This window comes from Anopheles ziemanni, chromosome 2 (genome assembly GCF_943734765.1).
Source record: "Anopheles ziemanni chromosome 2, idAnoZiCoDA_A2_x.2, whole genome shotgun sequence".
Classification (NCBI taxonomy): Eukaryota; Metazoa; Arthropoda; class Insecta; order Diptera; family Culicidae; genus Anopheles; species Anopheles ziemanni.
This window is the reverse complement of record NC_080705.1, coordinates 69,614,087-69,735,982: the sequence shown is the minus strand read 5'-3', so window position 1 is coordinate 69,735,982 and position 121,896 is coordinate 69,614,087. Positions and strand designations below refer to the sequence as shown.

Sequence of the window (121,896 nt, the reverse complement as noted above, 5' to 3'; positions counted from 1 at the left end):
TAAAACGTCAAAATAGTGAAAAAATGTGTCAAAAATAGTATTAACCAAAGACTGGATAAATTTTTAAAGTGTATTTTAAAACAAACGAAAGTAAAACAAACCATTAAAACGTAGCTGTGTGGTAGAGGCCGAATGTTAGGGGAAATATTGACGCGGGCACGAACAACAGACATTCACCCATTTGCAAGTATTTGAGTTTTGTTAGCAATTTTACTGGTAAGACAATATATTTTTTGTATTTTACTTTATTTCGTTTTATTACTTTACTGTTATCTATTTCTATATATTCTACCTTAAAATGTAGCATTCAATTCTGAGCACACTCAATTGTATCTGAACTAACACGACATCACACGGACGATAATATTTGTATCGATACCGAAAGGTGGTCGGATCAATGTTTTAAAAATAATTCAAAACACAACCACGAAAATTAACCACGAACAGTAGAACAAAAAGGCAACATAAATTTCCGTATAAACAAAATACAAAGGCAAACCCATGGCAGAAGTGTAGTTGAGATAAGATTAAATATATACATACATGGATAAAATATATATATATATATTTTTTAAAAGCATTTTTTTCTCCGACAACAGAGGTAAACAGAAACAAAAAAGAGCACAAACAAGGTCAACTCTTACCCACACAAACAAATACTTGGCACGGCACACAAAAAGTTACATAAAGCTTACGGTATTGACTTTTGTATAACAAAATCAATGCAATAGAGAGAAAAATACCAGGGATGTTAGGGATTGATTTTGATTATTTTTCTAGCCTAGCACTAGCGCTCATATGATGCTCTTTTGCACAAAACGATCGATTTGTTAAATATTTTGTTTGAAAAGCTTAGCTTTATTCCGTTTTTGGGACATGAACATCGAAATTGATTCCAGGCTTAAAAGCCTCCGTTCAGTTTCGGGCTTCTTTTCGTAAACCAAACGTACATCGAATGATCAGTAAACAAAATGACCGTGACGGAAATTACCTAATGAAGCACTAGGTGAGGCTCAAAGCTCCAAAACCACCAAATCAATCCAAAAGCGCACACAGCGTAAGGCAAAAATTTCAAACATATTTTTTGTACAACCAGAAGTGTATATGTAGAATTCGCGCCAATATGAGTGATGCATGATACGTGCTTTTGTGAAGTAAAAAAAAAAAACAAGTGAGTATCTACAGCAATGCACCGCCAGAGACGAGGGAAAAACTCTGGGCGAAGAAGGAGAGTTTGAAAGTTTTGCAAACAGGAAATGAAATACGATTGTACATTACAGCTCTTAAGTGAATAACACAAACTAGTACAGTAACGCAACGGTGAGAACGATAAGCAAATACAATAACAACTGAAAGGGATAAAAACGAATTTTATACAGAGAAGCATACAAAACAGAACAACTGAAACAAATTTGATGCTGTAGGCACGAGTTGCGATCGTTCGGTGCAACGTTCGACCACCGGAAACACAAACAGGAAGATAAATATTTGTAGTACCACACACCAGCATGTCGACCGTTCCGACGCGACTCTGGATGTGTGTGTGTGTTTGTGTGTGTATGTATGTTTGTGTGCATTGTGTGTTTGTGTACATTTGGAAACATTATACAGTAGGTTAAAGTGACGAATTTGATATGAATAAAGCAAATAAGTTACACATCACAAAACGGTAGATGAAACGTACGTGCACCACGAATCGTACTAAGAATCAGGACAACAAACGAAAACAATTGCTCATTTGTTGACAAAAGAAGTGAAAAAAATTATTATGCACAGTTTCGTAAAGCTTGTTTTTGACACTAAGTAAATATTCCACTCTTTTCCGACTGCTTCTCGCAGCTATTTTTCTATATTTCCTATGGTGGATTTTCAATACTCTTGTTTGTGGTGTTTTCGAACGAATTGAGTTGATGTTGACTCATTACAGCTTACTACCTGAAGAAGTACTTTTTTACAATGTATTTGAATAAGATTTCTTATTTGTTCATCCAAGTTTTTGTGTTTTTCATCGCTCAATGTTTGGCTTCAATAATGTCCACTAACAACATTTGTCATATCGATGCAATCACTAGCGCTATTTCATTTCCTACAGACTAACAAGGTTAAGGCAGTTTTGTTAAAAAATTAGCATAAACTGGCAAACATAATGGAACCCGCGATACATGAATCCTTTGGTTGAATGTACTATTTGAAAGCTGGCTGTTCTTGATTCCCCGAAGCTTGACTATGTATCGATGGGCTAACTTTGCTTAGAGTTTTGATTTTCACTGCAATTATAGTGAATGTTTTGCCTCCCAAAACTTTGCGTTTTCGAATGCAACCAAACCATACAAAACAAATTTCATACGAAGTACGGAATGTTTTGGAAACCTACTGAAGGAGAAAAAAAACGTAAAAGAAAACGCTGCAAAATGTAAATAGTTCAAACATGGTGGCAAATAAAAGTAAACCCGAAAAAGAAAGCAAAACAAACCGGGGTAGGAAGTGAAAGCGAAGAAACATTACGGCGGTGTAGCTAAAGCAAATAAGTAACCGTAAGTAAATAAGTGATATTTTCAAGTAGTTTGCAAAATCTGATAAAAAAAAACCAGTACGAGAGGTTGATAGTGTGAAACGCAAGCGAAAGCGCAAGTCGTAAGTAAGAGTAGCGGAGTAGAAATGTGTAAAGGTAGCAGCAAAAATTTAGAAAAAAAAAACATTCCCTCTGGCATTGAGCAAATGTACAAGCGTGTGTATTTACGTGTGTGTGTGTGTGTGTGAGTGTGTGTGTGTGTAAAAAATGCAAAGGAAAGTAAAGCAAGGACGTAATGCAAAAAATCAAATGGTAGAAATGAGACAAATAGAAAGAAAGAAACAGAGACAGAGCATTTATGCAACGTAGAAAATGCATGAAATATTATCAAACTCATCAGTACTCGAATCCGGTGGGTGGCATTCACAGTATCGCATCGAGGGCAATGGAGAAGGTGAAAGAAGAAAAAAACTGAGAAGACGAGAGCAGGGGAGAGTAGGAAAGAAAATGATGGAAGCTATTTTTTATGAAAGTTTATAATTGTAATTTTGTCTATAGTTGATAGTAGCGTAAAAAGCAAACGGAAGGAAAAACACTGCAAAACAAAGAAAAACTTACCAGTTTACCAAAAACATGCAAAGATGTCTGATGTCACTCGGTTGCGCGGAACGCTTCTTTAAGCTAGTATATTTGCGGCAATGGGAGCAGCAGAGAAAACGAAGTGCTAGCAAAAGTGAAAAACGGGACTGCGTGGAACGGAGAAGCGATTGAGCGGGGAAGCATAATTTACCAATTTTCTAGATCATCTCAGCCAGCTCGGTGGAAGTAAAGTTGCAGATCAGCACTCTTCCCGTAAACCCCAATACGCCTATTCGCAAAAACCGTTCTCAAAAAAAATGTCAGCACACGCAAGCATTTCCGTTAGCTTTCCCAAACCCGTTGGCAACCGACGTTAGCCACGCTTGTTATATAATTGTGTGTAAGATAAGGGGCCCGGGGCTCGCCGGGCGAAGTCGCCGCAAAGAGTGGTTGTAAAGTTGAACGGTATAGGAACGGTACACCATAAGTACTTCAGTTGGTTCGTTACATCAGTTGCCATGTGTTTTTGAATATTTAAATGCTATATTACCATTTGACCAGGAGAAAACACCTTAGAACATTGTATTGTATTTCACCCCGTCGAGGGTAAAAAGATCGTGCCGTGGCGCGAAGGTTTAGTAAATTTAAGACAAACGTGTTAGTAAATGTTTACCCCAAAAACCCGTGTTTCCACACCCTTGACATTCCTTTGCAGTCCACCCTCTCCTCCCTTGCTATGTCTTTGGTCTCCGTTTTTCAACATCGTATATATTCACATGTCTTTGATCGTTTTGCATGATCATGTGTTTGTGTGTGCGTGCATGTATGTGATACTGGTTCATGGCTCACATCAAACGCGGTACTCCGTGCAATGTAAGAACTCACCGACGAAAAGTGTAGAAATTTTAGAAATTTATTTCGACAAAAATCATCTTAATGTTTCTTCACGTTTCTTACACATTTCCAAAAACATTTAAAAATCCACCCCCGCCAGTGGCTAGGATTGTTCAAAATTATTTTCGCACGCACATCACGGAACAAAGAGACGAAGAGAGAGAGAGAGATGGAGCGAGAAGAACACAACCCTCACGCACCTGCGGTCACCAGGAAAAAAAAAGTAAAAAAAGAAACGCGCCATTTTGTCTCTATTGGAATTAATGTATCCGTTAATGCAGATTAAGGTTATCTTTAAAAACGAAAAAGTGTTTAAATTATTCTTATCTTTAAGGCTTTTAATCATTATTATAAAATGTTATCGATTATCGTACGTTCGAATTACCGGGGCGTTTGACCGATTTTCTTCTTGTCTGACGAGGACAAAAACGAAACCGACGACCGGAACGGTTATCAAAATCAAAACAGTAACAAAAACGGCAACATTGGAAGATAACCTACGCTACTTTCGGCAGGACATCGAGGGCGAGTAAAAAACCGTAAGCCTACCGGAGAAGGAAGGTGTAGTGCATCCCATTAAAACCCCCATTGTTTCCCCCAAATGCTTGTCAAGCTTTTTCGATATCCTTTTCTCGTTGTTCAGTGCATGTAGAAAACGTAATAAAAACAAATATCGAGTCTTTCGGGTGGGCAAGAAGGGCCGGATGATGGGTGGCTCGTGGTAAACGAAGCTTGAGTGTATAGAAAAAAAACACGGTTTGCGAGGAAGGATGTCCATGTATGCAAGGATATGTATGGGATGTACTGATAGTGAGCGAGTGAATGATGAAACCGCGGTTCGAAAGACGCTTCAAACGGTGGCACGGTAAAGGCTTCCATGTGCAATGGCCTGGCAATATTTGGAGTGTGTAAAAGTTTTGCAAATAGAAGGAAAAATTTGTGCTACTGCAAGAAACGCTTCGCGAAGCGCAACAAAATGAAGCCTAAGGCATGAGGTTATATAAATATTTAGAAAAGGAAGAAGGAAAGCCAACCTTAGATCAATGTGTTGATAGTGGTTATGTTGCTGAGGAATGTGTTTTTTTTTTGTGTGTGTTTTCGTTGAGATAAACTCCCGCTTCCATGCTCACCTATCCAAGCAGCAAAACGAATAAAACACTGATCATTCATTCCCCCCAGACGTCTGTAGCTTTTCGTTGCTCCAATCGGCTCATGAATCGTTTTTGCTACGCTCAAACCACTACCCCTTATCTGTAATGCAACGAGTTTACTTTGCTAGCGGAGGTTCCTGTCGAAGGTCACTCCTAACACCTCTTCACCACGTATGAAGTTAAAAACGAAAACCCATTATACGAAGTGCAAAGTATTGGTTCCATTCGATTGTTAGGCCAGTTATCAGTTCGTGAAAAGGTGATACCAGGAAGGAAGATGCTCGGGGAGAATACACCGCGATTCTGCATAAAGAGAAAGCAAACAAGAAACAGCAACAGAGGAAGCATAAAATTGCACTTTCCCCTAAAGAACACAGCCTCAATATGCATATGGATCGGGTGCAGAACTTTGGAAACAAATAACAAACGCAAAAACCACACTCTAAGAACAGCAACAAAACACATAACTAAACGGAAGAGAAGAAAAGAGGATTGAAGAGAGCAACAACTAAAACAAACACCTGTAGAGGAAAAGTGAGGATCAGTTGAGGGAAGAATAAAAGAAAAACCTGTGCAATGGAAATGAGAGTGGCACACAATGGCGCAAAACAGTGAGGAGAAATTGTAGCTTATAACTCTGCTATGTGCATATTAAGTTTAAGAATGAAAAAGAAAATAAACGTACGTTCCTGTTACAAAAATACAAAAACAAAAATCGTCCATGTTGTTCCGGTCCTTTGCTGTATCACAGTACCATTATAATTACTAAGGGTAAGTACTTAACTTAAACTGGGATTAACGCGAACCAAAAATAATACTATCAACGGACGTGTCTTGCATATTTTTTACAAACGAAGAAGGACGTTAAAAAGGAGGTAGAAAAAGAGCAAACAATAAATCAACTAACATTTCCCATTCATCAGCCATTTCAAAATTAACCATATCTTACACAGAAAAAAAGTAATAGAGCATAAAAAATCGATGTTTAACACGAATTTTACCCACGAAACATGCGAACTTTTAAAATGTCTTGACATTTCCAATAGAGATACTAAATCAAATAGACGATCCTTTACTATAACAATAGTAGTAAAATCACGAATTGATAGATAATCACTCGAAAAGAGCACAAACAAATTATTAAAGTTTGAGATTAAACGCTGTAATGTTGGAAAGAAATTAATTTGACAAAAAAATTCAGTAACAGTACAACACATCTTTTCGACCCATTTCTACTTGGTTGGCAAAATGGTTGCACCAAGGTACTAAAAAAATTACCGGGTGATGGAAGCTGATTCGACTCATGTGCAAGTATTGTATTATCTCGCGATGGCTTGCAATCCGCTGTGGTGTATAATTATCACCGTTTCATGCCATCACTACCACCAATCATTCGATGGCTAAAAACTGTTCTTCGATCGGGCAAGTAGAACCAGTAGAACTGCTACGGATGCATCGACGGAGCGCCATGGACTGATAAGGATTACCCGCAAGCCTTGAGACGACTGTGTGCGTGTGTGTATGTGTGCGTCGATCCAGTGGAAGGTTGAACGCGCTTCGGATTGTCAAACCACATAATGACAGATCGGACGGCCGCAGCCGCTGCTGCGAAGTAGCCGAGATGAACTCTCTCTGGTGGTATTTTTAGTAAGTATATCAAACGGGAAAGCCCCGAAATTGGCGTGCAACAATCAACGAACCGCGTGTCTAATCGTTACCGATGGCGTTGTCTGTTTGCTTTCCCCCCTAGCCTGATCACGCTCAGCCTGCTGGCATGGCTGGTGGACAGCCGGCGGGAGGCCAAGTTTAACTGCACGCTCACGGCGAATTACTACGACTGCCTGTTCCGGGACGTGGTCGTCCGCAGCGAGTCCGACGCGGACAGCATCTTCTTCGGCGTGCAGAACTTCAACGACACCAGCATTGCGTTCCGCGACTCCTCGATGGTGGTGCTGCCGAAGAAGATCTTCGAGACATTCCCCGCCATCCAGTACCTATCGAGCGATGGGTGCCACATCCAACGGCTGCTCGGGGGCACTTTTGCCAACGCACAACGACTGCAGGAGCTGCACCTGTACGACAACCGTATCAGCCGGCTGAACAACTTCGTGTTCAACGGTGCGCTCCAGCTCGAAATACTCTCGCTGTACAACAACACGATCAAGCAGCTGGAGGAGCACGCGTTCGATGGACTCGGCCATCTGCGGCTGCTGTACATGGACGAGAACCAGATCGAGAAGCTACCGGAGGGTCTGTTCTCCGGGCTCGAAGAACTACAGATTCTCGAGCTGCAGCATAACCGCATCAAGGAAATCCACGAGGATCAGTTTGTGCTGTGTCCGATGCTGCGCGAGCTCAACCTGAGCGCCAACATGATCAGCACGTTCAACATGACCCAGCTTCAGGCGCTCAACAAGCTCGAAACGCTCGACATCGCGCGCAACTACCTGGACGAGGTGTTCGTCACCAAGTACCTGCGCACGCTGAACGCCCAGGAGAACCAGATCAGCCGCATCCTGATGGACCAGGGTGACTTCTTCCAGCTGACGCACCTCAACCTTTCGCGCAACAATGTCGCCAACATCAACAACATCTTCAAGTTTCGCAACCTGATCGAGCTGGACGTGTCCTACAACGAACTGGTAACGCTCGACTTTGTCATCTTCGCGTTCATGAAGAACCTGAAGGACATCAAGCTGAACAACAACCGGCTGTGGATAATCGACAACGGTATCCCGTCGCCGGCCAAATCGCTGCGAAGTGTCAACCTCGCACACAACAAGTTCGTCTTCCTCGACCTAGCCGTGCTGGACACGTTTCCGGCGCTCGAGTACATCTACCTGCACGGCAACGAGCTGATCGATCTGCAGATCGAGGAGATCGAACAGAACTTCCCCTACCTGACGCTCGTCTCGTGCGACAACAACGACTGGGACTGCATCAATCTGATGCACGTGGTGACGCTGCTCGAGCGGGCCTACGTCAAGTGGTCGAACGGGACGCGCAACTGTACACGCCCCGAGCAGCACCGGCTCATCTGCTGCACCTCGGCCGAGCACCATCTGCGCGAGAAGATCGTCCGGTTGACGCGCGAAATCTACCGCTCGCGCAAGATGATGAAGCAGCTGATCATGGAGAACGCCGAGCTGCGCAGCGAGCTCGAGATGCAGTACCTGCCGGGTGATGGGTCATAACGGGCCAACCGATCGGTGGCAGCACGTAGGATAGTTTGGTTACGAATAAACTTACTTTTACACACTTTTGGAATCATACAACATGGCCGTTTTAATAATTTAAGTGCTTTGATGACATAATTGTTGTCGATCCAATCGATTTCCGAATCGAAAACACTTTCCCTCTCATTACTCCGGCCAGCTTTTAAATTTCTTTCCCACCACAAATATACTGCCATCAACAGCGGGGCAAACAAACGCCAACGAAACGCGACCGCCGAACGTAACTGTAATGGTACGGTGATTGACCGATTACCTGATGGCGTGATGATGGATTTTTCGTGCACCGTTTGCTTTCGACAGTGAAAGTGTCAACACGGTGGTGGACTCCAACTGTAGCGAATCACCACCACCGTCCGCAATGGCCCGGCGGGGTTCGATCGTGTGAGATAAAATGCTGCCCAGCTCAGCTCAACCACGCGCTGATGGCTGATGAGCATCGTCGCTCGCAGAGATCGGTGATCGTCGCCAATTCGCAGCATCCAGTGGTGATCTTTGTCTAGCTATTTCCATGTTAACCCTTGGAGGCTGGGCGCTTAATTATTCCGAAAGAACTCATAACGCTTCTCTATGTTTTTTTTTTTTTGGTAAATATGGACCCTTAACATTTTTACTTTCGGTTTTAGTGTATTTTTTAAGTCAATAATTGTTGATAACTTTTTTTCGTAAAACAAATCAAAGACCTGTTTGAAACAAACAGAATAATCTTCCAAAGGGAAAGGATTTTTTTTTCAAAACAAATGCTAAGGATAAATGCAAAAGTATTGAAACATCTCAAGCGTAAAAAGAATCCAGCAGCTCATAGCTATAGCCTGAATGATCATCAGGAAAATTTGAGACGACCTTTTTTTGGCGATAAACGATACAGAGCTGTGAGAGACATGGTAAGTCGAATGCTGAACTTAATTATTGGAAATGCAAATGACTTCAGAGACATAATGGGGCGAAAAGCTTACTACACCTCGTTAGAACACTTGATAATAAAACATAATTCTGATCTTTGGACATCACATCCCGAAGTTTGGATAAATAGACCAGCGTCAATCAAACGTAGGTTCACTAGAATATCAACATCGTTTACCTCACTGGTGAAATGTTGCCCAAATCATGGAACTGAAAAAAACTTAATGTTTTCGCACATTGAAAGCAAATAATGGACTATTAATTTCAATCCAACCATATGCTGAATGTTTCATATGTTAATCATAGCTTTGATGATATAACAACATCATTTAAATTAAATTGTTATCCTGGACGGCTGCAATAGATTAAGAGCGAATGTGTTTGTTTTTTTATTAAGATTGTGCCATCAAGTTAGATTTAAACGTTCCAAAACGATGTAAAATGTAATTTGAAGTAAAATAAAAAATCATTCGAATTACAAGAATAATCTTCAACAACGAGAACGACTCTCAATATTTCTTGTTAAAAATCATGTGCAAACATGTTGAAAAAAATGAGCGAAAAACGTGCCCTTACCCATCAAGGGTTCAAACGGCACTTACTCAATCTCAATCTGTGTGCGATTCATCAAGTGGCAAGCGGGGCTAGTTCCGCCAATTGCGCCAGCGACAATAAAAACGACGGACTAAAATCCCACGGTTGGGACTTTCGACTTCACGTCGGCGTTTGCTTTCGCTTTCGTCCGGTCCGGCCTTGAATCCCCCACCCGGGGAACGAGAGGACCTGGGAATTGGGAAGTGTTTGGGCACCACACGCCAGGGCCAACCGGAGCAGTACGATGCACGTGGTCGGTACGCGCAGACGCAACGGAACAGCACCTCGTCGCGAGTGTGAAGATGAGTGCGAAAGGCAGGGTGGGCCACGGTCACCGGTGCTGGGAGGTTTGCGGGTTGGTGCTGATCGCGTCGGTGGCCTGGCTAGCGCTGGAGGTGGCGTGTGAGATCGTGATCTGCAACTACGAGCGGTTCAACCTATACGACAGCATGTACCAGCCGCGTACGGCCAACTTCTGTGTGTTCAATGACGTGTACCTTGGCGGAGACATCAGGGTGGCCGACTTCCTGGCGAGCAGCCTCGACTACCAGCGGGTCGCGTTCGCCAACTCCAAGTTCCCCCAGGTGCCACCGTCGCTGTACAAAAACTTCGACGAAATACGGGAGCTGTACGTACGGCGATGCTCGCTGGAGTCGCTTCGGATCACGCGCTTGCTGGAGAAGGTGTACGCCGGAGGGAACCGGATCGCGTCCGTCCAGCTGGATGGTAATGCCTCCAACAGTTTGCGCGAGCTCTACCTCGACGGTAACCGAATGCGTGGGCTAGCAAACCTAACCAATCTACCCGGACTCGAGGTACTCGTGCTGGAGAACAATCCGCTCCTTGGTAACGTGGACTTTGCGCAGTTCGAGCGAATGGAGCGGCTGTGGAAGTTGGATCTGGAGCGCATCGGAATGACGCGTATTGCCAACGGGCTCCAGCGGCCACTCACCGAGCTACGAAGGCTCGATCTCTCCAACAATGCGCTCACCTACGTCCACGTTCGCATGTTTCGCACTTTCCCGAAACTGGAGCACCTTTGGCTACACGGCAACCGGTTGTACTTCCTCGAGGCGGACCAGGTTCAGACGCTACTTCCCGTGCTCCGTAGCATAGTCATCGATGACAACGCTTGGGGTTGTGGACATCTGACAACTCTTGGGCAAACCCTCCGAGATCGAGGCATCGTCATCCGGCACGGGGAATGTCCTGCGTCGGCACGAGCCGTCCATCGGGTGTGCTGCTCGGATGTGACGGACGTCGTCGACTTCCGGTACCTGATCGAGATGGGCATACGCAAGGAGGCACGCTTCGAGCAGGACGTGCGTGAGCTACGCTCCGAGAACGAGCTTCTTCGGCGGAACTTGCAGCAGGTTCAGGACCGGCTGGAACAGCTGGCGGCCAACTTTACCCAACGGGACGCACCAGTGGCAGATGATCGCGAGGATGCGGCATCCAGCGAACTGCCATCATCGAGTACCTCCATCGAAGAGTACGAAGACGAGGAACATACGAGCTAGAAAAGCAACACGTTTATCGGTGTCCGTTCGCCCGGGGTTTTTAGTCTTTATTTATTTAATTTACGCTGGAACAGAGATTAGTGATAGAGTGTTGGTAATGGTAGATTACTGTGTATGACAGCAGTGTGTGGGATTTTTATTTTGAATCCAATGTGATTACGAAGCGTTGATGCTATGAAAAAAATAAACAGTTTAATCTTTGGTGTCTCCAGGGATTCAAAGGCATAAAATGTTGAAATGTTAAGAATGTGTGAAACAAATGAGGGTTTCTAACCACTAGAATATTTAATTCCACACCGGATAGAATAATAAAAGAATGTTATGCATAAAAGTTCTTGGAATTTAAGAGGGTTGTAAAATATTTGCTTTTAATTTATAACGTATCTATGAAAACTGTGGATCTGCAACAACCGAGCGGTGCCGTCGAATAAAAAATCGGTTCACCAACTTGACGGTATGGTGTATCTTGTAAGCTTCAAATGGAGTCAGGCATGATAGAAAACAGAAATTTCAAATAGTTAAATTTTGGCCTCTCTTATTCCATATGTCGCAGACCTATAAAAAAAACCTAGCGAGAATGACGTTCTAATCAATATTTAAATATGTTAGTTACATTTCAGCACTGATCCTATTGTCGATCAAATCATTTGCCTGTTACAGAAAAAAGTGAATTTAAATCAAAAATGTTGATACCAGTATGAATTCAAAACAATATGAAGTTTACACAATTCGTCCCAAGCTTATAGAAACTAAACTCGCTAAATAGAAACTTAATATGAAGTTTTACGAATCAACACATATTCTAATTGTAAAAAGAAAACAGATTAGATGTCTACTTTTTCAGACTCCTAGTTTAAATAAATAAATTAAATGTGTCTTAATCCGCTTCAAACACAATCGCAACTCTCTTGTTACATTATCAGTAACCGTCTTTATTTGGGGGCATAGGATTTGGGAATCCCGGCAGCATGACCTTTCTATCTTTTGCTTCAAGATTTTCTTTTATGATACGTCTAGGCCAAATGCTTCCAACTTTGTAATGTAAAAGTGTGCGAATCACACACGAACACGTTCTGAACAAATGCGATGTGGTTTCTAGTTATTGTACTGAGATTTTTTTTATAGCACTTTAATCGAGCATGCTTCAATAACAAATACTACACTTTCGCAACCAACCTGCTAGGAACATATCCCGAAGATCCTGCTTTGACAATTATTTTAAATTTACCATCATTGGACATTCCAGTTTATGCTGTAAAGCAAACGACTGTCTTGGTGTTAGTATTTGATGAGGGGATTTCCAGCGGTGTATACTTTCTGCTTATCAGCCCAGAAATTCCCTGACCAAGAATAGCACTAGAGCTTCGTCTCAGCTTCTGTGGGTTCAGTTTCATATAGTAACCTGTTGAAGACGGTTCTGCATCGAGCGATGGATTGGCGTGGAATTTGGGTGTTGAGGTAAAAATGAAGCCAGTAGTAGGAGTGTAGTGCAGTGGAAACTAATTTATCGTCGTTTGTGAAGTTTTTTCTTTACAAGTGGATTGATCCAGTACAGTAATGCGGATGATTACAGATACGGTGCATCGGGCACAGGATATTCTGGCTCAACTGATACATTAGCCGACGGCTTTGAAGGAGCTTTGAACATACCCCGACATACGTGTATGGAAAGCAATGACGATTACGATTGCATTTTAAAAAATGTTTTCATTAACGGGAGTGACCACAACCAACCCTTCGGCAGCAGTAATCCTTTGTGGAATAATCAAACAAAACTAAAGTTTGCGAGCTCCAGTATAAGAACATTGCCGAAAATGTTAGTGGACACGTTTTCGCACGTTGAGCTGCTTAATCTGGAGTTTCTTCAAATAGAAAGGATCGAACATAACGCGTTGGCTAATGGACGGAACATAAAGGAGCTTTTCCTCAGCTACAACAACATCGCATCGCTTGACCAGGGAGTGTTCGATAACTTGATAACACTCAAGGCCTTTACCATGGATGGTAACAAACTCGCTAGCATACCAAATGAATTGTTCAAGAACGCAAAGAACTTAAAAACACTTTCACTGGCAAGCAATAATCTTCAACGTATAGGGGATGACAGTTTTCTTCATCATAACCAACTGGAAAGCGTTAATGTGACCAACAACCAGCTCTTTCACTTTGATTTGTCACGCATACGGAACCTGTTTGAGGCGGATGTTAGCCACAATAAGCTTGAGAAGCTCGAGCTTCCTTCGTTCGTTGAATATTTGGACGCATCGCACAATGAAATCAAAGAAGTTATTGGAAAAATAGGCAACAATCTTAAAGATCTTATGCTTTCACACAATAACCTTAGCACAACTGCCTGGTTGAAGTCGTTTACGAAACTTGTGACTCTTGACCTCTCGCACAACGGGATTGAGGACATCACGTCGGGTGATTTCCATCAGCTGAAGCAATTAACTAAACTGAAGCTGAATAACAATCGCCTGTTCACGTTCGACATTAAAGATAAGGAAATCATGACATCGCTACAAATTCTTGATCTATCACACAATGAGTTGATCTTCGTGGAGAGCAATTACAAGCAGTTTAAAATACTGCACGAGCTTTACCTCCATCATAACTCGATAGTGTCTCTGAAGCAGGGTCAATCTGTCGCATGGTCTAAGTTGGAAAAGCTCACATTGTCTGAGAACGATTGGGACTGTGCGAAAATGGAAGAGTTCTTGGCTATGCTTCCGCCTTCAGTTGCCGTTGACTATAGTTCTGAGGCTCACTGCAACCATGCCAGTCTACCACAAGGATTGTGCTGTACACGGGTGGAAATGGCCTACCATGATCGGCTGATTAAAAAAATCGCCGAAATTTCCAGCTACGAAAAGGTGATTCGAGCCAGCGGTCGATGCAATGCAGGCTCACTGACCAATTCAGTCCAAAACGTTTCCAGCATAGTCACTCAACCCGGAGCACTGCCTTCCTCGGATCTTGCGAGGGAAGTACAACAATTACAAACCGAAGTTCAGCGCATTGGAGGAGACGTTACGGAAGCGGAAAGTTATGTGACCAGCAATATAAATAAAATTGATACACTTACACGCATATATCGCGTAGTGAAGACAGGACTGGTACTGCCATCGGATACATTACGCAAGGTTTTGGACCACTTGGAGCAACGCGATGAATTCAAGAGGAAAGAAACCGAAGTCCGATACGCCGAGGCCAGAGCCAAAGAAAATGAGTCGGAAAACATGAAGAAGAATAATGAATTGTCACAAAACAATTTAGAAATGAAGAGAACCCGGACAAGCGAGCTAACTAAGGAAAAAGCGGATGTTGTGAAGGCTATTAAAAAATTGGAAAAAGAGATAAATAGAAATCCAAATGCCAGGCGTACAGTAAAATAGAATGTTGCGAATGAGATTGCCAATATAACGCATAAACAAAACTATGCACTTGCCGGTTCTGATACCTTCCCTGTCCCTGTAATGTGATCGTCTGATTCTGAACGCGAATGAACCAGCATCGAACTAGCTGACCGTGAAATGAAGTGTATGCATTACTTCTTACGAATCGATGAAAAATACACGTTACTCAATAAATGAATGTTTCGCTGAATAAATGCATGGAGAAAAATATTGTTGTTTGCTTATTCTAAACCCGGCAAAACCGTGCACTTTAGTATTTTCAGTCTTATCATCCGAAGTTTTCCGAATTGCATCAACGTTTAAGTGTATCTAATAGCATAGTATACTAAAAAATCCTTACCACTTAAAACCACACTAAACTGGTCTCAAAAATTCTAAATGATTCAATTAAAATTCATTTTAATTCTTTAACACATGGATTTATGTAACTGGTACGATGCCAGTTGGCCAGAGTCTTGCGCCAACAGCGTAAGAGCCGCTCAAGCTAAATTAAGTATGCATTGACCCTCCAATGGAAGCAGATGCAACCTTATGCCAAGAGTTATAGTTTTTTATAGCCTCAGGAGATCTGAGAGGTGTGCTCCCCACCAAAATCTTGAGACTGCCCTCAAGTAGTTGAGATATTAAAACATTTCTGTAGAAGTTGATTGACATGTGACCTCCAGGCAATTGAGGTCATCATGATTGGTAAATCGAAAACGACGGTACCTGTCAATTTTCTCGACGCTGTCCCGTGCAAATGAGTGGCTAGTCGCGTCGTTTCGTTTCCGCGCAGAGTCTCAACGCGTAAATGACGTCGTTTGGGATCGTCGAGAAGACATCGAAACGGCCAGATAATGTTTTGCTTTAAAAAAAAACACACAACAAAGGTTGAAAAATATTTCACCCTACACATCTACAACTCAAACCTGCGTCATCCCAACATTTTACATAGAAGTTTGCATTCTCTGTATTTTTCTATACAGTCGATATCCGACTTACGCGTATAATTGGGACCAAAGAAATCCGCGTATCTCGAATATTGCTTGACACATAGCTTATACTAGGAGTTAAGACATCGAGTCCTTGTGTACATGTATGATAGAATATTCCAAATTTTACTTTGTCCATTAATATGAATGCAATGCAAGCGTATTCAAACAACATATATTGCCATAATCGAAATAAAAAGCGTAAGTCATGCAAGTGTGTAATTTACATATTTATTCGCGTGGTTGTACATCTCAGGAATTTACATCGATGTAATAAACCCTATCTATTGTCAAATTTTGAAAACCGCGTATCTCCGAATCCGCGTATATCGAGTACCGCGTATGTCAGATATCTACTGTACTTGAAATTTGCAGAAATTTATTAAATTTTGTTTTACCAAAATGTTGTACAAATGTTAAATGTTCAAATAGGATTGTTTCATTCGCAAACACGAATTCATCAATTTGAACAATTATGCCTCATGTTAAGGTTTTAAAATTATTGTACAATATTAAATAAAAATATGTTACACAACATTTTGCCAAATGTTCAAATGTGCACAAACCTCCAAATGTGCGCCACCAACAGGTTTATTCATCCGCTTCTATTCGACTATGTGTGTGATTCGAGGTACGATAAAAGCTAATTAAAAGTGAGAGTAATGAAAAACCTCAATCCTAAAAATAGATAAAACCGAACAGGCACATAGAAGCATTACTAGGAACAGCATTTCCGACGAAAAAAAGGTAAAGTAACGGACTCTGTTAACCGTAACGGGCTATGTTAACCGTTGAAGTGCAACAGAACACTACAATAGCATCAAGCGACTGAAAGTTTATTAGTTTTTACAATATTTTGTGTCACTTTCCCAAAAATGTCAAGTAGTTAATTATTTACGATAATTCCTTGGCAAAAGGATAGGAAATGAGTTTCATGCTGATACGACAATCCAATCAGAAGTTATTTGAAAATAATACTCCAAAAACTACCCGGTTGGGCGGTTCAACGGGTGACGGTTAATCACTCGAATAAATCTTATCATAATGCTTAAACAATACCAGGTCAATAGTACTGCCATTACGACGGCCATTGGTTTTGTATATGTGATTACCCAAAAAACAAAGGCCGGGACCTCATTTACTCTTTTACCCACAAATTCGTATAAAGAAAAGTCACACACAAAACAAAAATATTGCTAAGATGCACAAAGCAACCAGTACGCAATCCAGAGCTCGCTCGGTTGGAAAACATGTGAAAACAGAAGAAGATACAGGGTTTTTACAGATGAACTAAAAGCTCCAACAACATTCTTTGTAAATCATACTTTCTTTCACATCACCAGCAAAATAGAAGTAACAGTAATGTCATCTGCGAAATCAGTATGTTTCAATCCATAACAGGGAGAGTACGTAACTGATCATTGCCAAAAAGGTACTTGTCAATGAAACGAGCGTTCTGTACATGTCAGAAAATCCCGACGCTTCCGCCGTTTCAAATGATTCGTACTTTTTCATTGGGCTTCGATAGGGTTTCTAGTTATTGAACTGTATTTTTTTTTTTTTTTTTTTGAAGACTCTTCAATCGAACATGCTTTGACTACAAATACTACACTTTCGCAAACAACCAGCTAGGAACATGATAAAATTTTCAAAGACCTTGCTTTGACAATTATTTTAAACATCCTTGTTTAAGCCGTATGGCGTTTGCATTGTTTATGGCTTGGTGTTAGTATTTGATGAGGGGATTTTGATTTGTATATACTTTCTGCTTATCAGCCCAGAAATTCCCTGACCAAGCATATCACTAGAGCTTCGTCTCAGCTTCTGTGGGTTCAGTTTCAAATAGTAACCTGTTGAAGACGGTTCTGCATCGAGCGATGGATTGGCGTGGGATTTTGGTGTTGAGGTAAAAATGAAGCCAGTAGTAGGAGTGTAGTGCAGTGGAAACTAATTTATCGTCGTTTGTGAAGTTTTTTCTTTACAAGTGGATTGATCCAGTACAGTAATGCGGATGATTACAGATATGGTGCATCGGGCACAGGACATTCTGGCTCAACTGATACATTAGCTGACGGCTTTGAAGGAGATTCAGGAGATCGCGAATCGCGAGGAAGATGGCGCAACATACCCCGACATACGTGTATGGAAAGCAATGACGAATACGATTGCATTTTAAAAAATGTTTTCATTAACGGGAGTGACCACAACCAACAGTTCGGCAGCAATAATCCTCTGTGGAATAATCAAACAAAACTAAAGTTTGCGAGCTCCAGTATCAGAACATTGCCAAAAATGTTAGTGGACACGTTTTCGCACGTTGAGCTACTTAATCTGGAGTTTCTTCAAATAGAAAGGATCGAACATAACGCGTTGGCTAATGGACGGTATATCAGGAGCCTTCACCTCAGCTACAACAACATCGCATCGCTTGACCACGGAGTGTTCGATAACTTGATAACACTCGAAGTCTTTGCCATGGATGGTAACAAACTCTCTAGCATACCAAATGAATTGTTCAAGAACGCAAAGAACTTAATAGCACTTTCACTGGCAAGCAATAATCTTCAACGTATAGACGATAACAGCTTTCTTTATAATATCCAACTGGAAATCGTTAATGTGACCAACAACCAGCTCTATCACTTTGATTTGTCACGCATACGGAACCTGTTTGAGGCAGATGTTAGCCACAATAAGCTTGAGAAGCTCGAGCTTCCTTCGTTCGTTGAATATTTGGACGCATCGCACAATGAAATCAAAGAAGTTATTGAAAAAAAAGGCAATACATTAAAAGATCTTGCGCTTTCACACAATAACCTTAGCACAACTGCCTGGTTGAAGTCGTTTAAGAAACTTGTAACTCTTGATCTCTCGCACAACGAGATTGAGGACATCACGTCGGATGATTTCAAGCAGCTGCAAAAATTAACTAAACTGAAGCTGAATAACAATCGCCTGTTCACGTTCGTAATTAAAGATGCTGATATCATGACATCGCTACAAATTCTTGATCTATCACACAATGAGTTGATCTTCGTGGAAAGCAATTACAAGCAGTTTAAAATACTGCACGAGCTTTACATCCATCATAACTCGATAGTGGCGCTGAAGCATGAAAAAAAGCATGGTCAATTTGTCGCATGGTCTAATTTGGAAAAGCTCACATTGTCCGAGAACGATTGGGACTGTGCGAAAATGGAAGAGTTCTTGGCTATGCTTCCGCCTTCAGTTGCCGTTGACTATAGTTCTGAGGCTCACTGCAGCCATGAGAGGCTACCACAAGGATTGTGCTGTACACGGGTGGAAATAGCCTACCATGATCGGCTGATTAAAAAAATCGCCGAAATTTCCAGCTACGAAAAGGTGATTCGAGCCAGCGGTGGATGCAATGTAGGCTCACTGACCGATTCAGTTCCAAACGTTTCCAGCATAGTCTCTCAAACCGGAGCTCTGCCATCGTCGGATCTTGCGAGGGAAGTACAACAATTAAAAACCGAGGTTCAGCGCCTTGAAAGAGACGTTACGGAAGCGGAAAGTTATGTGCGCAGCAATATAAATAAAATTGATGCACTTACACGCATATATCGCGTTCCGAAGACAGGACTGCCATCGGATACATTACGAAATGTTTTGGACCACTTGGAGCAACGGGACGGAATTAAAACGAAAGAAACGTTATTCCGATACGCCGAGGCCAAAGCCAAGTATAATTGGCTGAAGAATAATAATGAATTCTCGCAACTAAATTTAGAAATGAAGATATCTCAGACAGTACTGCTTACTAAGCAAAAAGCGGTTGTTTCAAGGCTATTAAAAGACTGGAAAGAGATATCAATAGAAATCCAAATGCCAGGCGTACAGTAAAATAGTATGATTCTGATCGCCAATGAGCCAGCATCGAACTAGCTGACCGTGAAATGAAGTGTATTCATTGCTGCCCATACTCGCAAAACCACCATATTGAGAAAATAACGATTGAACATTTTTACATTAGATAATGTTTTGCTGTTATTATTGATACAAAATCCATGATTGGTTGATCACGACTATTGTATTGAAACATAAGCATTTCGCTGAGAAAGACATTTTAAATAAAATATTAAAATGGTGAAAATAAACTATACGGGACACGATATGCGGGTACTTGCGGAGGCGCAAGCAAAAGCACTCGCATATCAGTCCCATCCTATAGCATATTTTGTTTACCTTGCTCGTCAAAACGTCGACGTTCGGCTTTTCATTCCATATGGATATTTGCACTTTAACTGTGTATAATTCGTTAAAAACACTTGAATTACAACCATTTGTTGATTATTTTAATTACTTTACATTACAAAATGGGGTATTTTTTTCATATTACGGGTATTTTGATCCTCCAATGGAAGCAGATAGAACCTTACGCCAAGATGGTTAGTGATACATTGCGTGTAAGATCTTGTTTTATTTTCTGCCTTTTCTCACGCCTTTAATGTAATGGTATGATCGCACCTACTCAGTCCATCCAATTTTCCACCGCTTTCTCTATGCGCGCCCTGGTTATCAACTCCGGCGTGCAAGGACGTACGATTTCCTCGGGTGGATGCAGCACCAGGTGGCAGTAGATCGGAATCTAAGGGATTGAATTTTTTAAAACTTAACTACCGTTCTTACAACTCCTACCGGAAAGGCTTGGCCACTGACTTACATACAACAGCGACATATCGAACACTGGGTGCACGGCGGGCCGCGCCCGCTCCGGAAGCCGAAAGTGACGGCCCACAATCGGCTCCTCCAGCGGACGCCCGATCTGGTGCAGCGTGGCCAGATACTTCAGCTTGACGCTTCTTGCTTTGCGTACGTCGTCCGCCGACATAATCTCCTGTTCGACTGATGGGCGCGATGTTACGAAGCGAAGGTCGCGGAAAGCTTTTGTGGAAAGATTTGTTGATAACCTAGCAACGTGACAAGCAAACGGCAACCAGGGTAACCTGTTACAACGTTGAAAACTCGATGACAAATTCTCCCACAGGTTGCGTGCAACATTCGACAGTTTCGGTAAGAAATTCCGACGTAGGAGACACTGTTGGTTGTTAAGGAAACATGTTTATTTGTGTTCTTTTGTTTCTTCTCCAGCATATGAACAACATTAGCCAAGCATGCAACAAATATTTATGAATTTCAAGGAAGAAAAGAAAAGCAGACACACTGAAGCACATTTCGAAAGCATAGAAAAAATTAAATAATGCTTGAATCATTAAAAACCGTCTACAGTGCAAAGTCCATATTGAAATAACTTATCTGAGTTTTACTTGACCGAATTATGAAAGTAGTCGATATTCAGCCGTCACAAAATTCATAGTCATAAATCGAACATAATTCTGAAATTTGAAAGATTAACCTGAAAAATCTTTGATGAGCGTAAAATAAGACGCTTTTTCAAATTAAGCATGTAAATAAATTCCAAACTACTTTTCTTAAAATAAGGGAGCACAAATTATCAGTCAAAATAGAAGCAGAGACGTTGGGTTTGGATCATGATGATTTCAATATCCAAAATAACTATGAAGATGAACCGTGACTTTAGGATTCTATCACAACGTTAGGTATTTACACCCTTAACTATCTCTTATGTTCAAGTACTTCCTGTTCTAAAAATGCATAATGCTTGATGAACAAATAATACGTTCATAAAAATCACTTCAAACTTGCCAACTCACGCAACACATTCGGGGTTCATTGCGCTTGCCGTTCGGTTTGTCGTTTTGCCGAAAGTTCTAGTGCCGTTATTAGCACTTCAATCACGCTTTTCCACCTCGACGGTACGCAGAGCAGTAACATAAATCACTCAAACGCGGATGCGCGTCCCTACGCCCGGTTCGTTGGCTCTAATCCCCACAGACACTGGAAATTATGGACTAACGTGAACGTCGTGGATAAATTATTTGCTCCATTTCGACCGAAAACGAAGCTTGGGGTCAGGTCACGATCGAGAGGAAAAAACCAAGTCCTCACGATGACCCTTACCAGCTGGCCTTTTTCTTGTGGCCGCTCGAGGAGATTGCTGGAGAGGATAACGTCGTCCCAGCGGACCAGGCAGCAGCCCGGGGTTCCTCCTGTTCTGTGATAAACGAGCCTTAATTATTAATTTTTCACAACTCCAGCGCCCGCCATTAATTATTCGTACCGATGGACGGCGCGCAGGGACACGATGAACTGCTTAGTCTCGATAAAAGAAAATTTTGTCGTGCCGAAGATGCTTTCTTTTCCGCTTTCCACATCATGAGGTGATCTGTATAGGTGTTTTGCGTCCAGCTTCCATCAGCATGATACGCAAAACACTTCCTTAAAATAAAAATGAACGATAGAATGTGACTTCGGTATTCAATCGAACAACATCAAGTCTTTTCGCTTTCATTTAAATGGAAAAGCTCTTCCGCTGGATTCAGGGACGGAAATCAAATCAAAGGAAATTGACAAAAATCTCCTCTAGTGCACACTTTCCCATTGCCTAAATTGTGTCCCTCCCGAAAGTCTCCTTTGCCGAACAGCCATTCGCAAATCGAATCAATCGACGTTGGCCAAGTTTCCTGCAACTCTTCTGAAGCATCTTCGGAAGTTAGCGGTGCATTCGAAATCACCAGCGTAGCATCGGCCGAATCGAAGTGCATACGTTAGCATGCACTTTGCCGTTGAAGAGTACTTAATTTGCTCTGTTTTTAATGCTTTTTCAGAACACTAACCAAGGCCGCTGCTCCTCGGCGCTGTCGCTCATCGATGCAAAGGGATAGGGCTAAGATGGAGCGATGTCGATCTTTGCTTTTCCTATTTTACCGAAGAACTTCTTCTCACAGCCAGTAAAGGATGAGCAGGAAAAATTCTTTAACTTAATTTACGGTCAACAAAAAAGAGAGTTTGAGCGCACACAGTATTTGCCATTAGTCAGAAGCCGGGAATGTTCGATGCCCTTTTGCTAGACGAATGTTGTGCCAATGCACTTTGAAGTTTTTTTTTTTAGAAAATAAAGTCAGTTATAAGAAAAGTTTTTAAATCCAAAGCAGGATGGAAAAAAACAAGTTGTTTCATAGGATGTATATTCTTTATTAGATAATAATACGAACGTTGGAAGAAACAGAATATGAAGGTGTGTGTATAATTTTAGAATATTTGCCAAAAGAGGTGTGAGATTGCTTTAAAGGAAGAATCTGATGTAAAAGTAAGGATACAAACTGTGCAAAATAATTGAGATATGAAGTTTTGTGCAATACATAACCTTTATGAATAGGTATTTTGTAGTATGGCGAGATAACAATGTTGCTAGAACAGACAAAAAGCCAATTAATTTTACTACATTACAACAAATTGGCCCTTCCAATTTTCCCTCCCTTAAAATAATATGAAAGTATGTATGAGGAAGGCCGGACATGTGAAACGCATGAGTGAAACTGATGTGTTAAAAAAATTGCTTAACAGTTTTTTCAATGTTCCATCCGAAGTGCAAACTTTTTACTTAAAGTTGGCAGATAAACAACGATATAATTGGTTCCAAAAGTGAATCATTTAACGACACATGAAAACATCAATGTACGGTCAATCAAATTGATGTAAATTCAATTAAAACTAAAGTTTCATCCGCCTCATCCAAGAACTAAATATTAAACAAAAATACCTCCGTTTACACCGATTCCACTTGTGTCACCGTGTCACTTCGACTTGTCTTCACCGGGATTCATCCCACAAGCAACCCGCATCCCGGAAAACCACCCAATAACTTGCCGTTCGCGATGCAAAACTTACGCTGCGGGCTTTGACAGCCGGAGCCGGCTTCTTCCCCGGTTTTTGGGAAAGTCGCGCGTGGACCGGAATGTCCCGTCGGCCACTGTTCGACGGTGCCATCATCCCAACATACCGACCCGTCAGGCGGAACTTTTCCGAGTGCACGCGGGTTCCCGTTGCAAGGGGAAGAACAACGACCGGAGGCAGCAGGGGAACCAACTGTCTCTGGCAGCTGCCAGTTCGTTCGGTTTCACCACTCTCTTTCCCGTCGGTGGAAACATTTTTCGCGCCACCCAGTCGGATTCTCGATGATGTGAAGGTATTTATTGAACATTTATTGGATTTTCGGTATTTGCCAAGATAGTTAGGCGGATGATAAGATTGCGTTTGCGTTTGATATTGGATGCGCGCGATATTGCAAGTACGGATAGTACGGAGAGAAGAGAGAAAGAGAGAGAGGGGAGAAGGAGCGAGGACGAAGAAAAAAATTCAATCCCCATTCGAAGGAATGGAAAACTCAAAGTCCTGTCACTTAGAGGCAGTGAAATTTAAAACTATCGAAAGCGAACACTTTCCCACTTTCCCAAAGTGCATGCTTCCGGTCGACCGAAGGGGCTGTTGGGGTGAGGGGGCGTGAGTAGGAGGGAGGGTCAGGAATGTGGTTCATTTTACGGAACGAATCTTCGGCAAGCGACTTATAGAAAAGTCTCATGCAATGCGCAGCTTCTCACACGATCACGCGAAATAAATTCCGCCTGGTTCGGGTGATAAACGGATTGAAAGCACGAAACAAGTCTTAAGATGCGAAACGGAACCAACCGTATTCCGGACGTTTTGGCTTTTCAACCGGAGACGAAGGGAACCAATGGCCCTTGAAGACGTTTATTATCGGTAAAGAGTACAGTTTTGGAGATTCGATTCGTTCTATTTTTTTTGCCTCTAAGGATACTCTTGAATGATCAGAAAAGCTGCTCCTTCGTGGCTTCTTAAAAGACGAAACATATCAAAACAATCATGTATCAGAAACACCCGTGGGTTTCGTCCAAATAAATGTGTTTGTGTGTGTTTGGGAGGCAAACGTGATCCCTTGGAAAGTTGTGCCAGTACAATGCACGAAATTGCTCATTCCGACCCGCTGACGCTCGACCGTCTCAACGTCGAAGAGAGGGCTCAACAGCTTGTTTATTAGAAAAGTTTTATTTGCTCATGTGCCGAGCGCGTCAATATGTCGCATTGTGGCCACCCCGTTTGTCTTCCTTTTCCCCCACCCTCACTAAAGCCAAAGTTCCGAATTCGAATTTGAGGACATGGTCTGTCTCTACGTCAAACCACCCGAAGTGTCCGAGTTCGGGGCAAATATGAGTGCGGTCGATTTCCCATTTCCCTCGCGCCCCTTTGATCGATGGTTGCCACCACCCACGGGGGTCGGGGTTTTCCGTCCACCGTTGCCGATGGGCAGTGATCGATTACCACTCAAAAAACCTCCTAATCGCCGTAACCAACTCATTCGGGTTTCTAATATTTGGCCAATAGAACAATCCCAAAACAAGAAAAACTCCATCCCAACGAACGAATCCGAATCTTTCGTCGAAAGCAATATCTTCCGCGTGTATGTTGAAGTGGTTTTTAAAGTTTTATTTTGATAAAAAAAAACCTACAACGTTTCTCTGCCGACATGTGACAAAAGGCACATAGCCTGCGGAGCCACATTATGCCACACGCCAATGATTAAACAGCTCCAGGGGGCATCGAAGGAAGTGGAAAAGTCAAACATGCAACCAAACCGGCCAAGTTGCCCGTTGCCGAAGGGAATGCTGTCGTTTTCGGTGGTCGTCAAGTCAAATAAACCGTCGATACTGCATTCATTGATTTACAGGAAATCGTTCCTCAAAATAGCCACACATGTGGGCGGAAGAGGGTTGCTGGCGGGACAGCAAGCCCTTAAGGGCATGGCGATGGAAGTATACGTGAAAACTTTTAACAAGAAAATCTATTTTGAAAGGAACTTGTGTTTGCTTACTGTCCTTGGTGGAATGTCTCGAATTGATTTACCGAAGGAGTTTAGCTATTACACAACGAATGGTTCGATCGAATCCAAAAGTTATAACTATTTCAGCGGAAAAAATCTGGTACCAATTAATATACAATTTGATTGAGTGTTAAGGAGTAAGATTTTAAATGAACTTATTTTTCCATGTTTAACCTCAACCAGGGAATTTTAAAATGTTTTTCTTAAGCCACGCTTTTTTCTACCGACACAATACATTTCTGTATACAGTACAATTACTTAACCAACTTTCATTTTGATTTGTAAAACAACTATTTATCAACCTTACTCTCGCTAGTAGCACAATTGATGCATTCGTTCCATCACTTTCATTATAATGGTTGTACAGTATAGTTAACAGAGAATTGACCATATATACGACAAACGACAATTTCATTTAAATTTTTGTAACTTTTCAACAGTTCCCTTTAAACCTTGTTACCCAATTTCTAAATCCTTAGTTTTGCACAAAAGCGAAATTTTATATCTTTCTTCAAATAATATCTATTATCAAAACGAAAAGATAAGTTTCAACTGATTGATTGCAGCAATTGATAAAAAAAATCAGTAAAAATTATCACTCCATTTTTTCTAAGCAATAATTTTCGTAGTACAACGGGGTGCTTAAGACGAGATTATGTAATTTCCAAAATCGAAATGACGCTATTTCGAAAATTTGCACAAATAAACAACAATATGATTATATAATTATCATTATATAACACTATGATAATATTAATAATGACACAATAAATTCGGATTAAAGCTCACATAAAGCGTAGAAACTGAGTTCATACTCACCTCTTCGGTATCAACCTTGCAAATAATTCGAAACTAGCGACCTGCATAACGAAAGAAACGTATTATATTTCAACAAAACATAAACATCAAAACACGTCTCCAACAAGAAGTACCTTCTTCTTCTTCTTCTTGGCGTAACGACCTCTTGGTCATGCCTGCCCGTTAAGGGCTTACGAGATTTTTTACCCTATTGTACGTGGATAGTCAGTCCTCTCGTACAGGGGAGGGTCCGGTCTCGGTTGGGATTCGAACCCACGCCGTCGAGGTGGTGAGCCCCAGCGCTCATGGGCCGATTTTCTAACCGGCGCTACCGCTCGGCTGTCGCGGACCCCCAAGAAGAAGAAGAAGTACCCTGAGTATCGAATAGCCACCTTTTTCAGTGGACGATCGAAAGGACAAAGCTCTTACCGCCACGTGTCAGTTTTTTGACGCCGGTGAACCGGAATGGCCGTCATCCAGCCGGGCTGGTGTTTTAAATCCTTTACGTAGGATCGGATTCGAACGTATCACAATCGGTGAAAGTTTGGGCGGGCTGCCGTAAATCGTGGACAGTGTTTCAATCTTACGCTGCGCCAGGCTTCCCCCGCCACCAGCTCCGAGGGGGGTGGAATGTTGCGCTAGAAGCATCCGTGACATCGAGCGCTGGGCGTTTGGCGTTGAAAAGCTCCCGGTCGTCGCCGTCGCCAGTGTACCGATGCCCCCGACGGTGTCCTTCAGCTCACGTACCTTCTCCTGGCAGCGTTGGAAAAACTCATCCGCATCGATCGCATCCAGCTGCAGCTGAAAGCGGTCCCATTCGGCCCGCTGCGGCCCGGAGCGTGGATTTTCTGTGAACGTCGTGTACTCGGTGGCGAACGATTGTGGAATCGCTTGGTTTTGCCGACCGATCGTACGCCACTGCAGGTTCGCCACGCACAGAATGGTCCGCTCGTGTACCACATCGTCGTACGCGTACTCGGCCAGCCCATGCCAAAAGTTCACGCACAGCAACTCCATGGCCGTGTCGGCGAGGTAGATGGATTGGAACTTTTTCGAGTCCACGCTGCCGACGTGTACCACCACACCGATCGTGTCGAACTCGCTAAACGCTGGACGGAACGATGGTGGATCGATGCTGGCGATCGGAGTGATGGCACGGTTGAACCTTACAAGTGCGTTCGAAACCTCCCCGGGGTTTGGCAACGTTCTGTAAGTGCTGCTTTTATGTGCGGTCAGCTGGACATCGTTGTTCTTGCATCCGTTTGCGGTGATGTTGGTTGCTTCGAGGTAGTTTTGCTCCTGCATCGTAAACCGTACGTCGTCCGATGGACGCCAGATGGACAGCACGAAAGCCCGATCCGGTTTCACGCGATCCATCAAGCGAACCTTCAGCAAAGAAGTCACCGAAGAACGACCGGAGCGCTTATCCATCTGTGACTTCACCCGCCGGTTGATCTCCTGCTCTAGCTCTTCCTGACGCTGCTGCTGGAACCGTTGTATTACGGCTTGTTGCGAAAGGGTGAGTTCCATCTGTAGGAAAAAGATAAAGAAACGGTATTTGATTATAATATAATAAAGGAAAGTCCTGAAACGCCTTCATGCAGAACAGGTATAAGAAAATATATCTACAGGATGCGTGATGAATTTTTGCCGTAAATTTGATTTCATTATTTTTCAGCTTCGAGTCACAATATACACAAATACCCGAGAATAACTAAACGCAACGATATGGAACTAAACGAGCAATCGGTTAGCCACCGTCATTTTATGTCGGATCGGAGAAAGTTTATAGAATTTTATTCAGTTAGTAAAACTGTCGAAAAGATCATTTTTCAAGTTGCGTTTATCCTTAAACTTCGAAAAATAATTGTTAGTCCTTATTAAGCCACCGTTAAACCTATCAGAGCATTGTTGAAACTCGGTGTGAAATAGATAAACTCCGATAGGATGTTTTTAAACTCCAGCAGATACGTATAAAAAAATTAAAACAAAACTAAGGCTTTAGCCTAATAATTTTATAGCTCTAGAAGTTATCGATTCAATATCGAGAAAATTTAGAAAACGACTAGTTTTCGGGGTTAAATGGTAAGCGAATTGCATTAAGGGTTGACCTCTTTATAAAACAAACAGCAAAGATGCTTTTTATTTTAATATCCGGTGCAAAATAAAATGATTGATGGCCAACAATTTTCGCTCTCTCTCTCTATTAAAAAAACTTTAACGAACTAATTGTACTTACATCGAGAAAGGAAACGTCGAGTCCACCTTCCAGCAATTTCTGCAGCTGAGAACAAGGTGTACTCTCCGTCACGCGAACATTCCGGCTCGACGTGTTGGCGGTCCGTCGCTCGCTTTCAATTTCCTGCTGTATCTGGTTGTACAGCTTGTGTAGACTGTCCAACTGGCTTGCGTCGTTCCTTCTACTGTGCCGCTGCTGCATTCGCTCCGAGCGTAGAACGGAGCCACGCGATTCGCTGGAGGACTTCTCCACGTAAACCAGCGGGTACACGCGTACCACCATCGCCCGTAGACGACTAATCAAACCACCCCGATCGACGATCGCACTGCACGGCGTAAGGAACGGCATCGGGCACCGGTAGTAACCCAACTTCACCGGCCACCGAACGCGCCGGGTTGCGTTCGTATGGATCTTCAGCCGGACCTCCGGTGGCACTTCCAGTGGCGAACATCCATCCTTGTGGTTCAGCAATTCCCCGCCCTGGACCATCAGCTTGGTGCCGATCGTTATCTTCCCTTGGCGAACGGCGGCAGCCAGTGGGGAGTCAATCACCGTACGGACGGCGTACCAACCGTCGGAAAGTTCCAACTCCCGATCCACCATGGTACCGTCGGTGGGGAAAACGTTCGACACGAACAGCACCATCCGGCGGCTGGGAATATCGTCCTTTTCCAGCACCTTTTTCAGCGGTGGCCGGCGAGCGCAATCGATCTCGATGTGATAACGATATTGTAACTGATTAAACACGTTCTCCGGAGTTAGGACACCGGCGAAGTGATCGTTTAAATTTCGCTCCAGCGCGCTCAGCTTGGTGACGATCCAACGCCAACCGTTCTCTACCCAACCGGAGGGCACGAGCCGTGGGTCGATGCCGAGCGAGGCGAGAAAACACAGTCTCATCTCTTCCACACCGACTGTTGAGTGATGGTCCATCAGCAGGACGGCTTCCCCATCGGAACCGATAGGGATCCCCGTGGTATTACTATTGCACAAAGCTTCGCTGCAATGATAAACAGATTGATAGGAGATATTGAAACACATTTGATGTCCGATGTCGTACTCACCCATAGTAATCGATCATGCTGAATCGAAACGTCATAACGTTGTTCATTGTTACGCTCGTGCCAGCATTCATCACCGCTCCCAGCGTTGGTCGAATTCCGACCCCGACAAACTGTTCCAAACCAACCCGATCGGGTTGTAACTTCTTGCTGCAGAACGTTGATACCCTACGACGACACTTTTCCTCCGGTTTACTATCGACATACTCCACCTGTTTCTGCAACGCTTCCCTTCGCTGACGCTGAACGTCTTCCGGCGGCGAGGAGGATTGCTTCCGCTGCCCGTCCGATGCCAGTTTCGGCAGGAGTTCGGTAAAACTATCGTCCCAGTGCGACGTGGAAGTATTGACCGTCGTTTCTTCGTCGGCACACTGTTCAAACTTTGTTAACAGTTTAGTTTGCCTCTTCACGCCTTCCTCTTGGGCTGGGGGACGGTTTTCTTCATTGCAAAAAAGCTCCACAAACTCTTCGTCATCTAATTCGGCAAAAAAATTATCCACCTCTTGGCCAGCTAGGAATGGGGCCGGTGCATTGATGTTGGAATTGGAGGAACGCGTCGGTTTAGCGAGCACCGATGCCGGTGTACTCGTTTGAAACGTTGCCACCGCCACCGACTGGAGGTGGTGCATGCGGGGACGTTTCGTGGGCGTCGTTGGTTCCTCCTGTGACGATAAAGCTTTCCGTTTTCTTTCGTTGTTGTTCGGTAGCGAAAGATTTTGGTCTCGTTCGAGTTCCTGTTCGACCTGCTCGAACATAAGTCTCGCTTTGGCGAGAGCTAACTCCGACACATGCAGGCTTTTTCCAGCAGCGTTGGAAAATCCACATACCATCGGAGGAGGTGGATCATTTTCTCGTTCCCTTTGTATTGTTACATGCTGATTTTCGATTTGTGCTTCATTTTCGGCAAACAATGTTCTTGCTCTGTCCAATGCTTGTTTCGATACTGATATTGTACTTCCTCCCGCGGTACTAAAACCTGCCACGAATGGAGGATCACTAGAAACAAACGGTGATCCTATATCTTGTGCTTTAGTTTCCTCTTTTTTAACCATATTTTGTGCTCTTTCTTGAATAGTTTTACTTCCAAGAGCTTTATTTAATCCTGCACCCAATGGTAGCGCATTTCCGGAGAAATTTTCTTTACCCATTTTCGATTCTTCTTCGTCGAAAATATTCTGCGCCCTTGCGAGGGCTTTCTTCGAGACTGCGATTGTGCTTCCACCGGCCGTACTAAAACCTCCTGTGAATGGTGGATCGCAGGAAATGGTCGACGATCCTTGATCGTGCAGTTTCGCTTCCTCTTCATCAAATAATGCACGTGCTTTTTCTAAAGCCTTCTTTGAAACGCTGATCTTACTTCCACCGGCTGTGCTGAAGCCTCCGGTAAAGGACGGGACATTGGGAACAGGGTTCTCCTTGGTACCCGTTGCTGTCTTAAGTTTTCTTTTGGCTTCCTCTAAGCTTGTGATGTGATCGAGCTCGCTCACCTCTGCTTCATCAAATAGTGATCGTGCTTTTGCGAGAGCTTCCGCAGATATTGCGATCGATATTCCTCCGGCAGTACTAAACCCGGCCACCGAAGGTATTTGTTGTTGGCAACCATCAATATGAGCCGTTGGTAATTTGTTGAATTGCACTTCTAAAGTTGATTCGGCTCTTTGTCCTCGGTTTGTGGAAGATGTTTCCGACCCGAATCTCTCCTCATTTTCATGTAACATTTTTGCCTCCTCTTCGGCAAACATTGCCCCAGCTTTGATCAACGCCGCATCGGACACTTTTATCGAGCCATCTCTGGCGGTGCTGGAACCTACGTTCAATGGAATTTTAATTTCGTTATTAATAACCCCACGAGGGCTTGTAGTTCTGTCGGTGCGATCTTTCTCCTCGGTTGAATGAGCCAACATAAGAAAATCTTCATCATCGTCAAGCAGTTGCTCGATATGAGGACATTTCTGGGCCGGTGCCGTAACGGCATCATTGTCCACCGACTGTAAATTATCGTCACTAGAATCCTCGAACGGTTTGAATTCAAACCTCAAAACTCTCGGTGAAGATGGTTCGTCCGGAGCGAGTGAAATCGGAGACGACGGTTCGGACGTGAATCCATAAAACGGAGGCTCCCGATCTAATGAGGTATCCTCGCGATTCTCTTCCTTCGGTTGATCTTCACTCTCGGACCGGCTGACGATGGCTTGCGAAAAGAAGGCTGATAATTGCGTTAGGTTTGCCTGGATAAGGACACTTTCGTTCAGCGCCACACCGTCCATTGAGATGTCCTCATCACTGTCGGCGACGGTTTTTTCGGAATGGGTCACAGATTCGTCGTCGGATAATGGTTGTTCGACCCTGGATGAACAATCCGTTTCGTAGCTTAGTCGACGCACTACAGAGTTCTTCATGGAATCGCGCTTCCGGTTCCCGTATGATCGACAGACTGAATTCTTTTTCACTGACTTTGGAGGACTTGCGATGTAGTCCTGCAGTTGTAGAAGCCGCTGGCGTACGCTTTCCGGCTGTATCTTGGAAAAATCGATCTCCCACGAGACCCCAACATCTTCCTCGAAATCGTGTAGTATTGTCTCAACTATGTTACGCTGACAAATAGGGTCTGGAACGGAAAACTCATTAGATGGGAAAAAAATACATTGGGTTTAAAAGAATTACCTGGTTCGATGCTTGAAGCAATGTTTTCCGGGCGAGTTTCCATTACAACATTTGACAGCATTCTCGCATCAGATACCGCTTCATCTGGCACCGCGCTTTCGAGAGGTTTCGATTGATCTTCTACTGCAGAACATGCTAACAGTTCAGCAGCCTCGAAAATATTAATCATTTGAGAGTCCAGATCCAACTGGGTAAAGCTATAATTAGCTGCATTCTTTTTGGCATTAGTCCTTCCAGCATCTTTCAGTTGATCGATGTTCCGTTTGGCAAGCTCAGCGACGGAAAGAAACTCCTCATTCTCGGCAGCAATGAATTCAGCTGATGGCACTCTAATTGGCGAGGCGATGGCATTTGCTTTCTCGAGAAGAATGGCCGAAGCTAATGGGTTTCCTTTCACCGTTTGTATTTCCTCGCTGTTATCGTCAAAATAAATTTCCGACAATTTCGGTACCCGACTGGTCGATTTGATTGTTTGCGTACTGCTTTCTCTATCCTCCGGTTTTTCTTCCGGTTTGGTAGATTCGACCGGCACCTTATCATGCGAATGTTTGATCTCGGTGTTGGACGATGTGTTTTGGAAAGATAGCCGGGCGAAGGAAGATCCATGTTTACGGCGAGTTTTTTTACGTTTCACAACTTCGGGACTAGGTGGTACTTCTTCCATACTGTTTAATTACACTTTTGCCTCGCAATAAATCACATTGTTCAAATAGAAATTATACTTTTCCTTCCGATGAAACAAGCGCCAAATGTTTTGTTTTGGTTCGTCACAAATGACAACTAGCTGAAAATATTTACCTTTTGCCCAAGGTAACTTGAACGACGCTTTTACAGCTACTGTCAAAATTTCAAAATTTTCAGGAAATGAAAAAAATTGTAAAATCGTTAATAACATTCCAAACACTTGTTTGATTCGTCCAACTCTTTACTAAGTGAAAGTCAAATCAAATTACTTTGCGTAAATGTATACATATTTTAAGAAGCAATGAAATGCTGCACATCAATATGAAATTTTGAGCGACCATGAAATGTTGCAAGTTTTGTATGAAATTTTTCTTGAAATAATTCGCTACAGTAGTTATCCCGCAAATTTGCCAATCAACACAATTATTCAAAATTTTACTTTTATGTTTTTACTAAGAACGTTTTTCTTAAATGTGAAGAATATTTTTGCATTGAATTCGTCATCTATTGAAAATGTTTTAGAATCAATTAATTTATGTGCAATTATCAGGGAAAGTCGGGTCCGCAACAGCCAAGCGGTAGCGCCGGTTAGAAAATCGGCCCATGAGCGCCGGGGCTCACCACCTCGACGGCGTGGGTTCGAATCCCAACCGAGACCGGACCCTCCCCTGTACGAGAGGACTGACTATCCACGTACAACAGGGAAACAAGTCTCGTAAGCCCTTAACGGGCCGGCATGACCAAGAGGTCGTTACGCCAAGAAGTTTTTAATTCATTTTTATTGCTGGAAAAAATATCCAGCAAAAAATACTTCAAGGCTGTATAATCTTCAAAATATAGTTCAACTATTAAAAATGTAAAACTGTAGCGTGATATTATTTTATAAAACTATTTGATTCGTTTTATAGGGGGAGTTTGGAAATATCATCCAAGCCTTCTCCAATGTTCCTTCAATTTCGCTCAAATATACTAGAATACAACCATATTTAATCCTTTGCATTTCATGCACCAGCTGGTGCCGCTCGTTGGAAAAACAGATATTGATTATAGATGAGAAGGTTAACCAAACATTTAAAAACACACGCGCGCAAAGAACGAGCAGGTGCATTCGACGTCACCCCGGTGCATCGATTCACGGTCAGAGATAACGTTGCGTCATAAGATACATTTTGATTTTCGACCATCGGAACGGTAGCCGTCCACTTTAAAATGGTTTTCGGCGAGCGTCGCCGAATCCTCCAAAAATCCAACCGAAGGCCTGCATAATTAAGCAAAGACGTACAGTTAGCACCTGGTACATGCATATTAAGTTCATTAGCGAATGCACAGGTCCCGGATACCAGCACCCTAAAGTGAGCGAATGCCATGCCGGTAGCAACAGTCAAAGCAAGGCGAAAAAACTGGGCGCCCAAGCTGCCAGCTGCTCGACGGTGGTCGGTCGGAGATTTGCAAAACCCCTCTTTGGACGAGGCCCCAACAAAAACAGGACCATGGTAAAAAAAAGAGCAAACGAAAGAGATCAAAATAACAACAACCCACCCCGAGCATAAACTAAAGCCGGGGAGTGGAGTGGCATCAAGACATAAAATACGCTTCGATCGTGTATTTTACGACGAAACCTGCAAAACACCTGTCCTGGTCACGACCGTTTGCACGGAATCCTCGAGAATGATGTGATAAGCATCTTTATATGCGCCTCCCGGTTCGTTTGCGTATGTGCCGTCTGGCATGCATATGTTTGAATTTGAGACCAACGAAAAGAGGATGAAAACATTTCACACACTCAACTAACTGCCAGCATAAAGTGCAATTCACACTAAGTAAGCTGTATATTTAATTAATTTAATATTTTAAAACGATACAAAATAAAACTCATTATTGTATTGAGTTATAATAAGCCCCCATTTCCTGTATCAGATTCCAATAAAAAATTCTTCAATTTTCGCTGACCGATATAGGATTAATTATATTTTACAGTATTATAATTCTAACAATGGCACAAAACACTCTCCAACCACGTGCTCCAGAACGGCGACCACCACGTGGCAAGAGCCCGCCTGCCCGCAGCCATTTAAACAAATAAACCTGAGCTGAAACCACGCGGCGGCTTTAATTATCACTCTCGGAATTTGTGGTTTGCGTTCCGGACCGGGCGAGCAATGATTTCAAACCGTCACTCGCCACGCGCTGCACGTGGAAATGTAATGGAAAGTTAAATCTAACACCGGCGACAAAACAAAAACAAAAAAGAAAACAAACAAACATATTGAGGACGGATACCCGCGCCACATAAATTATGCAACCAGCAAACCAGGGGTGGATACAAAATGTATAAACCACGTGGCGATTGGAAACAACATCCGGCAAAAGAAAAAAACGGGAGAACAATCAGAGTGCACAAAACTGCTACAACCGATAGCGTGCGGCCATGCATGAACCCGACCACCCGGTCGATCCGGATGGAGGAAATCTCGTCGGTTCTGGCTTGTACCCGTCGGAGCGTTTGATTTGGAGTGTGTTTCAGTTCCAACGATTTTTTTTTCCTTTTTTGGGTTGTTATTGTTTCCGGATCACGTTGCAAAAATGTCACCGGAGTGCAATGTGGTTATAATTTATCCGAATGCCTGCGACTAATCCGGCCCGGGGGATGTAATGGGAGAGGAAAAGTGGAAAACCCTTACGGTACAACGAGAATAAAAACATCATAACCCGCTTACGTACCAACATGCTCGATAATGTTGCCAACATAAGGCCACGTTTTAATCCCAAAATCGAATAGATCCGACAAAAAGGGGGAAACAATCAACCGACGAGCCGGGAAACGGTCGATGGTGGGCCTTGCAGAAGACACTTTTCCTTTTGGACGATTCTTGGGGAAAGTTAAGAAACGAAAAGGAAAAAAAAGAATAGCCTTAAGTGCTTCCGCTTAAGATAAGCCGGACCTCGCAAGCTTCGACGAACGTTCGGGTGGAAGTGGAAAAGAAAGTCAGAAAATCAGGTTCCTGTTATCGCCGCTTAAAGCAGCCTTTCGGTCGGGAAATCCTTTCGTAATTGAAAAGGATAAAGTGCAATAATGAAAGTTTGAGACACATACAGGCTTTATCACACACATACATATATATATATACAGCGTAGTAATGGTAGCAACCAACGACTTACACGTCCCGTTTCGAACCGGTTACTTACCGGCACCGATGCCGGTGAGTGGAAAATCCGAAGGAAAAACCCCTCGCACAAACGTCGGTGAGCGGGTCGGTTCCGTTTTCCTTTCCCTTTACCAGAGGCTCACTTTTTCCGCAATATATTTTCGCTAGATTTCTCACTCATTTTTTCCACCGGCTCGCCCTTCATCTTCGTTCGTTTGAACCATCCAATTATCAGATTATTGTGCCGTGCTCCACACCGTACACCGAGCCGTAGACCGGGCCCGGTCGGTGTACGGCGCTCGGTCCTTGCAAACCGGAACCGCCTGATGATCCTTCCGCTGCATAACCCTTTGCCGGCTCGACGAGGCCCGATCCTGAGCGAGTTCCGAAGCTGCCGAAAAAATGAACCAAACCAGATGTCACAACATGAAAGGTACTGCGGCAATGGTCCTTTATGGAATTGCTGATTGTATTAGATTTCCTTTTTGTTTTATTTTGTGTCTTGCTGCTTGGTTTATTTATTTTCGTTGCTTTTTTTCGGTTTGTCCATATTTGCTACATTTATCCGCACCTTCGGGCGTAAGGCTTTTGTTTCTGCATTACGAAAGGCTTGTACGTAAATTTACTGTGTTTTTTTTTTGTGTTGTGTTGTTTCCAAGGGACAAACCCGGGGAAGGTACAAAATTGAGTATTCCATGCCATAAAACAAAGCAAAAACGAATCAAATTAAGTTTTTCTTTTGAGGCATTTTTTCCACTTTAACTTTGTCTATTTAAATAAACTTGTCCCTCGGGTTCGTAACCCTGGTAATGGCTAAATTAAATTGAGCAATGAACACAAAAATACAGAAAGGATCTAAAAGAAAACAAAACTAGCTTTTTATAGTACAGCAGCAATTGGAAAAGGAATAAACATACTCTGCATCGATAAAAAGGCCATGCACTTTTGCAAGATTTCCTTAACGAACTGAAAGTTTGAGCAACAGCATTGCATAGCGTCGAAGCGCAAAACAAAAATACGCTGCTTCCCGGCTCCACAAGCTGGGGAAGACAAGCAGCCCACTAACCGTTATTTCATTTCATAAATTGGCTGCGGCCACGGTCAAAATTAAGCTATCGGCGAGCACGAAAACTGCTCGGAATGGCGAGTGCGGATAAAGTACGGATGAACCTGCCTAATAGAGCCATCCTGGAGGAGCCCGGTACGCCGGGGCGGGAAGCTTCAAAGGCATACCAAAGCCCCCGGAAGCCGCACACTTCACTGCGCCAGGCTTCGAACGGGCCAATTACATAAATAAAAGAAATTCCAAAAGAAATGTAATAAGGAGCAGCAGCAGTAACAGGAGCAGAAGCGAGTGAAATGCACAATGAACAAAACATTGTACGGAAACAAAAAAAAAAGCAAACAAGCCCATACCAAACGGCAGATGAAGTTGGGTTTGCGGAAAAATATCACAAATACCCATCTACCGGGATGCTTCTCGGAGGTTATCTTCCACAGTGCTTTGTATTCCCTTATTTTTTTGGTTCCCTTCTCTCAAGAAGGATTCCAAAGGCAGCTGGTTTGCGAAACTTTTCCGAAGAGGAGGAGTAGATGATGGGAAGCCAAGCGGTCCGACGCCCCGGGGGAGAGAGGGAACGGATTTAATTTGTTGCAATAAAGTTTAAATTAAATTAACTCATTTTGCGGATCATTTCTGGCGCACGGAAGGGAAGCACTCTTGGCCGACATCCCCGACCGGTGGCGATACATGGTGTCTGGTGGCGTGTGTCTGGCCTGGCGGCCATAATCGAGAGACGGCGCGATCCTTTTTATCCTGCCCGAGGGGCGCCTGTGCGTGGAAGAAGGCATTAAAATGCTTGACACACCGATTAAAGGATAAGCACTGATTCTACAATTCGCCCCCAAGTCTACCGAGGCCATTAAGGTGGATGGTACATGTGTGTCGGTACCAACGGCTTTGGGGATGGCCCCGTTGGAAAAGGGTATCTTGAAGATTGTCACGTCATTGATAATTAGAAATGCCTTCACGCGGAACTTTACCGTGCTTTAAAGTACTCGAAGTAAAAGATTTGATTTAAAAAACAATATTCAATTCTTTTTGTTTAATGAAAACGTAATGAAAACAAAATATACCACTTTCAAAACATTAAATCAAATTAAAACTTACAACATTAAATCATAAGGCTAGAAGAGGGGAAACAAAGTGAAACACGCAGACGGAAGCTTCCAAAGGGTGACTCATGTCGGCGTGAGTTATGCTAACCGTATTTTAGGGACTATTCCTTTGGGGACCTATCTAAAGGGACACTTTTATTAGCACGACTGCCGTGACTGGATTTCTCTTCCCTGGTAGAATGATGTCCCTCGAACCAAAACATGGTTGCAGGAAAAGTTTTCATGTTTTCCCTTCGAAATTCAAAATGATTTAAGAAGCGACCAAAGGGTGCATTTTAAATGAAATGGTCTCGGAATGCTCCAAAAGTTTGGCCGAGCCGATTTTCTTTGCGGCCGGCGACCGACGCTGAGCGACACATGTCATACAGCTGCGCCGGAAAAGTTTATTACAGAAGTAAGGATTGATTCGGTGATGCTGTAAACTGATTAAATTTCGATGACATCGGTACCGTTATACATCATTGGAGTTTATCTTGCTTAAATCAAAGTTTATTTCATTCAGTTCTCATATTATAACACCATAACACTCATTTTTTCTCACCACTCAGTCTCTCTTTGAAACTATTTTTCTATTTTACTAAATGACGTAAAATAAAGAAATAAATTCATTAAAATTTATTTAAATTAAATAAAAAAGAAAAACGACAACAACTTAACGCAAATAAAATACAAGCTTAACAAATTGAGCTGATGCTACAATAAAAAAAAAATAATTCAAAGTGGCTACCTTATAACGGTTGCATTAAAAGAAACTAGTTTTTCATCGGCGATAAGAATAAAGTTAACCAAGTTAATTGAATGAAGTAAATTTTACTGCAAAGTTACATCTTCTAAATACTTTTAAAAAATATTTCGACGGCAAGTGATGCAGCCTTCCCGTCCTTAGCCAAAATGTAGGGATGGCAAAAAATACTACTCCGTTTGGACTTTAAAATGTTGGAATAGGTCTTACCTTTGTTGTGAGAGGCATAAGGAGGGTTAGCACTGTGGAGTAAATCAATTATATTTGACGCGTTCCACTCGTCCGATGCTCTTTGCGCATGATTTACTGTGGCCAGGTATGTCCAAACCACAGGATCGTACTTTTTATGATGTTTTCTGATAAAGTAGCTTAATTCCGGAAGGCACTGCACACTATACACTTCTCTATACGCTCGAAGTCTTGACAGGAAGAACAGCGACTTTTTGCATAGCCTTCTCGCTGATTTTTAATTTACTGACCCCAAAACATGTTAAATATATTATAATCAGCTTCAAAAGCAACATAAAGTACCAAGGTTTTCACCACTTGTCGCCTTCTGGCTTTAAAGAATCTTTGGTATCGTGGTCCCCGATAAAGTTGAATGTTTTAACATAAAATCAAACGTAGATGGTTTAATGTTTTGGACGCGGCAGATTCTATATAAATGGTACAGTCGTTAAACTTGTTCTGAATTTAAAAGAAAAGCTACTCTTTATTTTGCTTACAACAGAGAGTTGCTAGCGTTTTCCGTTTTTGTATGAAAAGTCGTTGAAGTTTGTCTATTTTTTTAATGCAAACGTTAGAATACGAAAAGCACAATTCAATGCGACTAGCTTATATTTTTGAAAACAGCTGTGCTCTGATTTACGCCTCGAGTGAGCAATGCCAAATGAAGCTATATTTAGTCGAATATAAAAGTGAGCTATTAAGTTGTTGATCGAAGTTTTTAAAATTAAAACACAAATTCGAAAGCAAATAACAATTATTTAAGCTATCCTTAAAAACCCAATAACTATGGATTCTGCTTTCTAACCTCTTTAACGATATGATTTATTTCCCTTCACTCTGTTCTCGACCGGTTCAGTTTTTCACTGATTACCCAAAGTGTCAGATGGTCGAAAAATTCGCAATCCACCTGCGGAAAACATGTGCACGTCGTCGGAAGAAATAATCTCGCCCGCAGCAATCGAATCGCCGTCGGTCCAGCTGCTGGTTTGCTGCAACGTAAAAACTTGTTTTCCCTCCTATCTCATTACCGTTCTCGTATCGATTGTTGGTTCCTCACCAAATTTGCTTTCTTCAGGAGCTGAAAATCTTCATCAAGCCGATCTCAAAAAAAAGGAAGGGGAGGTACATTTCGTTGGCCGAGCTTTCGGTTCGCATGGAACAAACATGGAAACCGATGGTGATCGTGCACACGTACGCGCACCGACCATCGATCCGGAGGCCGGAGTTTATCGTGAATGAAAAAAGATGGCCCATAAATTTGTGTAGCTGACCCACCGTCGAATGCCTAGTCGGTGGCGTTTTGTTTTAGCTTTCTCACCCACCGACCAACGGAAAGCCATGCAAGCACCGAACGCTGCCATTTGTCGTTAAATTTGAGGGCGAAAAATTTGGACGGCAAAATTGAATCACCCGAGTTTGTGCCATAAAAACCTGGCTCGAATCGGGCGGAAAGTCAAAAAGGTGGAAATGAGCTTCGCCTTGGTCGGGGCACGTTCTTCAGTTTCGCACGAGAGAAGAGTCCTCCGGGGCGTCACTTCACCGGTGGACCGGTTTCCAGGCCGCCCCCTTGGTTCACGTGAGCCGGAAGGAAGAGGATATTCGTCGGCGGCGGCTTGATTTGCCGTGCTCGGAGTCATAAATCCCGACGCCCCGAAAGGTGCTCACATATATTCTCGAACGAACCACTGGCCGCCCTCCGTCCGGGCCTTGCAAGGGTTGCAATAAAATTCATCATTACCTGCATTATCGCACACGAACAAACCGTTGGACCCCCACCCCGTTACGAAGCCGTTCGTGCAGATTGAACGATGGGGCTCCGGGACGTTAATCGCATCGGGAAAGCAGGCAGCTGGCGCGAATGCGATACCGTTCAGGGACAAGAGAAATTACCCCTTTTCCGGACGAATGATCTTGGCCGGTGAAGTTCCTTCGGAACTGGTTGCACTTCAAATCATCCCACTGTAAATTGAAAGCCATCGTGGCATCGATTCGGAATGGTGCCGATAGGTGGAAACCATTAGCCTCACCTGTTGTGTAATATTTTTAGAAATGGGAAGTAATTAAGGTTGAAAAAACGGGGAAGTTTACTAAAATTTTGGGGAATGTTCATTCAACGTTTGGATTTTTTTTGTACCTTCATTTTCAGAGTGAATACGCAAAACCTTTTGAGAATATTAAATGCTCCTTCCGTGTCACGTTTTCGCTTCGTTTTCCGGAATTTCACTCTCGCGCACGTAACGAACATTTGTCCGCCATTCGGCTTCCCCTTGACTGAGTGCAAATTATTCGTAAAAGTGCAGCTGTGGATTGCCTAACCTGTTTCACTACGACCTTGATTCATTTTTTTTACTAACATTTTTGCCAAACCATTCTCCTCACATTCCCCGTTTCAGGCTTCGGGTGGGGAAAACTTTTTTTAAATGGTTAAGTAACGATCCGCGCCATTTTGCTGCATCGACAAACACTCGCAACGAAGACATACGGCACACTCGGAAAGTGCAGTACACCCGAAACCACTCACATGGTGAAATGGTTTGGAGCGTAAATTTGATTTTCCACTTCGTGCGAAACACTCGTACACACCCTACCGGAGGGAGGATTTGATTGATTTTCCCGGGAATTGTATGACGGGCGAATCGAACAAAACACTCCACAAGGATTCGACCTACGGATGCACGCTTGTCTTGCTGAGAGAACCGGCATCAAGCGAAGAGCTTTCGAGAGCTTTTTGAATATGTTTTCAACTAGGAACAAATTTAATTGCGAAAGAAGAAAGAGGTTTTCCTAAAAAAGTAAACATAATGCATGTTTATTCCTTTACATCACTTAACTCTGCTAAGGGTTTGGTTTCTGTTATCTGACCAGCGCGTGGATTATTGAAACTTAAAGAATGAGTTACGATATGCATTATTTATAGGTAATAGGGAATATTTTAAAAATTAAATAACATACCGTAAATGATTAATCTGCTTAAAAAATTGATGAAAACATTTATCATAATAAAATAGCTAAGGGATATGAATTACTACTACTCGCTCTAGATAAGTGTTTCTGCCACTGGTGTTCCTTTATTGGTACCAGAAAAATACGCAAAATGTATATTTGATGGTTCTTTAAAACATGGTTTCCCGTAACGTTTCATTGTGATCTTCACAAGTGTTGAAAAAAAATAAACCGATAAACATTACCTTTAAAAAGCAGGGAAAGTTCTCAGAATGGAATGGAGAAAGTCCTTCCGCTTAATTCGCCTGGAAACGGTGCGTCAGTAAGAGAAAATATCCTCAAAAGTAAACCGCGCGCGTTGGACAGCAAATGTTTCGAACAATTATCGCTTATCGGCACCTCGGTCTGGCTCCGACGCGTATCAATCAAACCTGTCGATGTATATTTTCACCAGCGCTGTAACCTTAGGTTGGGCGCAAAAGTCGGCCCAAAAAAAGCTACCGCCGCTACCGGAATATGATTGATCGCTGATTGTGATCCTTTTCGCCGGGAGAAACACAAACACGCCACAAAAAGGTTGGTCAAAAAGTGGATGTGTGTGGGAAGAAAAAAAAAACTAGATTGTCAAAACCTGTTATCGAAAATGTTCGTGACGGGGTTTTCCGGGTGGCTCCTGTTGCGGGACGGTTCCATTTCAAACCACCTTTCATTCGCCAAACGGCGAGTTGACGCTGATTGACGGTTTTATATTTGTTTAATTATTATCGTTAGAATCGTCCGTGGAGCGGGCGAACCATGATTGATAGCGATTTCAGCAATCAAAAATTCAAAAAGGGACTAGATTTGGTGGCAATAATTAGTGGTTTATTAATTTTCGTTTCAAATAAAATGAAATTTTTCCTTCCCCGACCAAAGGGCCTTAAAGGACTTCTGGCTTGTGCTCTCGTTTTCCCACATCTCGACGAAGCCGATACGTTCCAATATGCTTCCACATTAATAACACATCATCATGCCGGGCCATTTGAGTCGATGGTCAGAGGAAAACCGATATTGGTGAAAAACGACTCGAAGGAAAAAAAATCGTTATTAAAACAACGAAAGAAAAGTATACTTTATCATGGCAAGAAAAACAAAAAACCGACTGGAAAGCATCCCCCTTAAAAACAAAAACAAACCCTCATGCTACTGCCCGAAAAATATATATATATTGCCGCAGCGAAGATAGCGGAAGGCAAAACCGGTCAGAAAGCTGCAAAAAAGTGACCTCTGGGGCGCACCGTCTTCGCGCTTCGCAGCAGAAGGAGCTGGACCCGGGGCACGAGCAGAAATGAGGGACCCGCTTTTATGGACCATTGAGCCGAGGAACGAATATTAACGGACAAAAATTGACGGCCCGAAAACGAAGCGAGGGAGAAACGAAAGCGGCGATGACTGACCACCAGCCGCCGCCACCAATCGTCGAAGTATCGGCCGGGTGACAGATGTTCCGACCGAAGACCGGGCCATCCTTGCTCCGGTTGGGTGAAGTTCGTTTTATTTTCAACCAGGTTGTTTTCGGGGCGCTTTTTCTTTTAATTTTAATGGTTATGATGGTTCGATCGAGTTTCGGGCCGCATGGCAACATGTGGCCGCCCGAGGATTGTGTGGACAGAGGAGGATTTTTTTTAATGCCACTGGCGAACCGTGCAGCTTCAGCAAGATGCCGTTCGAGATGGGGCGTAAAATATTGTCAGGCAGCGAAAAATGAACCGTTTAAATGACCGCATGGCTGTTGGTGCTGCCTGTTTATGGGATTTTAAGTCCAACCCAAGGACTCAATGTGCTACACAAACAGTATATTGAAAATACCAATAAAATGCCACCGCTTTTTTTAGGAATGGTATCACCATTTCTCAAGAACTCAACTCCCCGGTACCGAGAAATATCTCATATAGCTCGATGTTTTCTTGCAACCATCGATATGCAACCATAAGTCCCGAATACCTTTTTCATCCACTCGGTTGTACGAAGGTGCAAAAGAAGCGGTAGAAATATTCCACTTCTGGTAGTAAGGCGTACGTCTGCGAAACAGGTTGTCGGCAGCCTCAAAGCATCGGTCGCGTGTCGTGGTTTCGTGTTCCCTTCATCGGAATATGGACCTTTTCGTTGCCCTTCACCATCTGCTGGACATTTATGTTCCGTTCTATTGAATGTGAATTGGTGGGTTTTTTTTGCTGTTTCTCCAACGTTCTACGTGCGGTTTTAATTCTTTCCCTTCGACTAAAGCATCTTCTCTGCTCAGTTCCTGCTTCTGAAAAGGATGATTAAAATTATTCGCTGAATTAGGTTCGGTCGGGTCATGTTTTCGCATCCTTCGAGGGGTGAAATAGCAATACACCCGGGTTGTAGATCCAAGCAGATTGTCTTGCTTGACGGGCTGCGAGCGTTCGGTTCCGATGGAAAGGGGTCAAACCCCCAATGGTTCGCGAACTGCCAAAGTCCCACGCGGCTGACGGAAACCGGAAACCTTTCCTTTTCCTTTCGTCCGAGTTCGAGTTTTTTCTGCGTTTCCTCTGCTAGAATGTTTGCAAAATGCATTCGTTTATTGGGTGGTGGTTCGTAGAAAACCGCGGCTTAGACTGAAGGTAAGGCAGAACAAAACACATGCCAGCCGATGCACAACTGGTACGGAAAAAAACACAAACACACACAAGAACCCTCCGCTCAGGAGCGGGGAACAAAAGCAGAAAAGGAACCGTACCATCCGGTTGACGAGAGCACGAACGGTTACACAGGATGCTCGGGAAAGATGGGATGAAGGAAGTTTCCGATAAGAATGCCCATATTCATTATGGTCCTACAGGATGGCTACAATACGATCCACGTCGATCGTTGGAGAAACTACGACAGTTGTTAAGTAGATACCTCAGCTTCGGCTTCGAATTGCATCAAACAAATGTATCAAAAAAGAATAAATAACGTAGAAGAAAATATAATTTAATTGAAAACTTGAAAAATAAGAAATTTATCACTTTTTCTGTGAAAAAGTTCTGTGTGTAAATCTCGTTAAATACCCTAAGGTTTTAGATGTTCGCAAATCAAAGAGGTCATTAATATGTACGAAATATGTCTCAAATGATTTGAAATTTAATTTATACCGTCATGAAGCAGGTTTGTTCTGTTTGGAGTATGATCAAAGATGTTACGAAAGTGTTTGTTTCCAAATGAGTAACAATAAATGGAACCTTTTAATTGCATCGTATCTTATACTAAGTTCAAATGAATAACAACCTACATAATAATGTATGTAAAAAAAAACCTTCTAGGACAATCCCCGAGCGCCCTGAGGGTGCAGTCGTCTTGCGACGAACGAATTCGTTTCGTTTGCTGCCCTGTCTGGTCTCATTCATTTCCGTTTTATATCTGCTTAGCCAAAGTACACTACCGTCTGCACTGTCTGGCGCTCTATAAAGCATTTTCCTTTTTTCATCCCGTTCCCTCCTCATCTAAGGTTCTTTCGAAAAACGTCAGCGTAAGGACGACGCGGAGCCGCACACTTATAACAACAAGTACCATCTTCGTGTCGCGTGTCCTTCGCCGGATCCTTCAGCGCACACAACGGCGCAGTGCAGCGTATGTTTCCGCCTTTCCTTCCCCTTTCAGCCGCTTTTCCACCTTTGATAAGGGTTTCCGACAGTCTGCCCCAGACAGCTTCGCTGAGGCCTGAAGCCATCGGGTCGATTTACATGCTACACCTGCGTTTAATCCCGGCTCCTTCGCCGCAAACCTTCCTCCCATCGGCGAGTGTATTGCTTCTTCTGAGTGAGTTGCTTTTTTGTTTCCTGCCTGCACTTCACACATCAGCCGAGGGCTTCCCGAAGCACCGAACCCTTAGTCGTCACGACCCTCTATGCCGGAGGGCGAAGGGGAAGCAGAAGGAAGTCTCGCTGCAATGCACCGGAACGCCAGAAGGTTGATCCTGGAGCCGTGTCAACGTGAAGTGGAACTTCTGCGAACGTGCTGTAAATTAATCGAGGGAACGAAAAACTCGACACGGGGCAGGTCTGCACCTCCAACCTCCATATCCTGCCATAAAGTCCACCACTGATCGTTCTTCCTTTTCTAATTGCACGCACGAAAACTCCGCTCTCAATGCCACCCAGTCAAGTCTGCTCGTCCTTTGCTCGGGAACGTCGGGAAGTGGAAGTGCTACTAGCGGAATAAGCAGGTGCTGAGAAAAATACTCCCACCCCAAACTTCCCGCCAACAGCCGATGCATTTTCTTCATTTTTAGTGGAAATCCCAAAACCTTGTCAAGGGATTTATGGCTTCTGCCAGCGAATGGCGTGCTCTCTGTCATTTGGAGCCTCCCGCCACACGCCAAGCGCAGGTTAAATGGAAAATGGTTGGCGTTCTGGAAAATGTTAAAGGAAACCCCGGTGCGAATTACCACGAATTGCATTCGTTTTGACACTCCCGACGAAGCGGGTTACTTCGGGGAAACGTTACTTTCGCTTCGTTGCATTCCGGCCGTATGGAAAATATTCGATGATGCCATGCGGAACAGTTTGTTTTAATAAAAAGACGCTCAGGGAGGTCAAAATGTGCACTGAAATGCTACGGAAAGCGAGCAGTATGTCAATTGGTGAACGACTTTGCGTTTTCCGGCAGCCGTGCATTTTTGTGCACAAGTGAAATATTATGATTTTATACAAATAACTTTAGCTGCGAAACATTTTCTAAAATACATTATTTTATATTCTATAAAAATATCTATTTTAAGCAAATTAAATCATGCTGTTTTGTTTGGGCAAGTCTTCGACTACTTCTGATAAAATTTAATTGCAAATACCTTATTTGTATGCTAAAGGTGCCACATACCACAATTATCGAACATGACGGTGTGAAACGGCGTCCAACGGTCTTTCAACGCCGTCGACTTTATCGCTACACGTGCCACGTGTTTGCGTTCGTGTCCTTCGAAAACATCGAAACATCGAACCAAACAATCGCGCGTTCATTCAATGTTGTTATTCATCCCGCCAGCTCTCTCTCGCGTGTTCTGCACGCCATTCTCGAATCCTCTCAAAAATGGCCTCTTGCAAGATGCACTTCGCTGCCCATTTCCCTGGCGGAGCACATGTTTTTTCTCCCAACTGGCCCGCATGTTCGATTTCATGCGAAACATTTGCCCGAAAGAGAGGGAGAGAGGATGAACCTAACAGAGCGAGAGTCGCAAGGAGCGAATGAACGTTTCCATCTGGTGAACATCGCCGCATAGAAAGCACGCTTGCTTCGATGCTTATAAAAGCTATCTCCCGCACCAGACCGTTCTCAGTATCGGTTTGAAGTTCGTGCCGGCAAGGATATCAGACAGGGAAGGATCGCATCAGCGGAATCGCGTGCCCGTGCGCCTAACCAGTGTATATGTGTGCGTGTGCAAGTGTGTTGGCAGTAAAAGAGGGTTTTTTGCAACAAAAAGGTGTACAAACAGATTTCCACCAGGCTGGTGGAGCGAGCGCGAAAGTATCGCACGATAACACGATGCAGTGATAACGGTAAAATGCAATTTTGTGCCGCCCGTTTTCCTTCACGGTGGAAGATTAATGGGGAGGGCTTTATGCAGCTCGTAGTTTATTCCCTGTGTGGGTGTTTGTGTATGTGTGCCGGTAATATATACGGCGCTCACGGCCGTGGCGCAAATTGGACGGAGTTAAAGCAAATTAATAAAAATGTGTATAGGAAATAGGACACGTTGTACAAATAAACCGACGCGACACACGATAGCCACGGCAAAAAGGACTCGCTGTTTGTGCAGCTTCTACAGCTCTTCCTTCCAAAGCCCGTGGAAGTTCATCGACCGACGGGAGGGAGAAAATAAGCCGCTGTGCTGGCTGGCCGTGGGGTTGGAAATTAAATATTTATCAATCGAGTTTCGGTCGGGAAAACTAAGTGAGGGTTGGTGCTACGCTGCTAATGTGGCGCACGGACGGTGAAGGATAAAGTTGGACCGGCTTCAGGCAGTGCAGAGACAAGCCGCCCGGAACTGGACAACACGTTGAATGAATGGAAAGCTGGATCTATTTCGGGTTGAGCCGATTGTGTTCGTTTTTGGTGCTAGTTCCTTCTGTTTTTAATCCAACTTTCATCGTACGACAAATGGAACCTGAGGTGTTTATGAAAAGAGGATTTAATGAGTGAGGAAAATGGAAAAGACGAGCAAGATTTATTTATTTATGCTTTACTTATTTTCTTCTTCACGACATGAATGACATCAGAAAAACTAATTTAGTTCTTCTTTATTTAAATTTAATTAAAATTTGGATTGAAAGGATCAACTTGAATAAACCTGAACATAACGCTAATTCAAAATCAATGCGAGCTTCACTATTTTCGTTTGCTAAAATATCTCCAAGATATCTAGACATGATTACGAAAAACGTTAGTACCACTCGTTCAATTGCAAACAATCCCGCGTGATCAGGTTCCTCGCTTTGACAACCGTTGAAGTCACTCATTTGTAACGCGTCGATCTTGTCGGCAGAAGGTCAGCAAGTGTTATTTATTCAACCAGAAAAACGCGATGAATATAACATGATTTCACAACAAAAACACCGTAAAGATTGTTTTTGTTTCGCTGCCTTTCCTTTTTCTCTCCAAATAAATCCCGAACAGTTTCATGTTATTTTTCCACCGTTCCACCCTCACCCACAAACCACAACCCAGCAATAGGAAATACGTTTGGCGACACGTTTGCAATGCGCATCGGCATTTGAATTGGAAAATTGTGCACCCAAACCGTAATTAACAAAAAAAAAAGAACCAGGATAGAAAAATAACATCGCGACGGAGAAAATAAACGACCAAAAATTTTCCGAAGCTAATTGAAAATTTATCGCCCAACCAAGTGTAGTGCGCGTATAGTAAGCCGGTCGGCCCGACCACCGCATACGGTTGTGATGGTGCCCCGGCGTATGTTTGTGCCGTGCCGTTGATGACAAACGCTGATTCGTTATGTTCATTTTGCAGCGAGTGTGGTTTTGGTTTTGGGAGTTTTTCACTTTGTTTTTCTGTTTGGTTGTTTTCTGGTTTTCGAAATTTTCGGCACCCGGCTTTTCGAGGGGGTTGAAATAAAATGAATGGTAGGAAATGAATGTCAGGACGTTTGCGATCCTCTTTAAAAAAAAGAGGGGAAACGTTCCGCGAAATGTGTTGATGCAGTCTCCGAAAACCTCCCTACTATCCCGTTGTACGTGTTCGAGCGAGAATCTGTGTGTATTTGTGTATGTGTGTTTGTGAGAAAAAATCCTGTGCCCTGCTTTTCCGACCGGTTGCTGTGTTATTATTTTAATTTCATTTGCGTTTCTTTGCGTCTTTCCACGCACGTTCCCGTTGACAGGATGATGTTGCCGACTTGCAGTGGATGATTCCTTTTTATTTTTCGCTTGTGAGAACCAATGCCCTCCATGTGATGCGTAACGTATCCAATTGCTCAGGGTCGTTTGGTCGGGGCGAAAACAAAAATGTGCGGAAGGTTTTTCGACACGACAGAAAAGCCCATAAAGTTGCGCCGTACGTGCACACGTGCTAATTTTATTGGACTGCTTGTTGTTTTCGCATCATAAATAGACTCCGGGAGGAGCTTATTAACGAGAACGGTGGTGGAATGCAAAGGGGCAACGGGGGGGAAGTAAATGCCATCATCAGATCGTTTGTTTGCGTGAGCAACGAAAAACAGAAGGAAAAAATTGCAATAAAACAGTAGAGAACGAAGTGGAACAAAGCTCCACGAGAAATGCAATGCAGTAATGAGAAAGTGTAGTATGGTGAATCGAAATTAGCTGCGTATAGTTTTTCCTCCCACTCGGTTCAAGGGTTTGTGCTTTTCTTCGCACGTTATTACCCTTTTTCCAACCTGTTCCGACATTCATTCTTCCTTCACTTTCGTTGTTTTTTTCTCTCTCTCCCTCGCTTCCAGTCGATGCAGTAAGAACGTCAGTGAAGCGGCGAAACGTGCAGCGACTGCAAAAAGATTCGACCCAGGCAGCCTTCATCTTTTCGTTTTCCTGTGTGTGTCTGTGTTTGTGTGACTGTGTGCTAGTGCTCAGTAAATAGTCAGGATTACGTGGCCCACTAGCTCACGAAGAGGATAAAAGTGAGAAAGAGAAAAAAAACAACAACGACACAGAAAATTCATCGAGCACAAGCCCTTGTTCATCATAAGCTCCAGTCCGGGTCCCTCCGGGACGAACCGCAGGATGCAAAGGTGTTCGATCGAAGGATAAACCTGCACAAAGGATTGTGTACGTGTGTGTGTGTGTATATACGGGTGTGTGTACTGGCGTGCCAGGATGTGTATGTGCGGTTGTCCGTGTGCATAAGTTAACGTGCATGTTTTCCAGCACCGTACGTGTCTAACCGGATGCCGGTGCGCTAGTTTTCCTCGCGCGGAAATTCTTCGTGTGGCTTTCCGAGGTACGCGGGCGGGTGTGCGCCGAACGGGGCCAAACAGGATAACAGGTTGTTTTGGGGCGGTACCTGGCCAACACTCCGACCAGCCGAACGGGAACGTGCGAACGTGAGGTGTGATAAGATACGGCAAAGTTCAGGCGAGCGCCATCGAGGGAAAAGCGAAGGAAAGTAATATCGCTGCGAAGCACGAGCATCTTTTTCCAGCGGATCAAAGCAAACACGGGCGCTGGTGGTTTACCTGGTTTTGCTCCGTTTCCCCAGCCAAGGTGTACGTTTTATTTGTGCTTTCAGTTTTCCTTCCGCGTTCAGGAAAACGGGTGAAGTTGTGAAAAAAAGGAAAATAAAAAATAAAACCGCCCCGCTCGGAAATGTTCTATAAATCTAAGAAAATGGTGAATTTATTCGTGCGCACGACGATTATCCTTGGATTAGTAGCATTCCCACAGTCAAGTGCTGCGAACGCTGGGGAGAGCCTGGCTGGCATCGCCGCCCGCATTAATAGAGCCAATAATGTGAACTCCGCACGCGGTCCGTCGACGCCACCGACGCCGCCGTCGACGGTGGGTCCGCTGGCCGAGCTGGCGGAAGACAAGCGGGACGCCGACAGCGAGCGCTTCGATGCACTCTCGCTCGAGGATCAGGTGCGGCTGCTGTCGAAGCAGCTCAATGCACTCACGTACCAGCGGCGCGAGGACTACAAGATGCTCGAGAACAGCCTCAAGAAGTACGTGCGGAAAAACGCGGCCGAAATCACCGACGCCCAGATCCGGGAGGAGCTCGACCAGCTGAGGTAAGCGTTGAGGGAGTGGGGGAGCGGAACGAACCAACCGGGGTTTATTGGATTTGTGGCCACCGAACACACACCAACACACACACAAATACACCGTATAGTCAACTATGGCCACCACCACCACCGCCGCCATTTTGCACTCTCGGGACAACGGCCAACTTTAATTAGTAATCGCTTCCGCTGAGCACTAAGTTCTTTTCCACGAACTTCCGACGTTCCGTGCAAACCACTGGGAATTTTCCAGCGGCTTCGAAGCAGGCGAATGTAGTGGGAACTTACCGCTTTTCCAGGATCTGGGCGGTTTGCTGGATCAGCGATAAAATCCTGTCTGAACATTTATCGTCTTAAAAAAATGGCCGACTAAAGTTTCCTGGCGAACGTTGTAACTTTTCTTTCTCCGAAGAGCAAGTTTCCCCTTTTCTTATGTTGTACACTTGATCTTTGAATGTTTTCGTGCAATATGTTTCAACCCGTATGAAAGTCAGAGTATTTATAAAAGAGTTTTGTGTTTTTTCAAGTATTTTAAAAACTTGCATTTGAAAAACAAGGCCCTTTTTATAGTTACACAGTATTTCATCTCTTCCTTGTTTTATTTGTTTGTCTGTTTCACCTGCTTCCAATTATGTATTACTTTATTCTGGTCTGCGTTAGATAATGAACTTTTGCTTAAAAACTCATGAAAATCACGTGTAAATATTATCTGTTTACAATTAATATCTTGCAATGAGAAAAACAAATCATAACAGAAAATAACCTAGCGTGTTTATTATCTTTGTTCTTTCCCAAAATCGTGTTAAAGAGCGGTATAATTTCATTCGAAATACTTTGCAAAACGATTTCGCGAATCATCATGGAGTTGTTTACCTTTGCATCGGGAACAAATTGAAAAATGTTCTGCTTGTAAAAGTACTTTGTGCACAAAATTTGCTTAAATAATGAATCAATCAATTTATGCCTCCTGCTGGTTCGCACGCCTCCGGTGAACTTTTTCGAAAAACCCCCAGAAGGCGAAAGCCGAAAAATTTGGAATTTTCTTCAACCCCTTCACCTTCAATGAATTTCAATTTGATAAATGATGAAGGGTTTCCTCTGGTTGGTAGAGAAAGAAGTTAGGGCAAGAACAAAAAAACAAAAGGTAAAACGATCGCTCAACCGTAACCAGAACCGAACGGTTACATTTTCCCTCCCGCCGGGCATCCCGTCGGTCCCGCCTGCGCCCTAAAGGTTGTAGGGTTCTTATTAAAAGTCGATAATAATTGGCTTCTAGTTTGGATGAAATGCTTTGGTCGCCCAGTACAAACCACATCGTCCTGCCGGGGAAGAGAGTGAGAAAGAGAGGGACACACAAAACGAGCAGAGGTTTGGTTTTTTGGAATGAAAAATTGCAAACGAGTAGGAACTCCCAAGCTAAGCGATCCACATCCCTGTTGCCCTCTAATTAATGGTTTCGCAACTCATTCGAACACTAATCTCCCCCTTTCCCGCACTCCCTCTCCTTCCCTCCACCACCCACCAAAAATAGTAACCGGTCAAAGGTGGAGGAAAGTCAAAGCCAGCACGCTGGAACTGGCACCTCGGTATGCTTTGATGAAGGTTACGATCCCTTCCATTTGATTAATGAGAAACCGGAGCCCGAACAGCCTCCGAAAAACCGGAAAACAAAACCTGGGTCAGCTTAAGCTTGTGCTTCGGGGACGTTGGTTTTCCGTTGCAATGCTTTTCTGTAAGTATAAAAGAAAAACAGTTTCAGCAATAAGCGTGCAGTAATCCCTCGTCCGGAAAACGGCAATGCTATAGTTGGGAAATGCTAGTAGCTTCAATGCCTTTCGCCCAGGCAACCCGAACCGCGACATAAGGGGTCCGACTCTAATCGATGGCACATTTATATCCATTAGAAACAAATTGCTGTATCAAGCGTATCGATTCATTTTATTGGAAGATTTTCGTTGTGCGCCCGGGCGAACAAAGGGCGGATGGAAATCCGGTATCCGGTTCCGGCGGCGGGGGTAGTTATTTGCGGAGCAGGGACGAATTGGAGTTGCAGCCAGGAAATCGTGCATCCGTCCGATGACGATGAGGATAAATGAGATGGCCACAAGACTCGGCAACATGGACCAGGGCAGGCCGTTTCGGCCGAGCAGAAGGGGCACCATCCTGCTTGCTTATCGAGATGCACTCACGAAGGGCCGCACGATGGGCAATTGCGAGCGGCAAATATGTCGGCGACGGTGCTGGGCCGAGATAAGCCACCGGGGCCGGGTCCTTAAACGTTCATCCGGATATCGTCCTTTGTGCCGTGCCAGTGAAGGACCTGGCTGAAGTATGCAGAACGAATGCTCTCGTCGTCGTCTTGGGATGCGTGACGGCGGACGGAAGCGTCCGTCCTCAGCAACGAAATCCGTTTCGATGGCACATGAGTCGGAATTAAAGACGAACGAAATCGAAGGCTTTACACGACTTACCACTTTTATACGAGTTGAAAGTTGGAAGTTGTTGGAGCTCGAAATGTTTAATCGGCATAAATTTAGATCCGTTCTCAAAGCCGTGCTTAGTAAATTGTTACAGTCACGAGTAATTTCAAATTCCCCAAATAAATCCCTTGACTGTGGGATGGATTTAACAAAAACCTATTACGCAATCGAACCACGTTACATGCCAATCGCTGTACATGCAATCACTATCGCCATAAGTCAGTAATCCATTTCAAGTGAGTGTCCATGAGTTACGTGTAACGATGGAAACGAAAAGAACTGTGGTAGGAAAAAATATAAACGATTAAAATGGACGTTTGCTGATACGCTGTCTACAAATAAAACGAGAAAATCACGAAAAAGAAAATAAACATGACACATTCATGCCAGTCGGAATAAATGTATCACGATATGATGATATGAACGACGAGTGGAATCCATGTGCGAATGGAAATATGTAAAAAAAAGGGGAAAAACAGCATCATGTTGTTAGGATGCTGGATTCCCGAAAATAGAATCCAATTTCTAACTTTGTTTGTCCGATTCTGCAGGCAAACGGACATTGCAACGATTTACTCATCCTGAGGCATTTCTAGCCTATGTAAAATAGGCAATGATGCTGGTCTGAGTGATGGAATATCGCCTTCGGTTTTTGGTTTCATGTTTGAATTTACAACTTCACTAAAAAGCAACGTTACTAATACGCTGCAGTGAAGTTCCGAGCAACATTGCAACTAATAGTTGCATTTGGATCCGATGCGTTGACCTGTTTTCCATCGGATCGAATTCCCAGCCTATAAAGCTCTTTCCAATGATGCCCATTTCAGCGCGGAATCCTCGGGCTGCAGCGAGCAACATCGGTGGGGTTAAAGTCCGTACAGCTAGCTTAACTTGCACCCGAATCCTTGCTGACATGCGAATACATTTATCATTCACCTTGCGGACCCCCGGACGTTGAGCTCGCCGTACGCGAGGGCAGAAAACGCAAGCATCACGGTAAAAAAAAAGTAAACTGTCAAACGCAAAGCCCCGCAGGATACGCAAACGCGCTAGGCCGTGCGGGATCTGTTGCTTTTTTGCTGCCCGCTCGTCGTCGACGTCGTCGTCGTACGTCGTCAGGTCTCAAGGCTCGAAGGCAGCAACAGCAGGATCCGTTTGCCAATCAGCTCTAACGACCAATCTTGTAGAATGGTGCGTTTTGAAGAGGCAACATAAAAAACACACACACACTCGTGCATGGCAAACCCCATCTCACGTGCTTCAAAGTGGCAGGGGTCGAAGGGACGGGAAAACGACACCGTCGCGTTTTGTCCTTGCCGAAACGAGCGAACCTGAAGCAGGAACGCGCGTGGTAATGCCACTTTCAGCTTGACTCTTTCGCCAACGGCCGTCCGTAGGCTGTGGGTAACGAGGTTTTAAGCCAGCCAGTGCCGTAACCCTGCTCGTTCGGCCCGAGAAGCTGCGCTTTATTTTCTTCTTTTAGTTCTTTGCTCCCCCAAAAGGAGGGAAACACAAGGAAAGCGCCGTGTGCAGGCCTCGGGCGAATGATCGATCGCTGGCAGCAATTACGACCGTGACTTTGGTGCTCGTGCTGACTCCTCGCCTACTGGGTGGTTTTGGGACGGTTCGAACAAATCACCACCCCCAAACCCCCGGTGGTGGTGAAATGGGCTCCCACCTCTCAAGTACGTGAGCAACCCCTGCCGCAGGATGATGGATGCAGGGATGCAGGAACAAAAAAAACGGAAAACTCCTCCGGAACATGATCGTTACCGAACGAGAGGAGGGAGAAAAGTCGTTCCGATAGGATTTGTGTCAGGCTCCGGCGAACGCAAGAGGCCGGTTCGGTTCGGATCGGATGCTGAAGGTGAAATAGGATTACCTTTGCCAACCACCAGACCGGAGCGCTGTTCACGCCGTGTAGGCTTTTCGCGGAACACGCGGACACACTTTCGGTAGCGAAATTATCGGTCCCCGAAGGGGGTTTGAAGAATTTTGCGTCAGTCTCGAGAACGTGTGTGTATGTGTGTGGAGTGTAGGGTGTTTTCGATTGCCGTCAGGTCAGAAGCTGGTGGTTCTTTCGGTTTGGTGTTAGTTGCAATCTTCTGGTAAACTATTTCGATTTCGTTGTTTATTTTACCTTTCAAATGAGCAAAAATTTGTTATTCAAAACTGTACTAATTTAAAACTTTAATCTGTTTATTAATAAGTTAGTGATTTAATTTGTTTATTTATTTATTTGCTTCTACTTGTCTGCCACCTTGGGTTTCAAAAAACGAAAAAACATACTCATCATATAAAAACAGATCACATTCTGTCAGTTGGGCTTATAAAAAAATTATAAATCAATTATGGCGTAATGCTGATTACAGCTACGAGCCATTGTAGACATCGGCTCATACTCACTATGGCCATCTTCAAAGTTCAATAGCATGCCTGGTCATATTTCTTAGCACCTTCTTGATTCGTTTGATCGAACGGTCTGTTGTCTGAGGGGCACCACACAACCGACCCAAACTCTAGCATGGTTCGGACTAGACTGACAAATAAGGTACTTTGCGTTTTAGAGATTCATGAATCTTTTAATTAGAGATTCATGAAAGCTCCTGATCCTGATCCTGAAGATCCTGATTTGCAAAGCCCTATTTCATGCGAAACCATCAACAACTTTTCAATATACTGACAAGTAATTATTTTCTCTTACTTTCTTGCAATTTCAATCGAGAAATATTTGAAAAAGAAAAAACACGATTAATTTTTTTTTTATGTGGCACGACATCCCCTAGTGGGATAAGGCCTCTCTCCGAAGAGAGTTTGTGTGATCGAAAGACAGTATATTATAGATCGATGTATTATAGAGGTTATAAACACGATTAATGGTTTAGCAAAATTACTAATATTATTACGAAATGTATAGGATATTACTTTTGCTAATCAATATCCATTGTCCTTAAACTATTCTGAGAGTATTCCACTTCGTTAATCAAATCTTTCACTGATCTTTTTAAATTACGTTAGCACAATAATATCAAATTTTGTTGCAAAATAATAAACATATTTCCAATATAAAAATTTACAAACATATGAACCAAAACGACAGGGTCCTCGAAAGCTCGGGACTACAAGCAGCTGCTTAGTTTGCTGACGCTATGATCCAATGAGCCTCTGGTCATTGTGATGTCTAAAAGTTAACTTATCGTCTAAAAGGACTCCTGGATCACAAATCCTATCAGTACGTTGTATTCTAAAGCTATAAATCTGTAAATTTCGTAACGCCCAGTCCCACGAAGGATAAATATTTGAAAACAATCTTCGAGCTAGCGTCCAACTTTGAGCTAAGTTCCTTTAATTTAATCGGCATAAAACAGTGAACGTTTTAAAACGTAACTTTCACTGACGTTAAATAAAATAACTATCTCACGTTGACACACAACAGGGAGGAAGTAAGTTGCGTTTACAACAATTACTATTAGATAAACAAACAGCACGGTGCTTATATTGAATTTCAAACTACGCACATTCCACCCTCGCTTTTTAAACTACGGAGCTCCCACTTTACACACTTACTCGTATCCCACACAGCTCCCCAAAAGGGAAACGATACTCCAGTGAGGGCCATCGAAAACTTTGCCAATATGCAGCTGCAACACGGTTCGGTGAGCAAGGATTTGCAATGGCAAAACTCGTATTTCCCATGCGACCAAATCGGGCCAGTTAAGGTTAAGGCTCGAGTCCTTAACTCTCAGGTCAAACCAAACGCCAAACGATGCGTCCCAGTGCGGAGCTCGATGGTTTGCATTTTAATTAACTCATCAAACATGAAGCCCGGAGTGGGGAATAGGGGGGAGGGCAGTTACGGGGCGGACCACGAACGAGTGACATTCCGTTTTGATCACCCGGGGTTGACATCAGCAGCAGGAGCATTTATTTCCTCCATTCCCGAACGGGTGGGATGGGGGGGTCAAAGGGGCCAGGAATGGAGCCTTTTTTCGTATTCTTCCCCGCAGTGTCGGTGGCTGTGGTGGGGAGAGGGTACGAGACGTAAAAGTAATAGCGTGCCTCAGCACCGCTGGGGCTTTAATAAAAATATATGACCATTGGACAAGGTACGTGTGCACGCACACACTAGCCAACCCTTGGCCTCGGTAACCTCCAGCCCTTTCGGCACACTTGGCACCGGGTCGTAATTTGTGTTGGCGGTAAGCGGTTGGAGGGACAACGAAGCGACTGGCCACGGCGACAGAATCAAGGACACTCTGTCTATGGGTTTGTGTGTGTACGCCATAATTTTACGTATAATGCGTGGAAGCAGAAGCTCATCTCGTAAGAATTCGCGTCGCATGTTGTGGCCCCACGGGGGTGGCGAGGGTTTGGGGGAAAGGGGGTCACCGATCGAGCCAATTTAGTTCTCCGGGAATGTCAACCGTTTGTCAGGTGCAGGGGGGTGGCAGTATGGGATTTTCGGGAGCCCATTTTACTCTCGCCCCATTCTGCTTTCTTTTTGATAAGCTTTCGTTCTGCGAAGGACGACCACTAAGGCAAACACACGTACGCACAAACACACACACACACGCAAACAGTGGCCAAAGAAGTGGGGTCGAAGGTTTGTATGTGTGTGTGTATGTGTATGTATGGGTAGGAAGCGCATCCCCAAGAGGTCAGTAAGCCCTTGCTCAGGTTGCCATCACGGAGGACGACTCGTAAACACGTTTGCACGTGAACCATTTCGGGGCAGGTCGGTCCTACTTCGGCTACTTGTAGCACCCGGGCGAAAAGGTGGCCGAAAACGGATCGAAGAAAGAGCCCTCCTGGCGCCTTCTTATGCTACGCTTCCTCATAACGAAAAAGCGTCGCAAACGTATCATATCTTGCCTTTTCGTCGTTTGCTCGGTTTCTTTTTTCGGGGCACACAAAAAAATACCGAAGGATGTTTTCTCTTCCTTCGAGTGGCGGCTCTTGTGCGACGGATCCGACCGATCCATTACACCTACATCCATCCGGCCCGGAATGGTGAGGTTGGATGTTTTATGATCGAATTAGGTCCGCCAGGACGCGAAACTTGCAGCGGGACGGAGGAACGGGGAACGTACACACTCGATTTAACCTCAGGCCAAGCATGACCTTAGCTAACACATCCAATCATCCTTCGCCTCCCCCCTGTGAGGGGGGTGTCGAGGTAATTGTTTGGGCAGGCGGCTGAAGTCAGGCTCGACGCTTCAGGATTCTGGAGCCACAATGTCGAGAATTGCGACACGTCACTGCCGGTCGAAAGTCGGCTCTACCTTTTGTGCGGTGTAAGTATGATAATCTGCTGCTTTTTCAATAAAACGTCACCGCGTGTCTATGTGTGTGGAAGCCTGATGCCGGCGTGGCTCAGCAATCTTTGATAATTTTACCGATGGATTGGCGTCACGGGGTCATTGCACGGGGTTGTGTGGACAGGTTCGAGCGACTTCCCGAACACGCCCGGGGGCTTAGAAGTGGCAAGTAATAAGCCCTTCATTTATTACGCCCTATCTTCACCCGAAACGCCACGTAGTTCTTCATCACCCTCCGGACTTAAAGCGTCTCCCGGGACAAACGCCGAAATCGTGGGCTTGCCCTGATAAACACATTACCGAACTGCGAACGACGTTGAGGTATCATTTTTCACATGCATAAGACGTCGGTGTTCGATCGAGCGACGCCTTGTGGAGGAACCTTCTTTCGTCATCCATCACCTTCCGGGGAGCGCCGTGAGCTGCTCGTGTTTTCGCAAAATGGCAAAGTCAAACGATTCGTTCCGATGTTTTGGGGTTTCCATTCGCGTATGTGTTCTAAGGGGGTTTGAGTTACCTTTCGCTTATTTGCGTTCACTTTTCGGTGGATTTTATCGGCGTGTATTTCTTTTTTTTGCAGTGTGTGGAAAAAGTGTCCTCGAATAGGTTTCCGTTTACCATCGTCACCCATACGGTAAAGTTAAACACATTAGGCATAATACCCACCTTTCGACCGAGCGTATTATGCTTGCCCCTGGTCTTGCATCTCTTACGTCGTCCTTGTCGCCACGGAGTAATGGTGTAAGGAGCGGCCGGTAAGGCAGGATTTCTAGCAACTTCATCACGTTCGGAAAAGAAACACCCTGTGCACGAAACCACGAACGCCGTGATTGAATTTGGTTGTTTGCATGATCTAGAAATTTGTCCCCCGGCACGCAAAGGCGCGACCGTGAGCGAACGGTGGGCTACATAATTCGTTGGTTCAAAAGCCCCAAGGAATACCTGAACCTCCTTGAGGCGGAGGTGCGCTGGCGACGTTCAAAGAGGTTGTAAACCCTTTTTACGCCCCCTTAAGACCATGACGGGGAGTAGTTTTTCGGCCCGTCCTCACTGTTTCAAGCCGGTGAAACCCTTAGTCGACTCAAACAAATGACCACTGGGTTCCGTTTATCATGCGGAAAAAGGCGGTAAAAAACCCGCTATCGATTTTCATGTCTCGACTTGTGCGCGCTGTTGGTCAAGAACCTCGAAACGAAGAAACTCGAGAATGGAAAAACCCCGATACCCCGTGGCCCAACCGTGCACGCGCCACCACAAAATGCGCTCTTTGCGTGGCTAAGACTCGTAACCGAACCTTTACCCGTTCCCCCTTCGCCCGTGCTGGTCCTCGATTTTGGCGCGTTTCTAAAGGGAGAAGCCAAACGAATCGAACGGAACCTGGAAAACCTGCCCAGTATTGGGGCCGGTTCGGAAGGGTGGTCAGGAAACGTTACCTTTACGCACGGTAGGGGAAAAGGTTTCTCTTTTACGACGCTTAAAAGGATTGAGCGGGAGAGACCCCCGTTTTCGAGGCTAATGACGGGCTACTTCCGGTTGTGTGGCGGACGGAAAATTTGTGGAAAAACACCCAAACATCGAACGTGTTCGAGGGACCGATGCTAATGAGTTCCGTTGTTTCGTGTGTTTGAGTGAGCTTGTGACCACACCGTTGCCCAGTTCGTGGTGGATAGGGGTGCCTGGGGTAATATGCACCCGTGAGGTAAAACGTACCTCTTTCAATTTCTTATGGCAAATGGTCGAGGGAAAAGTTGTCACTCTACGTGAGGGATCTAAACGCAAAATAAAATAAAACCAAGAACATTACCTGTTCGGACATGTTCTGATGCAAATTTGTTAACCATTCCACGAAGGAATAAATAGTGCAAAAATCGGTGTTTTACACATGGCGTACATAGTATTTTAAATTAGATCCAGTGCTTCAAACTGCATGTAAAAATCACGATAAGAATGCAGATTTACTCGTATAATATATAAAAATATTGTGAACGATACGCCCTACCGAGCATTAACAGCGCTATCTTTCTGTTAGAAACGTTTTAAAAAACGCGGTACTTTATTGGCGTATGATCACTGAGTAGAAAGGCCGCTTTCGTTGGCGCGCTTGCTTTTATCCTCTCCTGTATCGCGATGGCCGGTTTATTTTCAAAATGCCCATCGGGGCCATCATTCGCGCATCTTGATCGGGCGAAATTTCGCCCAACCAAGGTTCTTGGTATTCTCTTAATTGGGCTCGCTTACTCTACAAACCCTGCCTGTCACTATCTGTTGTTGTTTACTAATAACACTACCGCGTGGATTCCTATCTAGTTTTAGTTACAGCCGCATCTAGTTTTAGTTACAGAGTTGTCGGCCAGTGTTACTTTGTAACAAATATGTTCAACTATGAACGATGGCATAATGCAGCCCCTTGGTCGAGGAAAACTTCATTAGTTTGTAAACTTACCAAAACAATATTTTAGCAATCAAAATAAAGATGTTGATCAATATACTGTATAGTATTATCCTTGAATTTTATTTTATTCCGGGCAACTCACAGTAAAGTTTTAAACTTTTGCATTGATCCAAATTGAGTTTTTTGGGAATGGGTGGGCATTTTGCCTTATTTTTTTGGTGCTTACTGTCCCTTTGTAATGCTGCATTTTACTCCAGCACAGGTGTGTTTTGCTTCCACCAGATGCAGATCTATCAAAAATTGAACTTTTAAAAATTAAACATTCTTGAATTTTTTTAACAAAAATGGTAGAAGCTCCTCAACTGTTTTGAACCTTACCGAACCAATGAAATTGATAAAATCAATCATTTCTAGCAACGCTCAGTGCAAAGTGAATAATTTTCCTTAAGGGGTGCGTATTACCCCAGGAACCCCTACGTGCCACCAAAGAGTACGGTACTTTATGTTATCAGTTTAATACTGAACCGATACTGTCCGGGAAAAAGGAACTGTTCACCTGATGCCATGGAAAATCATCCATGCGTTGATTAAAGCTGAAAGCATCAACGTAATGAAACATGACTAAAATGTATCAACCAGCGTTTCGTAGTATTTGTTCAAAACTAAGCATTTCGCCACAAGAATTTGTTAATCTAACAGACATATAGGATCTCACACTGGTTACCTCACATTTTGCTCTAACCACCAACAGAAATGCTCGAAATTTCATCCAACTGCACTAACTTATTTCATTTAAATCGACCTTCCTTCCTCACTTTCCCCAGAGAGGACGTCAACCTCCTGCGCGACAGCAGCTCACCGAGCAAGGAGCGTCTCACCGTGCAGTGGCTATCGCAATCGATATCGGAGATCCGCTCGGAGTTGGCCGAACTGCAGGGTTCGTTCGGGGACGGCTCGAAGGATGCGCAGTTCCGCAACCAGCTGCTCGAGGACCTCAGCACGCTGCGGAACGAGTTCGGCACGGCGAAGCTGGAGCTCGAGTCGCTTCGCTCGCGCCAGGAGAAAACGGAAGTGCTCGTGCGGGAGCTGCAGGAGGAAGCGGTCCAGAGTGCCGATGACATCAGACGCAGTCTCAATCTGCAGCACGGAAAGGTAAGTCAGATGTCGCTTTATGTCTTTCCTGTGGTCTTTTAGATTGCATTCAGTCTTTAGTATTGGAATAACTCAGCACTTGACAATCATTTGTGACGTTTGTAGACAATTAAAATTTTATTAAAATACTCGCTTTGTAGCAGACCTTCTCAACATCGAAGAAAGAGCCATATTATGAGAACCTATGGCTATTTCTTTTGAATTTATCAAATACCAAAGTCTTTCCTCTGTCTCCACCGTGGGAAGATTTATGTGCTCCAGGAATTTCCGTAAAAGATGAAGTGAGCGTCTGGAATCGCTGGATGGGACAAAAGTAAGCGCTAGATGCCAACCTCTGATGCCCCCCATCGAATTTCTTTATCGTCTAAGGGAAAAGCACGGAAAAAAGGTCGGCTGAAAATGCCATTACCTTGCTCCACCGCTCCACCGAGCGTTATAATGATGTTTTATCGCGCTGACTTTTCCACCCGCAGTGACGTCGTGCTCCTTCTTTTGGCGCACGCAGCACGAGGGCTCGTCGTTGGAGCAGTTATTTATGTAAATGTCGGAGTGAAACATGAAACAAATCGAGCGAGTGAGCCAACCGACGCGGGTGCACACGGCAGCGACACAACCACGGGCTGGCAAAGCGTAACTTATCATCCTTTTCGACGGGATAAAGTATCCTTTTTCCTCCTCGGCGGATCTTTACCCGACGCGGCAGGCAAATGGCACTGGCGCTCGGAGGATGATAGCGGTATTTTACACCTTCATTCGCCACCTGTGCAGCAAAGGGACGTGGAGCCCCTTTTTGGCCGAAGTTGTCGACAGAGTGGGCCTTGTTACCTTATCCCAGCGCAAACAGAGCCTCCAACTCACACACACACACGCTTACACACGGCTCGGGAACGCTTTTGTTTGCGCAGAAAGGGTATGATTATGACAACAAAACTATGTTGCCAGAGGTTTTGAATTACCTTATTTACGCAAACTACTGCCACCATAGTGTTGGGCGGGGAAGGGTTAGGCAAGAAAGCTTTGCGCTGTAAAGGAAACTTTACTCCGGCCTGAACCGTTTTCTTCCCCGGGCGAGGGCCAGGAAGCAAGATCTTGGCGCGACCGCACCGGAACTCTTCACGGAGGAAGCACACCGTTCAGATGGGAGTGCTAAAAGTAACGCTTTCGTGGCAAAGTTTTCCAAAGCGACGCTTCCGGTGTGAGGAGGAATTTCTTCCGGACTCACGAGGCGACCTGTGCTGGTGGTGGTTTTTGAGGGGTTTTGTTTTCACAGAAATACTACTTCGCAGCATGTTGAATTTAGATAACTATTTATAAAAGCTGTTTGTCGTAGATTAAATTTAAATTGCTTAAAACATGAAGGTATGCTAATGAAATCGTAGTTATTCGATAGATGAAAGGAACGAAATAATATAAACTCCATTCCGCCCACTCATAAATTGAATTCCTTAACAGACAAATGCGTTGCTAGCAGACGACCCTGTTAACGTCAAAGATTCATCGTCCTACGCAAGAATTTGGTTCAATGCCTCGACCTAGATTAGCCTACGGAGTGAAAAGGCAATTTCTTAAAGAACAAAGGATGAATAAAAGGACTCGCTGAAAGCTCGTTGATCACATATACAAATGGATTGAACAATTCTGGGTGTTTAAAGTCTTTTCAATACGATATATTTATAAACATGTATGATGAGTGTTGAGAAGATAAACCTCCCCACTCCTTAATAAGTTAAGGCTCCAAAATTAATATTTTCCAACGAGGTTGTCCTAATATGCTGGATTCCTCAAGAGTTTTTCCTTAAGGCTATTAAACAGTTCAAAATACATTGGTCTATGAGTAGTTTGGTCGTTCTGCTTGAAATTAGCTTCAAAAATAAATTACTGTAGAAATATGTTCAGTATTTTCCAAGTTTTCTGTACTACCACCGCTATGTGTAGATGATACCACAACTATAGCAACCATAACACCATTATAGGAACAACCGGCGGGGAAGAAATAACCTCTTTTTATCGTGTACTTTTTATGGTGTTCGGAGGAATAATGATGTTTTAATCATAACTGGTATAAAAATGCAAGTTATTGTGTTCTTAACATTTGTAAATAACATCATATTGTAAGTTACATGACTCATTGGGTCACTTTTGGTACTATTACCGTACCAGATCTTTCAAATTTAAAGACAAATCCGAAGAAACAAAACAAAAGAATTGAAAAGTGTCCGATGAATATAAAACAAATTTCGGCTGAACGTTCTATAAAACAAAAATTCTATGGTCTTACTGTTGATCTTTAAAAAAAGTAGTATGTTAAATGCTGTCCTTTACGCGGCAAAATTGACCCATCATCAGTACCACCATGTAAATATTATAAGCTGCAAGCCACCGAACCCGCAAAGCGTGGAACAATTAAGTACTTCAGTTTTGTGTGATGATTTTTCCTCGGCAATGGCTATGGAAAACCTCCACGCCCGGAACATTACCATTACCAAGAAGAAGCATGTCGAACCGAGGTGGTGGTCATTCATCACTCATAAAACCTGTCCGATGACTCACCTTCTCTTCGTTCGTTGGTGGAGTTGTGGCTGTCCGTTAGGCCACACACTTTAGCTTTAATCTCCCCTCCCCCATCGAGTGTGGTACATTCGTTACGCATGTTGACCGTTTCGAAAAGGGGGGTGCGGATAATATTTTCACCCTCACTCAACTCGGTCCGCTTTCTTTCGTCCTGCCCGAACCAGGGGTGCCAGCAACGGTCAAAGAGCGTACCAACCCGGAACGGCACTGCCAAGCCTTACGTTGGCGAGCAAGGAAGCGAAATTGAGTGACGCGTTGCCGGTTGGTGCTGTGTGAAAATAAAGGATAGGCCCGCCCCAAGCCCGGTGGGCCACCGGACGCATACATTCACGCCTTGGCCTCGCGGGAGGAAAAACCCGTTGATAAATGTTTCATGTATTGGAGCATAAATTAAATTTCCCTTAATTATAACCCTTGGCGGGGCAGGACATCCGGGGCGCGAACCAGGACCGACCGAAGGCTCCAGGTGATAGGTGGAATGAAAAGCTACGCTTGGAAGCGTTTTTTTTCCAACAGCACGCGGAGGGGTGGCGCGCCCTGAAATACTGAAGGGTTTATTTCACGCTTCGGTAAAGCTCGCCGTGGGGTGAAAAAAAAAGGTGAACGGAAATAAGGTTCACCGGGAGTCACTTACGAGCTCCGCGGTGCGTTACAACCTCCACCATCCGTCATTCGGACGGGTCTTCGCCTCTTCCAGGAGGGGTTGCAAAAAGAGCATGCAGAGTTTATTATTTGCACACGTAAAATAATAATTCGCAACCAGCGTCCATGTGTTATTTGTTTCGTTGTGCAAATTGTGAAGTGTACTCTAGTAAGATTCAAAAGAAACTGCGCGGGTCTTTATTTATTTTATTTTTTTAGCTGAAGTGTAGTACAAACGAGGAAACTTTACGTTTCTGACATATTACGAAAACTTTAATAATTTTATTATACCAACGGACTTTTTTTCCGGTACAGGAAACGATGGTTTTTCCTTGACAATTCGTAACGCGTTTGCGTTGGGTTTCCGGAAAAGAGGAAGTTGAAAATTAAAAAGCGGTGGAACACATTTTCCACGCACTCAATTCAACGGCTAGCCACGTGCCTGAACAACCGTCTGGACAGGCTGGATGATTTCCATCATCCCCCCAAACCTGCGTCGCGTTGATGACTTCCAACTGCCATCTCCGGGAAAAACAACAATGAAACTCGTCCGGCACTCGTGGTTGAAAAAAAAGCCTCGGTCAATGTCATCGTACCTTCCGGTGATGCTCAGTGCGTCCGGTGGTGGTTAGCTGTTTCCACCCCCGTACCCTCGTCGGGGGGGAAAAAACCCCCGGTGCCGACCGGCAACAGATGATATTTTGATTTATGTTCAACAACTGCTGTCCCGGCAGAAGCCGAAGCTGCCAAATGTGCTCCAAATTTTCCGCTGCGAAGGTGGGCGTACGGTCATTAAGTATGGTAATGATCATGATTATGGATGATCGTTTCACATTTCCCGACTTGCACATACACACGAGCGCCGAACAAAACACTCCAATGACGTCAAGCACCGAAGGCGGACGGTTTCTTGTTTTCACTTCTCATGCCACTCGCCATAAAATTATGTGTGAAAATTGCGTGAAAATCATGACCGCTGGCACGGGAGGCCATGGGTTCCGTTTTCTATGGCTCAGTTCGGGTTTATGTCTTCCTTTTGTTCCCAGTCCCCTCCCCTCCCCTCCGGGACCCGGTGGTCACGGTTTATGCTGTCAAAATTTTGAAATAAACTTTAATTGCAAAAACATACCACCACGAACGTCGGTCATCAGTGAGGTTCTAGCTGGTGACGTACCCGGAGTACCGGAAAGCGTCAAACAGAACATTTCCCGATTGGGAGTCTTTTTTTTTTTGGCCTCCATTGCGACGACTCGATCGTTAATTCATTTAGTGACTCGTAATTATGTTTAGCAATCGGATGATGACTCATTAGGAAATTAACCTTCTGCGAAACCGGGATATCGTTGGCAAAACTGACCGCTGAGTGGAAAACGTCTGTTTCGGTCTGACACAAAACAGATGGAGTATTTCACACATTCGTGGTTGGAAGCATATTGGATTGTTAATAAGAGGAGTCCAACTTAATGAATTGCTTTTAATACAATGCGAAATGTTAATTCTCTTGGTTTCAGCTCGTTTGGTTTCTGGTTGGTTTGGTTTGCAAAGTGAGCAACTGATGTGACCGTGCACAGCCTATCGCACCAGTGAACAGATGTTGCTCAAATTATCCTCACCTTTCATTTGATATCGAAGATCCTAAAAATAAAAAAAGGAAATAAAATAACAGTACGATAATGAATTTATCTTGCTTCCAGCAAGAAGACCACAACGTTGTCGCCCTAACGAGATTGAACCGGAGGAGTCTTGTTCCCGCTCACTAACGAGCGATGATTCTCACCCAAAATTCACCGTAACGGAGGTGGTCTATACCGGAATGTCCTTTCGCCTCGGCCTCCCTCCTCCCTCTCCTTCCAACCCACCGCCAACAAAATGAACATCTGTTTGCTTGATCATCCCGGGATCGGACTGTTAGGCGGCCGATGGAGGCCTTCACAAAATAAACCGAACGAGGCGGAAAAGTGTCCCGTGAAAAGTGCGTCAATCTGTCGAAGAATGTCCTTTACGAACCCTCCCCCCCCACTCTTCCTGGTAAACGTCACAGTCAATGTTGGGTGCCGACGGGGCGGGGGAGGGAGAGAAAGTCAACAAGCATTATGAGCAACATTGATTCTGCTATTCGGACAACTTTTCCCCGTTGCACACTCCCGCTTTCCCCCCGTCAGGGAAACCCGCGCCCACAACTCATCACAAAAACGTCCATCACGCGTTTCTGTGGAAAACGGGCGCTAATCCGCACATTTTGCCACCTCCCCCGCTTTTCACGACGAAGGAGGCCCGGAAATCTTCAAAGCGGCGTCCCACGCGAAGCACTCTCGTCTGAGTACTTCCGCTTCCGCGGGTTGCGGAAGGGTAAGGGGGGATGGTGTGGGGGGGAAGCTGACACAAATTACCACGTCCGTCTTTGGGTGCCAGCGTGCGCCGTTGAGCTGTTGAGCTGTGCCAATCTTTTTGCTATTTCAACGTCGCTCCATTTTCCGCCCCAACCCAGGAGGGGGTTTTGTTGTCAGTCAGACCATTTTGGCTCGCTTTTTCGTGGCCTCCGTTTATATCCTGCCGTGGCCGGGCAGCCTCATGTCCCGTGAGTGAACGCAGGGCGGGAAAAAACGCACAGAAGAAAACGCGGCGATTCGTGAAGATATTGCGACTGTTCCAGCTTCTTGAAATCATCGCCAAAACTGCCTCCGGGGCCATTCTCGCCGTCCGGTTCGGCTTCGTTCGCCATTTTTGTTGTTGCTTTTGCTTTCGCTTTTGTTTGCCTCTTCCCCGCCGTCGTTCGAGCGTAGTTTTGTCGTTGACAATGTTGCCTCGCAGCGTTGACGGCGTCGTCGGATCGTGCCTCCGTCTGTGACTGCCTTTTGACGGACAGGATGCAAGAATTTTCCCCGAGTCAATTAGAATTTCAACCGGGACTGGTCCTTTTCTGTGATGTTGTGCCAACCCTCGGAACGACACTCCCCCCCCTCCCCCCCCGAGCCTCCGAGTTCTTTGTGTAAAATGTTCGCTCCCTAAGAGGAAAGTTAGAAACAGAACCGTCTTTGCAGGCAAGAGGGAGCGAGAAATAGCGCCTCGGGGCTCGAAGAAACAAACCCGCCCCGCATGTTGCGTCCGGACTTTGCTCCGTGCAGCGAGCTGGAAGACTTTCGAGGACGCACCACCGAACGCCCGGGGTCTCGCCGTCCTGCTGAATCGGTGCTTTTGCCGAGAAAATGGTCTTAAAATTGATTTTCTGCTCGCGCCCTGCGGTAGGAAAACGTTTACCATAATGGAACGCTAAACGAGCGGAAATCCTTGGGGTGGCCACGGCGCGGAGTGCTCGGAAGCATAAAGCATGTTCCGCGGGAAAGCCGGCACCGGACGTGGCAGCGGCGAACCGTCAGGCCCTATCATTTCCGCCGTGGCGAACTTGACTCGCTTTTATGTTGCTTCGCCGCGTGACGTTTGGTATTTCGTCATCGATTCACTATTGACGGAAGCGTCATGTTTCCCTCGTGGAAGCGCCACCGCTTTCCCCCGCGGGGCCAACACACAGGCCCGACCGATGGCGCGGTGGTTTTTCACGGAAATGAAGAAAAGTTTCTTATTATTGCGCTCGTGTTATCTCACTGGTTTTTCTTTCCTACCGATCCCGTCTCCTTGGGCTCCCGAGGCGATTCGTTAACCTCCGTCATCAATTATGGTAACGAAGAGGGCTGGGAAATCCGGCGCGACGTCCACGCTCCTCCGTAGGGAAGTACTTCTAAAGCAAAAGCTCCCCTGAGCTAGTGCAAACTCGCGAACGTAAGCGCGACCTGCGAACAATGGTCTTTGATGGGTTCCGTGGAAGTGAGGTTAAACCTTTCCCTTTGACATAACTTTGTAGTCACAGGAAGAGCTGTACATCGGCAGAGACGCGCCATGCGGTAATCCGTGGGAATTCTTTACTTGGAATAGTATTCAAATTCGTTCAATTCATCGAAGTACTGGGAATCTAATAAATTTTAGTCAAAAGCTTTGTTCAACGGAAAATGGACCGTTGGGAAATGAGGGAGAATATTTTCATTCACTGCCATCATTACCAGTGTTCGGTTTTATGAATCTTTGGATGAGATTCATTCATGTGAATATTCAATGGAAGAATCATTCAGAAAGATTCATGATTCTTTGGGGATTGATTCAAAATTGAAGACTATGAAAGTCTGCGCGAGGGTGAAGTCATTTTCAGCATTTTGTATGGAGTTTTCCCAAATTGCATCGAGAAAGTCATCGCCGTTTGTATTTCATGAAAAAATCCTGATTCATTTGGGGTTCATGAATCATAAGATAAGAAATCATGAGATACGTAGAAGATTTATGATTCCCAAAGTAATCTTGAATCTTTTTTGAATTCAAAGTGAATTGATTTACGAATCTTCATAAATCTCGAAAGATTCATGAATCTTTCGGACGAACATTCAGATTCATTTTATTTGGTGAAAGATCCATTCAGATTCATGAATCTGTGTCTGTGTAACACAACTCTATTTGTTACGAATGTTAATAAAAGTGTTGCTTGTAATGTATTGCTTGATAAAGCTTCGCCTTAATGGAAACGGAGTTGTGTTTAATGAAGGTATGATTCACTTTCTTTTAAATGTGTTTAGAAAAATACTCAATATTTGTTAAAACAATGTATACTTAATAAGAATGTATTTTTGTTATTTCGTTTCGTCAAAAGTACGACTTTGTATGTTATTTTATTTGTGCGGAATATTTTTTTATTTTATGATTTTTTATTCTCCAACCTTCATCGTTGAAAAGGTTTGATCCGTTTGATTTGATCTTTTTCCATCTCTTTCGTTTGACGTATGAACTTACAAACAACGTCAAATTATTCACCTGGCACAATTTTCGTCACACGCCGTAAACCAATACAGCCCGGGCCCATCAAATCACTCACCCGATTTGGGAACGCGTGCGTGGCACGCAGCACACCGCAGCATTAGGCAAATAAATAAAGCGAAGGTGGTAGGAAAACGAAAAAAAAACGTTGGGAAAACCTAGACGATCCAATATATTCCACTCGTATTGACCTTTCTCTTCCCGGTGCGCAGTCAATAGACTGCCTTCCTCGGAGAGCTCGTCCCATCAAACTACCCCCGAGACAAGGAGAACAAAATAAAAAACGGAACTGCGTCACCCGTGAAGGAGCGTAGGAACGGTGTTCGGCGAAGAATGAAATATCACCTGCCCCTTAATCTCCCATTTTTCAATCTCGCCCAATCCGGGCCAAGCGTCCCTCCAGCTGGTGCGTTCCAAACGTGTAAACGCTCCGTTTGTGTCAGTAAGAGGGTAACGCGAAAGGGCACAAACAACACCGGGACCCTGGTGTACCGCATGCCAAATGCTACGCACTGTGTTTTGTGGGCTTTTTCACCTTTTGTTTTTTTTTTTTGGTTTGGGGTTCGTTTTCTTTGTGATCTCGTTTATTGACGGTCGACCGGTTCCGTGCCGGGAGTCCTTCCCGCTTTCGGCCATCATCGACGGCTAAGCAGCTGCGGCAGGTACATTTTTCAAACAGCCCTAATCGCGTGGACCACCGATTTTGCCTATTTCCAGGGCTTCGTCTCACAATAAAAACACACACAGACACACACTCAAACACTTTGTGTGACTTCCCTTCCGAACACCTTTACGTTCCAAAGGGCTGTTTTTTGGGTTTCTCTCTTCCTCGAGAAGGATTTTTCGAAACGCGACGGGGCAGCTGGCAGGTGATTCTGGATGGATTTGTGTTTCGCCTTTACGATCGCCGTCTTTCTCACTCTCAAATACAAGGTTGCCTTTTTACCGGCACTTCTCCGGGGCTGAACCCAAATCGTTCGCGGCTAAATCGACGATAGGCTTTCGGGAAAATGCTTCCAGAAAACCGCCGCGGGCGGGAGGAAAATGCGAAACAAGCGGCCAGCCTAAGCCAGCCACACTTCATCCAAGGCTTCATCCTTAATACAAAAAAAAAAACAGCAACAACGAAATCCCTTGCGATTGCTGGGGGCCTCCACAATAGCGGGCGAGTGTTCGGGTTGGCAATAAAAACGCACCGCGCACCAGCTGCCAATGCCGGCCCGCCGGAACGAATGGGTGCGATCGGAAAAACTCGCGAGAAGCTCTTAAGGCCGCTTTTCACCCCGCGCGTGTGCAAGTGCTGGCATTTACAACCTTCCGGAGAGTGGCATTTGGGCCGGTTTTTGGGAACACCTTTCGCGTTGGCTGGCGGCCCTTTTACTTTTTTCCCTTTTTCTTTTATGGAAGGAAATCCTCGGATGAGCCCGCCTTAAGCCGTCGGTTCAACCGTTTGCCGAGTGCGTGGCTGCGGATTAAAAACTCGTAAAATGGACACCTTGCGTTTGGTGTTTTTTTTCTTCATCCAACCCCCGACCAGACGATCGGATTGATCCTTGGGCAGGTGGTCGACCGGACCCGCCCGGACCAGAAATGGAAAGCAGAAAATGAACACATAGCAGAAGCGTAATCAATTCCAAAGGGATCATTCGTTGTTCGGCAATCTAATTTCGGACCGGATTCCTCTTCTTGTTGTTTTTTTCCCTCTGGTACCAGTTCAGACAAGCTCCACACGTGCCATGGTCCGGTACTTCCTTTCTTTCGGCATCGAAAGGTAACCCGATTGGTTCGGCTCGGGAAAGCAATCAGGTAATTAATCTACGTTCGGATGAAAACCGCCCATGGTTGTGGGTTGCAAATATTTTGCTGGTTTTTAGAGCGATCGTCGGTTTTGGCTCGAATTTTCCTTTAGCCTAGGGTGAACTTAACCGTCGTAGGCGAATAATTTCAAATACACGAAAGGTCAAAGAGCTTCACACATTCTACGAAAAGTTTGTCCTATTTGTTGCTGGTAAGAAAGATGATGGTGCTTGATGAGTAGTGTATATAATAATTGGTAGAATTTTAAAAATACTACCAGAGACTCATTGGAAATACCTCAAGAGAAGATCAACTAGTTCTATTGGCAGCATTTGGTAATTACAATGTTAAAATTACCATACAATTCGATTTTCAATAAGAAGAAAAGATGTATACTTACATGTTGAAAAATGGATGTTCAAAAAGATCGTTATAATAAGTAATACACCACACACAATTTCAACTATATTAAAATAACTATCAAAAGCATATGACGCAAAAATGAAGCTATTTTTAACTTCAGTGCAACAACATGAAGAAATATGCCCTCTTACTATTAATTTATTTTAGAGCTCACAAGGTTAACAAAAAGTACCCGCTTCTACCCTAAATTCTAACGTTTCTACCACATGCTTTTAAAGTTAAAGGTGCAATTTTTTTTTAACAAGTTCACTTTAAGATCCTTATAAAATCAAATATCATGCGCCATTAATCATACCACCACGCCTGCATTCTGTTATTTTTCGAATTTATTAAAACAACACTTGAAAATCCCCTACAACCCGGAGGCGATTTTCTTTGTTTGTATCTTTCAGTCTTGGCACCGCAATCAGACCGTAGATTGTTTATCTTACCATATCCTACCTCATTACACAGTGTCGGTCCGAGCTCTCCGGGGGAGGGGAAATTCTCCCGGGAGTTGTTTGAACCGCACGACCGTCAGCCTAAAGAAAACAATATGGAAGGCTTTGGAAGGAGTAAAAGTAAAAACAAAACCAGCACAGACATAGACATATGCACAACAACTTATAATTCATCTCGTTTTGCCACCGAGAAACAAGCAACAAAATACGCCCATGTACGCATATGCATGAGAAGCGATAATTTATTCATTCATTCAAACATTCATTTATGCAAACGGGTGAGGCTTTTCGGGGTTGTGGAAGCCTCGGCAAGCGTGCTGCCCAGCGTGCCGGATCCGCGACCGAGTGCACCGAAGTGTGACAGCGCGATGCGTCGCCAGTTTGTGTTTGTTGTTTTTACTCAACCGAAACCGAAACTGGACCAGAAAGTCGGAAAAAATGCTGGCCGTTGCATCCGGACAGAACGCAGAATGCGTTGGACGGGGGGGAGCAAGGGGTCGTAACGCAAGCAACGACCGACTGCAGGTTACTCGTTTCCGGGCGACAGAATTGGAAAAAACTTCCTGCAAATAGGGTGAAGCATCTCCGCTTTGGGATGCGAAATTAATTTGGCGAGCAATATGCCACAAATGAGAATGAGTGGAACAACTTCTAACCGAAAAAAACGCACAAAACGGGCCTAAAAAAAGGGAAAACAAAACTATCTGTATCGTACCGTAACCTTCTATTTGCAACGGACTGCTTGTCCAGGGAACAAGCAAGGGAACATCTACACACCCAGCAAAGTGCGTTTGTTTGGCGAACGCGGGCTTTGCGAAAAACCCCACCCGAAGAACTGGCAAGAATATGCCAGCCGGTAAGCGTAACGGTTTGGGGCAATGAATTTTTGATCATCCATCACATCTTAGGGAGGGGAAAAAGGTAAACTTGCTTCAAAGAGAAACTTTAAGACGAGCGGGAACGAAACAAATCGAAAGAGTAAGTTTGGGAAGAGTTTTTATCGAGGATTTCGGATTAAAACACTTTTCGATGAATTTTTTAACCGGCTCGAAGGGAAAAACAAAACACACAAATACACCAAAAACATCGCCCAGGAGGAGGAAAACTTCTTGATTGCATTTTGTACTGCAATTTCGCTGAACTCTTCTTGCGCTTCGAACATGCACCGATGCAGAAATGGGCTTTTTTCGGCATGTTTCGGTGTGCATGTATGGGTTGCGTGTTTCGTTACTTTTATCGTGTTTTTCAGTTCCCGGACTTGGGTGTAATTCCACGCCGTCGCCTGTGGAGTTCCTGAACGAACGGCCTCACACCTGCCCGTCTGCAAATATGCTGTTCGCTGCTACCTGCAAGACGTTGTTCGTCCCTTCGAGGGCCAGATTTTAATGATCGCTCGCGAGAGATGCTTGAGACCACCGTTCGTTACTTTACGTTGATCGCGTCTTGGACTTCCTTCTGCGCGTCGAGAAAGGGGGATGTAAAAGAAATACGAGATACATGGTCTGATTATGCTGAATATCTGCATCGATGCGGGGCGAAGCAGCTGGTGTCTGCTGCACAATTTAGGCGCCTTCACCAAAAAAACAAAGCACAAGAGCCTGCCTGGCCTGAGAGCGTCCAAATAGTAATCGCGTACCCTTATCACGTTGACCAAGTTGGCTCCATTGGGGTCGAGTTCGTGAAGGAACAAGTCGAAAATAATAAAAAAAGCTCTCCGATCGCCGGTTGAATCTGCCGGAGGTTTTCGTGGTCCATTGACCGGTTGATTTCTTAGCTTTGCTTTGTTGCTTCCTTCGGACCGGTTTCGTCGTTACGTTTCGCCAAGGTTTAGCCCTTTCATTCACGATTTTGCGCTTTAATGCAGTCCTTCCAGCATCACGCACCTGTCGCACCTTGTTTGTGTCCACTGTTTTAACTGTTCGTTGCTTTTACGTGCCACGTCTTTCTTGTATCTTCTTTACGAACCGGTGATTTTTTTTGCTTGTAAATTGTGTCAAATTCAAGACAGAAAATTGACAACATTTTTTAAATTACGATGCTTTATTTTGGATTTTCGCAAACTTTGTTATTTTAAATTTTTATACAATGGCGGATCATAGGGTCAGCAAACTAAGCAGCTGCTTGGGCTTGAGCTTTCGAGGGCCCCGTCGTTTTGGTTCTTATTTTTATAAATTTTAATATTGAAAATATTTTTAAAACACCATATTTGTATTGTTACAACACATATTGTTGTTTTACTACAACAAAATTTGAGATTATTGCACTAACGCAAGTCAAAGAGATTAGTGAAAGATTTGATTACAGAGTTTGAACATTCTCAAAATAGTTTAATGACAATCGACATAAATTAGCAAAAGTATAGTCCTACACATTTCCAAATAATATTAGTAATTTTGCTTAGCATTATTCGTGGATTTTCTTTTTTAAATATTTCTCGATTGTCAATTTTAAATTATTAACAAAAATAATTGCCTGCTTACAGTTTGGTTCGTAGAAAATGATACTCGAAGAAAATGATTCTCTTGAAAAGTTATTGATGGTTTCGCATGAAATAGGGTTTTGCGTATCGGTCTTTTGGCAATGAAAACTTTTCAATGAAATAACATTAAGGAGATTATATATTAATTTAAATTCGTGTGGCTTAATATAATTTGAAATTTTTAAAATCTTCAAATTTAAATTTGAATGGTAAATGTTTTGTAAGATTTTGGAGCCTTAAAATTATAGCTGCTTGGGGTCCGTAGAACGCGTAATCCGCCTCTGTTTTGATATTCGAAAACTAAAAATTTATCAATTTAACTTTTGCTGTATTTTGCTACATCAGGTGCGAGCAACACTCAGTGTTAGTGATGTAATCTAACGGAGAAACTTTTTTGCCGTTTGTTCGATTTTCATTAAAACTCAAATCAACTTCTCCTTAAATATTCCACGAAGCATCGACGGTCTCCGCTGCCACGAACATAATTTATACTTGTTCGTTTTTCTCCATTGCAATCAAATTTGGCTTCAAACAAGAAGTGAAATTCTTCTGCCCCTTCCTAGATTTTGTAACAATCCTTTCGCAAGCGAAGTACTGAATGAAGGGGGGAAAAAAATACACGAAGTTCCGCGAAACAAAAAATCAATGCAAACTTAATAAACAATCACGACCCGACCGGTTTCTTCTTTAATCATGGATTTGGAAAAATGTGGTCCTAAATTTGAGCTTATTTTTTACTCGCTCATCCACCAACACCGCACGACAGCACAAAAACCTCCAGGGCGCGGAATCGATTGTGGATGGCACGTGAAGTAGAAAGCAAAGAAACCCGATCCGAACCGATCCACGTGCATCTTGCATGCAATCTGCCTGCCACTGTCAAACCCCGTGGTCGACCGTATTTTCTTGGAAGCTTTCCACGACCACTGGCGCTGGAAGCTTCTCGGTTTTCCATCCAGTAGGTTTTCTTTCGCCTTCTGCTAGGAATGGAAACAATACCATCGCCTGTCATTCGAAAGCGAAATGGCTCGCCGGGACTCTTTTTGCTATCGTTTGTTCGCTCTTGTTCGTTCTTAATTTCCCAATCGCACTGCCTCGGTCTCGACAAATGGTCGTTGCTGTGCAGCTGTGTACGGTTCAAGCAGCACAGACTGGAAAAGTTTTTCCTCGTCCAGCCACTCCCGATAACCCCTTTTTGCCGGACGGAACCAAGCTAGCACCGCATTTCTTGGGCGGTTCTTATCTTGTTGTTTTAAATTAGATTTCCACATTTAAAATTGAATACAGACAAGTGAAATACATCGTGCAAATGCGACAGGTCCGGGTGAAGAGGGTAAGTAGAAGTGCTGGTAAGAAATACCAGAGCCGTTGTATTCGGACACTCGGATGGGAAAATGGGAGCAGGCGAGGTGAGCGATGGAAATTGGTTGGTGGAACGCTCGGCTGAAAATAGGACCCTGTCCGTAATCACACCATATCGAGCATTGATTACGTGAATGTCTGCCGAAGAAGGGTATCGACTGCGAGGGTATCGTGTGAGAAATGCTCCAGCTGGTTCGATGCGGGAAAACGTGCCGGCGAATTGAAAAATCAATGAGCCGCACGAAACAAATCATGCGATCGGTAAAGTCAAGCGTGTTTTTTGTTACTCGATGTTCTTTTATTTAAAAGATGAAACATCAAAAATCAATCAGTTAACGAATACTTTTTACTTATTTGAGTTGTTTGCCAGATGTCGTCTGCAAAACGACCCCCCTTTTAATAAACTTCCACCGGTAATGGGTTCATTATCAACCCAACGACACCGGGCAGCGAATATTTACTTTCAAAATGAGCTACAAATCGTTTCCACTCGTAACAAGCGACCTTTGCACGGAAAACGATTCCCAAGTGTAACGACCGGTGGCGAAAATCATAAAAAATCATGCTCCAACATCTACCGCTTTTCACACTAATGGAACCCGAAGATGTTCAACCTGCCGTTGATGGTGGCGCTGATGATGGTGATGATGATGATGATGATGATCATGGTGGCAATAATAAAGATAGTGACGGGACGCTCTCTATCGCCTCGTTTACGGAACCAGCGGGTTGATTTTCCCGAGCAGAATTATTAGCTCTTCCCGAACAACGATGCCGGGCGGGGAAAATGTGCGTCGTCCGAAACGGAAAACTCCAACGAACCAACCAAATAAAATGCAAACAAGAACAAGCTACTGCAGAATGAAAACAGCAGTGTTGGAAAAAAAATCCAACGAACACAAACGAGTGGTAAAAGCTTTTCCCACGCATTTTCACAGTCTCGCAAATGCGGGAAGCTCCTGGTTGCCAGGTCCTACTACAACACTGCACACTACGATCAGTTCCGATTGCCTTTTGCCGAAAGCACATCGGGAGAAAGTATCCCGACCGACGAGCGAAGAGCATATGATGTACATATATCTTTTATGCTAATGCGTATCATCTATATTCCAACTTTTGAGGTCGTGGTTGGTGGTGAACAAAAATCGCAAATTTGATGCTCCACCGTTGCTCCTTTTATGCGGTTCCTCACACACACACACACACACACACACACACATACACATATACTAATGGTCACAGGATCACACTTGCTGGATTCGATGGAAAAAAAATGGAGAGAAGCAGAACAAGTTATGTTTTTGGCGTGGCGATGTTTTTTTTTTCTCGAACGATTTTCCTACGCCTTGGGGTTGGCATCGCATTAAAAAGCTTCAGAACCGGCTACGCTTGCCACTTTCCAATGGCGTCGGTGGTTCGTTTTGTCGACATGTGTGGCAAGGTCCTGCCCAAGTGCCTGGTAGGGCATGATGGAGAATGTAGCCCGAATGAGAATGAGCGAAAAAGTCGAAGTGGTTTCGATGATGATTTCGATTCGTTTATGTTGCGGTAAAAATTGTTCTGCCTGCTGCTGCTGCCACCGATGCTACTTTTGTGGGCCACATTCTGTCCACCCGGCACCCGCTCGTGTAGACCGTGGGGGACTTTTCTTCTTCCCCCTGTCGGGTGGGGACGCAAAAGGACATCTTCATGACGCTTCATTCGTAGTCGTGTTCGTGGTGATTCCTATCCTGGCGGGCCTCTTATTTATATCCCTGCGAACGACTTTGAATTGGAAAGCAGCTCGAAAGGCCGGCCACGACAGCTGCCTCGGTTTGGGCCGAAAAAGCTGACACAAGAATACGGACGGAATGGATACAACAACAACAAAAAAAAAAACCGCAACCCAAGAGCAGCCTTTTTAGCATAGCGAGCGCCAGCGACGGATGCCGATGTTTCGTTTCGATTCTCGTTATTTGCAGCACTTTATTGCACCCCATTTTCGCAGAGGCCTCCAAAGGAATCGGATGTACCGTTCGGGCTAAAGTGTTCTGCCTTTTGGGGGGAGAAGTTGCTTCGGTTTTTTTTTCTCGATTCCACATACGCTTTTCCGCACGTAAAAAGGAAACCACGGCGTGCGATGGCCATAGAAATGGCAAATAAACGGGTTTGGGTGTGATTTCTTTCTTTCCCTCTTTTCTTCACACAAACCACCACGGCGGGGTCCTTTATGCCTACGTTTATGCATCACGCTGCGTGCCAAGTGGCGTTTCGTTGCCCCCCCCCCCCTCGCCCACTAAACCACCCGATTGACGGTCAGTTAGATGCCCCATCTGTTCTAGCAGGCGGTAAGGACCGCAACGGCTTTGTGGCCGAATCTTTTCTCACGCCCTTGCCTTGCGGATGCGGTGGAAATTTGCAACATTTTCCCACACACCAGCATCTCAGGCCTTCTTCAAGAAGGCTTCTCCCCGTGGGTCCTTGATTTTTGTTTCCTTTTCCAACCGCGTTAGACCTTCATCCTTTTCCTATCCACCGGAAGAAACCGGACGGTGACCACGAATCTTCTCAGTACGCTATCTTATTCCGCTTTCCTTCGGGTCCTTACGGGCCCTCCAGTCCCTTTGGTAATATTTTCAACGCTTGGTCGCAAGTATAGTCCATTTTTGCGTTTGCCTTTCCCCCCCCCCCTTGTTCTGCATCACGGGCAAATGGTTTGGGATCTCTAGATTGTACGCTCCGTACTTTCGTCTGCGCCATAAGACACGGTCGTAGGTAAAATCCCCATGAATAAAACAAACATCGAAAGGATAACCCTATTTTTCCAACTTTCGTGTGCCCGGTGCAAAACAGGACACGCTCACCGAACCGAACGGAAGGCACATTTCAGGCCCGTGATAGCATTATTTAATATTTATCGGTTTTGCATTTTTCGTACCCGTACGCCACTTTGCCCTCCGGGGAAGGAGTTGGGAGTTTTTCGGGACACTCAACGTTTCCCGGCAGGCTTTCCTAGGTTCCATGATGTATCCGAAAAATGGTAGCATAAAAATGAATGCTGCCACTTTGTCCCTCCCGTGCGCCCTTCCCTCCCTGCACCGTGTAATGGCTTATGGCACTTATGCAATAGGATTGAGTGCGAGCGGATCGTGCACCGGCCCGATGTGTCGGGGACACGATGTATGTGAGTGTGCACTCTAGCTGCACTTTACGGTTGGTCCACGAGGTTGCTGTGCCAGCATAAGACGAAGCCTTGTCGAGTGGAGTATCAGCGACAAATGGAATGGGATTACAACATTATTTTTAAATTGAGCCACTTGCCTAACGTCAGGATAAAACTACATTCACGAAACTGATACACAGTGAAACGTGGTTGAAAAAAATGAAAAACTTAGTTCTGTTTTGAAAAAAATGTTTTGCCCTGCAAAGAACGAACTTGTCAGAAACTTACCAGCTGGAATAATGAAGAACTTCTTACAGTTTAATTCCGTACCACAGAGCACTATTTGCCAAAGGTACTCGCTAAGTTAAATGTTTTGAAGAAGTTGCACTCAAAAAGCATACTTTCACAACCTCCAAAACCACGTTGACATTGGCCAATGGTTTTGCTAAAACTGCTCCCTCTGTAAGTACGAGGGCTCTCTCCTCCCTGAAGAGCTCATTAAGCCCTCGAGACATCGTTCCATCGTCGACGGATACATTTTGCAAAACACTCACAAGGCGCAAGGAGCAAAAAATGAAAAAGCCAAAACCACCCGCCACCTCCAATTAACCTTTCCGGCAACCTTGGAGCGAAGACGTCAAATGGCCGGGGAAAAACTATGGCGGCAGTGCTACGTTTTCGTGCGAACGCCATTTGCGAACTCGACAGCCAATACGGGAGGTGGGGTTCTCCGGGATGGTCGGTAAAAAGGACAACATCTTTCCCGCCCCCCCAATCCGCCCGATGAAGACATTTTCGGACCGGGCATCTACCTTTTCCGTGTGGTCCCGACGGGATTCCTTTTACCCCGAATGACAGCGGGACAGTGTGTACTGCGGGAGAGCGAAATGAAAGAGTGAGAGACAAATCAACAATAGTGTCGAGAAGTAGGAGGAGGAGGAGGCCACCACCAGCAGCAATCTGTGATGTTGATCATTTAGCTTTTTACCATCAATTTCCCTCATGATATCATTGCCATCGTCCATTACCCTTCCCGAGCGGCCCTGTTGTTGGGCGCGGATGGGCGGAAAGTATGTGCCGGAGGGGGAGCGGTAGGAAAACCTGTGGGGCCACCGCTTGGAAAAACCAATTCATTTGACCCTTCTTTTTTCATTTTGTTCGGCGCTGCCCTTTTATTCTCTACGCTGCCCGGAAAAGGGCTGTTCACTTATTCATTTCCTCGTTTGGCGTTGTCCACATGCCTTCGCTGTTTTCGGCCGGTTCGTATTCCTTCTTTTTTTTTTACTCTTTTGTCCCACACCGTCACCGACGGAATTCTCCCGAGCTGCCGAGTGGCGTCATTCAGTGTCAACTCGATTCATCGGAAGTGAATGGCTCGGTCGTGGCCGAGATTTGCTCCATTCTCGATTATAGTCTCCGGGAAAAAAAGTGGGGGCTCTTTGTGCTGCCGAAAGGGAAAACCAAACAAGGGAAAGAGATTTCTGCATAGAGGGAATGTCCTTTCATCGTCTGACGGATCCGAGCACAGACCAACTCAAAAGTTCAGGAAAATTAAAATATTTTCCCGGCGGTGGAGAAGAGAGAGAGAGAGAGCGAAGTGTAATAACTGCACGAGCGGACAAATGCCGAAACCATATTAATAAAGCACAGTTAGGGGCCAACCTTTGGGGACGACCTTGCATTTCATTTTCGTCCTTTGACCCCGGTCAACTCCCATAGGCTTTATCTTTTGAGTTCTTGATGGGTTACTGTTTGGTCGGTGGATGTTTCATCATATTCGTTTTTGAATCCCATACGGTCCAGCATTACGTGAACTCTCTCGGGTCAATCTCTTAAAGTCTGTCCTTCCAACGACCTAGAGGTGCATACATTAAAAAAAAAAAAGAAAAAGAATTGCATCCACCACACGGCCTAAGTCCAGCATTTCCCGGCGGGCCACAAAACCGTCCGGTGATGCGGCGGAAACGCTACGAACCAGGACGCTAATGGACGTGGCCTTTCGCTTTTCCTCTTTTTCTGTGCTAAAGCGAAAAACGCGGAAGCAAGTCGGAGCCGGCCCGGAAAACTTTCAAATTGAATTTCCGGATCATCCACCGACTTCTCGGTCTTGGTGCATTCGCCCGCGTACGGATGCATGCGGCAAACATTTGCACGACCCTTCTTTTCACCAGCTTCTCGATTTTCCTTCTTTTCGTGCGTCCATTTTGTCCAACCACTCAAACGGATGGAATGGAACCGGAAAGCCTCTGTCGGGGACTGCGTCGGGCAGTTTCTATTTATTGTAGATGTTACTTTATCACTTGTTTTGCTTCCGGCTGCAATCGAAGGGCAACGATTGTGCGGAATAGGAAAACAGTTTTACGGCAGCCTGCAGGAGCTTCCGGAGTTTGAGTTTACAGAACCGAACAAAATTGAAGCGGGATGCGTCAATGTCCATTAGGAAATGATAAACCGTTTACTGACCGTCTCCTGCAGATATTGATGTATTGCAATATACTTTTTCTCCCATTGAAGATATGAAAATAAACCCTCTGACCGGCTGGTTAAATACAAGATTTTTCTTCCATCCATACTTTTGCAGTTGTTTTTGAAAGGATACCGGATTCATTCGCATGCGATTGAAGCATTTTCCATTGCATTTCAAATTACAATCGACACCTTCAGAGTTCTTCGTATTTCATGTGCAAACTATTTTGTCCAAGCGCAAATTGAACGCAAAGCTCTCCTTTGTGTGCGTGTTGGTGTGCCGGAAATAGAAACCATCTGAAGGACGAGTCACTTGTAAACACCGGGCAACGGGCAACCGATTAGTTGCACATTGTTTGCGCAGGCAAATAAATCCTAGCAGCCTTGATAAAATATTCAATACGTATGCTTTTAACCGTCCGGCCTCCACACGTACCACCACCACCACCCACCCTACGGGCACTGTTTTCCAGGGGAAAACTTTCCCTGCCTGGCGTGGGCTAATGGGAAACTTGGGGGCTTTTCAACGCCGTAGCATCGTCGAGTACCTGGGGAATCATTTGTAAAGCTCTGTGTGCTCTGTTTATTTTGATCGCTTTTCACTTCCCACCTGCACCCTTCTCCGTCCGTTGGTTGGTAAACAAACAAACACACACCCACACGCTCTTACGCTCTCCCCCAGGAGAGGGCGAAGATGATTGCCCCGAATAACCCTTGGGTGGATTCGAAAGTGGTAGCCTTTGGTCTCGATAATGTTGGCTTGAAGCAAATCTATTTGCGTTTCAGCTGCGTAGGACACCACTTACAAACTATTACGAATCGATTATGTATATCAAAAACAAAAACGCATGGAAGAGAACAATATTTGTGTAACAGTAACATCAACAGCTGCAATCAAGGGTTGCACCTAACTACTTGCGCTTGCATCTGTCGTTGTTTGCTTGCTACATCCTCGCACGGCTGTTAGGAGGTGGTCGCTTTCAAAGGGATCAGCAACATGGTTTCCTTAGTGACCCTTTGAATGACCAACCTGTTGTTGGGAGTGTCCTTGCCGGCTTGCATACCCTCTCTAGATGTAACTTACATTTTGTGAGGGTTTTTTTTGTTTCTCGCCCGTTTCTGATCAGTGTGTTCATTTGTGCATTGCCATGCTTGTGTGCCTTCGCCGTACCAACATCAAAGGATAGCAAACTCCAACACTGTGGCAAGCTGCTGGTGTGCAAGTGTGTAATCCGACGTGCGAGCGTGCCATTGCCTGGAGAGTCCTTGGTGGCTGTAAATATAATCTGTTCCTCGGAACAGAAATCCGTGCTGTTGGCATGCAAGACCTAACGCTCTTCTGCAAGCAAAGTGGACCATTTCTGGGCACGGCTTTGCAATTCCGAGAATTCCGGGAAAGTGTTACCCGTACGTGCTTTGCACCAAAGTGTGAGATTCTCTGGGAAGTTTAGCTATGCAATGAAAATAGTTAAAGAGTTCATTCCAGTTTACCACCATAGTCAATTTATTCGTTTCATCTAAACATATTTCACCTGAATTCTGAAACAAATGCTTCTAATTTGAAACATTGTTTATTGGACCGTAGTTTTAAAATACTATTTGATCATCCACCGTTCAAGCGATGTAATTTTCCCCGCATATTAAGCAGGGTGAAAGTAACAATTTTGGCCCACTTAGGGAAGGGTCACCAAGCTTAGGGAAGGGTAGCTATCCAAGCATGCACGAAAATTCATATTTTTGAGTTTATTTTATGTTTTCACTGAAAAATTATTCGGGCACGCCACACACACCGCGGTTGCCGCAGCATCTCAAGCTCTAGCGCTCCAGAGCTTTTTAAACCGCGTCAAGTATTCAACCCAGAAATGGTGGGTTTTTCGTTTTGTATGGGAATGACAACGCAGCGCGTTGTCAAAAAATTTGGATCGAGCACTTTTTTGAACGCCAGAAATGCCTTCAATTTAAAAAAAAGGGACGTTACAATTTTTGATACGAAGTTAATTTTTCAATAAACGATACCATGTTATTATTTATTGTTCGTGTTAAGATGGTATTCGTTATTCGCGATATTTTTAGTAGTTTATTATTCCAAAACTTCATGTGAATAATAAATGTTTCTTATTTTGATTTTACTTTCCCGTGTTGACAATGGTGAAAAGGATGGAAGGAATACTTCTAGAACAATTTAACTCTCTCGATGTGTTTTCTGGTTTGGTGGTACTTTAACATCCGGCATCCGGCGCGGTTCCTCCCGCATTTCCCATTCCATGTCTCTCACCGCAGAGACCGCTTTCTCTCCTCAAGGCTTCTGTAAACTTTTCACCACGCACTTTTCAAGCGTTCGTTGGCCAGGCTCAGTCGGCGGCCCCTGGCTCTACCCCCCGTGACATCCTCACTTGCAACCTGCTGGAGATCAGCGAGGGTGTTTGGTGTGGTGCCTAATAACGAGCACTTGCTGTATGCTAACCATGTAAAATTATTCCTTCCCGTATCCTCTCCTTCCATCTTCTTACTCCTTCAAGAATCCCTCAATCGCTTTGCACATTCAATTGTTCTGTTATATCCTTCAGACGATCCGCTGGGGTGACCCACCACGACTACTGTATTGGTAGCGCAGCTTTGTCGCGGGTATCGGCTATCAAGGACCTTGGGGTGTGGCTGGACATCACCTTGTCCTTCTGCGTGCAGATTGATAATGTGGTATTCAAGGCCAACCGTACTCTGCGGCTTATTTATCCCCTAGCGTCGGAGGTACGGGACCCACGCTGCTTGCTGGCGCTTTACTGTTGCTGTAGTTGCGTATGCTTCCGTGGTATGGACCCCAACTGGTGTCATTGCCTTGGGACGGTTAGAGGGGGTGCAAAGACGCTTCACGCGTCTGGCCGTAAGGTGTCTTCTCGGCTACAATGCCTGCTCCCTTCTGGCTCACGAGTCACGATGTCTATTGTTGGGGCTATCCACGAGTCAGACTCGCCACCGGTACACTCAAGCTACTTTCATCGCCCAACTTCTCCTGCACTCCACTGACGCTCCGGAACTCCTGTCCCATATTCCTTTTTATGTCCCTTCCTATATCCTTCAGGAAAGGTCATCTCTCTGTATTCCCACAATCCGTACACATTTCTCCCAGAATGATCCATTTTGTCTGCGCCATGTCTTCCTTCAATAGCTCTAGTCACCTGTTTGATTACAACGTCTCCTTCCCTTCCTTTCGCTCACGTCTTACCAATATAATAAATTCCATAATCAGAAAACGTTATAGAATGTCTTCATAGAATGGAAAATATAGCGTCGCATACACAAGTGTAAATTTATAACGACCTAATACAGTTTCCCTATCATTGAAACGAGAGTATTAGAACACTCGTTTAGTTGTCCGTTATAGTTAACGTTGATTATTTGAATTGTTTTGCAAAGACAAATCAGAGCTTTCGGTAGAACGGGACATCTTTGGGAAAGAGCGAGAGGCTTCGCGGCTACGCAAAACGCGCTAGGATCAAGCAAATCGAGTAGTTTCTGCGTTGTCAAATTTGACAACGCGCTGCGGAACGCGGTCTGTGTGGCAGCGGCGATTGATTTCCGATCACACTCTCTGTCACTATTTTGGCCCACTTTGTTTCTATTTTGGTCCACTTAAAAACTGCTTAATTTATGTATTTTATGATTAGAACAATTTTTACAATAATTTAGAAACTGATATTTACTTTAACTATTATTGAACAAGTGAAATTAAATGTTTTATTTAATATTTCAATATCCACTTTTTGCAAGATGATAGGATTTCCGTTTTGAAAATTTCTAACAGTCAGCTGTCAGTGTCAAAATGCATACAAATTTCATTTCAGTCGAAATCAGATTTTCTTGCATTTATTTTGGCCACTTTTACATCGAAATTAAAATTATTTCTCGTTCTCAAAAAATTCAAGCAATGTTTTGATAATTCCTCAAGGTGGGCCTGCTTGCAGCATGATTTGTTGGAAAACCGACAGCTTCCTAGATTTTAACGATTTTGTCGAGAAATATTTATATAATCGCTCTCAAATTTGGCATTAAACAACAATGAATCGTTATTAACAATATAAAAATGGTTAGGGCGCATTTTTATTAGAAATCAGTGTAATAATTGATCTCCTTTTAGTGGCCAAAATTAGATGTATGGGCCAAAACTCACGCAGTAGCGTCACTTACCATTGCTGGAAAAGATTTCTATCAATCTGCTTTCTACAAACATTTTAAAATGTTCAACATCTTCAACTTCAAGGCGGCTATAAATGAAACGAATGAAAATGGTATGATAGTTTTCTCTGCCGTGTAGTTTACTTTAATATCTTATTGTGTACTTAAACAACTTGTTCTCTCTTGATCTTGCAAGTGCATTTTACTGATCGCATTCGTTAACGTATTTACAAACACCCCCGTTATCGTGTCTAGTCATCGTAATGTCTAAGTTTAGGTGAAATGTTTAAAAAATTAGCATCCACAACTAAAACTTTCCCTCCATGATTCGAACCAGCCGATAGGCACGTTTGTTCCTCCAAATAAGCTCTTTAAAAAATTGCGACCGCTAGCGACCCGAAGCTTCGGCTAACTCGTTTTCGGTGAGATGCAAAATGGGATCGTTCCATTTTCAGCGAAGCTTTTTTTCCCTCCATTTATTCACCGAGCAAATGGTTGCGATCATACTGCAGGCACCTGGTCTACCGGTTTCATTCTCACACACACACACACAACAGCGGGGGTCGAGTGGGTGAAAATTTTTATTTGCATTTTTAATTAAGTTTCTTGCTCACAGCCCGCCAGCGTCTCCGCCGCCGTCGCCACCGGTTCGGAAGCGGTAAAATGTTTTTCAACCGTGAACTGATTATTGGGTGGCCATGCTGAAAGCACGACTCTCCGCCGCGCACGTGGTTGAACAGGACGACGGTGATCGTGATGTACGGTGGTTGTTCCCCGCTTTTGCGCTGGCTGTGTTTTTCCGGCCCCCCTTGTGTCTCTCTCCACCTTTTTTTATTCCTTCCGTGAATGCACACCTCTTCGTTTCAATCTCGTTTCACCACGGCCAGATTTGTTTATTCACCTGAAAAGTGCAATTTAAGCGATTTGTTTTAATTTCATTATCCCATCCATCGCCAGCCAACCGACGGAACCGTTACGAAAATTACGAAACGTTGTAGCGAGGCTAGGAACAAGGGGTGGGAACAAAAAAAAAACAACACCCTACATCGATGCAACCGAATCGGTACACTTTTAGTGTTCGTTACATGCAGTGCACAAATGGGAAGCCCATTTTAACGGAGCGGTTTGTTATAAATTCACCCACCGCTCTAATGGAGGCGCCTGGTGCGCCACACGTATCCGCATGTTGCCGGGTATGATAATGATGATAAATATCCATCGGAGCCGCAGCCGACACGTGACGAAAGTTTCCTTACATTCTTGTCCGCAAACATACGCACACACACATACACAGAGACTCCAATAAACTCACTAGTTACGACCCCGCAGTTGGCACATTTATCAAAAGCAATCCATTTTGGCTTGGCATGACGATTTAATTTCACTCAGGGTTTTGCACCGGAACCCGGCAAAATGTTTTCGGTAGCAAACAAATCAATTTAAACTTTCTTCTCCTCCTCTCTCTCTCTCTGTTGGTTTGTATAAATCAATGGTATAAATTTTCGCCCCTGGTGTGGCTTTGGTAAAGTTTCGTAGCAAACATATTTTATTCGCTAGAGCAGAAAAGGAACGAAAGAAACTGCACGCGGTGAAAACCAAAGGCGCCTTTTTTCAGGTGCAATTTCTTTTTCTTTTTTTTTTGAGGTGCAAAACGAAGCTATGAGCATTGCTACTGTAATGCACCTTGGTGTTCAGCAACCCAGAAAGAAACCTCACGGGAGAAGGTAATGCAAACCAAATTTGTAACTTCTTTGTTTCCTTTGACCGAAGCGCTCCGATCTTTGATGCTGGATGAGGGTATGTGTGAGTTAAAAAGTGAAAAGAAAAAAAAACGGTTCGTAGCTCAAACGGCTCTGGGTAAGGCAAACACCGCCAGCTTTGGTTTCCTTCACATCAAGGCAAAACAAACACAAATTGAACAAAAGTACGCTACGAAATATGAAGCTCACATAAAAACAAAGCTCTCCCACACACTGCCACACCGTTGCTACTGTGGTCAGGTGACCATTACTTCCTTCTGTCCCCCGGTTCCGAGACGCGGGCGGAAGTTTGCTCCGGCGAGGCCAAAACACTTCCGCCCGCAAACTGATTGTTTTGCAGCGTGTAGCCTTACATCCTAATTTTCAACCTCGTTAGGACGCATCCGGGCCTCATCGTGCAGAACGACCGCAAAGCTGCACACACACACACACACCGCCTTTCCATTTCGATTCGTTCCATCCGGCACTCACTCGTTACACAGTTTCCGCCTGGTGTGGGATATCTTTCCCCGTTGTGCCGTTTGTGGATGGCAAGTTTTCCTTTAACTGGAACCGAACCGAAAGCGCTGAAGACGGCGTTAAATTGCCAGGCACACATACGTTTATTTTTTGTCCTAATAAAAAAAATAAAATCGGTGCAACCATGGCCGAGGAGGATCGTAGTTCGCACGGTGCATTTCCTTCCTGGCAGGTGCAACCACGTGGTGCACTCCAGGTATCATGTGGCACGTAAAAAATGGAAAATGCTTCGAACAAACAAATAACACACAAAAAACTTCCTCCCGTTACCATCTCAAATATGCCATTTTACCTTCCCAGGCAGCGTAGCTAGTTGCTGGAAAAAATTGTTCTTAACGGTTCACACATTCAAGATGGCAGGACTTGGGCGGAACGGTAGAAGAAAAGCGAGAAAACATTGTAACCTTTGAGCAAATGGGCAAAATGCAAGAATCTCATTAACAGCAGCGCACGGCTTCGGCACGGGAACGTTTTCATTAGCCAGCTTTTTCCCCTACCACGCTGTGCAATTATGTGCAGGGTTTTTCCCCTGCAGGAAAAACTGCACCCGAGGAAATCTGGTGCCGCTGCATTTGCTCCATTTTCTTTCATTCCGTTGTCACTTGGGGCTGTTTTATGTTCGGTTCGTTCGTTTTCCCTTTTGCGTTCCCTCGTAATATTCCACCCGGAAGCTCGCCCGGCTCACGGTTAGGTCGTGCACGAAGATGTATTTCCGGTACGTGTTCCGGGTCGAGGAACCTTTTAAACTCGGAGGAAAAAGCGAACGAAAAACAAGAGAGCTAATTCCTTTGGAAACCCTTTCTTTTTTTTTGTTACCTCACTTCCTTCGGGTCGAAGGAACTTTTTCCGGTTGAAAGTTTCGGAATTAGTATTCCACTTTTCCCGCTTCCCGAAAGCCCGAACCTTATCCAATTTTATCTATAAATCTTTTTAGGACCCGAACGGGAACTTTTATTGATGAGCAGCAAACTGGTTGGTTCTCCTCTAAAAAACACACACACACACTTGCACCCGACAAAACCCTTCCGGAGGTTCAACGTTTCGCCACAAAGTCAACGGTTCGGAGAGAGTTGTTCGATGAGTTTCATAGCTCTCCGACAAAAAGCGGCTTCGAGCATCATCAGCATCATCATCCCATGCCGACGGGGGTTTACGAGGGGACGATTTTCCACCGGCCACCGATGCACATTTACATGAACCCTTCACCCTTTGCAACGCACCCTTGACTGGTTCCCACTTTTGTCGAGTGGTTCTGCGGAAAATTGGATCTTTGGATGGGTGAAAAGAAAAACGAGGAAGAACGAACTCTGGTTTAGGTTTGGTGAACTTTTGTCAAAAGTCAAACTTTGTCCGCACTTCTCCTCGCTCCCTCCTCCCTCCTCCCATCCCACAGGGGTGGATGTCTGGAGTAGATCCGGAGTCGGGTTTCGTTTGACCAAACCGAGGGAGCACGCGTGCGGATGCTGCATGGGCTGCGGCTGTTACTGAAAATTGGATCACCATCGAACAATCCGATTATAGTAATTGTTCCGTCGTTACCACTCCCGCCGGAACCGGGTAGTTTGCCGGCCGTATCATTATTTGTGGTTAATTAAGTTGATTGAATACTTCAAATCTGATCACCATCGCGCGAAAACGGGCCGGAACCGGCCGGGGGAAGCGGAAGCCGGCGATCCAAATTGCAACATCACAACCGTGCTTGGAAACTTCCGTGCAAACTTCTCCCTTTGAACGACGACCTGCGTGCAGGATCGGATACACCCTTCTCCGTTTCGGAGAAGTAAAGCCAGCGTTGCTCGGTTTGTCGGTTATTTCTCTTAATTACGAACATAATTTGATACTCGTGTTGCTGCAGTGAAATGTTTATTTTACACCAGAGACCCGCTCGGTAAAGTGAGCCTCCGCTACTTGGGCCACTCGTGTATACAGCCCTTGGGCGTGAGGCGAGCTTGCCGACGAGGTTTCAAAATTTACCCTCCAAACGTATCGCTTTCCCGGAGGCCCCGGAGCACCGGAACTCGAGGAGCGGAGCGTGCGTGATATTATTTGTTCGAGTCGACTGACGATTACGTTTCTCGCAAGTAAAGCTCACCTGCTTTGCGATGTGATGAAGTTGGCATGTGTTGCTTCATTAGGAAATAGTAAGCCGTCCCGAATTTTCCGGAAAGTGCTCACCATGTCGATGAAAAGTATTTATTACATATAATGCTTTCCCGTCGTTGTCCATTAAAGTTCGTTCCTGTGCGTGTCCCGGAGTGTTGTAATTTTTGTAATACACCCATTTTCCCCCCGAAACTGTACTTTGACAAACCGGAAAAAGCTTCCTCGAACCTCACCCATTGTGGTTTCGTTTTACAACCTACAGCACAACCCTGATGGGAAGCAGGTAATCCCGGGTGGAGAGCGAGCATAAACGAAGTAGTTTGATTTTATTTCCCGCCCCGACCACCCCGTTGCCTCATCCAAAACCCGAACCCATCACGTGCGTGTCCGTGTGGTCAAACGCCCGAAAGGTCAGCGCCTGCTGAATAATAAAACGAACCATTTCTTCCAAATGTTATTGCTACCATTTCCAAACCCGTGGGCCCGCAAGAATATTATAAATTCAACTGGACGGGCAGAGACGGGCTGCATATGGGGGACTGCGGCGGTGGTGATTTAGTTATTCGGCGAATGTTACGCTCGCCCTTCGACCGAACCGAACTCCCAAACGGGTTGGGTATACGCAGCGCTGCGCAACGAACGTGATCAGCCATGTCGGGGCGTTCATGTTAATTATTAATTCAACCAGCATTCCCTCTTCTGCCCACGAAATGGACGGGCGCGGGGGGATTCCTAATGGTTCGGAAAACCTTCTTCTCTTTCGGCTTATAAATTGGACGGGTGGGAAAAGGGCTGACCCAGAAAATGGTCCACTTTGAAAACGAAGTTGTTGAGAGATCTCTGGTTTTTTTTCCTCTTTGAGTTAGTCATTTTTGTAACGTTCTGCTTAACAGATGCAGCGTTTTCCGATTATCATTCGTGGCGCTTCGAACGGAGTGGAGTGTTGAGAAAAGAAGTCCCCGTCGTTGTAGCAGGAGGGCGTGAAATTACATAGAGCGTGTCCTGATGGAATCAATTACTTATGCCCAATTTATTGAACCGGTCACTCTTGGCTTCTTTCTCCCCAACAGGATGGCTCCGGGGCGCAGCATAAACAACACGAGCAGCACGAGCAGCAGTCGATTCTGCCGCACACGATCGATTTCGTCGAGCCGGAAGCGGACCATCGGATGCGGCATCAGCGCTTCGTCCGCGAGCAGCTGCACGAGCTGGAGGTGAAGCAGAGCGTCCTGAAGCGCCAGCTGAGCGAGCTGCACGGGCACCGGCTAGCGGACCGGTTGCGGGCGGTCGAGATCGAGCAGCGGCGGCTGGCCGGCGCCAGCTTCAACGTGAGCCGCCAGGTGGCGGGCCTGGACAAGCTGCACGGCTCGATGCTCGAGCTGCTCGAGGACGTCGAGGCGATCCAGGGCAAGTTCGAGAAGACGGTGCCGGACATGCGGCGCGAGATAGCGAAGGTCGAGTTCGGGGTGGCGCAGGCCGCCTCCGAGCAGGGACTGGTGCGCGAGGAGGTGCACAACGCGGCCAAGAGCATCCAGGCGGTGGCGGTCAGCGTGAGCGCGCTGCAGGAGGAGCGGGACACCGTCAAGCGGCTGCAGGCGGACGTGCACGAGCTGCAGGGTGAGGTGAGCCGGCTTCGCTCGGCCGCCCTGCTGCACCGCGAGCTGGCGCACAATCGGCTCGAGAAGGTAGGTGTGCCGGTCGATGGCCGGAATGGCACTTCAAACGTGCTGACGAACCTCGGGGCCATGGCGTGGGTGATGAGACCCTGCGGGCTTCAATCAAGCCTTCGGGGCGAGTGATATTTATTGGATTGGTCATGCGCCTTCGTCGGTTTTATTTCATCTCGTGCTGCCGTTCTAATTTCATTTGCCTCAAAATGCATCAAAAAGACTTCTCTAAATAGAACACTCCATGTTGCGAGTCATGGAACATTGTGCAACAAATCCTCAAACTACAAAAAATTTGAATTTATATGGTTTACTCTTTATTTGATCAGAAAAAGAGTCTAAAAATTATTTACCTTTTTCCCAACATTAATCGACGGTGATGTGTTCACCTAACATACACCAAACTAAGTAAAATAACTTCTCTTGCTTTCATCCAATTTCCTCACATTCAGATCATGTTAACCCTTTCACAGTTTGTGTGGAATTTGTACTACTTTGCCTGGCCCCGGGTAGTTTTTTGCCTCATATGTTGTTTCTACTTTCACTGTGAGGCGTTTATCTGTTTCGAAAACACGTTCTTGTGAGTCTATACATGTTTGTTCATTTCTGAGGTACAATTCGATGCAACCGAAACTGTTTGCTTATTATTGCCAAATTACTGCTGATCACAATCACAAATAACACATATGGTAGAACAAAAATACTTACTTGGTTGCATATAAAGTGACCATTTACATTCTCAAGTTTTTTGTTAAAATATAATTGTTTTTTTCGATTTTACACCAAAAGCTATAGAAACTTGTAAAACAAAAATAGTGTGACAATTTTCTAAGCATTTTACTCAAGGCAGGACTGTGAAGGGGTTAAACTCATACCAAAACATTAGAGTTGTGTAATACGGATTCAAGTTCATGAATCTGAATGATTTTTTGCGTTTTGGAGATTCATGATTCTCAAAAATACTTGAACTGATGAAAAGTGATGGGTCGAGGAACCCGTTTTTTTTGGTTGATCGCATGATCCACGCCAATTAAAAAATAGTGGAAATTCGTGAAAGAACCATGAAAGCTTCATGAAGATTCATTAAGCTTTCGAAAGATTTATAAACTGAATGAATCTTAGGTGAAAGATTCATATGAAGGAATCTCGCTAAAAGATTCACAAGGCACAACATTACAAAACATGTAATTGTAAGAAGCAATTTGCATATCAGTTTACCAAAAAACAATTCTGCATTATTTTGGCATATAGGGTAAGTGCACCCATAGTGGAGCTAGTACCAATAGTGGTTGTAGTGGAATAAAATCCTAGCTCTACGCCGATATATATACAATGGAGTTATTTGTTCTTCTATGAAATGTTCTTTGATCTTCTGCGGAGTGTTAAAAAGATGAACCATCTCATTCCATAATATATAAGCTCCAAAATTCATATTTTCTAAACAGGTTGTCCCAACATGCTGCATTCCTTAAGAATCCGTAACGAATATCATAATTTCCTTAAGGCTGTAAATCACTACAAAATCATTAAAACCATATGATTTCGCTACTTACATACTCCAATATAATTGATTTACACGAACTTAGTGCATTTTAGCATAATTTTATTATATTTTTATAGTTTTTACTATAGTGCCACTATAGGCACAAAAACTCAAGTTGTTCCTATAGTAGCCATAGATTTTTTCTCTAGTATATTTTAGTTTTATTCCGGTTTTGGCCAATATAATCAGGTAAATTTAGTGATTTTTTTCTGTTTCTACAAAATAAACAAAGCGGAACTGGAGAGAAGGCTCAGCAAAAGAAGCATATACTATAAAGCATATACTATAGTTTTAGCTGTAATATTCAGAGCTTTTTTTATGAATTAAAATTGGACATATTTCGGTAAAACAATACAGTCTTTTCAATGACAACGCATTGGTCAAGAAGTATTTTACCGTTCTGTTAGAAATATGCTTCAAAAATAAGTAATAGTCAAAATATATTCAAGTTTTTCGTACTACCACCACTATAGGAACACGATACCACAACTATAGGAACCATACCACCATAATAGGAGCAACCGACTAGGAACAAAAATACGCTTTTTTTCGTGTATTTTGTATGGTTTTCGGTGAAAATAGATGTTTTTCAGAAGAAACGTCATGTTTCGATCATAATTGATTCAAATATGTAGAATATTGTGTTCTTAACACTCATAAATTACACCTATTTGGTATTTACAGTACTAAGTGCACCACTATTGGTACAGTTACCCTAATTGATTTGAAATGTAAGAAAAATAACCGTGAATCCAAAAGAAATTAATCAGAAAACTGAAGGATTTATGCACAAACAGCTTAAATACCAAATTCATCATACCATGCTCAGTTTGCATCCCGAACATCGTTTCAATATTCGTCAGTAAACGGAGTCTCTAAAACTCGTTTAAATATGGCAATCACAAATTCAAAATCTCTTCCATCCAAAACAGTTTTACCAATAAAAACCGTTGGACATCGCATAAAAAAGTCAAACTTGTAAACACTGGGCCCGATCATTCTACCAACTTCAAACCGGCGTCACCTTCGGCCATAAATCATGTTGTTTGTGGCGCTGCGGGCATAATCTGATTCTACCCGAACGCCTCGACAATGAGTGACTGTGAGCGCTCGTGGTCAGGCGGGTGAGAAAAACTGAGTTTGGTGGCTGGAAAACACCGAGGCCACGATGCGCTGGCGAATCTTTGCTCCGCATGGAAACATAACTTTTAATGAAAAATTGTTTCCCGTGAAGTTCTAAAAATATCCCCTTTTTCGTTCGATCCGTCGATTGATCCAAAAAAGTCCCTCCGAAAACCCGACGTGCTGGTGCAACTGCAATACGTGTATGTGTGTCACGACCGGTGCATCTGCAGTCCCGTTCGCAAATTTAGATCGGATGTGAACAGCCATGTTCGAGTAAAAAAGAACCGCAGCACTCAATATTGTGCTTGGGGCATGTTTTTTATCCCTCCCTTTTCTGTTACATCGCTCCCGATGAATTTGACCGTTCGCCTGGAGGCTTCTCGAATCCACACGGACCTGCACCGGTCCCAGGGCCAGCCAGGGACCAGCGTATGAAACATTTCACGGCCCACCGAGCGCAAATTCATTATCCCAACACGGTCGACTTCACGAGCTTCGCGGCTTAGTGCCAGCGCCATAGATGTAGAGCCTTGATTTGCTCCCAAAACTCGCCAAAGCCAAAAACCATCGGGCGTCCTGTTTGTGAAGCCTGTAAAACGAGGTCTTCAAACATAAAAAATGGGTCCCCCCCGTGGTGTTGCATTCGCTGCGCTCAAAAACACGGACACACAAAGGCCTACCTGAAGCGTCCGAGCCCGTGAATGATCGAAAAGTTGACAAGCGTGAAATTTAAATTACCTTCGCGCGGGATCGCCGGGAAACCCAATTCCAGTGGGGAGAGAACCACGGCGGACCACAGCCTGCTGCCTTGTGATTTCCACCTTATCCCGGGGCTTATGCTCTTGTTTTGTTCTTATTTTATCCCACTCCATATTGTTTTTCCCTCGCGCGTTGGAATGTTGCGCATTGAAAGCGCGCTTAGGGAACACTCCATCGGCTGTCAACGTTCACGTCCACTCGTCCCGCGCAACACACGCAAAACTGAAACGAAAGATTCTCGTGGGAAATCGCATTTCGCAACGATGTTTGGAATAACTTACCCGATTGATTGATGGACCGCGGGGTGGTGCCCCGATGGAGGCGCCTGGTGGCGTTTGTCCTACAGAGGCCGAAAGCCGATGTAAAGCCCGTGCTGTAGAATAACAAACAGCACTTGCTCACCGGAGACACATGCTGCTTAGCTGAAGTGATGTAACTGCGAGCAAACATTTTCCGCGAACTCGAATTGGGACTTGTTTCGGTGCTTATTGGCTGTTTTTTTTTGCTTGCAACATGCTTTAGGTTTACCATCTGCTCCTGTCTTGTATTATCAGATGTGATATTATGAAAAGTGACTTTTAGCTTAACAATAATATTAACTGGTATTACGAAATACCATTTGAGTATAGTAGTTATCCTTAGTACGTGAAGTTGATACTAAAATTTGCTATCCACGTGTTAAATATTGATGTTGGATGATTTAAAAATCAAAACAATAATATATTGAAACAGTTAAAAATGTTTTCATTAGACTTGCATTTATAATGTAATAGTTAAATGTCCATATTTAAGGGTGATGTTTTTAGCACCAAATGCATCATTATTTCTAATTATTTGAGATGATTATAATAATTATCAACGATTATCTTTGATTCATCGAGATTGCCATGAAATTGATTACGTTTTTCGGTTAAATAAATTAGTTCGAAATAGGATAGAATATCTGATTTGAATGGCAAACATTGTCTGATTAAGACAATTCACCACACCGAAAGAAAGGCTCCGATCAAAATTTATTACCATCAAACTATTCCCATCAGCTATCAAAGCACGCGCACCGTATAATGAGACCAATATTATCATAATTCTAACTGCATCATTCAAATCAATTTGAAAACGTCCACCGTATGAAAACGCACTCGTCATCTGGCGTTATTAAATGAAAGTGCGGATGATAAGGGGACGGTGGTTTGCCATCCTTTTCCTGTAACACACGCCTTGGATGTTGTTTCTGGCAAAGGCGGTCACGGACTCCGAGGCGCTAGCTCCGACGATTCGATCGATTGCACATTAGAGCCTAAACCATTTTATGAACGGTTTAATTGAATTGCGGTCGGTAATGATTACAAAACACGGGTGACGTTGCGGTTATGGTGATTGCTTTTCCCTTCCCTCCGGTTCCGTTTTGCATCCCCGTTTGGAAAACCTCGACCTCGGCTTGCAAATTGATCCCGGAGAAGAGTAATTTTGCACGACTCCGACTGCCGGTGTGTGGTGGTGAAACGTTATTCAATACGTATGCACAAGCTTTAATAATCTCGACGCGGCAAACAACCGAGTGTTGGTCGAATGAAAGGGTGTCTTCGATTGAGGTGCAAATTAGAAAAATAAAAAAAAGTTTACCGTGCTCGCAAAATCATGCCTCTTCGAGTGATCAGCATAAGAGGACTTTTACCGCAACTGGTTCGATGGGGCTCTACAATGATGGGCAAGGAGTGGGAAAAAAATGTTCACCCAACCGTGCAAGTCGAACCGGTCCTTCGGTTCGCCTCTTCTCTTTTGTGTGATTTTCTTATTTCGCCAACTCATCGATTCCAGCTCCTTGAGAGACGCGCCGGAGCATGACCGCACGAGGTGAAACGTGTCAAAGTGTGTGGTTAGTTTGTGCGGGATGATCGTAAAAAAACATGATAATGAAACATGGGAAGAAAAAACGCTCTCTTTCATCACTCGCTTGGCAACGCAGGACGACGCAAGGACGACGTTCGGTCGCTGCCCTATCACGACTCTATCGAACACCGCATGTGCCACTTAAGAAGTCGAGTTGAACAGTGTGACATTTTTCTATGCCCTCGTTTTGAAGTTGAGGAGGCGGCAAAAAAATAAAAGTGGAAAAAAAGACCGTCGAACGAAACAGACCGGTTTGTGGAAAATCTCGATAAAACGTTGATCTCGAGATGAACCATCCCCCCATGAGCGATTGTTCAAAGAGTCTCTACTTAGAGGGAAAAAGCGTTTCAGGCAAAAAAAAGACCTCCACCATAATCCAAAAACACACACGTACAAAAATGGACGCACGATCGAAATTCGTGCGCTCGCTTCTTTGTGAGAAAATTATGACATCAAGGTACATCCCCTTTTTCGCCAACTCACATTTCCGCACCCGCAGCCTTCCGAGCTCGTGATCTACGCCAGAAGATGGCAACATTTTCGAGTGAAATGCGACCGCCTGTATCGGGCCGGAACGAACCACGTGTGCATTCGGAAAAACAATCCATCCGACGTCTTTTCCATCGGCAGCCGACTGAAGCGAATGCGGAATCGGTTCCCTTTCCCAATATGCGCCAGGAACTTTGCCTTCCGCCCGGCCTCCGTCGACTGGTGAGCCTTTCAATTGCGATTTCCGACCACGTTTCGTGTCTCCGGTTTCCAACGTCACTCGTGTGTATGTGTGTGCGTGTGTGGCTGAGTTCCATTAGCTGGAGATGAATAAGAGAAGAATTTATGCATGATCGCTTAATATCGTTATGCGGCGCTTGGGCGCATCAGCAAATGAATGGATCGGCGCTGGGAGTGCGAAACACCAGGCCGAAAGCGAAACCAAATATCGAACGGAGCACGGAGGACAATCAGAATTTATTATGAAATTATGCTGCGGCTCCGGGCGAAGCTTGCGAGGTGGAAAAGCTGGAGGAGATGAGGATGGAAATTGTGTTATCATATTACGAAACCATGCAAGGAAGCAAAAGAATCGAGAGCACACGCATGCGTGTGTTGCTGGAATGTATTAAAAATACATCGTCCTTATCAACCTCGGATCGCTGGTGCTTTGATCGAAGAATGATGAACAGAGCAGGCTATGGCTCAAGACAGATAAGCAATATCACTATCGCATCCTGGAAGATATGTACATTCTTTGATCTTCGATGTGTGTGTATTTTTCCAATTTTGATTCGTGAAAGATTCATTTCTCGAGCCAAATTCAAAAGAAGCTGAAAAACTAATTCCATGCTGTATCTTCCTGTATTTGCGGTCGATGGTGTGTTCTTAAAATTGGCATTTTCAAAACCAAGAGCTTACAAAAATTCTAAGACCAACAGATCATGCTAAGAATACTAGAAAAACCGCGGAGCATACAAGCAGAAAGATATATTTTCAACTACAGAAATATGTTGTTCACAAAAAAGGATGTCGGCAATCGGTAATCTGAACGATTGAACTGAGTCATTTGCATATGGGTTTCAAGTGCACTGAATATGGCACATTTGACCTTTTGATCTACGAACATGAAAAGAAAAGTCAAAAGGACCCATCGGAACGAACCACGGTATGCAACATGCATGGCTGTGTCCTCGATGGCAAGTTACTCGGGCAGATGGTGGACAGCTTCAAACGAAAGCAATGCATACACACTCCTGCCACTTATAGTGCTTGTGAAGGCACACATCCGTGAGGAATTCCTTGTGACGTTCATGTGACCTTTGCCCTCCCGTCATCCGAGCACTCACGGTTCGCTCGTTTGCTGAGTTGCTCCTTGCGGAACCCGACCACATGCGAAGGAGTCTTGATCGGACCGCCGGTGGTGGCGCATTTGTTTGGAATATGCAAACTTTAGCCATTGCTTCTCCCCGAGCGGCATCGGGGAACGATTGTTTCGTACTGCTTTCGGTGGAACTCCCCGAGCCTCGGGACAAGGGAATGTGTAACCATCCGAAACCGAAGTTGGAGTTTGGAAATAAATGAGGACAGAAACAAGCTGTCTCGTGCACTTTCCTTAACCGCGCCACGAAGACGCTAAGAACGCTCTAGGGTGCATAACGAAGGGATACCGGTGTCATCCTAACGGAGTAAGTTTTCCTTTTCCCCGCGACAACGAAGCGCGCGGAAACCGGAAACGGAAATAAATAAACCGAAGAAAACAAGATTTATAGCGATGCACCGGATACATCCACGTCTACGGGATACGGGAGGATTGTTTTTCGCACCGAGCGCAACACCCGTCTGCGTTGGAGTTGACGTGTTGTTTACTGTGTCCCCGTGTTCCTTTCCCAACCCCTTCCCGGCATGGTGCCGTTCGAGGCCGGGATGCATATCATGGAAATTGGAATGTGTCTTCCCGCCTCCTAGAGACGACTTGAGGGTGAAGAAAATTCATCCATAAGATTACTCTTTCAGCATCAACCATGAGCATTACCACCACCGGTAACGGTGTCGTGGGGGTGGGGAGGGAGGTTTGGAGGAGGTTGGATTATTTCTCGCAGAAAAGCGGCCATTTTTCTACGAACGGATGAGCATTTGAGCCCTCCGGGGGATGCAAAGAAAGTGTAACCGATGCATCCTTCAATGTTCCGTGCGGGGCGATGCAACCGCATTTGAAAATGGATTGCATTTCGTATGCATAACTTTATGGATGTGGCAAAGGGGTGGTATAACTTTTCCCTACCGCAACACCACGAAGGCCACGGAAAAATTGTTTATCTACTCGAAAGGTTGTGGTGAGCATCGTTACAAGGTCGAACAATTTTACAAAAAGGAGTTACACCATTGACGGGTTTATTTCATTTGTTTTGATGGTAAATATGCATGTTATGTTTTGCCCAGTTTCAAACAAAATGAAATCTACATGAAAGCTTTCTTTTGACGCTTGGGATTTGATGTTTTTAAGTTTGATCATCAATCACTACGAAACTTTACGGGGTTTTAAACGATTGCAACTTTCACTTAACAACAACTGTCAAACATTCATTCCACTCATGTTAAACCTAACTTAAGTTACCTAAATCCGAATTAAACAATCAATTTTGATTGCAAAAATGTCACTTAACATAGCTAGACTAGAAATTTATTCCACACCAGTGAAATTTTTTAACAACTTGCTCAACTGACAACTTTAGAAGGACTACTACTAGGACCACTAGAAGAACTAGGACGCTCACTAAGTATTCTTATTAATTTTAGAGATGGAATAATATAGATTGTTTGAAATTCTGTATAGTTTGTTTACCAGCTCACGATTGCCGGCTTACAGTTAGCGTTAATTTGTTGTGAGTTGTGTAAACGCGTGATGAGTTCGGAAACTTTCAGGCAACTGAAATGAAGACCATCAAAATGATTACCATCCTCCTTGAAGACGAATGAAGACGACGTTGGATAAAAGTTGCTGCCATCTATATGCTCCGGATTGACAATAACCAGTTTGACCAAATTTTCTGGGACCGAAACTATTTCAGCTACATATCCAATATTTTCACGACAAAAGCACACTTGCGTTCATTTCAAACCCATGATAAATTTAATGAAAACGACTTTAAACTGTCCTCCCACTTCCGTAGCTTCAGGATGGCGATTCTAGATTGTGCACACTTTTCAGATTCATGTTTGTGCATCCCACAAAACCCCACCGTTGAACCTTTCAATTAGCGTTCGGAGGCAATTAAACAAGGATAAACACTAATTAACCGCAGTCCATGTCTTTTAGCAGATTTTAGCCCCAATTTCGGAACATGTTCCTAGTTCCTAGTGCAATTTGTATGTGATTTCGGCGACAATATGTCTATCGGGCGGCTAGTGGCGGGCCGAATTTCATCAAACGAATCGTTTCGCGAACGAGAACGAATGCCCGAACTGGTCGCTATCGTGAAATCGTGATTCGTTCGCTTTCGAGTGGCGCTTTTATGGTTTCATTAAGGAACCACCGGGTCGACATTGCACATGCACTTTCTACAATGCATTCGGAATGATTCAGCACCGATGCGTCGGGCGATGATTGTGCATCGGGTGGGCGGAAGGCAAGCGTGATAGATGACGGTGCCCGAACTCATCGATCAAATGTGACAGCTGTCGCAAATGCGATTGTCTTGTAAGTTGCAATTTCCTTTCACTCTGAGACATTGCTTGTGAACGCGCTACCAACGATGGCTGAGGGCTTTACGCTGTTCAGTGACATTCTGTCGAACGGTTAGAAGTGGATCAACTATTGACTGGCGTTAGTATTGAAGAATTTCGATATCAAAGCATTTCTATCAACCCATTTCCAATGCGATGGCTGCATCCGGCTGATGCCATTTAAATTCCACACATGCTTTTGTCGTTTCGCGCCCATCGCTTAGTTTCCCCCAACGAATGTCGAAATTTGCCACAAAATCGAAATTGTATTGAACGCTGCCGTACTCACCCCACGTACCGGACTGGCTAGAGTTAGGTACGTGTCGAAAATTGAATAACCCGACTGCTCGTTTATCGGCACCAAACCCGGTCCCCAAGTCCCCGGCAAGCACATTCCCACAATTTCGACACATTCCGTCGATTTATGATTCGAATGAAAGCGTGCGTTTCCCACCATCGCGCCTCGGTGGTGGAATATCACATTGCAAGCTGATGCAATCGGTTGTCAAAATGCATCCGCGTTCGAGGGCGCTTGATGGCGCCCGGATGCAGCGTACCCGACCTCTGTTCGCCGTGCCATCGAAGGGAACGGTCGTCACGATGGGCACCGGAATCCATCCCAGTTTCCAAACGTATCCTTTTGACGATCCCTCACATACAACCGGATACAATCTACTGCACTTACCACCGTTGGCGTACTTTCACCATGGATCGCGTGCGTACGAAGCATAATGAGATGCACACAATATGTTAGAGTGGCATCGTGAAAAACACGCGCACAGCACATGGAAAACCTCCACCGTGGAAGTGCTCTGTAAACTGAGGCCGTTCCGTGAGTTTAGTCGATGGCTTCCTGGTGAATGTGGGCTCTGGCCCTCAGTGCGGCATTCGAGAAGGTTTGAAAGCACAGCCTTTCGCTATGGTTCGGTGACCCCTTGCGACTTGTATAGTGGTTTGTCTTGCGGGAATTATCTCTGAAGGGTTTAGACAGATATGTATTCGACAACTTACGGATAATATTTCCACCTAAAATGTGTCAGCGGAAAATATCAAACAACTTCTATACAGTTGATAATAATCTCATGATGACGCTTGAGAAAGTGTCTCATTTGCGTTTTGCGGAACATATTTTATTTTTATGCTTATTAAATGAGATTGGAACATCTTGACCTGTTACAGTATCATAAACTGCCATTCTGATAAATGTTGTGATGGCAAAATTATAAGGTTAAATTTTTCCACTGATTAGTGTTGATGCAGATATAGTTAAAGTATTACGTATGTAGGAAGATATACCTACCCCCCGATGTCAACTGTCAAAAATTGACAGCTGGCGAGACAAGAGGTAGTAGAGGTTAGAAAGCTACGAGGAACGCACGCGCCATCAAGACGAAGTACAATAAAGTTTCGCATTCATTATCAAAACTGCCCTTATCCCATTTCTTACACGTATCACCCTAAAAACTGGCAAAAAGTGTTTCATGTTGTAAAATATTTCATTTTAATAGCTTTGTCCAAGTTTTCTACTGAAATTCCACAACCCTGAGATTGATGCTTCAGAAATAATATTCATTATGAGTGGCGCCAAAAAGCAACCTGAGTGAATAAACAAATTATATACACTAGATCATAATACTGATCATCACTGGAAAAACTTCCTTAATAACGATTTTGAGAAAAACAATTAAAATTATTTTTAAAATTCTTCAACAATTTTAAAAGTACTAAAAAAAGTCAGACAAAAACCTGTTTATCATTGCTATTTGTTTTAATTCGTAAAATGTAAAGTTAAAATCGAAATCCAACCAAATATGTAGTGTGGCAATAGTGGTATAGTAAGTAACTGACAATACGATATAATTTATAAGCGTGAATTGTTCTGAAAACCATATATTTTCAACGTACATAAATAGAAATACACGATAAAAGCATTTATTTCTTCCTAGCTGGTTGTTCTTATAATGGTGGTATGGTTCCTATAGTTGTAGTCTACCTATTATGGCGGTAGTACAGCAAACATGGAAAAGACTGAATAAATTTCGGCTGTGATTTATTTTCGAAGCATATTTCAAACAGAACGACAAAATTACTCATAGAACAATGCATTGGACTCAAAGACAAATGTATTATGCAGTGATCTATTGCCTGAACGAAATCATGATATACCTGATGAATTCTGAATAAGTCTAGCATATCAGTACAACCTTTTTGGAAAATATTAATTTTGGTTCCTTGATTTACTACGAATTGGGAAGGTTTATCTTTTGGACACTCTACAGAAGATTAAAGAACATTTCATACAGAACAAATACCGCTTTTGTATTTCGTCGTAGAACTGGGATTTTATTCCTGTACAACCACAATTGGTACTAGCACCACTATGGAAGTGGCTTTATGTTGGAGAAGAAAGGTAGTCCTAGCGTCATGCAAAGTACGTTCGATTATTCCTGGTTTACTTTTGTAAATGTTGACAAGTTGTTTGCCGCTTGTTGTGTCATTGGGTCCATTACAAGATTAATCGTGGTCGTTGAAACCACCGTCCCCTCCGTGTTCTAAAACACGCCGAGGTCGGTCTTTTACGTTTGACTAATGGCATGCAGCGTTTTCATCGTGGATTTAATTACTATCACCCAGCTACCGCAGTACGCAAATGGTGCTGGACGTCCCGACGCGGTTTGGTTGTTTGATATTTCCCAACACGCCCCGGAGTCTGAGGCTCGTTACACGTTGCTCTATTCTATTTAACGGTGTTTTCTTTTCGCCCTCGCCTCCTTCCAGCTCGAAGCGGACTCCAAGACCGAGTACAGCAACGGCACCGGGCACCGGCTGACCGAGCTGGAGCGGACGACCAAGCTGGTCCAGCAGCTGGAATCCGTCGAGACCGAGTACGAGAGCATCATCAACAAACTGCCCCGGGACTGCAGCCAGATCGAGCGCCTGCGGACGGCGGGCGCGGCGGAGCAGCCGGGCGACGGGGGCCTCTACCTGATAGCGCCCGCCGAGCAGCACCACCCGCTGATGACGCAGTGCTTCGGCGAGTGGACCACGGTGCAGCGCCGGCAGGACGGCACGGTCGACTTCAACCGGTCGTGGGAGGAGTACGCCCAGGGCTTCGGTACGCCGGCCGGCGAGTTCTGGATCGGCAACCAGGCGCTGCACCACCTGACGCACGACAACTGCTCCCGGCTGCGCATCGTCATGCAGGACATCTACGACAACACCTGGCACGCGGACTACGCCACCTTCCGGATCGACTCGCGGGACGCCGGCTTCCGGCTCGAGCTCGCCGGCTACAGCGGCAACGCGTCCGACGCGTTCGAGTACCAGAACCACATGCAGTTCTCGGCGATCGACGTCGACCGGGACATCTCCAACACGCACTGCGCCGGCAACTACGAGGGTGGCTGGTGGTTCTCGCACTGCCAGCACGCCAACCTCAATGGCCGCTACAACCTCGGCCTCACCTGGTTCGATGCGGCCCGCAACGAGTGGATCGCGGTCAAGTCGAGCCACATGATGATTGCCCGACGTCCGGACTGCGACCTCACCGACGCCACCGAGCTCCCGCCGGCTCCCGTCACGAGCGGGCTCCCGGTGGTGGGAACTTCGGGGAGTCCTCCACGGCAAGGAGGTCCTACCACACCGTCACCCTCGTTTGTCTAAACCTCCGCATCTCTAAACACAACCCCCACTTCATCCCCGTAAGGCTAGGTTGGAACATCAATGGGTAGCACCTCATGTAGCACCGTCGGAAAACATTTATTGAATTACCCTGAAGTCAGCTGCGAAAATGTTCACCCCTTTCGCCTATCCGTTATAGACACCTATGTTCGGTCTCGTTACTCGGACGGACATGGTAGAGGGTTTCAAAATTTCCCCCGAATATTATCGACGAGTTTCGTTCGATGTCGACAACCCACCTTCTTTGAAACTAAACGATGATTGGTGCTGGCGGCTATAAGCGTTGAACTCGGCTGAAAGGCGTCGACGTCGACGTGGTTTTAAGGGTGGCAAAGTTGGTACTTTCCGATGCCCCCCCATCGTGTTGTGGCGTGATTGAAAAGTGGGATTATTTGCCTGATTGGATCGGACGCAAAGACTTTAACGCGCAGAAGTTTTCTTTTTTCTCTCCTCCAGCAAGATGACGCATTCATCAACGTCAGCGGGAAGGAAAATTTGAAGAATTGTTCGGATGTTTCTTTTTCGGTTTCTTTCCGTCAACCCACACCCGCGCCCGTGGTGGAGCCCCGGAGGCAAACAACCGTTTGGAGGATGCTTCTATTCAGCGAAACGAAAAATGATTTAATGCCCTTCGCCGAAAAGCCCCTGAGCGGGACGGTTTTTTTGGCAGCCTTCTGGATGAGGCGTTCGATTTGATTGGCGGGCCGAACCGAACCGAGCCTAGCAGCGCGGACCCTAAATTATCCGACATCAGCCGAAAACGATGGTAATATCCATTCGTTGTTCTTCGCAGAAATGGTTCCTTGCGGCTTCCCTGAGGCGAAAGTACAACAAAATAAAGAAAAAAACGACCCACTCACACACACACACACCACGGGAAGAGAGCGCTTGTCAGCTCCCGGGATGCATTAAAAGTTTCCTGTCAGCTCCAGAACGCGGGAGGGCTCATTTATTACCTTTTTTCGCCCCGCATTTTACCCACCTCGGGGGGGGGGGGGGGGGGGGGGGGGAAATTTTCCCGTTTTCCTTGTATTTTTATTCAAAAGGTGGTCCCTTTCCCGCCAACGGGGCTTTTCCGTGCGATAGATTTTGGGAAAAAGCTCAACCCCAGGCACCTCGAGTTGCAGTTGGTGCAGTTGGTAATAATGGATGAAAAATTACACCCTCACCCGCATCGGGGCTTTCGGAAAAGCCTCGTAGGTCCCGCGGGAAAAGGTGTTGAACCGAAACCGGGCTCACTTCGGCAGCCACGGTGAGGCCATTCGTTTTGCAACTGTCGTCGCCGGTACGAATGGTAAGGACGATAAATAACGACGCCGCAGCCCCGTTTATCCGGAGCCTAGTAAGCGGCCCGGCGCAAAGAAAAGGCTCCATCTTCGGAAAGTAATCGAAAAGCTTTCCCTCGATTCGCCCCGCCCTTCCCGCGTGTGGTGCATGGGGTGCCTGCACCAAGCGTGGCGCACATTTCCCGCTACTTTTGGGAGCCTGCATTAAGTCGTAAGTTTTCTCCCGTTTACGAGTTTATGATACTTTATCTTTATCCTTTTATGGTCCGTCTTGAGTAACAAGGAAATGATACAGGAAAACATCGGGAGCGTACGGATAAAGACAAATGAAACCATGTCGGTGGCGCCCAGACCCGACAGCACACACACGCACACACACACTCACACACCAAATACCAAAGATTTTATGACAAGAAGCGAATTTGTAACACGGCCACCGTTTGCGGTGCCTTGATGCCTTTCGGGACTCAAGCGCGAGGAAATGTGTTTTTTCGTTATGCTCGCTCCTTGGATTTTCATCGGATTTAAATCCCCATTTCCATTCCATCCCTACCCGGCGAGGATTGGCCCGAAAAATTATTTCCCTCCCCATCCCCCTCAGAAGAAAACTTTTCCTGTCCGACCAAATCGCGTTAAGCCCTCAAAACGAGCAAAGAAATCAAATTACCATGTTTAAGAGTACAATTGTTTCCTTCCGCGCTTCAAATTGCTTTCGTTTATGCGAAAACTTTTTTGTTCGCAGCTAATCCGGCGGCCGCGGTTCCCATTTCGGGAAATATTTAGACCCTTGGGGTAGAGGATTGCCTTTTTTTTCCTGCTGCCATTTTTCTTTATGCACATATTTATGCACAATCGAAGGGAAGAAGATAAACAAAATTCTTTGTGCACCATCAATCACGAAATGGTCCCGATAGCATCATATCCCTTTCCCGGAAGGAAGGAACAGCTGAGAACGGAAAATGAAACCCTGCACAAAACTGAAAGGCTTATAATGGAGAGCAAAGAGGCAGAGAGAGGGATAGAGAGAAAAAAGAAAAAAAATATCAAGAAACTGTGTACATAAAAAAAAGTCTACATTAAAACCATTCACTAGCGGATTGCGAATGTAAAAATATAAAAGTGAACATTTATGGCGTAAAGTCCCGGCTAGACAGCCAGTGCTTATCCACCCATATTCGGTTAGAAGTAACGTACCAAATAAAGAAAGGATACAAAGGTAAAACAAAAAGAAAAGAAAACATTGGTTTATCGACCAAACGCGAAGAAACGCCCGTGGCGGTTAATCCTAGCGACAAGTCTCCGCATTATGTAAAAGGTAGGATAATATTTCCTCGTTTGCTTTCCCTTTTCCCACAGAACTGAACCGTTCGCCAGTTGAGATTTCATTTAAGCTCGTGCTAAGGAAAACCAAAATTGTTATTGTCTAAGAAATCGGTAAGGAAAAAGATAGCTATGTACGATATATATAAGAGCGATTTCACGCTAGTACGAACCTTGCTTCACGAGCGAGAGTCAGTTTGATGGAGGAAAAATCCGGGAAAACTATCCGCCACCATCTCGCCGCAGGAAGTATACATTCAAAAAAAACAAATTAACTAAGTTATTTTCTCGTGGTAAGTTAAGGGCGCTAACTCGCCCGTCTGCCAGCGTGGCAATGTGTAAATAAAGCTTCCCACATGCAGTTGGAACCCGTTAGACGCGTGCTTTATAATGCACGGAAAGGAATGAAATACCGTGTCGCAGTAATATTTAGTAAAATTAATATTTAACACATTAGCGAACGGAACGGAAATACGAGTCCGAACACTGGGTTCTAGGTAATCATTGGAGCATATAAATACAGCAACATAGTAAAAAGTCCATAAGACTTCCCTCCCGGAACGATCGGAATGTACGACGGAGCGGCAGTAAATGGATTGTGAAATCTTTTACCAACTGAATCCCGTGCGTAGCGAAAGTGGTAGTTTAAGTTTTAATGGAACCCTTAAAAACAGGCACTCCAACAAACAAACACTCACCGTACACGGTACACACTGACACACATGGTAAAGTATGTTGTTTTAAGGAAACTGTAACAATAAAAATGCTCTCGAACTTTTTCTAAACTCTGCTGCAGTTATGGTTTTAATTTTCATCCGAAAATGTTTTGAAATCAATGGGAAGTTTTCTGTTTGATAATGACATTCTCACCAACAAATATAATCGAAGTTCATTCATGAATAGGGAATGCTGTGTATGATTCTTCAATTAATATCAATAATCATCTATTGTTCTAGCATGCCATGACATATCAATTACGGGTTTAATCGTTAAAATAAATTGCTTTCAAAGCACAGCACTTTCGACACCCAACAATCGTCCGGTTCTAATTGGTCCCACATAAAAACTAGAAACCCCCCGGATGGACACACATACACGCAATTTGTCAGCAGCCAGCACGTACTTTAATACTCCGTTGCGGTTGAACTCTTATTTTCCACTAATGGGCTACTGATCTCTTTTCAACATGCCCACGTACCCCCCACACCCACCCACACGGACGTGTGTGTGTTCTGGGGGTGGAAAGTTTTTATTGGGAAAATCCCCCCGCACCTACGCCACCACCCACCGAAATGGCGGGCGAATGCTAAGAAAACGACCATCGAGGGCGGACGATCGACTCACACAAAACTCGATACCATTAAGGGACCCCGAAAATGTCACTTTGGGGACCGCCGGGACCGTCGATTCGGCGAACGGAAATGAAAACTTAATAGGCTTTTCATTGCTTCGGCAATGCTTAAACCCGCCGGACGTTGGAGACGAGGAGCGGAATGGCAATAAAAAAAAACACACACACACACACAAAACCGGCAAATGGCAAGTCAATGTAAACTGTTGTCAAATGGTCGTTAATTTGTTGGAAATTCAATGTTTTATTTGTATCCATCTGAAGGCATCCACCAACCATCCTCCCGGCCGCCCCCTCCGGGTACACTAAAACGTTGGCAAAACAGTGGCGCTTTTCGAACAGCGGAGTGGGTGGGGGTGGTGGTGAAAAGTCGAAAAGAATCGATTCAACCCGAAGGCTGTTTGTTTCTTTCCTCCGGCGCGGTGAGAGTTTTCCTTTCCGACCGTGGTAATAAAACGGTATCAAATTACAATGAGAAGATCCTTGCACCCGCGAGGCCGCATCGACCGTTACGTTTATTTGTTTGTATGGCTCTGTGTGTGTGTGTGTGTACCGGTTTTTAAACACTAAAAACGCCCGTAAGGAAGGGTTTTTAAGATCCCTCAAAATGCCTAATTATTTCTTCGCGATGCCATGACCTTTACCTGCCCGTTTTTATGAAGTGTGGAATTTGTTTGTCAGAAAGTTGGAAATTAATTAATTTTATTCACCGATCGGTAGGCGGGAAATTTGTTATTCAATATATATTTTTAAATTTATGGCCTACGATGGAAAAGCTTTCTATTTTTGGTGCTAGAAACATAACGGCTATGCCATAGGTTCGTTAAAAAGGGTTAGTGTTGTTTTATTGATTTTCAGTCGAATACGCTGATTCGACGCAAACACTTGAATTTAAAATCAACCCCATCTCCCAAAAAACATTTTACAAACACAACTCAATGCAAATAGGACGGCGGGCCATCGGAGTACGTTTTCCCACTTGATCGAATTTTCCTGCCGTTGCCCCGATCGATTGGTGAAAGAAGCGTGTCGCGGAATGAGTTCATCGGGAGAAACGCTCTGACCCATAACCGTCGATTTATCATGTCTACATATTTATCGCAACTCGCCGGGAACTCCGCGGCGTCCTGGATCGCACCCTGCACAAAGCAATCACAGCACTCCGGCACTTGTGCACCGAACGATTATTATGCTGATGGAGCTGAAATCATCTGGAGCTGGGCCGCTGCTGGTACTCATAAATCTTCCCGCTATCACTCGCTAGCGCACAAAGTCCTCGGTCTGTGTCCTCCGCCCTCTATCGCCGGGCGTAACGAAGTTTACACTCAATTTTAATGCGTTTTTATTTCATTTTCACAAACGAACTTACAAGACCGCGTTCCCAGTGCGATAGAGCGCGACCCTTTTCGTCGCGTGAAAATTCGATCCACTTCAAAACGTGCGGCACACGATCGACGTAGACATAGAGAGAGAAAGAGCGAGAGATAGAGCGACAGTTCACAACCTATCCGACGCTAATATGATTGCATCAATTTACATACGCCAATCGGTGTCGGGGTTCGCAGGTAATGGTAATTGACACCCGGAACGACATCCGTTTATGGAGCCAAAGTTTTGGACGCCCCGGAAAAGCGTTTCATTTTGTGCAATCGTACCGATATCGATTCGCAAGCGAGATGTCGCACCGGGATGTGTTTCTTTCGTTCTTGTGGTGGAGGTGATGGCATTTTTCTACTTCGTTGGTGGTTCCTTGAGCAAAGATCACACTATGCTTTTTACCATGCTGTAACATAACTGTCACATTAGCGGATGACAAATCGAACGCGAAACAAGAAACGATCCACTAGGAGAAGTGATAGGAAGAGCTTTCACAGGTTTACAAACAGCGTAAATGGTGCAATGTATACAACAGTAAAAATGTAATGGGGAAAGACCAATCACTCTCATTTCAATGATTTTTACAAATCAAGATTTGATTTTTTCGTTTCATTTCTGCAGATAATTTCTTTTTTGAACAGTTATTTTTCATCACTTTTTGACACAGACATTGACAATTTCGATTATACTATTTTCAAGTCAATGGCGAATATAGTTTATCGATTTAATTATCGTTCGGAAGTTACGAAACTTTACTCATTGTTTCGTCCAACCGGAGATTGAATCAATGATTGACTCCCCTATTGTTGGTAAATTCTATTTGAGCATTGAATGAAACGTATTTTACTATTCAAATACTTTGATAATAACTTTAACGCCTATGCGTGTGAAAAGCGTGTGAGATTCAAGCGAACATGTGTGACAATAATCTAATTTTATAAAGTATGTTGGACATGCATCGCCGGTTAATTTTTTTTAAATTTTCAGTTGTTTTCATTCTCTTCGTAAGATTGATTATTTCATTTTGTATTTTCTTGTTTCACACATTTTATTATAAAAAAAGAACAGAACACCCAAATCGAAATGGCTTTTGTCCGCAACGCAAATTTTAAATATTCCAATAATTTTTTTTTTTCAAAAACAGCCCTTGCTGAAAATCCAAAGCTACATTTTAAATTAAAATTTTATATTTTTCTATTCTACTAGTTCCGAGAACCTAGTTGACTACTCCTATATTAGTTATAAGCGGTCATCTTGACCGCTCTTTATAACACGCTATAAAATCTCTATTTTTGAAAAAATTTCATATCTGCAAACGACTAGTTTTTAGTATATTTATTGACTATCTTTGGAAGTTGAGGGTTTATGAATCTCTAAATCATTCCGTTAGGTCTGTGAAAAGCCAAAAAGATCCAATTTCAGTTCTTTTTAATTTTTATATCAACAAAATCAATAATATAAATTTTAAAAAAGTGTGCACTGTTAACAAAATATTATACGCAAAATCTAAAATAAAATCAGTGCGATTACATATTCAATTTACCGCAAAGGTTAAAAATAATCCCAATTTTCATTGTAACACCTCCCCCATAGCGCATCGAAACGTATGAAACAATAGAACACGCCCTGTCGAAAAAACATACTATGGAGAATTTAAAAAAATCCACTACTTTAAGGTCAATATGATCTTTAAAATATTAAATTATTTTTCATAGATGGCTAGTTGCTAGAAAAAAAAATTGAACGTGATTCAAACTCTCTTCAATTCGATCTTGTTTGGTTTACACCGAGGTATCGGAATGATGGAGAGGTGCATCAATAAATAAAAACTCCAAAATGTAGCCAATAAATAAAAAATATATAAACTAAAAAGCAGCCGTTCAGAGATTTGAAATATTTTCAAAAGTAGAAAAGTGATAGCGTCTTGAAAGAGCGGACTAAAAGACCGTTAAACAAGTTTATCGGAAGAATCCAAAGCAATGTATTCTAGTGTTCAGCGCAACAAAGTCAGACAGATAAACCGACTGAATTGAAGGACCGTCAAAAGGTAACAGGAACATGACAACAACAAATAAAAGATGCGTGCCATAAAAAAATATTTGAATATTCAAGCTCAAGCAGCACTCGATGGCTGCCCGGGAAATGAAAGAAGTCCATTCATTAAAAGCTTTTCGCAGCAATTGCATCACACGATCTCAATTTTCCGACCCGGTGCGGTCGAGCGACCGAGTTTACCGAGTGCGTGTGTGCGATATAATTGGTTTTTGAAGCCATCTTTGTCCGGCTGACGCCACCGCAGCCTCTGGGCACTCGCGCCAGGATCGCTTAATGTGGGATTAAGATGCGTCCCAGCCAGCTGACGGGTAGATTATTAGCGGTGGCGCTTGTCTCATTCGCCAGTTTCTGGCCTGTCGATGAGCGTAATAAACTGGGGCGCAGACACCGGACCGGACAGTATTTTTGCTTAATTAAAACATTTTATTTTCCCATTTTTGACGTGGAAAGCGGAAAAAATGGATCATACGTTTAACATACACCGCTCGGAACGGACAACATAAACGAAACAAAATCAATACATGTCGTCCCGCCGGTCCTTGATGCGAGGGAAAAGCTCTCCATTTTTGCATTGTTGATTGTTTTCCTACATTATACCGTATCCAGTGTCACCGTGCACCGGTTTGACACGATTTATTTCCCTTCATTATGCGCCGTGTCTTTAAGGGCGGCAGCATCGCAGCATATTCAATTGCACGCGATGTTAATCTGGCCGTTAATTGCTCATTATACTGTAGCACGTTTATTTGCATCCCGCATGGAACACGCGTCCCGACATTGCATCTTAACTCAAGTAATGCTGCGCGGTGGAACATTATTTTTGTTTTGTTTATCAAACTTGGAGTGGGAAAAACATAAACTCCCGAACAGCCGAAGGCATTCGTTTCCAACGCGTTTTAACGCGATTTAAATCTGTATCCCTCGTCCCGTAGTCCCTCGAGCCATGCGCTGTGGTCATAAAACATGTGAAATCCAGTGCCGAGGAAAAAAAGGGAAATGAACCAAAAAAAAAACAACCATGCGCCAAAAGCACAAAGACAGGAGGCGTGTGTATTTGTGTGTGTATGTGGGAGTGTATTTCATCGTCAATATGTTTTCCCCAGTGGAGAAGCCCGAGAAGTACCCCCGCAAAGGAAGGGTAAGGCTTCCGGCACGACCCGGGAGTTACTTTTCCGCGTGGAACAGCCTTAAATTATTCGCAGTCGTAAACTTGATACATGATATTAGAAACGTAAGCCTGAAATTATCACCACTTCCTTTCGCGCTGCGCCGAGGGAAGCGAAAGCCATCCGTTCCGGACACAGAGAAAGAAAGGCTCAAGGTGGTTGCGCCAAAGTTACGCCAACTCCCACCGCGATCGCGAGCGTGCTCAGCGATGGGTAAGAGTTTTAACTCGCCAATTCCATCACACACACACACGCCACACAACCACACACTCAGTAACCGAGCACCCGAGGAAAGGCGAGCTGTACAAGTTGCTCCTGTAACCACCAATTAGGTACGCAGATTTTGCGCCCAGACCCGGTCCGATGCACACGCACGGCGAGCGAACATCCTCCCGCGATCCGGCCAACATCGCGAAATACTCACATCGGAACACCGGATGATGACGTTAAATTGTGGGAAGCGAAAGGTTTTTGCGGGCAAAGATAACAGCCCGAGCGCCTGGGCAAATGTTCCGTGCGCTCCAATTTCAACACTTCCGCCTTAAAGTTAATCTCCGTAGGATAGTAAAACGGTGGAACTTTCGTACAAATCGGGTAAAGGGTGGAGAGAGGGGCGGACGAAGAGGAGGGGGTGAAGAAAAAGCATCCTCCCATTCGAGTAGGGAAAAGGGTAGGTCGGAAGGACGCAGCGCGCAGGATGTGGGAAAGGTAAAAGTTTTCCCTGCTTTCCATGGGACGCGCAAAACACTTCGAGCCAGGGCAGGAGTAACTTTCCCGAACGAACGCCACCTAAAGCAAAGGGTGTGGGTTTCTTGGGGGCTTCCAGTGCGAACATTATGAACCCCGGCAAGAAGACCACATGCGAGGATGATAGTATTAGTAGTAAACAAAACAAAACAAAAAAAACATCGTTCAAGGGAGCCCTAAAAAGGGGGGAAAGCGGAGAAGCGTCATATAGCGTCGATCGTGACTAGCGACTACCGGGGGACATTTCATCCAATTTCGAAACCCGCCGGCTGGAAATGGGAGGAAGGAAAAATAAATGCGCAGAATGTGCGCCAAGTACGAGCCGCAACGCCGTTCGCAAAAGGATCGCGTGGAAATGTGACCTCACCCGGGCGTGTCTTGGAAAAAAACGAGTGGTAGCGAGCCGTGGGTGGGTGGTGTGGTGGGAGTAGCGGATGGCACCTGGCGAATTTTAGCATAATACAGTAAACAAATAACCTCACTATCTTTATGGTTATTGTGTTTCACTTAGATTTCGGGCGCCTCAAGGGGGAGGAACAAAGGGGGGATGGAGTTGGGCTTCGGTGTGGAAAATGGGCCCACACTATCGCCACGACACACACAATCACCACCAATGGCAGCAGCTGGTCCTTTATCCACCGGGTCCCCAAAACCATCGGCACCGAACGTTAGATCGCCTATTATTTCGAATCACTGTCGAGTCGTTGTCGGGCGGAAGGCAGCCGAACAAACCAAAAAAAAAAAAACAGAAAACACAAAGCAGGTGATCAAACATTGTGGCGAGATAGGGTCGTAGGAAAAGTCCCAAAATAAAAACGGGCAAAGAAAAAAAAAAGAAAAGCTTTCGCCCCACTAATGTTTACCCCGGAAAAGGGTTTTCCCGATAATGGTGCTCTGCTCTGCCACAACGTTTCTATTCAATTTTTAGGCTTCCTTTGATTTCATGCCGATGTGATTGGGCTGGAAGGCCCCAGGTTTTAACGTTTTGTGGCACACCGCTGAAATGATTGCACATAATTGAGGATTTAGCGTGCGGCTTTGTTGCTAAATCCTAATGGTTTGATCCGTTCAGCGATTGGCTTCCGTTTTTCGTCACGTATCAATGTTTGGTTGGGGAATTGGTCCATCATGTTTTTATCGATATGTTTACCATTGTTCCGTAGAATATTTCGATTGATTCCGTAAAAAAGAAAGTTGAATGTTCTGCCAAAAAGTTCCTTGTGATAATGAACAATATTATAAAACCCGGTTGAACTCGATTTGCATGTGGTATGATGGCTTTCATATGTTAAACCGGAAAATAGAGTAACACAAAATAAAAACTTAAATTGCCAACAACAAAAAAAGAGCGATAATTTTATATGGAAAGCATTCAAATTATTTTGAATTCGCAATTTGTGCTACTTAAGAACATAATTGCATTACAATGTTAGTATCTTTTCTTATTGCTCCGGAAGTTTTGTTTTATTCTGTTTTTTTATGAAAAAGCGTTCTTAATTACAAGGATAACTAAAAAAACACGTTAACATTGCTGTTGAAGAAATATTTATAATTAAATGTCAAAGGTGATGCTTTTTTCACTTTGTTAAATGTTTGTAAGAACTTGAATCAACATCAAGGCAAAGCCGTAGCAATTTCGAAAACATTATTTTTACGATATTTGTTAGCTCTTTCTACTCTTCTTAAGTCTACTGTTCACTTCTGTCCTTGGTCTTTATCGACCCAGAGTTAGAACCCTTTTCACTCATTCGAGCATATTTTTACGAAACATTATCATTAGACTCAACAAAAAGCAACCTTTAATATCGTAGACAAAACATGATTTAATACAAAGACAAAGATACTCTGTAAAAGCTTTAACATTAATGCGCTAAGCTAACACAATCTCGCACAGACTGGAATATGATTTGCTTTCGCAAGACTTGACATGATTCGTTTTACCATAATTCATCCAGAATGCACTCCACGGGCTGCATAGACGGCACTGAAACCGACCGGGGGAAAAGGAAGAAGGCCGGCATTTGAGGCAGACATCTTGTTGGACACCGTTTGCTTCACCATAAAATTAAAAAAAAAATCCAACCGAACCGAGCTTTTGTACGACCCGCCCGAGACGATGGGAAAGAAAAAGTTAGTTTTAATCGAATTATACAGATTACCATAGAATTAATTAAGTTTCTCTCGTGATGAGCAGGCGATAAACCGACAACGAGGGTAATTATAATACCGATATTTTTCCATCCGCTCGCTTCACGTTTCACGCTGGTTCCCCGCACCAAGTATTGTTTTTTCTTCTATTCTTTATCATTTCCTGACTCCGTCGGAGTAGCTCGTTTTCCTACGGTACATATTTTCCGGTAGGAGTTTTCCCGCGCCAGCAATTTTATACCGCCAGCCATTTCTCATTCATCGACGTATATGCCTGCCTGAAATCGGAGGGGCAGAATGTCTCCATCTTGCGAGGTGCTCCCTCAGCCCAACCCTTCCCGGACGACTTCTCGGAGGGAAAAGTTTGTTTTGTCTGTGCGTTGCACCGTTGTGACAATGTGGCCAACTCCAAAACCAACCCACCACGGGTTTGAGAAGCTCAACCGGGTTCGAATTTCACTTACAGCAGATTAGTTTTGCGTGGCTTTTGCCTGATGCCTACTGCCGGCTCTACCGCTTCCGGGGTGCAATCTTACGACAAAGGCTGCCGTCGGTGAAATCCGGGAGAAATCTTTTCCAAAAATCCGTCGATGGCTGGTTGGAGTCAAGTACCCAAAGAAAAGAAAAATCCCGACCAAAGCGCGTCACCGGACACTTTGATGGCGAGCCAGAAGTTTAATCATGATACCACAATGTCACACCGTTTCCCCATTCAGCGAAACTTTTCCAATTTCCAGGGAAGCAAATATTGGCGATGTCGCCACCGGAAGAATTCAGACCGAGTGTCGCGCCTGACGCTTTATCGGAAAACTGCTCGCCAAACGAACCGGGAGGGGTTCCGTGGCGGGATGGTGGGTGGCGAGCGAAATAAAAAAAAACGGAAACTGCAAATCGTGCGAAAATTTCGTTAACGCCGTGAGATTTGGACGCGCCGATTTTATGCAATCGAGAGTTCGAAAGATGAATTTATGGAGCGAGACGGTTGAAATGGTTTTTTTTGCGCAATGTCTGTTTTGGATAATCGAGTCAAGATCAGAAATAGAACATGATGCATTTTTATTCTACCTATTTTAATTAATAGGTGCATACTAGCACTAGATCTTTAAATAATAGTTTTGACAGTTTTGCTTGCATTTTTGGAAAAAGCTTAATTTTACTACAACTATTTTTTGACAAATATCGAATAACAAACTCAATAGCTCCGTTGGAGCATGTTTTAAAATTTTTATGTTTTTTTAATATTTGCGGAATGCAAATTGGATACAAATACTTCGACGTCTAGAAAACATATCGAGAATCTAACGAGCGTTAAGCATAAGTCTCAATGAACAATAAGTTGTGGTCGCTATTTTTACTAATGCGATTGAAATTAAAGTCAAAGTGACTAACATTAACAGAAAAATAAGAGAAGAGTAAAACAGTAAATGAATAATAAGTAATGGTTAAGACTGGGCAATTTTTGTTTAAAAAGCTCATATGCAAAATTTAAATTGTTAAATTAAAAGAGCATAGCAATACTACTACATACAACAGTAAAAATGTTTTTATCCTTACTAACAATCCGTTAAATTCAAGTAGATCAAAACCAGCTTCTTGTAAATGTTGAAAGTGTTAAGACTTTTTACGTTTTTCCTATGACATCCAAACAGTTCCAGTCGTGCAATCATTGTAAAATATTGCATGATACGACAAACCACACTCCCCCTTAATTACGGAAGTCAATTCAACAGACGCAGAACGCATCTCAAATCAAAGTGCACACAAACAATCAACAGCTACACAGGTTACCGGGAGGGGCGGTGCCGTTCAGGCGTGAAAAATAAGGGATCCCCCATCCCATTTGCTAAATTATGTGCCACGCGTCTGCTCCGCACGGTCGACCCTAACCTTCCTAGTGTGAGAAAGGTCCCTAAACAAAAATAAAACGGATTGACGGCAAAGTTACGCACGGACCTACGCTCGGAGGGAACGCGTAAAGCAATCTGCATCTTGCTCCAGTCGTCGCGTCGGTCGTAAGATTTTCCCGGAACTCGTTACTGTAGTCCCTCGCAGGGAAAGGGCTCGCTTAGGGTTCATAAATCAGCGACAAACTCACAGCAACGAGTCGAGTCTTGTCGATGGGACCCGTCACCCGCTTCCGGCTCCCTCGGACGAGCCGCACGGAGGCAATTTGTTTAATTTAAACAGTTCCCACTTCCGGCCAGCAAACGACGAGCGAACGAATGGCAGCTACTTTCGCTCGGTACTGGGATACGCATAGGCTGTTTTCCGGATTCGGTGAGAGAAAATTGGGTGACGCTTGGGGTGGATTTACGGAGGAATAATGTTATTGCTCTGAGACCCTTCACCACAAACGATGCAAGGGTGAGAGGAATGGGAGCAACGTGGTGAGGGTGAAAAAGGGGGTGAAAAACGATCCATTTTCCTGGGCTTTTTTCCGATGCGCATCATCGGAGCGTCCTGCGAACGTATGTCTGGAAAATCTAATCAGGAAAATCGTCACCCTCTCAAGGTACCTGAGCTGGTTTCCGTCCTCCCACCTTTTTCTATTCGGCTTTTCCGAAGAGCAGAAAGCAAAAAGGCGGAAATAAGACAAAAATCATGCAACCCCCTGCGTACGAAAATATCCTTACCCGATAGCCGAGCCGCGCTGAACCGAAACAATTTCCGGCCAGTTCGATTTTTAGCCTGGTCCCGGGTTTTCCGGGGCCGTGGAAAAGTGGCTGTACAAAATTTCCATTTTCGTTCAGCCGTAAAAAAAGCTCATTTTACCTTTTTTCGGCCCGAGAGTATTTTTACCCACAGCTAACCCCACCCCGATCCCTCATAGTCTCATTGTCTGTTTTCCCGGGCAAGTTTTCTACCTTGCTTTCCTAGCCCTCTAACATCTCCCGTTTCGATGATTGCATTCCGCGCCGTAGCGATACTTATTTTTCCGCGAACCGACCTTGGCGACGGAGAAATCGAGCGCAAAACATCACAATGGACGGCGTCTACAGTGGAAAATAAGGAGCCGGCAAAGGTGCGAAAGACTATCGCCATCTTTCGAAACAACAACTCCTCGACTCTCAAAAGGGGAGGCCGTATCCTTTTCTCCCAGCTCATTGTCGACGAACTGGGAAGCCCAGGCGTACGAGAGATGGAAGTGAATGGAGAATCAAGGTGGAATATGAATTTTCCTCGTTTCTTTTAACTGCTTTGGCAAAACCGGTGCCGAAGTTGTTTTAGTTTCAATGTTTAAATTGGTATGTCCAAAGAAGAGACGGCGCTCAACCCGGTGGAATCAGATTTTGCTCTCGGAAACTATCAAATATAATAAGTTCTACTAAGGTTTGCTTCCTTCCTTAATTTTTTTACTTTAGAAAAAAAGCGTTTTAATTAGGCGGGAAAGCATAATGTAAATAGATATCCCAGAGAAGAATTAAATTCTCAAAATACTCTCAAAAACTTATTCAAATTTTCGTAACATGCTTACAAGTTTTCAGAAAACGTAAATCTACCTATTTTAATTCCAACGCAACAAAACTGCTGAATTGGTTTCGTTAGGATAAATTTCAATTTTTCCACAAAATTTTCCGAGATGTTCACACGCTTTTCATAGAACTGGTTTAAAGCATTTATTATTTAATAGGCTCACAATTTAGTATTGTTTACGTTCTTGCTATCTACCACGGCCGAATTACTTTTTGCTAGCATTTTGAAATTGAAATTGAAATATGAATCTGTCAACCTAAGATTCATTCAGATCGATTCATGAATCTTTGCGGATTGCAATTATAGAAGCTTAATTAATCGTTCGAAACCTAATGAATCTCTACGAATCTTGCATGGATCTGTCACGAATCTCTTACATTGGTTTGGACCATAAGACCCCAAAAAAATAAAAGAGTTTCCCTCTACTTACTTTTGGTTGATCGTTTTTCATCAGTTTGTGTGTCTTTGGGATTCATGAATCTCTCGATAAAAGATTCATGAATCCTTAAAATGCAGAGATCCATTCCAATGCACGAATCTGGATCTT

The 121,896-nt window shown here is 44.2% G+C and overlaps 5 protein-coding genes across 5 annotated transcripts; 3 read left to right on the top strand and 2 right to left on the bottom strand.

Moving 5' to 3' along the window:
• The first annotated feature begins 6,757 nt into the window (after positions 1 to 6,757).
• Positions 6,758 to 11,386, top strand: LOC131294207 (uncharacterized). The gene is made up of 3 exons (XM_058322252.1): positions 6,758 to 6,783; positions 6,887 to 8,316; positions 10,134 to 11,386. The coding sequence occupies exons 1-3, from the start codon at positions 6,758 to 6,760 to the stop codon at positions 11,384 to 11,386; spliced, it is 2,709 nt and encodes a 902-aa protein (XP_058178235.1).
• Positions 11,387 to 13,200: 1,814 nt separating this feature from the next.
• LOC131294205 (slit homolog 1 protein-like) lies at positions 13,201 to 19,558 on the top strand. The gene is made up of 3 exons (XM_058322251.1): positions 13,201 to 14,259; positions 17,988 to 19,477; positions 19,525 to 19,558. The coding sequence occupies exons 1-3, from the start codon at positions 13,201 to 13,203 to the stop codon at positions 19,556 to 19,558; spliced, it is 2,583 nt and encodes an 860-aa protein (XP_058178234.1).
• Positions 19,559 to 20,265: 707 nt separating this feature from the next.
• Positions 20,266 to 20,625, bottom strand: LOC131294204 (WD repeat-containing protein on Y chromosome). The gene is made up of 2 exons (XM_058322250.1): positions 20,458 to 20,625; positions 20,266 to 20,382 (listed from the first exon to the last, which is right to left on the bottom strand). The coding sequence occupies exons 1-2, from the start codon at positions 20,623 to 20,625 to the stop codon at positions 20,266 to 20,268; spliced, it is 285 nt and encodes a 94-aa protein (XP_058178233.1).
• A 6,093-nt stretch (positions 20,626 to 26,718) lies between these two features.
• Positions 26,719 to 32,982, bottom strand: LOC131294203 (breast cancer type 2 susceptibility protein homolog). Its single transcript, XM_058322249.1, has 5 exons — positions 32,317 to 32,982; positions 30,797 to 32,260; positions 29,656 to 30,673; positions 28,592 to 29,591; positions 26,719 to 27,882 (listed from the first exon to the last, which is right to left on the bottom strand). The coding sequence occupies exons 1-5, from the start codon at positions 32,978 to 32,980 to the stop codon at positions 26,791 to 26,793; spliced, it is 5,238 nt and encodes a 1,745-aa protein (XP_058178232.1). The 5' UTR covers positions 32,981 to 32,982; the 3' UTR covers positions 26,719 to 26,790.
• An 18,095-nt stretch (positions 32,983 to 51,077) lies between these two features.
• Positions 51,078 to 106,407, top strand: LOC131294202 (protein scabrous). Its single transcript, XM_058322248.1, has 4 exons — positions 51,078 to 51,478; positions 62,484 to 62,811; positions 92,616 to 93,230; positions 105,523 to 106,407. The coding sequence occupies exons 1-4, from the start codon at positions 51,078 to 51,080 to the stop codon at positions 106,405 to 106,407; spliced, it is 2,229 nt and encodes a 742-aa protein (XP_058178231.1).
• Positions 106,408 to 121,896: the final 15,489 nt, after the last annotated feature.

Bases quoted from the DNA above. Each gene is read 5' to 3' on its own strand.
- LOC131294207 (XM_058322252.1), top strand. From the start codon at position 6,758: ATGAACTCTCTCTGGTGGTATTTTTA. The intron at 6,784-6,886 runs GTAAGTATATCA...TTTCCCCCCTAG, and splicing joins TCTCTCTGGTGGTATTTTTA to CCTGATCACGCTCAGCCTGC. The intron at 8,317-10,133 runs GTGATGGGTCAT...CGGTACGCGCAG, and splicing joins CGAGATGCAGTACCTGCCGG to ACGCAACGGAACAGCACCTC.
- LOC131294205 (XM_058322251.1), top strand. From the start codon at position 13,201: ATGTTAGTGGACACGTTTTCGCACGTTGAGCTGCTTAATCTGGAGTTT. The intron at 14,260-17,987 runs GTGATTCGAGCC...CACAACCAACAG, and splicing joins AAATTTCCAGCTACGAAAAG to TTCGGCAGCAATAATCCTCT. The intron at 19,478-19,524 runs GTATAATTGGCT...AACTAAATTTAG, and splicing joins TACGCCGAGGCCAAAGCCAA to AAATGAAGATATCTCAGACA.
- LOC131294204 (XM_058322250.1), bottom strand. From the start codon at position 20,625: ATGTCGGCGGACGACGTACGCAAAGCAAGAAGCGTCAAGCTGAAGTAT. The intron at 20,383-20,457 runs GTAAGTCAGTGG...TCAATCCCTTAG, and splicing joins TCGATATGTCGCTGTTGTAT to ATTCCGATCTACTGCCACCT.
- LOC131294203 (XM_058322249.1), bottom strand. From the start codon at position 32,980: ATGGAAGAAGTACCACCTAGTCCCGAAGTTGTGAAACGTAAAAAAACT. The intron at 30,674-30,796 runs GTAAAGAAAATT...CTAAAGCACAAG, and splicing joins CGAAGAAGAATCGAAAATGG to ATATAGGATCACCGTTTGTT. The intron at 27,883-28,591 runs GTAAGTACAATT...TTTTTCCTACAG, and splicing joins TCGACGTTTCCTTTCTCGAT to ATGGAACTCACCCTTTCGCA.
- LOC131294202 (XM_058322248.1), top strand. From the start codon at position 51,078: ATGGTGAATTTATTCGTGCGCACGACGATTATCCTTGGATTAGTAGCA. The intron at 51,479-62,483 runs GTAAGCGTTGAG...CACTTTCCCCAG, and splicing joins GAGGAGCTCGACCAGCTGAG to AGAGGACGTCAACCTCCTGC. The intron at 93,231-105,522 runs GTAGGTGTGCCG...GCCTCCTTCCAG, and splicing joins CGCACAATCGGCTCGAGAAG to CTCGAAGCGGACTCCAAGAC.